Source organism: Schistocerca piceifrons, chromosome 4 (assembly GCF_021461385.2).
Source record: "Schistocerca piceifrons isolate TAMUIC-IGC-003096 chromosome 4, iqSchPice1.1, whole genome shotgun sequence".
Taxonomy (NCBI): domain Eukaryota; kingdom Metazoa; phylum Arthropoda; class Insecta; order Orthoptera; family Acrididae; genus Schistocerca; species Schistocerca piceifrons.
In genome coordinates, this window is record NC_060141.1 from 791,700,843 (window position 1) to 791,845,021 (window position 144,179).

Below are 144,179 nucleotides of genomic sequence, written 5' to 3' on the forward strand. Positions count from 1 at the left end.
AGGAAGTGTCGTATCCATGATCTATGGGACAAGTACTAATATAATCTAATCTAAACTGAACTGAAGCCGCCATTTACAGGGACGAATACGAGTACTGTCCTAGTTATCTGAGGGGCATGAGAGACAACGGAATGAAACAGAACAACTAAATAAAAGTATCACATTAAACTATATATGCAATATAGCAGCATATTGTATCTACCACGCAATATGTTAATAGTAAGTATAAAAAAAAACACATGAATTTCAGGCGACTGATGATGCTTCCCAAATAAAAGAAGCGAAACGCATATGGCAATAAACAAACTACCTTTATTTAGTTGCACAGACGGTACATACCTCCACGAATTTAGAGAAACTAAGGGAAAGGAGGAAAACAGAAGAAATGACGAGTTCGAGAGACCTCTCCAGGTCTCAAATATCTCGGTATTCGAACCCGGTTCTCCTGCTCACCAGGGAGATCGTTAACCACTAAACCACCCTGGTACAGTGGCTTTGGACAACTGCTCGGTCTACCGTAGCACTCCTCCCACCTCAGTCCGAACACCCATTCTCTACTCAGTCCACTTGGTGTTCCCCTTAATCTCGAACAGCACTGCAGAGGCTCTCCAGCTGTATGGGAACAGTACCTCAGCATCAAACGAAACGGGGGATCCTGCCTGAAATTCAGGCGCAGGTGATTTAATCAAATCAACTCTCAAACATTTATCATGTATGTATGCAGACTGTATTGACGAATGAAAACGTACGAAGCCATTGTGCCAGGTTGGCGTAGTGGCTATCTCATCTACTTAGCGAGCAGGAGACCTGGTTTCGAATCCTGGTCTTGGTACAAATTTCCATTTGATGCTTCAGTCTGCATATGTACACCTATAAAAAGAATGTCACTTCACAACTCCCACTGAGTAATCCAGTCTGTTTTAATTGAATGTAGTTACCTAGTTTTACGTATCAGGTCTACATCAAAAGACGGGCAGTTACAGATATCCATTCAAGACTGGAGTCTTCGCTTCTTACAGCTAGGAGCGAAAATGCGGCAAGTAATCGAAAGAATATAGTCTCACGGCACTTTCAGAGTAGCAGACAGTGAGTTTATCATTTCATTCACCTACGTTTTCACTTTCGATTCGCGTTTAATATTTACTGCCACATCCTGTGTCTTTGTCTTTTGTGCATAAATTTCAGTCTTTATTTTTGTATGATACAATTTCATCTGCCATCCCTTACTTTCAATTAGCTTAGACTTGAATAATTGTAATTTTCAGAATAATTTGAACGAAAGCATTACATTTTTTACTCTTGTTCCTAACTGGGACGTAGAGTCCTTACGAACCTAATTTATTTATGTTAAGTCACCGTGTATCCAGTTTTTGTCAGATATTTGAGATCATTTACGACGTGAAAACATAGCATTGCCCAGAAAATTGTGGACTCAGTATGGGAACGCTACAGTAGCGCTAGTGAACGGTATAGTTTCTTTTAGTATGGCTGTGGCTAGGACATTGTGTTCCAGACAATGGCGCCGTCTACATTACTTATCACACAGAGTAGCGGGACCCATTGCGCTGACAAGTAACATGCTTAAAGCTAACGTACTTTCTTTCCGTTGTTTCATGTGGTTTCTCTCAACTCCCAAAATGTACTGCACAGACCACCATAAATTGTTTTTCAGTCCAACGATCACTGATTTGACGCTAGTTAAGTTGGCTATACTTCAACTTCTTCCTTCTTACTTGGACGAATCTACAAGGAAACTGTTTCTGCAGCAGTCGGAAGAAACTACCAGAAGGTATATATATATATATATATATATATATATATATATATATATATATATATATATATATATATATATATATATTGCTCTGTTCTTACCGTCTCTTGCAAACACTGCAAAACCGCTTACTGCAAATACTTGTGAAAGTGAAGGGGCCCCTTTAGTGTTTTACGAAGATACTAAAATATACAAAGACCTCTTCAATTTTATGCGAGATAGTAACGTCAACTGAGGAAATCTGGTTCGGTATCAGTGGTTACATCCACATTGTAGTGTCCATGAGTGTGCTCTCCACACTCCGATGAGATTTTTCTCGTTGTATTCTGTGTACAGCTGTTATCACTGTAAGATTCGTTAGCTTAAAGCGTTGCACGATTATTTAAAATGTTTATATTGTATATTAATATTTGAACTGAGGTGTCGGCAATAAGGTTCAAAAGTCCAAGCCAAATGAAATTTAAAATAGAAACCTCCTTGGGAATGATCAGACCTTCTGTGTAAGGGAGAGAGATTCCACGTGCATCAGCGTTTTGTGGAGACGAAGTTTGCATCTTGCACAGTAGCCATCAGTAACTCTAGTGGTTCATGCTACTTTTGAATAGTTTATAAATTTTGGATGTACTTTATGTCCTTCTGTTAACCGACGGCATGTCCTCTACTCCAAATCTATTGAGTGGGTTCAACAGAGCGTCACTTTTTGTTGTAAATTTAGCACTCATAACTATCGAACTAAAACGTTCCAATACGATGGACTCCTATATATCAGTTTTCTCACACTTTGATTTTATGTTTTTATTGTTCCTAAATGACTTCATGATGTGTCATGATGTGTTAGCTGGAACATCTGGATAATAAATGTATCTTACGTTTTTCCTAGTATACTTTTCAGCCGTGAACTATGCGTCTGACGTACTCAAGCTATTCCCCTTTTGTAAGCTATCATTGCTTTCTGCATATGGGGTAACGCAACTTCGGCACAGACTGGAATATAGGTCACGGCAGAATAGCATTTGGAGCCATAATATTGAAATAAAAGTCACCATTACGGTTTCAACACATCTAGCGATCATCAGTTGTAAGGCAGAAACAATTAAAGCTGTGCCGAGCACTCATTGTAGTTCGCCTAGAGTTGATGTCTTAAGCATTTCTTCAGTTGGACCTATGAAATGATGTAGTTAACACCACGTTGTTTAAATAATGTTAATAGTATTTGTCAAGAAAATGATAATGGCCTCAATTTCAAGGCTACATCCTGCTGGTTCCATACAGATGAATAATTATTTGCGTTACCTTATGAAACGTCCCCTTTAAACAATTATACATCACTGTGCTTAAACTGACACACAATATTTTGTTAGCGCAACGCAATCTGACTTTCAAAATTCCCTACAAAAGAATGGCCCGGACTAACATTAAACTATACCTTTCACAAATCACTTACCTCACAAAAATCTTCGCTGCTCAAGCTACTGCAATACAGCGAGCGCCACTACTGCCAGCTAAATAAAAGATTCAAACTATGGAAGGCACTAACTACTGATAGGGATAGTTAGCAAATGAATGATATTAATAGAGAACAAACAATGTATTTACCTTGATATCATCATATATAAATATAGCAGCTCATGACAAATTTCAAAACTCCGCCATCTCTCTCCCCACATCCACCACTGCTGGCGGCTCACCTCCAACTGCGCAACGCTACGCGCTGTTCACATCCAGCTGCCGCTGCCCAACACTACAATGGCGAGTATTACAACAATGCAAAGCAGCCGCAGACTGCACACAGCACAGCCAGTGATTTTCATACAGAGGTGGCGTTACCAATAAAAAAACCTAAACAGCCTACTTAGAACCTGAATTACTTAATTTCTCACATTTAGTATGAAGGCTTCTTAAATATTTACGAATGGATATAAACCTACTAGTACGATTTAGAGTTTACTGTTGATTATTCCTATCTATCACAGCACCAGCATGATGAAACAACCTCATTTTATCATGATGTATGTTAGGTTCGCAGGAGAGCTTCTGTGAAGTTTAGAAGGTAGGAGACGAGGTACTGGCAGAAGTGAAGCTGTGGGGACGGGTCGCGAGTCGTGCCTGGATATCTCAGTTGGTAAAGCAGTTGCTCGCGAAACGCAGAGGTCCCGATTTCGAGTCTCGGTTCGGCACACAGTTTTAATCTGTCAGGAAGTTTAAAAAAGATTGGCCAGGGGGGACATATAGAAAATCCTTTTTCTATAATAAACAAACTTAAATAGTAAACTACTTAGATACTAAAGCTCAAAATTTGTATACTGATTATTTCACTTCAATGAAACCTCTTCTTACTGGAATTTATTTTCAGAAGCTATTATTCTTTGAACTAACTCTGTGTAGTCATTTACCAGATGCTAGTAACTTGGTTACACTGTGCATGAATTTTTACTATAACACTTCGTAACTGTTAAGAAAACACAAGACAGTGTAAATGGTGTCTCTTTATATTAACTAGGCACTTCATAAATTTATAAAATAGGATACTCGGATTCATCAAACACCAGGAAGGAACCCTATAGAGGTGTATGATTAGGATGTAATAACAGGGTGAACCACTTCATTTAAAGTTCAAGAATGATTATTAAAACACAGTTTAAATCAATGGTTCACGCTGTGCAAAAGTAAATTTACTATAAAAAGTCTTATCTGGTGACCTTAGGCTTGGGTATAGCGAAAAAATATGGCGCCTACACTACCCACATTACGGCGAGCAAGTTTCTTGCTGTATGGGTTCAATTTCTCTTCTTGGCGTCGGTCAGTTCTACTTACAGTAGCCCAACAACTCGCACCTATGCCGTAAGTCGTTTGCAGTCTCCATCCGAGGCATTTGTGCTAATTTGCAGGCAATGGGGTCACATAAAGCCAGGAGACACCAAATTAAGTATAAATCACAATTGTGATCATATAAATAGTCTAGATATTGAGATCAGCTGGATGTGGCGTGAGAAAGTGGTACATATCGCACAACAACAGATTTACACCTAAATAAACACTTACTTTATTGTAGCTGCCTGATATTACTGCGTGAAACATTTTTGGTAAGAGGAAATGTAAACATTAAGTTTGGAAAGATGAGCAATATTAATTCTTATGTACAAGACAGACATCACTAGCAGTGGTACTTGTTCCTATAAAAGTTCTAAATACGTAATCATTTTTGCTTTTATATATGTCTCCATTTAATTTCGAAAGACAGAGGTATTTCTTTTTGATAGTGTCTGCCTGTGAAAACTGTTCCTCTGTCGTCAAGGAATAGTTTTTAATGCAGGAAAGGAATCAGAAGGAACCAATTCAGGGTTAAAAAGAGGCTGAGAAAATCGGACTTAGTCAAAATAATTTAATTGTCACATTGTCGTACGAAACAATGACGCCTAAATGCATTGTCCCCACATAGAATTTAAGACAAAGATCTGTAGCTATAATGATTCTTGAATCTAAAACATAGTGAACCATTGTCTAAATATCACATCTGGTGTCTCTGCTGATTCTGTTTTTCCTTATTAATGTATGCAGAAGGTTAATCAATAACCTTAGCGTTACATTGAGCAAAATGGTAGCTTCATCACAACGAAGCTACGTTATTAATTATGGTCCGTGTTCTTTCAAACTGTACGTTAGATGTATACCTATACATTCCGCAGAGCTACCCCTGGCAGCTGTGTGCACTCCGTCACAAAAGCCTCCAGATTTTCTGAATTGCGGACTATGGCATAATAACGAGTCGTTATCTGTACATGCAAGCGGGACACGGCCGTAAAGCGATAATAATGTCGGAAAACTGTACGGGGGTTTATCATGCAAACGGCGCTCAAAGGCACGCAGGCATCGTGGCGCAGCGGAACCTTATTTCAGAAGGCTAGGCATAGCACGCTACCTGCGCCACAGACCCGGAAGCAATAGGCCCAGCTTCAATTGCCCTGCTAGCGTGACTTGCTCGGACGCGGCGAAAACGATGTTTTCACACTGAATAGCTTCAGTAATGACAAAATATTGTTAGCACCGACGTCTGAGACGACATTCATGATGCACAAAGTTATTTTGATTTCTTTTAACAGTATCTCAACACTCTCTGATACTTTGCTAATACGACACTGTGGTTTACACAGTGTTGATCATTAAAACTGACCATTAAAACTGACCATTAAAACTGCAAAGTCCGGAAGTGTAGAAAATAATAAAATTTTATTGTACATACACAATACAAGGTGTGTCAATACTTTTGGGACAGATTGAAAAAGATGATAATGGGTCCACAACCGACTAAAAAAAAAAGAGATGGGGCCTCTCCACGCCCGCACCAACGTGGTGACCAAACCAAAAGTTCTACTGTCACCTCCGTAAACATGTTAGTTATCTAGTAAGTGGATCACAGGATGATGGGCTGTGATGTTGCACGTGCGTCTGGGTAAGGCTACGCATTAACACGCTCCACCAGGTGATAGACAGTGGACGAAAGGCGAGTGAGGGTAGCGATTTGAAGATCAGAGGGAAAAAAGTGCCATGGCTCGTGCCGTGGGAAAAAAACCTCTGCGACAGTGGGATTGGTAGATAGAGGTAGAGAACCAGTTGTCGGAATTATATATTTTTGGTGTTATCGAGGTAAACAGCGTACACCGTATGATAACAATGTCGCTCATAGTAGCTGTTCAAGGCGACGACCGCCAGTCCCAACGCATGTCTTGCAATGGCGCATAGAGTTCTGCTGCAGTCTCTCAAGGATCCAGGTGGCTGTTGTACACCGGAACAGGCAGCAGGTGAGAAACAGCGCACACTCCTAACCACCAAAAACGGCACTTGTGTCATGTGCCGACGGCATGCATGCACCGGTACATTAACCTATGCCACACGCACACCACCACCCCTGGTGTCAATTCTCCATTGCATCAGACAGCTTGTGATGGATGTGTCAGTGGTGAGGTGTGTTACTTGGACAGTACATCAAGCTTAGTGGAAGATGGAACGTTACTTGTCGCGAGAGTTGGCAGACATGGATTTAATGTACAGTGTTGCAGATGTAGCACTCGTAAAGCAGCATGGATGTAAAGCGAACGCTTTCCCAACAGGATTCATCCTAATTGGAAGAAATTTATCCCCATCTCCGTGGATACCAACTTACAAGAGATGGGATCGTTCACGTCACAGAGAGCCGGTCAAGATTCTTGGCAAAGACGTGTCCGAACAACAGGCTTTGAGAACATGGTGATGTAACGTGTGGCCGACCACCCAGTAATAAGCACCCATCAGTTTTCCAATTAAACGCACACTTTGAAGGATACGGTGAGCAGGGCGCTAATGAAACAGGCCTTAGAAAGTATGCAAGCACTGAGACCGCCGGATTTTTAGCCCTGAGTTAACTTCTGTCAATGGATTATCTGCGGCAGTGCTGCAGTGTCGAACTTTGTACAGTTTGTTGTTCGAGGTTTACGCCTCATTCAGCAGTGAGCGTGTGTTCAACAGCCGCAACAACATATGTCCGGAGTGAGGGCACTCCCTACGCCACCTAGTCGGTGGCCACAGGCAACTATTCTCTGTCAAAGAACAGGCGCACATTGTTCAAGAGTACCTAACGGAACCTAATTTGCTGCCTTCCCACTTGTCTACGATACCTGGTGTTCCTGCGAGATCTCCTGCGACAGTTCTAGGATACAATATCCCTTGTGGTCCGTGAAAGGATGGGGTTTCAACACGATAGTGCACCAACCCACTTTCATGTTAATGTCAACAAGCAGCTGAGCGACACCTACCCTTATCAGTAGACTGGAAGGGGAGATCCTGTCCGACGGGTAGCGCTATCATACCTCTGAACTTCTTCCTCTGGAATTACGTCAAGACGACGGTGTATGAAACCCCAGTACCAACGAATGAAGAGCACCTTTCTAGGGTCTCCTAGTGCAACAGACACGAGATATTTTTAAGGGAGTGTGGCAGAACTTCATGCACAGTTGCCACCCATGCGCTGAGACTGGCGATCGTCACTTTCAACAATGACTCTGAGCTACGTTGATGTTTAGCGGTCCTCGCTCTATATCTCCATAACACAAAAAAAAAAAAATTCGATCATTTGTTACCCATACCAATATAATCGGTTTCAATTTGATCCAAAGGGCTTCCAAAACCTTGTATAATAGGAAGACTGCCTGTTGTTGTTATGGTCTTCAGTCCTGAGACTGGTTTGATGCAGCTCTATTATGTGCAAGCTTCTTCATCTCCCAATACCTAGGGCAACCTGCATCCTTTTGAATCTGCTTAGAGTGTTCATCTCTTGGTCTCCCTCTATGTTTTATACCCTCCATGCTGCCCTCCAATACTAAACTGGCGATCCGTTGATGCCTCAGAACCAACCGATCCCTTCTTCTAGTCAAGTGCTACAAACTCCTCCTCCCCAATTCTTTTCAACACGTGCTCATTAGTTATCTGATTTACCCATCTAATCTTCAGCATTCTTCTGTAGCACCACATTTCCAAGCTTCTGTTCTCTTCTTATCAAAACTATTTATCGTCCATGTTTCACTTCCATACATGGCTAAACTCCATACAAATTCTTTCAGAAACGAGTTCCTGACACTTAAATCTATACTCGATGTTAACAAATTTCTCTTCTTCAGAAACGCTTTACTTGCCATTGCCAGTCTGCATTTTATGTCCTCTCTACTTCGACCATCATCAATTGTTTTGTTCTACAAATAGCAAAACTCCTTTACTACTTTAAGTGTCCCATTTCTTGATCTACTACCCTCAGCATCACCCGACTTAATTCGACTACATTCCGTTATCCTCGTTTTGCTTTTGTTATATCCTCCTTTCAAGACACTGTCCATTCCGTTCAACTGCTCTTCGAAGTCCTTTGCTGTCTCTGACGGAATTACAGTATCATCGGCGAACGTCAAAGTCTTTATTTCTTCTCCATGGAATTTAAAACCTAATCCGAATTTTTTTTTTGTTTCCTTTACTGCTTGTTCAATATACAGATTGAATAACATCGGGGAAAGGCTACAACCCTGTCTCACTCCCTTCCCAACCACTGCTTCCCTTTCATGCCCCTCGACTCTGCATTACTGCCATCTGGTTTCTGCACGATACGTAAATAGCCTTTCTGTTTTGGTTGGCAGGAGAGCCAACACCGTGTTACTAGAAGAGGCCGAAAAGCACGCGTTTTAGCTCACGCAGGCTGGCGTGAGGTCTGGAACAGGACAAGGAAATTAGAATTTAGAAAAACGGACGTAGCTGGTGAAATACTTAACTTTAATCCGTTAATGAAGAACGTCGGTCTTGACAGTACATGAATCAATATCAATAGTAACTGATAATGGCGCCTTACTAGGTCGTAGCAAATGATGTAGCTGAAGGCTATGCTAAACTATCGTCTCGGCAAATGAGAGCGTATTTTGTCAGTGAACCATCGCTAGCAATGTCGGTTGTACAACTGGGCGAGTGCTAGGAAGTCTCTCTAGACCTGCCGTGTGGCGACGCTCGCTCTGCAATCACTGATAGTGGCGACACGCTGGTCCGACGTATACTACCGGACCACGGCCAATTTAAAGGCTACCACCTAGCAAGTGTGGTGTCTGGCGGTGACACCACACTTTCGCTCCTTGTATTTTACCCCTACCACCTTTAGAATTTGAAAGAGAGTATTCTAGTCAACACTGTCAAAAGTTTTCTCTAAGTCTACAATTGCTAGAAATGTACGTTTGCCTTTCCTTAATCTAGCTTCTAAGATAAGTTGTAGAGTCAGTGTTGCCTCACGTGTTCCAATATTTCTATGGAATCCCAACTGATCTTCCCCGAGGTTGGCTTCTACCAGTTTTCCCATTCGTTTGTAAAGAATTCCCGTTAGTATTTTGCAGCCGTGACTTATTAAACTAATTAAACTAATAGTTCGGTAATTTTCACAACTGTCAACACCTGCTTTCTTTGGTATTGGAATTATTGTATTCTTTTTGAAGTCTGAGGGCATTTCGCCTGTCTCATACATCTTGCTCACCAGATGGAAGAGTTTTGTGGGGATTGGCTCTCCAAAGGCGGTCAGTAATTCTAATGGAATGTTGTCTACTCCAGGGTCCTTGTTTCGACTCAGGTCTTTCAGTGCTCTATCAAACTCTTCACGCAGTATCGTGTCTCCCATTTCATCTTCATCTACATCTTCTTCCATTTCCATAATATTGTCCTCAAGTACATCGCCCTTGTATAGATCCTCTGTATACTCCTTCTACCTTTCTGCTTTCCCTTCTTTGCTTAGAACTGGGTTTGCATCTGCTTAGAACTGGATTTCCCTCAAAGCTACCCATTCTTCTTCTACTTCATTTCTTTCCCCCATTCCTGTCAATCGTTCCCTTGTGCTCTCCCTGAAACTCTCTACAACCTATAGTTCTGTCAGTTTATCCAGGTCCCATCTCCTTAATTTCCCACCTTTCTGCAGTTTCTTCAGTTTTAATCTACAGTTCATAACCAATAAATTGTGGTCAGAGTCCACATCTGCCACTGGAAATGTCTTGCAATTTAAAACCTGGTTCCAAAATCTCTGTCTTACCATTATATAATCTATCTGATACCTTCTAGTACGTCCATGCTTCCATGTATACAGCCTTCTTTCATGGTTCTTGAACTAAGAATTAGCTATGATTAAGTTATGCTCTGTGCAAAATTCTATTATACGTCTTCCGCTTTCATTTATTACCTCCAATCCATATTCACCTACCACGCTTCCTTCTCTTCCCTTTCCTACTATCGAATTCCAGTCAGCCATGACTATTAAATGTTCGTCTCCCTTCACTATCTGAATAATTTCTTTTATCTCATCATAAATTTCATCAATTTCTTCGTCATCTGCAGAGCTAGTTGGCATATAAACTTGTACTACTGTAGTAGGCGTGGGCTACGTGCCTATATTGGCCACAATAATGCGTTCACTACGCTGTTTGTAGTAGCTTACCCGCACACCTGTTCTTGCGTTCATTATTAAACCGACTCCTGCATTACCCCTAACTGATTTTGTATTTGTAGCCCTACCACCAAACTTCACTAATTCCCAATACATCTAACTTTAACCATCCATTTCCCTTTTTAAATTTTCTAACCTACCTGCCCGATTACGGGATCTGACATTCCACGCTCTGATCCGTAGAACGCCAGTTTTCTTTCTCCTGGTAATGATGTCCTCTTGAGTAGTCCCCGTCCGGAGATCCGAATGGGGGACTGTTTTACCTCCGAAATATTTCACCCAAGGGGACGCCATCATCATTTAACCATACAGTAAAGCTGGATGCCCTAGGGAGAAATTACGGCTGTAGTTTCCCCTTGCTTTCAGCCGTTCGTAGCACCAGCACAGCAAGGCCGTTTTGGTTAGTGTTACAAGGCCAGATCAATCATCCAGACAGTTGCCCTTGCAACTACTGAAAAGGTTGCTGCCCCTCTTCAGGAACACGTTTGTCTGGCCTCTCAACATATACACCTCCGTTGTGGTTGCACCTACGGTACGGGTATCTGTATCGCTGAGGTACGCAAGCCTCCCCACCAATGGCAAAGTCCTTGGTTCTGGGGGTGGGGGGTGGGGGTGGGGGAATGCCTACCTAAAAAAAAAAATATTGGCGGTTTAGGTGTATGCAGGGCGCCGCAGTAATGTACACAGAACTGCAACCTGTGAGAACAGCAATCATGCTAATCCAGATGAGCATCGACTAAAACAGAGCTTGGATGATACATACCGTTACTTCTTCCCATGCTACTTTAGGTTTGTGCCAGTTTTTATTAGTTGTCGTGACTGTCGAGGGGACGTGTGACAGTGAATTAGGAATGAATGAGTAAATATTTTCCATGGGTGAGGGATAGTGAAAACAGGCTACGCCATGCATCCATCCATATCGAGTTAAATGGGGAAAACAACGGACAACATGTGGTTTTGCGGCATGTTGTTGAAAACAATGTCCTGGAGACCTCGAAGGCACTGCAAAATCACTAGCTTTAAAACGTCGGAAATGTTATTGCTTCTGCCCAAATTACCAGTTATGCGAATGAGAGGTGATCATTTGGTGTACCAAATGGCGCCCCATACGTCACGGTATATGCTGAGGCCAATCAAAATGATGAATCTAATTCTCTTTCGAGTCGCCGCACACGAATACGTCCGTCACGATGCTGTACTCAGAATTGAAACTCGTCTGAAGACGCAACGTGATACTAGTACTGGGTCCACCGTTGTTGTTATGCTCACCTCTGTCGAATGTCACATGAAGGGAGCTGCAACAATGGTCGCTGAACTAACAGCCCCTAGATTTCCAGACGTCCTCAAATTGTCCATGTGGATTCTTTTCCTCACAATCCTTCATCACTTGTGAACAAAACATCTATCCTCTCAGGTACTACTCGCATGTAGCGGCTGAGATCTTGTACGGTGTTGAATGTGGCCCTCCAAAATCCAACGATTCATCCCATGAGACACGTAGGATGTTGGCCAGCGTGAGCAGCAATATCGCACATCAATGAACTGTAGTCTCGATAGCATGCGACCCTGCATTTTCCGAATTGAGGAACGTTCTTCCTCTTACACGAGGGATTACATGATGTCACAGACATACAAGATTAAAACGTGACATCTGAATGAAGTCTGCAGCTCGTGTTCTAGTGGCTAGCGTTCCTACCTCTGGATCACGGGGTCTCAAGTTCGATTCCCGGCCAGGTGTTTGTGTTGTCCTCACCATTTAATCACAATTCGGGAAAATTTATGTGACTGGACTGTGAAAAGATCAAACCAAATATCGTCATCAAAATCGCCTGAATGAAAATCCAACTGCATAGTCTTTCTTGAAATACAGAATGTAAATGATATTACTTTTATCTTCGTTGTCTGATAGTGCCAATACGAGTATGTTAATCATTCGAATATATAACAAATAGTTCACTCCATTTTGAAGTTTGTTGCCTGGTGGATTCATGATGTTGCAATTTTAATGGCCAATGGTTTATATATCAGGATATCTCTTATTATTCGGTAAGTAATATATCTTAATCGTTATATCCTGTGATTTACAGTGAAATTGAAACATTATTACTCGAGCTTAGTAATTCAGAGCAACCTTGTCTTCACAGTGCACAGAGATTGCATGCGGCGTCGGACGACGACATGGAAGCCGATTGGTTATGTAGTGTTGGCTTACATCCCTAGCCACAGGTGAAGTCCATCTCTCCCTTCTTCAACATTCTCGAAACTGCGTATCCAGTTTTTGTTTTTCAGGCTCCCAACAATAAATTATTGCATAAACGAAGGTCGTAACTGCGTGCAGGACACTTTTCGTATCTGTAATTTGTCTTACCGGACGTACAAAAGTTTTTTCCTTGTATTCACTCTCAGTAATTGTTTTCAGATTTCCGTTACTAGTAAGTAGCAAAAGATACTTTTAACCAGCTTATCGTCACAAATATTAGCCATAAAACTTGTTTCGTATGAAAAGAGAGATGTTACTTATTTTTCAGTAAGTTTTAATGCTGTAATCAGCCTTTTTTTCCACAACTGACTGTTTAAAGGTTCTTAAATAATTTATTGTTACGTTAGTTTTTCTGAATTGTGGAAGCTATTATGTCCCTAAGTTGAGTTGATTGTACACCAAAATCAGTGGCTTAAGTAAAATATTTGTGATTACACACACATACACACACACACACACACACACACACACACACACACACACACACACACTTACCAAAAACTGTTACGAAACGTATTTGCAGACTGGGCGATTTAGTAGATTCTCCACTATAGGAGTAGCCTCTTAAACATAAATTATTTACGATCCTATCAACTAATATCGTTATAGTGCAGTACCCTTCGGCAAATAGTGCTCACGATGGCACTTGTTTTCCCACCTGCACTAGATAAAATGTTCGTGAACGTGAAAGGGAGCTGCGCCTTTCGAAATAAGGAATACTCATGTTGTAGACTGCTTTAATTAGACATCATTGTCAACAATGTTATGCTACAGCAAAGTCATCTGTGAATTGACGGATTAAGTGATCACAGTTGAGTGTATTGAATTGTCCAGCAGTAGTCCCAAATTAGAATGATTCATATTGCTATATAATTTTCGTCCATGTTTTCTTCTTATGTTACAACTATCGAAATGAGATTGTAGCTGGAGCAAACACCAATTGTTCATTTTTAACACCCAAACATATTTCGGTTCAAAACTGTCAGTAGATTAATACATTTTCTGCAAATAACACGAAATAAATATAGCATTACAATACATAACAGCTTAGGGATTAAGACATTTAGGTTTACGAAATTAACAAAAATATGTAACTTAGTATCACATACTGATTTTTGATTGGCTCAGTGACAATTACAGTAGAGCTAATTAGTTCCAGTTTGCCAGCTGCATTAATCAGGAGTTTTCCACTACTATGTTACCAAAATCTTTGGTCAAAAGGGGAAGTATTGCTTTTTTCTCTCTTTGATAATGGTAGATTACAGTACAATGACTAGTATTTTAGATTTTGCTATAAATACTTCTTTTACAGATTTTTTTCTTTTATTTTTTAATTACAGTTTGTTAGGTTAAAGTAAAACTTCTCAAGATTATTGTAAGAATATGTCAATTATGAATGAGATTTGTAAATTGGTGAGTATGAGAGATGGGGCAGGGGTGTTGTGTATGTAATTAGACTGTAGTTGTTTTTTTTTCCCCTCTATATATTGTGTGGGAATTTTTTTCTTGTTCCTCTGACAATTTTTTATAGCTGGAAACAGGGCTTCATTGCACAGAACAGTTTCTTCATTCATTATTGCTTTTCCTTCATGCTGCATATGTATAAGGTAGTTTTCTTCCATTATAGGTTTCTGACGAGCTGTTGATCCATTTAAGAAGTTTTAGGTCTCTGTCTATGTTTACTGATCTGTGGTTCTCATCGATAAGTTAAATGTAGAAGACTGGTATTGCTGTTAAGTACTCGTCTGTGTTCAGTGTATCTAACATTGAAATTTTTAACCATGTATGTGACATGTAATAAACTTTTGTATATAGTTGTCTGTTCTGTAGGCTATTTTCAGTCCATGTATTTTAAAAACAGTATGTTGCTGTCCCTGTAAATTTCTTTTTTGTCGGTGAGTGCGTGTCATTTGTTTCTTTGTTGTAGATATATCTCTTCCAGATGTGGTGTGTGTGTGTGTTTGTGTATGTGTGTGTGTGTGTGTGTGTGTGTGTGTGGGTGTGTGTGTGTGTGTGTGTGTGTGTGTGTGTGTGTGTACTATGTGTTTGTTTTCTATGTGTCTGTGTTTGTGCTGTTAGCGCTGATCTGCTTGTTGCTGTGTGTTGTATGTCTTTTCGTTTTTGTGCTGTTTTGTATCCGTTTACAACTGTTATTTGTTTCATTATTTGTAACTCATTTTTATAGCAGTCCTCGTAGCATGTATCTGAAAACCAGCTTGGTTGTGTGTTGTGTGCTTGGCTGTGTTGATGTTGTGGGTTTCCCACACATGGAAAATTCATGTTGCTTAATATTGTGTCTTTGTTGTCTGATGTCTGACAAATATAGCTTTTTTTCGTTTTCTAATCCTGTGGTGAATTTTATGTAGAAGACATATGATGCTATTTACATAACGATGCCAGAATAGTATACTGTATTGTTTGAATTTCACTATGATTTCAAGTGATTTATTCTCAGTTTAATATGTTGCGAGAAGTCAACTGACTGATTGTACCAAAATGGCGAGTTCACCCTCTTGTGAATATAATTAATTGTAAAATGAGGAATAATTATTTCTGTGATTATTTTTAGAATATTTTTTATCTCATCTATATAAGAATTAGAAGGTCGTTAGATTGTTTCAAATGTTTCTGGATGATGTCAGTGGTTTCTGTAGTGTGGATGTTAGTACGCATGGCTGTAATATCAAAAGCTAAGTGTTTAGCTGTAGTGGGTACATTGATGTGAATGATTTATTGTATTATGTTCTCCATGATATATAAGCTCTCTCTTCTCTTTGAATACATAATACTGCTGTAAGAACTTGTGAACATCTCTGTCTACATGATACGTAGCAGAGCACACAAAATTTACAACTGACCTGAGTGGAATACCCTGATTATGATTTATTGGTAATCTACCTAAAGTTATACCTTCAGGTTTTTTTATTATAGCCATTTCGTTTCTTTTGTTTTGTGAATATTTCACACATGTCTTTTTTAAAGTAACTGTGTATGTCTTTGGTATGTACTTGTTGGGCACTAATTAAGTTTGCTATTTGTTCTCCTCTGGAATTTTAGAGGCTTATTATTCTCTTCTTTGTAATATCTTAATCTTATCTAGTTTTGTGAGGAGGGAGCTCTTGTTTCTGCGTTAATGGGAAAAATCATCAAAAGCAGAAATTGAAAGTACCTGTTACTATATAAATCTAACGACAGGTTACATTTTTATTTTTAGCTTATTGTCAGTTTGTAAATCGATATGTTCTTTAAAGTTTGCCTCCAGTGGCAACACATTGGTTTAGCCCTAAAGTATATATATTTCACTGCTGTCACTGTCACGTTACACATATGTAGGCGAACGATTTGGTCACATGTGAAACTGTTGTATGGCTTAATGTTAGTGGCCTCAGGGATCAGCATACTCTGTAGCAGGTCTAGCTAGGTGACAGGTATGGATGATTCCAGCATCGCCGGAAATGGGTAAATCCCAAAGCTGGAAAGTTTGACAGCTGTTGCTTGCATGACCTTTGTGCAGGAGAGGCACCAAAAACGGTGGAGTTTCAGATCTTAAACATAGCTTCTTCCTGTCTTTTGCGAATCTATAATAATTTCCAGACAAGTATTATTGTAAATCTAAATGAATTTGCGATCACAAAAATATGACGTGGATCCAGTAACACAACAATATTAACAATATTTCAAACCAAAGTAGTTAATATTTCATAGCAAATAAACATTTTCACAGTAAACCTCTGGATTAAAAACTTTATTTTTTTGTTTTTATTTTATTTATTTATTTATTTACTTTTTTTTGTAATTTCAGTACACAATATCTTCGGTTTTGTCATTGCACTATAGCTATCATCTCTGAAAGATCCCCATGTGCATCTGTTTTATTTCTTGATTTATTATGTTTTTCATACATTTTCATTATTCAGATCGTTATTAGATCATCGTATCTTTCACAGTTATGCAGTAAATGAATGCAGCATGAGACTTCATATTTTCTAATACTTGTGTATTTATTTAATGATGAGATAATTATTTTGCCAGTAACTTTGATAATACAAGAGATATTGACGTTAGTTGATGAAATGAGAAAATATAAAAATACATTCAACGAAGCACGCGAAAAGGAATGCAACAGTCTCAAAAGTCAGATCGACAGGAAGTGCAAAACGAGTAAACGGGAATGGCTAGAGGAGATAAGATACTGCATGAAGAACTGAAAGACCTGAGTAGAAACAAGGCTCCAGGAGTAAACAAAATTCCATTACTGCTACTGATATCCTTGGGACAACCAACCATTATCAGACTCTTCCATCTGGTGAGCAAGATGTATGAGACAGGCGAAATACCCTCAGACTTCAAGAATAATATAGTAATTCCAATTCTAAAGAAAACAGGTGCTGACAGGTGTGAAAGTTACCAAACTGTCAGTTTAATAGCTAATGGTCACAAAATACTAACACGAATTCCTTACAGACGAATGGAAAACTAGTAGAAACTGACCTCGGTGAAGATCAGTTTGGATTCCATTGAAGTGTAAGGACACACGAGGCAATACTGACCCTACGACTTATCTTAGAAGCTAGGTTAAGGAAAGGCAAATCTACGTTTGTAGTATTTTAGACTTAGAGAAAGTTTTTGACAATGTCGACTGGAATACTATCTTTCAGATTCTGAAGGTGGCAAGAGTAAAACACAGATAGCGAAAGACTATTTATAATTTTTACAGAAATCAGAAGGCAGTAATTATGACTCGACGGGCACGAATGGGAAGCAATGGTTGGGAAAGGAGTGAGACAGTGTTGTAGCCTGTCCCTGATGTTATTCAGTCTGTGCATTGAACAAGTAGTAAAGGAAACCAAAGAAAAATTTGGAGTCGGCATTAGAATCCAGGGAGAATAAATAAAAACCTTATGGCTTGCCGGTGACATTGTAGTTCCGTCAGAGACAGCAAAGGACATGAAAGAGCAGTTGAATGGAATGGACAGTGTTTTGAAAGGAGGAGATGAGATAAACATTAACAAAAGCAATACGAAAATAGTGGAATATAGTCGAATTAAATCGAGTGGTGCTGGGGAATTGAAGTAGGAAATGAGACACTTAAAGTAGTATAGGAGTTTTTCTATTTGCGGAGCAAAATAACTGATGATGGACAAAGTAGAGAGGATATAAAATATCGACTGGCAATGACCAGAAAAGTGTTTCTGAAGCAGAGAAGTTTGTTAACATCGAATATAGATTTAACTGTCAGGAAGTCTTTTCTGAAAGTATTTTTATGGAGTGTAGCCATGTATGGATGTGAAACGTGGACGATAAACAGTTTAGATAAGAAGAGAATAGAAAGTTTTTAAATGTGGTGCTACAGAAGAATGCTGAATATTAGATGGGTAATCAAGTACCTAATGAGGGCTGACTAGATTTGGGGAGATGAGGATTTCGTGGCTCAGTTGGACTAGAAGAAGGGATCGGTTGCTAGGACACAGTCTGAGACATCATGAGATCACCAATTTAGTACTAGAGGAAAGCGTGGAAAGGAAAACTGGTATAGGGAGCCCAAGAAATGAATGCACTAAACAGATTGAGAAGGATGTAGGTTGCAGTAATTACTCGGAGATGAATACGCTTGCCCCAGATACAGCAGCAGTCTTTGGACTGAAGAACAAAATGGCTCTGAGCACTATGGGACTTGCCTTCTGAGGTAATCAGTCCCCTAGAACTTAGAACTACTTAAACCTAACTAACCTAAGGACGTCACACAGACCCATACCCGAGGGAGGATTCGAACCTGCGATCGTAGCGGTCGCGCGGTTCCAGACTGTAGCGCCTAGAACCGCTTGGCCACTCCGGCCGGCGGACTGAAGAACACAACAAGAACAACTTTATTTAAGTACTAACTACAACTGATACACAAAATCATAGTAATTTAAGAAGTGTTCAGTTGCATGTGTTAACTGACACCATTTTTGTAAAAGAGTATCGTTAGGTGCTTCTGACGAGCAGACCTAAATAATTGTTTAAACAATATTTAACGACAGTTTGCTGTCGCTTACTGTGAGCACAATTGTGCAAGAATACTGGCTTATTTATTTATGGACAGACCTTCATTTGCCTTTATTGTGAAGGGTCTCAACGTGATCAAATGTTTATGACCTTTCTGTATTTAAATATTGTTCTAATATATTAGTTAAGTCTGGAAAGTGGTCACGGTGAATCGATTCATGTATGTGAAACTTAAAAACGGTGTGATTTTGGTGGGATGGTCTTCAGGCAATGGAAAAGCAGACGATAGCAGAAAACTACAGGAGTCAAGTGGAAACAGGGGCTTTTTCGAGTGAAGAGCTCAAGGCAGCTATTCTGAACACTTTTACCCAAGTTCTGCAAGGAGACAGAATCTCTTGTGTTAACTAATGTTATTCGATCATGTGGGTAATGGATTCTGTGCGGTGAAACGCCGCAACAATAATCCGACTTCTGAAGGGACTTTATATTTCGAGAGATCTGAATGTGCTCTAGTGTGGAACTCGTATATCTGAACTGTTTTGAATTGGTAAATATCTCGTGTAGTGTGATAACCAAATGAATTCAATTTTCAACTATCTTTGACTACAATTTAGTTTTGGGACTTTATTGCCATTGTTATGACGTTCTCAAGACAGCTACTCCATAAGGGTATTTCTGTCTGTATATTATTTAACTGAATATCACCAGAGCTCTTGTTATTTGTTTGACATATTGTTACTTGAATAAACAGTATTCAACTTAATTCTCTGTCGTCTATAACAGTTACACATGTTGGAATAGGATCCACATTATTAAGTTATTCATTTCTGTATATTTTATTAATTCGCATTTCTAGACGATGCATAGATTATTACAGTGTAGGATCACAGCTACGTGTTATTATGTGCAGTGAATCAGCTGCGGAGCATGAAAGCAGAAGTGTGCGGCTTTACCCGATGACTATACCGAGCTTTTCTTTTTAAACAGAGCCGTGCATAGCTCAAGTACGTAAGATACAAACACTATCAGGCAGAGCCGAAACAGGTTTGCTCGTATGGACTGTTCTTTAGGAAGAGCAACTACACTAGCAGTAACCATCAGGGACTGTCACATCATTTCCACAGTATTTTCATAGACAAATTTGGTCTTTTGAGGAAGCATTTCTTCAAAACATTTTTCAAAAATTGAGCACGGTTGTAAAGAGCATCAGAAAAATCAGAGCAGTTCTAACATATTGTAACAGTATTAGCTTATTTTTTAAACCAATCCCCTTTCACGTAGTACTTTTATGTAAGAGATAAATTACATTGAGAAACACTGTGTGGTATAAGATATTGGTAAAAGCCTAGGGAAGAAGAGTTATGTAGCTGAAAGTGGTAGACGCTATTATAATGTAATGGCCCTTTTACTCATAGTTTCTTTGTGATTTCGGATGTAAATGTATCCTTGCTACTAGGGTTAGATGGAACAGTTGATCAACCTACTGCAATACATTTGAAATTAAAAACTTACAGTTTGCTAATTTCAGCTGATAGTCAGAGGCACATTTTAATAAGCAGAGCTATATAGGTAATGCAGCGGACAAGAGAATAAAACTATTTGATAATGCTAATATACTCAAGGAATCAGAGATCTCTCCAGAGGTGAATAGTCCACAATCAAATACCACTGATGCTGAATTATGGTTGAGAAGGCTAAATAAAATGATATTGAAACCATAATGATAAGAAGAATTGCAGCAATTGTTAGTCCTTTATGAGCAAATTTTCTCAGAAATATCGGACATTACCGAGGTGAGAAGGGGAGCAACAGAAAGGAAAGTCAACATAGTAATGACAGATTCCCCTTTGGTAAAGTTTTCGTTATGCCACTAACTTTGGAAGCAGCAGCATGCTAGGAAGTTCTTAAAATAATTGAACAGGGTATTACTGAAAGAACCTTAAGAGTCTATAACAAATCATTACGTACGGTGAAAAATCTTGTGTAAATTTACCTGTAGTACTGAATCTTAAATGAGATACACTTCCTTATTCCTATGCAGGAGATGGTAAATTTGGATATATATATATATATATATATATATATATATATATATATATATATATATTTATAAGCAGGAAGGTACTTGGCAAGTACCTTCACATCCAAGTTCCAAACCGTTCACAGTGCTTCTATTCGAGGTGAAGTTCTATCACCTTAATGTCCAGACTAAATACGATTGTAAATGTGTTCATCGAGGCATTGGACCAAGTTTAGGGCCACAGGCGCTTCAAAATGTTAGCTTGTACGTGGACGACGTAGTAAATATTTCCAAAATGTGAGCAGAATTTGTAAAGTTATTCAGAGCATTTCTTAAGAGATTTTTGGAAACAGGAATTACAGTAAAATTAAGTAAGTCGACTTTTGGCATGGGAATGTAGTGATTGGGACATATAGTAGATGCTGAAGAAATAAAACCTGATTCCACCACAAACAAAGAGATTGTGCAGTGTCATTAGCCCAGAAATAGAAAACAATTGAATTCGTTTTGTGGCATGGTAGCAGTTTATGGGTTAAATATAGTGGATCCTGACGTTATAGATTTACTATAACAAAACTCAAAACGAGAATAAGTTGAAAATGAGACTGCAGAAGTTGATGAGATAAAGACAGAGCTGTTTAATGTAAGCCTATTAAATCACCCACAGCCGAATGAGTGGTCAAAATGTCAAGCAACTGGATATGAAATTTTTCTGCGCGAGTTTGAAAATCATAAAGAGAAATGTAAAGGTATTGCTTTCACCAGTTGTGTCTTAAGTTACAAGAAATTATGGCCACAGATATCACATAAAAATAAGTCCTTAGCTCCTTTGAAAGTACCAAGAAGGAAATTCATTGGTGAAGCACTGTTGTCAGAGCTGTAGTTGGAGCTGTAATGAGCATCTTAGTATTGACGTAGAGTAGTTCAACACCTAGTTGGAGTCACTGTTGAAAATCAGTTATGAAAATATAATGAGGAAACCCAAGGAACTGATACGCATGAAGGGAATCCTGTAATAGTGAGAGATCACTGACGTAGTTCTAAATTTATTAACAGATTAGGCAGGCATTGCTTTAAGAATGAAGGCCCTGCAAGAAATTTAGAGGCACCATAGGCTGTGATTTTAAGAAAATGTAATACTGGTACAATTAATTGATTAAAAGCCATTGAACATGGGAGAAAGTATCACGAATTCCAGGAAAGAAAGGGAAGATATCCACTAATATTTGGAGCTAGCAGTGGTAGTGGAACCTTGACTGAATACAGTAACTGAAAATATTTATAGTGTTCTTTTAACCTGTGTAATTAAACTAATATTTAGGGGAACGGTTTTTATCACTTAATAAATAGCCTACTGGTTATCTGTATATTTGTTAGTTCATAATTGAACACAGAGATTGGCGACTACATAGTGTCCTGTGCACTACGACCAGATAATGGGTATACTTGAATGGAGAGACAGCATTGGTCGTATATTTTTGTTTATTATCGCAAAATCGATTTTCGGTCACTTTGTGGCCATCTTCAGTGCTGTAATATATAACTTAAATTAGTAAGCACTGGTGTCAATAAGCTTACGGCGATCACATAGACTTTTAGATTAATATACCTCTCTATTAAATTGAAACTTAACACTGTTTTGAACACTGAATATTATGTATTTGTCCTACTAATAATTCATCATCACTTTATTTCATTCTATGACACATAGCTATAATTCCATATGACAAAAGAATTTTATGTGTTTGCATTGCCCATAATCATAGTTACTAAGGAAAGACAAAGGCACTAGATGCCGATAGGAATTTTTCTAAAACATATAAAGGTTATGCTGTGTGGTCAAGAAGCAAGGATTGTAACAAAACCTATATTTGCAAATAAGCATAAACAATATGAGACTAAATGGATTGTATTAAATACTAGGGTGGTACTTAATTTGTGTATTTCATAGAACGAAGCTATGTAGGATATATAGCTGAAAATTTATCTATTTACTGTAATGATAGATCTGAGATTTTGTTAACTATGGTTGAAAGACCTACTGGTCTAAGCCTATCGAAGGTATGTGCTTAGGAAGCGGCTGATAGTAGGTAATGCTGGAATGCATGGAACAAAGGAGCTATGACTGATAGTCCTGTGTGGTGAGCGGATTCATCGATGTCAACTGCAAGGGCAATATGTCAGAGCATGAAGGTGTCCTCAGTTACTGTAGTTGTTGTAAGAGGAATTAGTAGAGAATTTAACATAGTCCTTGTTAGCACATGGGAGTCCTGGTAAGAACCATAAAATTTATAAAATGTTCAAAAGCAAGTATTCTCAGGCTATGTTTTGTACTGGAGAAGTATGTAGATTGTAAAGTAATGATGTTTTACTAAAAGGACAGCTAACAGGATTTACTGAAGCTATAAAATCCCACAGTCATATGTAAAAGGAAGTAATCTTAAGTAAAAGTGTGTAGTTCATTTTGTGTGAACTGATTCTGGAAATTTATATGATATTTATACACCGATAGCGAGTGACTACCAATAAGATGGAGTACCAACTTTATGTTAGAAGCCCTACCACTACTAAAATAAGGTTGGATATATGAGATAGGAAGTTTATTAAGGTATTTCTTGGAATTATAGTCTGTTACAGCAGTAAGGCATGCTCATTTCTATGCAGATTTTCACACATGGTATTTCATCGAAATTTCATTTGCGATTTGTTGAAAGACATTACGGAAACAGATTTTGTGGTGCGTAGTAGAAATAAGGTAACATTACTGGAGATGGTAAATAGCAACTAAAAATTCAGCACTTAGATGGAAATAGTAGCAGTTAAATACAATGTTACAAATTCCTCTCTCACTTTCGGGAGAAAGTATATATACGTAAAGTTCACGTTAGATAACGTTAATGGTCTCTCTTTACGGTGCAGACTATCAATTTCGTAGTGGGATACAAGTTCCGACCTGTACTGAGTACAGTAATTAATAATTACCAAGAACAGTGTTACTAAGAAAGACATTTGTACACTGAAATGAGATTTTTAGTCTTACAGACGTTCTAACACAAAGTTGGGAATAGGTATTTTATGCTTTTGGCAGTCTGACTAACAGATTTATAGTATGCTCGTGGGGACATTCATCACTGGCCTATGTGCTATGTGGTGGCATGTAATTGGAACAGTATCACTGATAATATTATAGAATTCATGGGTAGTGTAGCTTAATTTGCTATATTTAAAAGTTAACAGGTGTGCTTGTTTTGTTGCATATATGCCACAGGTGTCTGAAGAATGCCGACTGCTTCTTTGCATGGTGTTGGATCCAGCACACGCTTTAGCTTATGGACGTTCAACACAGAAGGATATCCGAAGCGCTGCTGTATCTACTATAATGGTTGTCAAGATAAAAAAGTATTGTAAAATTGTCCAAACAGAAGTTCAGGTGTCTATATCTATGCGTCAAAGTAGCAAGATCTGTCACACAAACCCGCATATGTGACTATGATTGTGAATATAGTGCAAATACGACGCAGACGACAGCACAATTTCTGAACGATTAGTTTAATGAGAATCAAATAACACATTTTTTGAGGGTTATGGAATAAAAGAAATAAACCTGCGTGAGCGTTTCCATTTACAAAGTAAAATCGTGTCCTTTTTATGTGAAGAATATTTCTTATGCATGAAGGAAAAGTAAATATTTTCTTTTGTCATATGGAATTACAACTATGTGTCATAGAATGAAATAAAGTGATGATGAATTATTGGTAGACAAATACATAATATTCAGTATTCAAAACATTGTTAAGTTTCAATTTAATAGAGAGGTATATTAATCTAAAAGTCTAGCTGCTTGGACAGAATATAATAAGCTTAAACTACTAATTAGCCAAAGCTGAGTCATTATCTTTGGCTGTTCTATTAATGAGCTTGAACAGTGATTATTGTCCGTTTACATGAAGCTGTAATTTCTTATGACTACAACTTTTTCGACATCTACTTTGTGCTCAAATGAGAGAGAACCAGCAACATAACGAAATTAACAGTATCCAGTTACTAATAATAATGACAACTTTGAAATAAAACAATTGGGTATATGGACAGTTACGAAATGCATAAGACCACAGAATCCAAATAACAGATTAAGACTAAATATTTTAGCATAAAGTGTAAGGAAAGCAATATTAAATAATTGAAAATAATGTACTCAGGTGTACCAGATTTTGTTGGGGTGAATGGGGTTCAGAATGGTAGAATAAATTGAATCATGACCACCACGTCTGCATTAGTGTGAATCATCTCACAAGACGGGAGACTGAAAGAAATGTCAAATAGTTGTTTAGAATACTGTGGATAGACACAATAAGTACGTGAAAGGTTTTAAAATTGGGAAAATGGATATGCTGACACTCGAAGGTTCTACAAGTTGATATTAGAGTTTAAAATTTACTTTGGATTCAAGTTAAGTATCCATCTAAACATATTATAAGTTGAGTACTATTTTGAATCTGATATTTTGGTTTTTATTGTATGGGTATCACATTATTTTACTTTCAAATGTGCAGGCCGTAACCAAAGGAAATTGTCAGTTATTCTCATTTCAAGGGCGTATCTGTGCACATTGTCATCTCTATTGTCATGTACTCGCAACTTTCTATATAGCACACCACTATTTTCGAGCTCTGGCAACCTCTTACTTGCTCTCTACTACCCCATCACTTCTTTACATTTATGTCTACATATTCGCCACTGTAACTAAACTCGCGTTTTAGGTGGGTGCAACTGATACTACGTTTCTTCCTATCGTCTAAAGGAAGCGATTTAATTGAATCGCTCGTTGCTGCTTCTGTATTCCCTTTAGCACTGGACTTACTCTGCCTTACAAATGAGCCTAGCTGAATGTTGTAAGACATATTCTATTTTCGTGTTTTTAAAGTCAGAGTGTGATTCTAGTGACAGAATATTTATATAGGCTTGCGAGCCGAACATTTTGTAACTAGTGGCGAGATTATGCTACAACCGCGAAAAAGAGTCTGATATAATTCCTGTTACAATTGCGTTTGGTGACAGTGCCGTCCGTAAAAAGCTTCCCGCGGCTCATGTAATGCAAACGGACAGCTGACAGATCTGTTGCTGACACTGAGAGCCCTATCGTTCCACAGCTATTTGTGTGTACCAGCAGTTGTAAACATATAATTTATGGATGCAGTGCGCTGCACGAAGAGCGTATATCGAGGGTTTTAATACAAGTGAGCAAGTTTAATTCTGGAAAACATTAAGCCCCAGGCTCAGCTGAGCGTTAAAACGGCCGTCAAACCTCTGCAAAATGTTTCAGCGGTGCCTCTGAAAGTGCAGTAATCCGCACGCAGCTCTGCATTCTCGTTATAGGACATTAAATCTCATCACCACGCCACGGTGTCGTAATCCAGTGTCTCCTCTAGACTTACTGTAAACGCCGCAGTCAGTTTTCCCTAGTCCCAAGTAAAATAAACAAATGTAATTTTAATCGATTTTCATTTAGAGTAAGACGACTGCAGACAATTTCAGATTAACCCTCTGCGATTTATTGGATGTCGGTGTCAAAATAGATATCGAATACGGCTTCTAGGTGAAGTAACGGAAGCAACTCGATAGAACAAGCAATTTATTATGGTGGAAAACTTAGTGGACGCATTTTAAAATTGCAAACGTGTGGTTTCACACCCGCCATCATAGCCGAGAGCGCTAATGCGCTGCTGCCTGAATTCGGGTAGGCGCGCCGGCCTCGGATTGAATCCGCCCGGTGGATTAACGACGACGGCCGCTTTTCCACATCCCCCTAGGTCAATACCTGCCTCAGTTACACGACGCGCAAACATCCAAAACTCATTCGCACTATTCCATACTTTACACTAGACGCAGGCGGCTGGGGTACATTATTCCGTCCCTGGGGTGAGGGGGGGGGGGGGGTTATATGTGGCGGGAGAAAGGGCATACTGCCACCCCTTAAAAGTTAACCATGCCAAAACCGTACGTAACTCTGCCGACCCTGCGTACGGTGCGGGATAAAGGCAGTAGCGAAAGAAGAAGAAGAAGTGGTTCCACACTATTTTAAAATTTTAAAGTTGGCGAGATAGCGACATATTGTGGGAACTACATCACAGCAGAGTTTTTAAAAACAGTCCTAAAACCAAATATTGTTTTCTAAAGGCTGAGTTTTCCTGGCGATATATGAGACGCTTGAGCGATAACGATTTGCTTTTGTGTCGCATGCATCGTGCAGTTCATTCCCTCAAGAATGCATGTAGGTTCTCAATAGAAGTCTTTAGTGTATCGTTCGATACCTTGTAGAAACGGGTCTACAGCCCCTGTACTCTTTTAGATCGTCAGTATTACCGTTAAAGGTACAGTGGCAAACGTTGAAGTGACATAAAGCAGAGTTTTTTGCTGGAAGGTGGCTCCTACATGCAACACAGTCGGCCGGGAGGAGGACAGTATCTTGAACATAGCCTTGCGCTGTCTGTTTTTGATCATATCGATATTAGAACTCACGCCCTCACCGCCTTTCCAGAGCACACCAACACGACATTCATTAGCGTCACTCAGAAACTAAAGTCCTCGCTGAATATTAATTCTGATGAAGTATAGTGACCAGTTTCATGAATGACGTTGGTTACCTGGGTACATAGTAACAGCAGAACATCCTTTCAGCAAAGTTTATGTTGTGATGCACCTACACGTCTCTGTGTATGGAGTTCAGCACAGTCAAAATCACGTAAAAAAGTTAGGGTAGTGCAGTAATTTTTTAAAGTTAAGAAATTACTTAACGTCAGAGCGAAGTTAAGACTAACAAATTGTATCATTTCTATATAAAATGGCAAAAATAACCAACGCATGAAACTTTATACACCCTCCTCTGTCAGCAGCAGTAATCGATTGGTTGAAATTTTTATAATTAGAATTATTTTAGCAGAAATTAATTGCTCATCGTTGAGAGTTAGGCCCGATCGGTTAGTCATCTGCGTAAGTTTTATCCAGAGGAATCGCGGCTGCAGGCTTTCTCTGACGGAACAACTGATAAAATTCTGAATGTAGCCCTGCTGTCTCTGTCGTGGGCAAAACAGACGTATTTGTAGGTACGGGACATGTGATACAGCCGAAACTAATAAAAACTCGTAGGTTCAAAACAACCTCTCGGCTATATTACGCCCTATTAATCCACATCGTTTTTATGTTTACAATTTAGAGGCTTTGTCCGCCTAATATCGGCGACCTAACTTCTCTTTAGAAGTCAGTCATGTTCCAATGAAGATACGTTATAAAACTAGCAAGATATTTTGAACAACACAAAATTAAAGCCTTTTCCATTGCTAACGAATGAACAAGATTAAATGTCATATAGTACAGCAGGATTCTAAGGTATGTATTACCTCAGTGTTACCTCCTGTCTCGATTGCTCTGAGAAGTATAGCAAGCAGTCCGAGAGGAATTCATCAAATAGTCTCAAAGAACATATGGAAGTCACAAAAGCAGTAAAAGCATGACCTTGTTGTCACCTACATAGTTGACAGTGTAAAATGAAATTTATGAATCCTTCAGTGAGACCTAAAAGTGAAAATTATTAATTTTCTAGTACAAATATAATCTTGTAAGATGACTAGTAAATAATCTAATAACATACACATTGATTAAAAATGGGCTCTCACGGAATACAGATTTTCTTGTACGGGAAGAAGGCATTGTGTTGATATAAATAACAGTGGTGTTTGTTTATATTTTTATGAACAATTATTAAAACGTTAAAAGAGACACGCATCAGCTGACGGTAGTGGTGGCTTTCGATCTGTTGTATTTTAGATCTGAAAATGGCGTATTAGACAGAAACCTATAGTTGAAATTAAAGAAATATGATCTAGATTGTGTTCTGTTTAGCCTTAAAATCGTGTAATATTATACAGTGTATTAGTAGCTTCAAGAAATATCGTTGGTGCCGCTGATGATGACGTCATCCACAACAGCAGGCACAGATTTATGAGCTGGGTACCATGTATAGATACGAGGTTCATTGGTCATTTACTGTTATGTGTCAATGGTCATCAGCCACAGTAACACCGAAAAACACTACGAAATTATGTCATGTCGTCGATTATCATTCACTGCGACTATCTGACATGATCAACAGAATATGTTTTAAAATACTTTATATCTTCTAAAATTAGGCTAGCTACTACTTTGTTCAGGACTGTAAATCTAGTGCAGCTATTACAGTTAGAAAAGGGAATATACAGAAGACTGGTCTCTAAAGACAGAGCAAGGCAACACATTAGGATATTAAGGGAAATGCACTTTTAACTATGTATAAAAAAAAGTCACATCACATGTCTATTCATACACGGGAAGACTCCTAAAGCCAAAAGGAATCAGATTAAATTTGCTTTTATTAGTGAAAGAGATGACAACGTGCGAAGATTTACGTTGCTACAAACATCGTATGGGGCATCACGGGATATACTGGACGTATTCACTTTCTCAATCGAAGTATACTAACTGGATGATCGCAGCCACAATACTTTTACAACACTACTTTTAGAACAGGGTAATTGACAGAGAACATAAAGTCATTAGTAGATTACTGATCAAGCTCATAATACGACACATTATGCAATGGCTTTAATTTTCATCATCAGTTTACCTAACGAAATGGCAGATGACCTCCTTAGTTCCTCGTATTAAAAAAAATTGTCAAGTAACGTATTAAATAATTCTTGTAATTATTCGATACTGTTAGTCACCACTACTAAGTGGTTCTCTGCAAATGGGCTCTCATTAAACTTTGACAAAACACAGTATATACAGTTCCACACAGTAAATGGAATGACACCATTAATAAATATAGACTCGATGAGAAATCGATAGCTAAGGTACAATATTCAAAATTTCCAGGTGTATGCATTGATAAGGGGTTGAACTGGAAAAAATACACTGAAGATCTGCTGAAACGTTTGAGTTCAGCTATTTATGCTATTAGGGTTATTGCAAATTTTGGCGATATACATCTCAGTAAATTAGCTTACCACGCCTATTTACATTCTTTGCTTTCGTATGGCATCATATTCTGGGGTAACTCATAATTGAGTAAAGGGGTATTATTGCACAAAAGCGTGTAATCAGAATAATTGCTGGAGCTCATCCAAGATCATCCTGTGGGCACTTATTTAAACAGCTAGGGATCTTGAATGTAGCCTCACAATATATATATATATATATATATATATATATATATATATATATATATATATATATATATATTCACTTATGAAATTTGTTATTAACAGTCCGATCGAATTCAAAAGTAATAGCGGTGTACATGGCTACAACACTAGGAGAAAGGATGATCTCCACTGCTCAGGGTTAAATTTAACTTTGGCTCAGAAAGGAGTAAATTATGCTGCCACAAAAGTCTTTGGTCACTTACCTAATAGTATCAACAGTCTGTTAGATGTCCATATAGCATTTAAAAGGAAATTAAAAGAATTTCTGATTGGCAACTCTACTCATTAGATGAATTTTTGGATATAGTGAGTGGGTAATTACATCACCTCCCCCCCCCCCAAAAAAAAATTAAAAATATTAAATGTTATGTAATATTTTGCGTAATGTAATATCTTGTATAGACACCTTTTATTAACCTGACACGTTCCACATCATTACGATGTGTCGTATTCATGATCTATGGAACAAGTACTAATCTAGTCTAATCTAAACTACGTTATAAATCGATTTCATGTAGTGGGCAGTTTACTGATATCTAAAATAGAATTATTACTGATTTCAAGTTTATTCTGTTACAAAACTACACTCCTGGAAATAGAAAAAAGAACACATTGACACCGGTGTTCCAGACCCACCATACTTGCTCCGGACACTGCGAGAGGGCTGTACAAGCAATGATCACACGCACGGCACAGCGGACACACCAGGAACCGCGGTGTTGGCCGTCGAATGGCGCTAGCTGCACAGCATTTGTGCACCGCCGCCGTCAGTGTCAGCCAGTTTGCCGTGGCATACGGAGCTCCATCGCAGTCTTTAACACTGGTAGCATGCCGCGACAGCGTGGACGTGAACCGTATGTGCAGTTGACGGACTTTGAGCGAGGGCGTATAGTGGGCATCCGGGAGGCCGGGTGGACGTACCGCCGAATTGCTCAACACGTGGGGCGTGAGGTCTCCACAGTACATCGATGTTGTCGCCAGTGGTCGGCGGAAGGTGCACGTGCCCGTCGACCTGGGACCGGACCGCAGCGACGCACGGATGCACGCCAAGACCGTAGGATCCTACGCAGTGCCGTAGGGGACCGCACCGCCACTTCCCAGCAAATTAGGGACACTGTTGCTCCTGGGGTATCGGCGAGGACCATTCGCAACCGTCTCCATGAAGCTGGGCTACGGTCCCGCACACCGTTAGGCCGTCTTCCGCTCACGCCCCAACATCGTGCAGCCCGCCTCCAGTGGTGTCGGGACAGGCGTGAATGGAGGGACGAATGGAGACGTGTCGTCTTCAGCGATGAGAGTCGCTTCTGCCTTGGTGCCAATGATGGTCGTATGCGTGTTTGGCGCCGTGCAGGTGAGCGCCACAATCAGGACTGCATACGACCGAGGCACACAGGGCCAACACCCGGCATCATGGTGTGGGGAGCGATCTCCTACACTGGCCGTACACCACTGGTGATCGTCGAGGGGACACTGAATAGTGCACGGTACATCCAAACCGTCATCGAACCCATCGTTCTACCATTCCTAGACCGGCAAGGGAACTTGCTGTTCCAACAGGACAATGCATGTCCGCATGTATCCCGTGCCACCCAACGTGCTCTAGAAGGTGTAAGTCAACTACCCTGGCCAGCAAGATCTCCGGATCTGTCCCCCATTGAGCATGTTTGGGACTGGATGAAGCGTCGTCTCACGCGGTCTGCACGTCCAGCACGAACGCTGGTCCAACTGAGGCGCCAGGTGGAAATGGCATGGCAAGCCGTTCCACAGGACTACATCCAGCATCTCTACGATCGTCTCCATGGGAGAATAGCAGCCTGCATTGCTGCGAAAGGTGGATATACACTGTACTAGTGCCGACATTGTGCATGCTCTGTTGCCTGTGTCTATGTGCGTGTGGTTCTGTCAGTGTGATCATGTGATGTATCTGACCCCAGGAATGTGTCAATAAAGTTTCCCCTTCCTGGGACAATGAATTCACGATGTTCTTATTTCAATTTCCAGGAGTGTACTTACGAAATTTGCGGGTATTAATAAAAATTCATATTATAAAATAGTCTCTAATTGTTTAGTACCACAATTTATCCCACATAACGAAAAAAATTAATCGAACAATTATGAGAGAGCTGAGACGGAGATACTGTCGACATCAACGAAATTCCTTTTGTTGTGTTAATGTAATTTTTGTAATAAATTAATTATGATGGACACACTTCTAAAATGTTTGCTTGCGTTGCCATCATCCACAACAAGCACTGTAACATTCATTTCGTAAATAAAAACCGCCTTTTTCTTTTTGAAAGTTGTTTCGTCCATTCCAGAAACGTTTCGCCTATTTACTTTGAGGTATCTTCTGTGGAATCTAGGATGTTACAGTTTTGACTGATATGCGATATTTATAGATTATAAGACGGTTCTTGTCTTGTTTTGAAGTAAATATGCGATTACTTACAGTTATTCGCGTTTTTGGCATCTGCGTTTCTTCTCATCTGGTCACTTTCTGGAGGTCACACAATAATATCAGTTCCGAAACATAAGCACATTTTCATGTTAAGAACGTTTTTCCTCACAGTTATGTTCTTTACGCCAACCGCTTTGGAGCACTATTAGTCTTATGTCGCTAGTTGTAGACATTTTACAGAAAACTGCGAGTTAAAGTTGTAGCTACTGTGTGTTAACTTGCGTCTTCCTGTTTGCTTTGCTTACGTGCATTTTGCTAACAATCGAAGTAGGTGCTGAAAATAACATATGCTCATTTTTTTTCTCTTTATACAGGGTGCTCCATTGATCGTGGCCGGGCTAAATATCTCACGAAATAAGCATCAAACGAAAAAACTACAAAGAAGGAAACTGGTCTAGCTCGAAGGGGGGGGGGGAACCAGATGGCGTTATGGTTGGCCCGGTAGATGGCGCTGCCATTCAAAAGTGTCTGTGGTGCGCTGTCGTATTTTCAATGAGAATTTGGAATACGTTATTCTTGCTCTTTCTTTTATGTCAGAAAGGAACAGGTAGCTTCTTCTCTCTGTTTCTCTTCCCTCCCATATTTCTTGCCTTTATTTATCAATGAATGCTTTTATTTCCTTATTCGTTACGGCTCTTGCGTCCCGTCCCTCCTTTACCTTACCATGTTCGCGTTTTTTGAGGCAATATTGTGCACCTCTGTTTCTTGCTGTTAGGTTTAGATGTAGCAAGGCTAATGCCACCGACAGCGCCTTAGTCGCTGCTGTTCTACACGCGTCTGTCAGGTGCAGGAGTTAACTCCTCTGTGTTCGCCGTAGAGCTTGAGCCATGCTTGCCTCTCTGTCTCTGTGAGCCCAAACACTCGACCTGTAGCCGACAAGAGCGAGTAAGTCTGCGTTGTGGTGCGTTCTTCCTGTATTTAGTGACAGCTGAAAACTTCTTTGGCCTATTTTTGCTACTTTATTATGCGTTCTAACGCCTCTCTAGCATACTACACTCCTGGAAATTGAAATAAGAACACCGTGAATTCATTGTCCCAGGAAGGGGAAACTTTATTGACACATTCCTGGGGTCAGATACATCACATGATCACACTGACAGAACCACACGCACATAGACACAGGCAACAGAGCATGCACAATGTCGGCACTAGTACAGTGTATATCCACCTTTCGCAGCAATGCAGGCTGCTATTCTCCCATGGAGACGATCGTAGAGATGCTGGATGTAGTCCTGTGGAACGGCTTGCCATGCCATTTCCACCTGGCGCCTCAGCTGGACCAGCGTTCGTGCTGGACGTGCAGACCGCGTGAGACGACGCTTCATCCAGTCCCAAACATGTTCAATGGGGGATGGATCCGGAGATCTTGCTGGCCAGGGTAGTTGACTTACACCTTCTAGAGCACGTTGGGTGGCACGGGATACATGCGGACGTGCATTGTCCTGTTGGAACAGCAAGTTCCCTTGCCGGTCTAGGAATGGTAGAACGATGGGTTCGATGACGGTTTGGATGTACCGTGCACTATTCAGTGTCCCCTCGACGATCACCAGTGGTGTACGGCCAGTGTAGGAGATCGCTCCCCACACCATGATGCCGGGTGTTGGCCCTGTGTGCCTCGGTCGTATGCAGTCCTGATTGTGGCGCTCACCTGCACGGCGCCAAACACGCATACGACCATCATTGGCACCAAGGCAGAAGCAACTCTCATCGCTGAAGACGACACGTCTCCATTCGTCCCTCCATTCACGCCTGTCGCGACACCACTGGAGGCGGGCTGCACGATGTTGGGGCGTGAGCGGAAGATGGCCTAACGGTGTGCGGGACCGTAGCCCAGCTTCATGGAGACGGTTGCGAATGGTCCTCGCCGATACCCCAGGAGCAACAGTGTCCCTAATTTGCTGGGAAGTGGCGGTGCGGTCCCCTACGGCACTGCGTAGGATCCTACGGTCTTGGCGTGCATCCGTGCGTCGCTGCGGTCCGGTCCCAGGTCGACGGGCACGTGCACCTTCCGCCGACCACTGGCGACAACATCGATGTACTGTGGAGACCTCACGCCCCACGTGTTGAGCAATTCGGCGGTACGTCCACCCGGCCTCCCGCATGCCCACTATACGCCCTCGCTCAAAGTCCGTCAACTGCACATACGGTTCACGTCCACGCTGTCGCGGCATGCTACCAGTGTTAAAGACTGCGATGGAGCTCCGTATGCCACGGCAAACTGGCTGACACTGACGGCGGCGGTGCACAAATGCTGCGCAGCTAGCGCCATTCGACGGCCAACACCGCGGTTCCTGGTGTGTCCGCTGTGCCGTGCGTGTGATCATTGCTTGTACAGCCCTCTCGCAGTGTCCGGAGCAAGTATGGTGGGTCTGACACACCGGTGTCAATGTGTTCTTTTTTCCATTTCCAGGAGTGTATTTCTGCATGGGCGTGGAAGTTTTGCTTTTTTCGTCGATGCTCCTTCCAGGGATTTAGATACTTTTTTTTCTGACTGTAGGATTTCTCGTTCTTGATAATGTTCCTTTTAGTATGCTATAGACTGTTTTTGTGCGCTGATGTCGCTACTTTGTTTTCTGCGCACCAGTTGATCAGTCTTTAAAAAACTAGCCTATTGCCTTCCTCTAAATTAGCCCTTGTGTTAGCAGATACTGTAGTCAGCAGACCGTCTGGGTAGGAGATGCAGCCTCTAGTGTTATACTCTGAAAATGTTTCAGTAATGACTCTATGCCACCATACCAGAACTCTGGGCCACTAACAGAAGCCTGTGGGCAGCCTTTGGTGATGTCTTCCACAATTTTTTTTCCAAGATATTCTAACTGCAGCTGTCCTTCTGTGCAATAATCTTTTAAGAAGTTATAGAGACATCTTGGATAGTCTATCTGTTCAATCTTTTGAACGGGGCAGACCACCACAAACTAAGGCGGTTGTTCGTAATGAAAGGTTCGATCTGTTGCGAAATGAAAACCACAATGAAAATCAAAATTGTTTTATTCACAACTGTTATCCACACCTTCCAGGTACCTCTCTGAATAGGCGCCGCTCCCAATTCTCGTAGCGTTGTACAAACTTAAAGTATCCTCGTCACAGAAAGCAACCGCCTGTGCTTTCCGCCAATTCTCTGCGCTGGTCTGTCTCTCGTTGTTTGTGCCAAAATGATGTCTGAAGACAAGCTGTTGACGTGAGCAGAGAGTAACATCGGAGGGAGCCAATTAAGGGCTGCATTGTGGATAATCAAACACTTCCCATCGAAAAAGCTGCAGGAGCGTCTGCTCCTGCAGAATTCGGCTAAGAATTGTCTTGAAGAATCTAATGAATGATATTTACGTTATGTGAGCTGCATAGCTTCAGGAGAAGTTTCTCACCAGATCCACATACTTGGTGGGAGACGCTGTTGTTTAGGAATTTCTACGTGATCACTTTGCGCGCTGAACTGAAAAGAGCGGAAGCCATAGACTGGAACGCTAAAGCCACTGCCCAACACATCTACGCAAAGTTCCATCGGATTTTCACTGTGATTTCCATTTCGTACCTCGTATCAAACGCCCAGCAATATCAATCATTTTGCCTATAACGTACTTGTCGTCTGAGATGTTCACAATACTCATTGTGTGACTTATCGCATCCTCTATGGATTTCTCTTTCCTGAAATAGTAACGCGGGGGCACATGCCTGCTAGCTGTCTGTGGTGCCTGAGGCGGAACACAAAAGCTTTTCCTCTACTTGGGCTAGAGAATTTACCGAGCAAATTGGTCTGTAAGATTTCGGTCCTCTTTGGTCGTCGTCTGTCGCCTTTTTTAGTGTGATGACATTCGAGATTTTCTAAATTCTGGATACCGGACCCTACAAAAGATATTCGTTTAATTCCACTGGCATAGTTTAGCCATCTAGCTGATTCAACACTTCTACCAGTATTATGTCAGGTCCTGGTTCTTTCTTCTTCTTAAATTCATTATTACCAGTCTCAGTTCCTCCTGGGTAAATGGAATTGGGACACCGTTATTCTCATGCTGCGCTAGTAATTCACAGCGAAGATGCTGATGAAGCTCTATGCTTCCCATCATTGTATTGTCTGGCAACAAGATTCTCAATTTGTACAGTTTGTTGTAGACGAGCCCCTCATTTTCTCTGGTTTGATAATACAGTGGATGATCGAGCCTTATTTGTTTTAAGTTGGTATGGGAAACACCAAACAGCTGTTACCATTTGGTCCTTAATGTGAGCCTCCAATATTTCTCCTCTTGTCTGGTGCAGCCGTTGTTTATTTTGTTGTTTGACTGTTCGATAGGAAATCGGCGTTCTTTGTCGTCTGTTTCCCTGAAATATTTTTGCAGTATCTCCTCGTCTGCCTTGCTTTACGTGTTAGGAACTGTAGAGCGGGACTCCAGGGAATTTCAAACCCTTTTCATTTTATAAAAAATGTTCCGATCGCCTTGTCTTGCGTCATCTGTAGTTCTGTGATAGGATTGTCCTCATCAGAATCGTCAGCAAAGCAAAACCGACAAAGCTAGTTCAGGTATACATGACGACAGCGCAAGCCGACGATGAAGAGGAGAGAAATTATATGAGGATACTGAACAAATAATTCAGTATATAAAGGGAGATGAAAATGTAATGGTCACAGGGGTTGGAATAATGTTGTAGGGGAAGGATTAGAAGAAAGGGTTGCGGGAGAATATGGGCTTGGTACTAGAGATGCGAGAGGAGAAAGACTAATTGAGTTCTGCAATAAATTTCAACTGGTAATAGCGAATGCTCTGTCCAAGAATCAGTAGAAGGGGAAAGATTGCAGGTACAAGGGCTGTCCAGAAAGTAAGTTACGATCGGTCGCGAAATGGAAACGACTATGAAAATCCGATAAAGCTTTGCAAAGATGTGTCGGGCAGTGTCTCTAGTATGACTCTAGGTAGAATTACGTCGCTCTTTTCATTCCTGAGCTCTTAGTGAGCGCGTAAAGATGTTATAGAAAATAGTGTCTCCCCCCAAGTACGAGGGCCTGGTGAGAATTTTCCCCTGAAGCTATGCAACCAACATTACATAACTGTCGTGCGGTTTCTTCTTCAAGACAATTCTCAGCCTCATTCTGCAGGGTCAATGAAGATGTTCCTGCATCGTTTCAATTGGAAATGTTTGGTTACCCACAACACAGCCCGTAATTGTCTCCCACTGAGTTTCATCTCTGCTCAAACGAACCGCTGGCTATGAAGACAACTTTTGGCACAGACAACGAACTTTAGGCCAGCGTAGAGAATTGGCGGGAAGCACTGGCGGCTGCCTTCTATGATGAGGGTATTGGAAAGTTGGTACAACGCTACGACGAATGTCTGAGTCAGAACGGCGACTACGTAGAGAAGTAGCTGAGAGGTGTAGCTAACTATTACAAATGAAACATTTCTGATTTTCACTGTGATTTTCATTTCGCGACCAATCGTAACTTACTTTCTGGACAGCCCTCGTAGATTACATCGTGGTCAGGCAGACTTATAGACACAGATCACAGTTTAATAGTGATGAAGAGTTGGCAGATGTATAACAGAAGAATCAGACAGGATCAAGACGCACAGAAGTGGTATACGTAAGTACTAAGGAATGGTGAGGTACACTTGAAGTTCCCTGAGGCTATAGATTCTGTAATAGGTAATAGCTCACTAGGCACTTCATTTGAAAAGGAACAGACAGCTCTAAAAGGATCTTCACAGAAGTTGGAAAGAAAAATCTGAGTACAAAGTAGGTAATTGCGAAGAAACCATGGGTAACAGAAGAAATACCTCAGATGTTCGATGAGAGAAGGAACTACGAAAATGTTCACAGAAATTGAGTCACGTAGGAATTGAAAGAAACAGGTAGTGCACCGAAGATAAGGCGAAATGACTGCAGAAAAAATGTGAAAAAATCTAATAGAAGTGACTCCGAAATACAGACTCAGCTCAGAGAAAACTCAAAACAAGCTTCGATGAAACTGAGAGCCAACATGATAACAGTGAGCGTGCAATGGTAATTCCATTGTTAAGAGGAGTTAGAAGGTAATTTTCTTTCACATTTTTTGATTTTTATCTCATTATAAAATTTGCAATTTTTGAAATAAAATGATATATACATATATCACTTATAAACGTACGTGGGAAGTATTTTATTTAATTTTTTTTAATATAATCTATACCGGTTGAAAATGTTAAAAATTTTACGTGCATTAATTCAAGAGCTAACAAAGTCGGTAATTTTTTTATGTAGAAGGCTGTGTATTGCTGTGTTATAAAGGTTAACAGTGTTGGTCACGTCCAGAAGAGGATGTGCACCAGGTTTAGGAAGTTGGAACGAAGTTTGAGAGGCAAGAAACTTTCTGATGATAAAACTATAAGAGGGAGGCTGATAGACAAAATGATTGATGAACTACTGCAGTATTATGGGATGCCATTAGAAATAACACTGAGGATTTGTTGAAAATGAAGCAGGCAGTATGGGCTACCTTCTTCCACAGACTGTCAACTGATGAAAAACCAGTACACCACCTTTGCCCTCCTGGACCTGATTCATGGTGCAATTACCGTAATGCCCAGTAGTCGAACAGTTCATACAGCCATAAACATTCCATCCCAGCAGAAGTCATGGATATCATAAAACCGATTTACAGAGACCTGGCAAATAACGATTTACTGATTAAGTGTCTGCATGGTCAGACTCAAAATCGCAATGAATCATTCAATAATCTTATATGGACTCGCTTACCAAAAAATGTTTCTGTTTGAACGAAGACACTAAAGTGGGGGGTCAGTGAAGCTGTTATTTCTTTTAATGACAGCAACGCTGGTGGTGTGAAAGTGCTACTGCATATGGGAATTAATCCTGGAGCAAACTGACGGAGCGGATGCACAAGGTTCGCACTGATAAAGCTGAGCATGCAGCACAGTTGGCCACTGAGGACTCCAGAAAGAAGACAAAGCTTGGAAAAAGATCAAGAGGATGATATATAGTATGGTGCAGGGTGCTTCTGAGTGACTATAAAAAACTAAGCATGTATTAAAAGAGTTACAGTCTTTTGAAACTTTAGAAGCCGTTCCTGAAAATTTACATCTTTTGTTGCATTTTTCACTAAATCTCAGAAGCCACTTCGAGTAGAGTACTCAAATTTTCAGGGAGCAATAACATACACATCTTGAGTCTACTGAACTAAAAGAAGAACATAATATTATGTATAGTTACAATTATTTATGATAACGTACAAAAAAGTACACAAAATTTTAACTACATAATTAAAAAATTGTATTTCCGAAAGCAGTGGCTGAAATGCAATTACTGTAGTTCAGTAGATTCAGAACATACAGTTCAATGCCCTGTAACAGTTTCATGTTAATGGTTACAGTGGTTCCCGAAATACAGGAAAGCCAATTCAATAAATTTAACATGGTCGGGATGGGGCGTTCCAACTCACCTTAACTACAGTGGAGAGAGCGGAGAGGTGGTAAGAGTACACTGAAGGTCTCTATGAGAGGGGAGACTTGTCTGGTGACGTGGACTTGAATTCGAATAAGGCGAAAGAGATAGATAACATTTAACATTCCATAGAAATTTCCAAAATTAAAGGTGTAAGTGGCAAAAAAAAAAGTAACTATTCACGTTGGTGTGTAGAATGTTCGAGTCTGGCGCTGTCTGTCTTTCGGAAAATCATAATTCACACAATTTCAATAACTGCTAGAGCCGACAAGTTAGAGAATTATTGCACAATCAGTTTAATAGCTCATGAATCCAATTTGCTAACAAGAGTAATGTACAGAAGAATGGAAAAGAAAGTTGAGAGTGTATTGGATGACGATCAGTCTGGACTTAGGAAGGGCAAAGCTACAAGACTGGCCTTTCTGACATTACGATTAATCTACATCTACATCTACATCTACATCCATACTCCGCAAGCCACCTGACGGTGTGTGGCGGAGGGCACCTTGAGTACCTCTATCGGTTCTCCCTTCTATTCCAGTCTCGTATTGTTCGTGGAAAGAAGAACTGTCGGTATGCCTCTGTGTGGGCTCTAATCCCTCTGATTTTATCCTCATGGTCTCTTAGCGAGATATACGTAGGAAGGAGCAATATACTGCTTGACTCTTCGGTGAAGGTATGTTCTCGAAACTTTGACAAAAGCCCGTACCGAGCGTCTCTCCTGCAGAGTCTTCCACTGGAGTGTATCTATCATCTCCGTAACGCTTTCGCGATTACTAAATGATCGTGTAACGAAGCGCGCTGCTCTCCGTTGGATCTTCTCTATATCTTCTATCAATCCTATCTGGTACGGATCCCACACTGCTGAGCAGTATTCAAGCAGTGGGCGAACAAGCGTATCAATGGAATCAAGACTAAAGAAAAATCAAGACACGTTCATAGGATTTTGCGACCTGAAAAAAGCGTTCGATACTGTCAAACGATGCAAGACGACTGAGATTCTGAGAAAACTAGGGGTATGCTACAAGGAAAGACGGGTAATATACAACGTGTACAGGAACCAAGAGGGAGTGGAACACCCAGAACGAAGTGCTCGGATTAAAAAGAATGTGTGACTGGGATGTAGGCTTTCGCCCCTACTGTGCTGTCTATATATAAAAGAAGCAATGAAGGAAATAAAAGTAAGTCTAGAGAGTGGAATTAAAATTCAAGGTGAAGGGGTATCAATATTAAGATCCGCTGACGACATTACTACCCTCAGTGATAGTGGGGAAGAATTACTAGATCTTATGAATGGAGTGGATAGTCTATCGAGTTAAGAATATGGGACGAGAGTAAGTTGAAGAAAGACGAAAGTAATGAGAAGTAGCAGAAACGAGAATAGCGAGAAACTTAACATCAGAACTGTTGATCACGAAGTAGATGAAGTTAAGGAATTCTGCTACCTAGGAGCAAAATGATCCAAGCAAGGGCCACATCAAAAGCAGACTAACAATGGCCAAAAGGGCATTCCTGAGCAAGAGAAGGCTACTAGTAGCAGCCATAATTTGAGGAAGAAATTTCTGAGAGTGTACGTTTGGAGCACAGCGTTGTATGGTAGTCAACCATGTACTGTGGAAAACGGGAAAAGAAGTGAAATGAAGTTCTCCGGAGAATCGGCAAGTAAAAGAATGTATAGAAAACACTAACAAGAAGTAGGGACAGAATAGGATATCTGTTAAGACATCACAGAATAATATCCATGGTACTAGAGGGAGCTGCTGAGGGTAAAAAGTATGGAACAAGATAGAGATTGGAATTCACCCAACAAAGAAATGAGGTTCTAGGTTGCAAGTATTACTCGAAGAACTTGACACAGGATAGGACATTGTGGAAAGTCGCATCAAACCAGTCAAAAGACTGACGATAAAAAAAAAAAAAATTATAAATATCTTAGCAGCATAGCCTTTCCGCCAATATTAGCTAAAGAAATTACTTACAGGTGTAAGATGTAAACAATATTTTTGGTTACTCTGACATTGCCAAGTAAAGGATTATGATGATGTAACTGCATCAGCGCAAATAATGGTACAATGATGCTCGCTGTTTTACATGTGATGCAGTATAAAAGAAAAATGAGAGGTTGCAATTTATTTCAACTGCAAAAGATATTGTCAACTTCACAAATACCAGATGAATCATTATGGGGAAACATAGTGCCAAGTATCAATCACCACAGCAGTGTTAACGGAACTACTTTGGTGGAGACTGAGTTATTGCTAGTAGCTTGACCTTAGCATGCTACATCACTCCTAAACTGTATGGCCTTCCTCTGCAGGTGCCGCTCACTTGATTCATTCGCTAGCCCACATTCCGCTGCCATTCGTGGCTCTTGGCTTCTAGTTTTCCCGCCATTACCCCATCCATCAAGTTCTGGATATCGATCACAACAATACCCACTGAAATTAAAATCACAGGAAACCTTGTTAACCTTGGCTTGTAGTATCGTCCCATATCACATAAAGCAAGGCCATGGCCTGGGTATAGTAAGATAGTCTTCTGAACGACTGAGCTTAAAAAGTTCATAGCAATAAACCTAGACTGCATAAGAATATATATGTTCTTCATTTGCGACAACACACCCATCAACAACGCTGATTTGAAAAAGTGGGAAAGCAGGAGCTAAGTATCAAATGGTATAGGATCCAGTATGTTAATTTTTGTCATCGTCTAACACTGATATATTCCCTCCTCCAAGACAACTGTAGCCTGGCAATAATACTAATTAAAGTGCAGAAGTTACAGCAGTTTTAAATTGTGTAACACTTCGCCTGTGACAGCTGCTAATAGGTTAATTTTACTCCCGAATGAGATTTTCACTCTGCAGCGGAGTGTGCGCTGATATGAAACTTCCTGGCAGATTGAAACTGTGTGCCCGACCGAGACTCGAACTCGGGACCTTTGCCTTTCGCGGGCAAGTGCTCTACCATCTGAGCTACCGAAGCACGACTCGCGCCCGGTCCTCACAGCATTACTTCTGCCAGTATCTCGTCTCCTACCATACAAGCTTTATAGAAGCTCTCCTGCGAACCTTGCAGAACTAGCACTCCTGAAAGAAAGGATACTGCGGAGACATGGCTTAGCCACAGCCTGGGGGATGTTTCCAGAATGAGATTTTCACTCTGCATCGGAGTGTGCGGAGTGTGCTTTACTCCCTTTATAAATATAATGATACGAGGACGTGGCTGCGCGAAATTACAGGTACAGGGATTTCTAATGTGCTAATTTTTATGAAACTCTGGTGGAAAGAATGTATGAGGCGCCATGCAGTATCCAAAAGCTCTGGGCGAGTGTAGCTTGTGGCATGCGTGTGTGGTGATGACAGCATGAAAATATTCCCACAGCCATAGAGTGTTGGGACGCCACTGTTTCTAAGAGACAATATAAAATTAATATAGTCAATCAAGCATTCGTATAACTATTTGACTGCGGTAAAATTTATGTTTTGTGGCACGTCATAGCTCCTTGCAATTAGTGTTGAATTTGAAGTGAGTTCAAATATTTAATCGATATATAGGGAATATAAGGTGCAGTGCATATAATATTCACTTGAAAAATAGTATTGAAAAGCATTACAGCAAGCAGTTGTAGGTTGGAAACTGTGTGATAGACAACAAGTTCGATTATTGAACTGAAATTTAATATGTTGACCAGTTTCATGTTTAATGTGGAAAAAAAGGTTCGAAAGAGAAAGGAATTGTGCTGGCGTACGCTAGCACCAGCACACCAGATGGCAAAGAAATTGCAAGAAGTTCGATAGAAGACAAAGACGAACTCGCAAGAAACGGACCGCCAACGCCCTCTCGGCCTGCAGCATTTACATGGTCGCCGTGGACCAGAGGAGCCAGCCAGTTCCAGTCTGTCATCCAGTGAGTCACTGAGTCCAGCCCAGTCACTTGGACTGGGATGCGGCAGCACACGGCGACCACAGTAGTGCACATAGCAGACTTGAATTTCACCAGCAGTGAGGCTGAAGTGGACTCTTACGGAAGAGCTTGTACGACAACAACTAGCTTAAGTAGCCTTCTTATTCTCATGGGTAAAGAACCCTGTTAACACGTATGTGCTGTTGTGTGGCCACCAAACAACATCACTTGCCATGGTACGGGCCTACAATGACGAGTCGACAGGAAAGAAATATTGATTCTTTGCAAAAGACAGAAATATAGGGAAGAACTATAATTGGAACACAGGCACATTAACACTTAGGGCCAAGTATTATCATTCCAGTATAATAAATCGTTGCAATGTGCTAGGGATTTAATATTACACCTCTACTATGGGTGATTTCATATGTACGGGAAATAATATTCCTTGAACGTCCATGAACTGGAGTGAGAGCAAACAGAGAAGCAGTTATAAACAGTTTCTACTTCACTTCCCAACATAAAAGTAACGCTCTAATGGACATGTTGAAGGATTTCTGTGATAGCTGTGTTGGTTGAAGAGAGGTTTTGATCCATAAGTAAAATTCAGACTCTGTTATTGACAGGTGAGGAACCTGTCGCTTCCCTCCAGACAGTTATTATATTACGAAAAGCATTCAATAAGTAATACAATACATTTCTTTTAAGGTCAATTTTCCATTGAAAAATGGGGGATTTGTTGTGGGACATGGTGGAATATGAAACTTCCTGGCGGATTAAAACTGTGTGCCGGAACGACACTCGAACTCTGGACCTTTGCCTTTCAAGGAAAAGTGCTCTACCACTGAGCTACCCAAGCACGACTCATGCCCACTACTCACTACCACACCTCGTCTCCTACCTTCCAGTGGTAGAGCACTTGCCCGCGAAAGGCAAAGGTCGCGAGTTCGAGTCTCGGTCCGGCACACAGTCTGCCAGGAAATTTCATATCAGCGCACACTCCGCTGCAGAGTGAGAATCTCATTCTGGAAACATCCTCCAGGCTGTGGCAGAGACATGTCTCCGCAATATCCTTTCTTTCAGGAGTGCTAGTTCTGCAAGGTTCGCAGGAGAGCTTCTGTAAAGTTTAGAAGGTAGGAGACGAGGTACTGGCAGAAGTAAGGCTGTGAGGACGAGTCATGAGTCGTGCTTGGGTAGCTCAGTGGTGGAGCACTTGCCCGAGAAAGGCAGAGGTCCCGAGATCGACTCTCGGTCAGGCACACAGTTTTAATCTGCCAGAAAGTTTCATATCAGCGCACACTTCGCTGTAGAATGAAAATCTCATTCTGGACTGAGGGAATATTCTAGTGTCAATCTCTACATTTTCATGAAGTTCCATTGGTGGCGGTGCTACACATAGCCTTAAAAGTGGACTGTGTTCCGGAGGTGCGTTCCAAGCAGAGAGCTGTCACCGAGTTTGTTTTGGCGGAAAACCAGAGCATCGCAGATATTGACACGCTCTCACTGACTGTCTATGGAAACCTGTCAGTGAATCTTGAGGTGAGCCGTCTGTCTTCAACGCAAGAAGATACTGAAAACCTATCCGCTCACCCACGTGTGGACCGGAGTACACAACCGAGACTCCGGCAATCTCGGGGCGTGCGGACGTTCTCATTCCAGATGATCGCACTCGTCGCACTCGTCCACCAGTTGAAATACTGAAAAGTATGGCCGCTGAGTTTCTTGCCGCCTAACAAAAGACCGTAAATTGCAACGAAGTACCATCCGTGAGGAATTACTTGCGCAAAACAATTTTTTGTCGAACATCTTCACGGGTGATGAAACATCATCACTTCGAACCGTAAACAAAACGGCAATCAATTGCATGGCGCCTCTTAGCCTTTCCTCAGAAGAAAAAGTTAGAAGTCTCAGTCTCAGCTGTGAAGTCAAGACGACAATCTTCTTGGACTCTGAAGGATTTTTTCTGTCTGATGTCCTCGATAATGGTGCAGCGATCAAGTTTGAAGTGTGCAGTACTACCCTCAGGAAATTGAGAAACGACTTCAACGTGTTCGTCACCACAAAACTGCAAACGGACTTCTCGTTCTCCATGACAAGGCCTCACAACATTGGGTTAGTCTTCTTCAATAACACTACGACGCGGGTATCGAGCAAACCACCTATTTCGCCCTATGAGGGACGCACTCTACAGCAATCAGTACGTGGCTAATGGGCAGGCTATTGATGCAGAAAGACGTCGGCTACGACGTCAACCAGTAGAGCGGTACCAAGCGAGCTTACAGCCCGTCACATTGAACAGAGATTATGTTGAAATTTACCGATTTCGTAATCGAAAGAGTGGGAAATAATATGGTGAACTGGAATTCTGAATAAAACCAGCCAGCCTTCAGAATCAAATATGTTCTACTACTAACGAACGACCCTGGTACACGAACATCACGACTTAAGTGCTTATACACTACTTGCCATTAAAAGTGCTACACCACGAAGATGACGTATTACAGACGCGAAATTTAACCGATAGGAAGAAGATGCTGTGATATGCAGCTAATTAGCTTTTGGCAGCATTCACACAAGGTTGGCGCCGGTGGCGACACCTGCAACGTGCTGACATGAGGAAAGCTTACAACCCATTCCTCATACAAAAACACCAGTTGACCGGCGTTGCCTGGTGAAACGTTGTCGTCATGCCTCGTCTAAGGAGGAGAAATGCGTACCATCACGTTTCCGACTTTGATAAAGGTCGAAATATAGCCTATCGCGATTGCGGTTTATCGTATCGCGACATTGCTGCCCGCTTTGGTCGAGAGCGAATGACTGTTAGCAGAATATGGAATCGGTGGGTTCAGGACGGTAATACGGATCGCCGTGCTGGATCCCAACGGCCTCGATTCACTAGCAGTCGAGATGGTAAGCATCTCATCCGCATGTCTGTAACGGATCGTGCAGCCACGTCTCGATTGCTGAGTCAACAGATGGGGACGTTTGCAAGACAAAAACCATCTGCACGAACAGTTCGACAACGTTTGCAGCAGCATGGATTATCAGCTCGGAAACCATGGCTGCGGTTACCCTTGACGCTGCATCACAGATCACAGACAAGAGCGCCTGCTGTGGTGTACTCAACGACGAACCTGGGTGCACGAAAGGCAAAACGTCATTTTTTGGATGAATCCAGGTTCTGTTTAGAGCATCATGATGGTCGCATCCGTGTTTGGCACATTGGAAGCGTGTATTCGTGATCGCCATATTGGCGTATGATCCGGCGTGATGGCATGGGGTGTAATTGGTTACACGTCTCGGTCAGCTCCTGTTCGCATTGATGGCACTTTGAACAGTGTACGTTACGTTTCAAATTTGTTACGACCCGTGACTCTACCCTTCATTCGATCCCTGCGAAACCCTACATTTCATCAGGATTATGCACGACCGCATGTTCAAGGTCCTGTACGGGCCTTTCCGGATACAGAAAATGCTCGACTACTGCCCTGGCGAGCACATTCTCCAGATCTCTCACCAACTGAAAACGTCTGGTCAATGGTGGCCGAGCGACTGGCTCGTCGCAATACGCCAGTCACTACTCTTGATGAACTGTAGTATCGTGTTGAAGCTGCATGGGCAGCTGTACCTGTACACGCCATCCAAGCTCTGTTTGATTCAATACCCTGGCGTATCAAGGCCGTTATTGCGGCCAGAGGTGGGCACTGATTTCTCAGGATCTATGCCCCCAAACTGCGTGAAAATGTAATCATATGTTAGTTCCAGTATAAAATATTTGTCCAATGAATACCCGTTTATCACCTGCAATTTTTCATGGTGTAGCAATTTTAATGGCCATTACTGTATGTTATGGTTGCTGGCTCCACAAATTCGACGACCTTGTATCTATTTATAGGCTACGAGCGGCTGCGAGCCGCGTCAGGAGGACGGGCCGGTGGTGGCGGCGGCGGCGGCTGTGGCGGCGTCCTTCCGGTGCCAGGAACCGGCTGGCGGGTCCTGATCAATGAAGCCCGCGCTGTTGCGTCGGGCTGCCTGCCAACCCAGCCAGCTTTTATATTTCGCGTGCTGAACGCGGCCGTATTGAGCTCGCCGGCCGAAATATTAGTCACCGCTTTGAAGGAGCGCGCTGGTCGCTTTGGGTCGCTGTAGGCGGCGAGGAACTGGCGCCAGGTGGTCAGGTGAGCTTCGATCTCTGACACGTCATGTCAGTGGTCTATATGTGTCAGTCGGTTGTATGATATCAGTGACTTCAGTCGGTGTGGAGACGACTGGCCCATGACCACACCACGCATGAAGTTGCTCAGTTTGTTGATGTATCAGTGCGGACTTTCCAGCTTGTCTAAAAGGACAGGTGTATCACTTGCAACTCTGTACCACAGCGTAAGAACAATGGTCACAAAAAGATCCTAACCGACAAGCTTCGGAGACTGTCATTCGTTGTCGGTTCCAATCGGTTTGCAACTGTCAGTGAATTGAGACTTCTCTATCAGTCTGCGAGCAAAGATTCTGAAGGGAACTACGTGCAATGATACTGCACACCATTACTCACATCTGTACATAAAGCTGCAGGTCGTAGAAGTGAAACAATACAGAAAGTTTTTATACGTCCACTCTTATACTAGATCGTTCCAAGAAGTTCGGACGTGCAGTATGAAATGAAAACTGGAATACCTGCAGCCACCTATTTTAGATTTACTTTATTTTTGCTTCCGGTTTCTGTGATCCATTAAACCATCTTCAGGCCCCTTGAGCATTGTAAATTGGGAGGAATCCAATCCTGTATTCACTTAGGAGTCAATATTAAATAACCAGTGTCTGTAGATCCTTGGTTTACATGACAGTACCAATGCTTTCATTAGGCTACGACTCTCAGTACATCATGTCCAGAATGACCTGAATGTTATCCTGACAGTTTTCGGTTAATGGACAAAGAGATAGGGTGTCGTGTAAACCACAGATCTGTGGACACGAGTTATTTAATGCTGGGTCCTGTTTAAGTGTACACGAGACTACATTCCTTCCAACGTTGGTCGAGGGCCATGAAGAGGGTGTCATGGAGTAGCGAAACTGGTTACAAAAATAAATTAAATAAAAAAGAGTCGCCTGCAGGTGTTTTAATTTTCATGAAGTACAAAATGTGGACATTATCTGACTGTAGACGTGCACTGTGGTCCACTCAGTCATGGCATTCCTCTTATCAGATGACAAGTACCCAGAGGCACCAAAGATGCAATTAGCCCACAATGTGTGGTGGTTGCATTTCAGGCTGACTTGTTTTGGTGACGTTTCTTCTACTGTGACTTGTTATAAACTCATTCAAGTAATCAGATTCCTTACTTTAACATTCTCTGTGTCCAAGTGATACCCTTCATATTATGATGAGTATGCGATGGACACACCCAGCTTCCAACATATCAACAGTCATTTCAGATGTCTGTATGCATAAATTCTTTGTTGGCAAACGCTCATGTGGACCATCACATGTATATGGTTCAGTGAATTACCTGATCTTAATCAAATAGAAAATGTTCGAAACTACCCTGCAAAACATAATTGAAGGATCACTTTTCCTAAGCCCTGTAATTGTCTCCAATTTCGATGCATAAGTTTGAAATTCGGCTCAAAGATGCCTACAACCCTCCTCTGTAATGGAGCGATGTCATTCTTGGTGACCCTTCAAATAGCAAGGTGTTGACAAATGCATAAAAAGGCCACAGCTCACTAATTCATGTTGGCTGGGTGGCTGGTGGGGTGTTAGCTAGATGGCTGTTGGGATGTTGGCTAGGTGCATATAGTGGTATTGACTGTGTTGCTGTTGGAGAGTTTGGTGCATGCCTGGTGCTGTGTTGGCTGAGTGGTTCTCGGTTTGTAGGCTGTGTGGCTGGTGGGTTTTCAGCTGCATACCTGGTGTATAGTTGGCTGGTTGGTTGGTGGAGTGTTGGCTGGGTGCCTAGTTATCTTTAGGCTGGGTTGCTGATGGGGTGTATAATGGGTAGTTAGTAGGATGTGGCCGTGCGGTTCTAGGCGCTGCAGTCTGGAGCCGAGCGACCACTACAGTCGCAGGTTCGAATCCTGCCTCCGGCATGGGTGTGTGTGTGATGTCCTTAGGTTAGTTAGGTTCAATTAGTTCTAAGTTCTTGGCGACTGATGGCCTCAGAAGTTAAGTCGCATAGTGCTCAGAGCCATTAGTAGGGTGTTGGCTGCATGCTTGGTGTGGTGTTGCCTGTTTGCATGATGAGGTATTGGCTGGATGTTGTTTTGGTTTATGGTTGAGGATCCATTGCAGTATTGGCTATGTGGCTGGTGGGGTCTTGCCTTTGTTTCTGGTGCAGTTTCGTGCTGTTTAGCTGGTGTGTTCCTGGCTGGCTGGCCTGCCGGTGGTCTAGCGGTTCTAGGCGCGCAGTCCGGAACCGCGCGACTGCTACGGTCGCAGGTTCGAATCCTGCCTCGGGCATGGATGTGTGTGATGTCCTTAGGTTAGTTAGGTTTAAGTAGTTCTAAGTTATAGGGACTGATGACCACAGATGTTAAGTCCCATAGTGCTCAGAGCCATTTGAGCCATTTTTTGTAACCACAACATCATTTGCGAATCTAGTAAACGGTGTGCAGTGTTCTCTCTTTCAGACGGGAAAGAGGTTACAGGATACTTCAACCAGAACTAACCAACGTAGTTACTATTCTTCTTCTTCTCCTCCTCGTTCTTCTACAGTTCTAGGTTTGTACACTAGTGCTTGTTTCACCTTCACCTTCCACTGCCACTTCTTTTTGTTTTTCCAACATCCCTTTTTCGTCTTAGCTGGTAAAGTACAGCGCGAGGTGGGATTCTCTCGACACTCACGTTTTGTGGATGAGTTTTCTGTGATATTTTATTTTCTTGAATCTTTTCATTAATATTAGAAATGTCTCCTTGACTTCTAATAGCCTCATTTCTTATATGGTCTTCATTACTTCCCTGATAAATGTCTTTTCTGCTGCTTCTATATTATTTATATCAAGTTTTTTAGGGATCTATGATTCACTTCCGTGGAGCAATGAAGTTGCAGCTATGGTTTTATAAAATTTTAATTTTGTTTCCTTTCGTGTTTTGTTTCAGAATGTTTGTTTATCATTCTGCATTCTGACTGATATTTGATAATCTTACTTTCCATATCCTTGTCCATATAATAACTTATTTCACATCCTAAAAAGCAAAGCTCGAGGCCTGTTCAAGTGGGGTGTTATTATTTTTGAGTGGATGAGGTATTTCTCCTATATGAGCTATTATTTTACTTATCTTTAATGATATGCACAGACCATATTTACTTTTCTGTAGTTCGTGTATTTTATAGACTGCTTGTAGTAGCTCATGTTCTCTTGCTTCGAAAACTGTTACATCGGCAACACACACATGGGTATTAACAGATTAATTTATATTAATTTGCAGACCCAGATTTAGCATGAAAAACCCTTCGTGTCAATTTATGAAGACTGCTGACTGGAGGGAGGTATGAAGGTACACGTCTTAATATGAGTGCTGCAAAATTGTCGAATTGTTTACTAAATGAAATGCCGCTAATTAAAAAACTAGTGACTTTATTTGATGTGCTTTGGGAGATACCCATCCTCAGACAGTCTGGAGTCCAAAACACAAATGAAGAAAAATATACACAGGTATACACAGCAACATGAAGAGAGTACAAGCATTACAAAGTTTCGTCACATTGAGAGCTGACATACCCACCATGATCATCTAGGTATTCAGATGTATGTATCAGATAATGGATAAGTACCATTGAAAGATACTAAAATAAATCAAGACATAGGTGAAATACATAAAATAATGTAACAAAGCCCCAGGGATACAAAGCAGTATGGGGGGTATATTAATGCTCTGTAAATGCTTAAGAGTTAACAAAAAATATTATAATAAATAAGCAAATGAATTTTACATATGAAGGCCATCAGGGATTCAAACCCTGCAGAAAAAACGGAAAGCCTACTTCAGCATAGCGTAACATACATAGAATTAGAGCAATAAAAAAATGGTTAAAATGGCTCTGAGTACTACGCGACTAAACTTCTGAGGTCATCAGTCGCCTAGAACTTAGAACAAATTAAACCTAACTAACCTACACACACATCCATGACCGAGGCAGGATTCGAACCTGCGACCGGAGCGGTCGCTCGGCTCCAGACTGTAGCGCCTAGGACCGCACGGCCACTCCGGCCGGCCTACCTTAGAGCAATACTCCCATACTCGCAAGATATGGCGAGGGAGATCGTACAAGTATGAACTTTAAAATATATGAGCGAAAATGCATAGTGTAGGAAAAATAATTACAAATCATTAACGATTAAATGATACACGAAATAAATTTGAACATCTTCTCATCGGATCTTAGATTTTGTCAAGAGGTCAGAAATCAGGGAAGCGAGCACGATAGCTAGGCATTCCAACATTCCTTAAGTTTTTGTAGTATGAACTACAGCATTTCGTGCTGAAATCTGCCATTTGATGCAGTAATTATGAAGAGTATAGTAAAAAGCATTACAATTCTGGTCACAGATTGGCGAATATTCAGCCTCCTTGTAATAGTTACAAAATAAGAGCTTTTGTTATATCCAGTATCTCTCTGTGCAGTTACTGAAAGTCTTGTAGAGGCATACGTCTCTACGTCTCGAGAATCACAGTTCCCGTTGACTTTTTACCAGCCCAGCGTCGATAGACTACCAAAAACAGAACCGTCATTCATTGCTGCAGGCCATAGAATTGCACTCATTGTCCCAGGTGATCATGATTTTGCACCGTGCAAATCTTTGGCAAGTCTTTGTTGTCTGTGGCATGTTGCCAGCGGTAAACGACGCCTTGTAATTACAGATCTCATCCCATGTAACAGCATTATGTTTCCAACGGCTCATGGTGACACACTGTCTGTAATCTCTTCCCAGATTTCTGTTTTTGTTATCGACCTGTACTTCAGAGCCAGTCGGATCGAATAATTCTCCTATATACTCTTGGTAACGTCCTTTGGCAAGATCCGTGCCTGTTATTCTTCCCACCCTCTTGTCCTGAACCCATCTCATCCATACCTGAGGCGCTGCAAAGTGTCGGCACGATCTGTCCCTCATGACAATGCTTCTTCATTTAATTTCAAAACCTGGCGTTAAGTTCCAAGTACACTTTATCAGGGTACGTTGAGTTCTGATGTCCATCTGAAAAGTTCTAGTAATGTTAGCCGCACATAATAGCTATAACGTACGCAAACCATTCTTCGTCAGCAGGTATCTACATCATACTCCGGACGCCACCTAATGGTGTATAGGAACGGTACTTTCTTTAGTGAAAATACTGAAAAATACCTCGGATAAGTCAACAAATACTACAATCATAAAAATCCTAGAGTAAGAGCTATTCAGCGCTCTGTCAAGGTATTCTCGTCCCGTAGCGTACATTGTAGACAGGGCCGTAGGCTCAACAAGAACCTAAAGAGCGCCGCGCCTCCCTCCCTACCACGATGCACCAGCAGGTAAAGCGAAACTGGGAGGATTCGCTCGTGCACCGAGGCCCCTTTCCTCTCCCGCCGCTTTCCTTGCCTCTACATCGAGAGTGGGCAAGAGCTGAGGGCAGCTACAGCCTCTTCCAGCACCTGAACTCACTGCTAATATGTGATAAATACGTCGATGACGTCGTAAGTGCTCTTTCAGAACGCGGTAGCTTGAGCACGCTGTTCAGGAAGTTAGGTACACACATCCATCATGAATTTTCGCTCTGCAATTAATTGTACACGGATTTGGAATGTACTGGAAAATTAAAAATGTGTGCCCAACTGGGACCCGAACTCGCAACCTCTACTTTCCGAGCTGTACATGCACGACTCAGCAGCAGCATGAGAAGTACAGTTAACTACCGTAGTCTCCTATTGGTTACCATTTTTAAAGAGCGAAACCGTTACGCTGTTTGGCCAAAATATTATGACCACTGCCCACTAAGGGCTGAATGCCTCGTGGTAGTGATGTGGACACATGAGACGGTCAGGAAAGTAAATACGGGGAATCCAATGACATAAGCGACTTTTACAAAGGATTGATTAATAAGACTTGTGTGATATCTACAGCTACGATGCCACGGCGTAGGTGCAAGTTCTTAGGTTGGCAATACCACACCGACACCGACGACAGCGCCCTCTAGCCGCAGCTCTGCAGCTACACGAGCGCCGCTGCAGGTTCTGCCCATTTGATTCCGAGTAGACGACTAAGCAACATTGTTCCCATTTCATAGTGGGCAAGCCACTACAGATTTTGCAGTGTAACTTGTACAGCTTCGCACTTACGTGCTCATCTCAGCGGAAGTATTATCAGTTGTATATGTTCATACACCAGTAAAAGAGGTATAACCTAAATGCAGTACCGCAGCATTTCACGTTTTCCTGCCCCTACTCGCTTCCTACATTCGGCCTATCCCTCAGTTTACAGAAGCAGACCAACGCGCCGCCTTCCAGGCGGGATACAAAAATATGCACTATGGGAAGGCAAATGCCTGAAAGGGCGAGGACGAGCGGTCGCTCGCGTGCTACCGTCACCATATTGGGTCGGATTCACGAAAGAATAAATCCAAAAAATAAGTTCGTAGTTAAGAAGTGAAGATATGTGCTTCATTACGAACACTTATTTTGTTATTTAATCAGTAATTAACCACTAGCTTGTGTTAACGCTGTCAGGTCCTCTGGCTACAATTGTGTATATTAACTTTTATTGTCTTAGCTGCCTCAGAAGTATTTTCTACCAACGCAAACCTGAGGTACTCATTTGTGAATGTTCAAGTTTTCATCTCGTGCAAGTGCTACCAACTGATGGGCATAAGTACGAAAATATCAGGAAGTCAATGTGACAGTGTGCAGCAGCTCGTGATCACCGGAATACATGGACATGGTTGTTTGCTATATTCCACTGTGTAACTGAATACTGTTATTGTTATTTTGCATAGTAACTATTAATGATCATTTAACTATTTATTACAATAGAGAATATTTCGTAATTAGTTATTTTAGTTCATAAAATGAAACCAAGTGTACAAAGTAGATTTTGAAAACCGGTACATATTTTTGTATAAATCTTGCATCTAAAATCATTTAAAAATCATCTAAGAGCATTATCACATAAAGAAAAGATGTTATTCCTCCAGAAAAAATTCAGGTCTGAAAGGGTTGACTAGCTTCTTACCGGAGTACAAGCAAAAAAGTTGTAAAATTGAAGCGAAAAAAGAGATGTTAGGTTCCACCACATTCCACCTTCTTCCTCATTCCGTCCTGCAGTTCCCCGCCAATCAGTCTTTAACTCCAACTACCAGCCGTAACCCTGTCTTCGAGCCATTTTAGAAAATGCAGCTGCCAAATGCCGTTATTTACTTCGTCGTCGGAAGCTATTTCCCTCTTGGCGTCTTCTGCAGAGAATTACGAGGAATCAGAGTCTGAGAATGACGAACGCTATTCAGATGTCGGTGAGGAAGGAGATGAAGAAGAAAATGAAGACGAACAACAAGAGGCACAAGAAAAAGAAGATTAAGAAGAATTATGAAATTTTCCATTTTTGTGAGTAAAACATATTTTCTGTTATAAACACAGTAACAAAGGCAGTTTTGTAAAACAGTTTATCATTAAAATTCTAAATATTCACCAGAAATATTTTTTGTCCTCTTCTTTAATCTTTCCAGATTCTTTTCGCCATACTAGATCCAACATTGTGAATTTTTCAGGTTTATTATAAAAACAGCTATCAGAAGCGTCATTGTGCCCATTTTTGATCATACTGGAGCAGATTTTGAAGTTTTGGCCGGGTTTACAGGATTCTGGCCCACTGTACGTCCTGAAAGACGGTGGAAAGTGTTTCATGAACGGTCAAACGACAGGTAGGTGACAAGGTACTGGACGCCTGTGCCTGATCACTGAACGTTCACCTCGGGTGCCTGCCCTCTCTGTCATGCAGGATAAGCAGAACTGTCGACGGAGTGCAGTGCTGGTGCACGCACAAGTGTTTCGCAGCACATCAAGGGGCGCCGCAGTAGTTTCTCCTGAGTTAGCATGTTAACCTAACGGCGTCATTAATTACGATTGCAATGGGCATGGAACCATAGAGATTGAACTGCGGATCAACTATAATCTGTCCGATGAATCACTTTTCTTTTTACACCAGATCGACAGTCTTATCTGGATACAGTCATCGAAGCTGACAAAACATGCATTGCGCTACGTGTGCAGGCCAGTGAGGCGAGTATTGTGCCACGGGGAGACATTCGCCTGTGATTCCTGGAGACTTGTGGTAACAATCAGAGTTGCCACGACAACTGTGAACTGAAGGAATTACTGAAGACGACGAGCATACTTCCGCTCTTGATTTCTTCCCAGATGACGAAGGTGCCTTCCTTTAGGATAACTACTCGTGTCGCATGGCTAGAATTTTGCTATATCTGTTTGAAGACCGTGAGAGTAAGCTCACGTTGATGTCTTGGCTAACAAATTATCCTGATCTGAAATTATGGAATGCATCTGGGGCTCTATTGGGAGCAAGCTTCGCAACCACAAATTAGCGGTTCGTCGTTTACAAGAATTACGTTACCTGTGCTTTAATATCCGGTTTCCCCGTACGTCTAAGACCTTGTCCAGATAACGCTGAATCGCTGCTTTTGCTTGCTACGTATGGACCAATGTGCTGTTAAGTTGGTGGTTTCATTGTTATGGCTCATCAGTGTACATTCGCATACTTTTATTTTATCCGTTGGAAATGGTTAGTGAAAGTTTGCGACTGTAAAAGCAGTGGGTTTATTTCTAAAATAACTTTCTTCCGCTATCAGGCGGGATTTGCCGTTTGTTTATATGTTCCACAACGCGGTTCGGGAAATGACTCCCAAATTCAAATTCGTTTTCCACGTATTACGCCAGTTTTTTCTGAGGTTGTCGATGTATGTGCTGCTGCACTGTGCTGTTGCCCTTTAGGCTTTCTTGTAGTCTATTTGTGCAGATGATGTTTGATACGAGTGAGTTTCTGCAGTGCACAAGGGGACTGTGAGGAAACGTGAAGGGAATAGTACAATGCACCTCATCAGACATCGAAAAAACCAGGGATTACTGGCATAACACACGAAACACGCACTTCAAAATGGGAATCATTGCCTGAAACCCGTCGTGTAAAAGATAAATGAAAATAGAAGGTCAGCTAAAAGAGGGTTCGCCTAAAATAACATCGACTTCTCGTCGTTTTGTATAGTCTCATAACTACTACGGAAAGTGAGCTCTGTTATGACGTTACGCCGGATGCTGACAAATGAGGGCGTTAAACTGAGAGCTATGTCGACACACAAAATGGTAAAAATCAACCTCTTTAACTTGTAGAACGGGGCAGATTCAGACTAACAGGTACCAGAGTTTACCAAGAACAGTAAGAGAGCATGTACGTTGCCGAAACTGTATTCTCAAAGAACGACACATTCGTGTGATTGAAAAATTTTTTTCGTCACATCCTGATTCAGGTGATGTAGCAAGCCTCTCTCCTACCAGTAAAATACTGCCCGTGCGTAACAACAACTCTTGCTAACGGCGATGGTTTAGGTTCAGAACCCAGGCTAAGACAAAATTTCAATTTGTAGAGAAATTTGTACTTCAAGCTTTCCGAAAATTGTAATGGTCTTTTATCATTGAAGCGCATTTTGTTGGACGTGTCATGAAAGGAGCGAAGATAATGAAATTCAGTGAAATAACATTGATTAATCATCGCGGATTACTGGAAGAGCACAACAGAGATTAACCTCCATATTGGAGGGTTGGGTGACGTCAAATATTACCTCACATGTACGCTACGTAACAAAGTCCAGTGAATTTAGTTATTGTTTCTGAGGCAGAATATTGCGCAAATTTTAGCAACAACGCATGTAAAGATTATCAGCCTGTATGTAACCCTCAATTATTCTCCTTTATAACTGTTCTTCATGAGGTACCTCCTCTTACACTCTGTAAACATTCATTTCAGGTGTTGCCAACACTCTTTACCACATGTGATTGGTATGGATGGAGGAAAGTGGATCTTTTCATCCGATTAACGATAAATTTGTATTTCACATTTAGTCCTTACAGGTGGCGCATTTGCATGGTTTTTGTCACCGACCAAGCAATTTTCAGTCTCTCTCTACTCTGCGCCACGGCTGATGTGTGATATTTCTTATTCCCCGCAACAGAAACATTTGTCACACTTGTTTGGGAAACGCTGATGGCGAGGACATCGTGCGGTCACCAACAGTAAATTCATATTATCCGTTTGATGTACGGTTCTGTTGTCGTGCTAACACGCGTGAAGTTCGGCTTGCTGTGTGTAATCTGTTCCCGTGGACGTCGTAATAAGTACGAAATTTTATGGACGGAAATTAAATCAAAAACCGTTACTCTCAGAGTATGTTGACAACAAATACGTGGGTTCGCTAGTTCTGACGAGTTACGTTCTCGCAGAACTGGCAGATTTAGATTTACGTTACTACGAATTCTAGCTGCAACATATGATAACTAACCTTGGAAAACTGTAAACATTTATGCAGGAATACGTCTATGAGTAAGGTACAACATAAATATGTACAAAAAACCGATTTCGTGCAGTATTTTTAAAATGTTTTGATCAGAGTATTGTCAAGAAGAGGGGTACAAAATTGAATGTCTCAAAGAAAAGAAAATCCAATACTTGCCTTTTTACAGTAATTTGGTCTTTGACGCAGTCTCTCATTACCTGTCAAGGCATAATGTAAATGATGTATATATTACATCATTTAGACAATACGCTGCAGTTGATGATATTATCTGCAGTCATACTTTGGGCATTCATTGTACACAGATACATCACTCTTCAAGTATACAATAAAATTAACATTCTACCTCATAAAATTCATGTTTAGTCCACTCTCAAACGTTTTTGTTAAAAGAGATGTCTATGAAGAATGTCATTTAACTTCTTACTGATCCACTACAAAAGATATTTACCCTTTATGGATTTCGACATATCAAATACCACGGATTTGATATTTTATGATTCTGTTCTTCTCTTAAAGGCGCCATTACCAAGAACTGATAGATATTCACAGAAGGCGCAAATAATTCACATTCAGAGACAAATGGAGTAATGGTCTCCACCAAAAAGTTTAAAGAGGAATTCAGAAGCATCTAGAATTGCTCACAGTGCACAAAATGATACAACTTACCAAGGCACCTATAGCGCCATATCACTCACATAACACTACTTCTAGAAACTTTCGTTTGTAAACAGAAAAACTAAAGAAATCGACACATTAAAGGCAAGTTTTGGAAACGCTGTTTGTAACAGCGTATTAGCCCTGAGGTGAATTTTGTATGATAAGATTAAAGAAAAGACACATATTAAAGCCACTGGACAGATACATTTGGTAGGGGACAAAAGATTTAACAAAGATAATTAATACAGAATGGTCAAAGAAACATGGTAGTTAGGAACTACAAACAGGACATTCCACACCAAGGTCCAGTTGGTAGGTTTTCCTACTGTGCACCCTCATCGCACTTCTAGTCAATAAATTAAAATAATGGAGGAGGGAAATAACCCAGTGAAATCATGCGTAGAATTTTATTAGAGGAAATATGCAGAAAACAGCATCGTGATCTGATTGGAGAATCGCGTGTTGAATTTAATGCAGCTTAATGGTCCGAGCTCACGTGGGCCTGATGTGAGCGTGGACAACCACCATCATCGAGCGGGGTGGTGGTGGGCACGAAAATACGGGTCAACTTGCCGGGGACTTTGAGTATGGCATCGACAAGTTTATAATGTTGGCGGAGATATAGCATCCCGCATTACTAAAAATATTATGTAGTTTGCAGTGGTGGAATCCCCTTTCGCACGACCTGGTGAAAGAGTCCAAGGGAGAGCGGAAGAGAAGCGGAAAAATAGAGCATGATAAAATTTCGCACTATCTCAGCTAGGATGTGGGTGAAATTCTTTCAGGTATCGTTCTGAGAGCGTCCCAATGGCGCAATAGATTTAAGTTATTATAATATTAAAAGCAATAGTGTGTCTTAAAGACGATGATATGACATCAATGACGCCTAGGACAGGAAGCAGCGGGGGTGATGGGTCATTGTTAGGGGAGAAAGTGGCTGGTCTCAGGAGATCGATTTGGTGTGAATGTGATACCAACAGTCATGGCACATTAAGTTCTGTTTGTTTTATTTTCCTCTTTACAAAGTATTTTCATTCTTGACAACGTATGTAGACTCAACGCGAGACAAAACAGCATCACTTCAGTTCGTGGTGGTAAATGGGGCCCTCTGAATGTTCCGGTGTTCACCATCTCAGTGTTGTGATCTTATCATCGTTGACTGCTACTGGTTGCAACAATGAATGCTTTTTTTATTTATTTTAATTTTATTTTATTTATTTGTCTTGCGGAATATCGAGTTATTGATTGCCAGTTGTTTCTAAACTGTCCTAGTGTTGTGGTTTGAAGTCCCATGTGGCAGGCAGCAACAATAGTACGCTGCAAATCATAACAGAGCTGTGGCAGTTTATCAGAGTACATACATGTGCGACTAACTTTTCTTGGCGTACCGATAGTCCCGGAGCTTGACGAGGAAATTGCTGTCTCGTTACCTCAGTGAATTCGGATAAAATCATTGGTAATTTTGTGAAATTGTTCAAAGTAATGCACAACTTCAGAACCGGGGGGGACACTGGGCCTCAACAATGCATTGAGAGTGTACCAGACACGTCTGTTATTCATTTATTGTTGTACCATCCTTCCTCAGAGGGTTGTTAGCTGAGAACAAGTCTTTTATCAGAGATCATATAGTGCAGCGCAACGTACTAGAACCTGCACTACGGTTAATATCAGGTGAGATTAACAGGTCAATGATTTACGGTTGGACTTTGAGGAGGAATGGCAGGCTCATATGACAACTTTCAATAGGGCCATCCAACCCTGTTACTTTTCAGCTTCCTGTCAAGGGCAGTTATTTATGGTACGTAGCAGGTTAGGGTTTGGACATCAGTTATTTCCTTTCGTTGTAAACCAATGTGTTTTGACTGAACTGTCAGTAAACGGTGGCAAATAAAACTGAAGTAAAGTACGAGCGGAAGTAGCGAAGCACTTTTCACAGTGGCCCTCAAATCAAGACTAGGCTCTTATAAATAAGAAGTAAACAATATGGAGCATTTGAAGGATTCTTTTAACGAAATTATGAGGAACACGTCAGTGTACGTGATATGCATACAAGATTAGTGTTACCATTAATTCACTCATTTTATGTTATTAGACAAATTAGCAAAAACTTTTGTTGTATGCTGAGCGCCTTTATTAGCCAGTAACAGCTTTAACAATGTGTACTGAAGGTCATTTTTTCCTCTTTTGTTGGACATATGAACAACACTGTTCTTCTCAAATTGTGATGGATTACATACGACGAATTCTACTAACGAATTATATATTGTGACGGCATAGTTAAAACGCGTACTTCCTTGAAGATACATCTACGTGACTCCGTGAATGGACACCGCAATGGTTCTTACTGTTCGCTTTCGTGCTGTCGATACTTGCTCTCTAAGTGATGAGCTACCCCAGAGTATTGTTCTGTAAGATGTTATTGTGTAGAAATATGCAAAATATGTCAAGAGTCTGTTTTTTCCCCAGATTACCAGTTACACCAAAACTAGCTGAACATAACTGTTTGCCGGCCATGGTGGCCGAGCGGTTCTAGGCGCTTCAGTCCGGAACCGCGCGACTGCTACGGTCGCAGGTTCGAATCCTGCATCGGGCATGGATGTGGGTGATCTCCTTAGTTTACTTAGATTTAAGTAGTTCCACGTTCTAGGAGCCTAATGACCTCAGATGTTAAGTCCCATAGTGCTCAGAGCCATTTGAATTTTATTTAACCATTTTGAACCACAATTGTTTAATAAACTGAATTATATGCTTCTTCCAGCTCAAGTTTTCATCAATAGAACGTATGCCACTAATCTAGCTATTATGACGAGGAAATCAGAATTAAATGAACTGCTGTTCACTTACTCTAACATACACCTATAACTGAAAAAATGGCGTAACATCTAAAAAAAGAGTTTGTGAAGGGTAAATACTTGCTGTTGCAACACATTAGTATGTGTAACTAATGAAATAGTAGATGCAAGCGCTAGTTTATATTGAACACCTAACAGCTAGTATTACTACTAAGTTGTAATTCCTTCTGAGACAGGTTTCTCTTTGCATACTGATGGTTTCGTCGTAGTAAATTTCGGAAATGCAGCAGTCCCTCATTTTCTACACCTTTAAAAATATCCACTTGATAGCAAGATAGTATTCGAGTTACACACATTCTACAGGTAGTGGACAAATTTCCGGTTTTTGTCAAATGTTTAACGGTTTACGTTTTCCTTCAATGCTATGAGTATTACAGTACACAGAGAATAAAAGACTACGAGGGCGTCGAGTAACTGAAACTAGAAATAATTACTGTAAAATCCGAATGCAGATGTAGGGGTGCAGTTCATAAATTTACAAAAAAGAATAAGAGTGCGCGTCAGATATTGTTCCAATCCAGTTTCGAAATACATACACTAACTTACGGATTACTGTTGTTTGGCAACTAGAACTTTAATTGGCTTCCTGCGTTGCCTACGGTAGTAGTGCAGGCACAAATGGTCCATCAATTACAATATAAATCGCTAAACGGTTTTTTTGGTTAGTCAAGAATATTAGTGTACCCAGGCACAAGGCATGCATTTACTAACACCGTAAGACATGTTACTGTACAGGTTCTGAATCATCTTCAAAACAATACGGGAAATATTGACCGTGTCGTCTGCTGAAGCTGTAGACAGGAACCTCTCGATACAGGTTGATACGTAAATTCGTTAATGGTTAACATTACAATGCTATCTGAGATTAGGAATTTTTCAATCAGCTAAAGATAGTCTATATCAGTACGAGAATTGTGTTCTTATTTTCCTTTCGTACAGAGCGAGATTAGCTCAGATTCACGAAAGTGAGTATCATATTCCCGTAAAAACGTCCTACTTTGGTTATTGCTGATTTAGGGTGAACAGAACATTAATGGAGGTTATTTTCGTGTTAGAACCAAAAGATACCTCAAAACCTGTTATAAAGAACACATACAGTTGACAAGGACACATTTTGAGGTAACGTTACCAAACAGAAGATAATTACCAGATGCTTCTTAACAGAAGTAAACAACACCACTCCCAACACTTTAACGAAACTTCAACAGTGTACATTCGTGAAGAAATGAAAACTGTTTTGTGGTTGTATGGCTGCTTGAATGTCGATGTTAATTCATCACATTCATGGCCATAAGACAGACTAGTGAATTAGTTACCAAGTCCAACTTTTCTTTCAGTCATATTAGTCTATTGGAAGCTAATATATGGAAACGATTCCTACACTACGTTTAATTGAGAATGATGCATACTGATACCAATTAGAGCTGCAACACCAGGAAATGAAACAAAAGGGCAGGTGGCTGGGCAAGGTTCTGGGAGACAAGGTCTTAAATCTCACTGCGGTTCCAAAAGGATGAATTAAACAATGCGTTGAAAGTTTCGGATAAATGAAGAAGTGATAATAAGTTGCAAATGTAAAAGGTTCATGAATTACATTGTCTTACTGGACATTATGTACGGTATTGTGAAGCAGGTGACAAATGAAGCAGTGGAGTTGTTTCCTTTTGATGCGTCTTTCAAAATAGCAAAGCTTGGTAATGACAGTTTTGCCTCTGAATTCCTTCCATTCGCTTACACAACACTGGAAGTGTACCTGCGGCAGCTTGTAAGCCCCCACAGAAGAGAAAAACTTTACAACAAATAATTAAAAATAAACGTCAGCATGTGATGCACTGACAATTTCTATACAGCATCCTCAAACACCTGTAGGAGTAGCTCGATCGCACCAAGATCTCCGCAGCAAAATGATATCCATTACATGTGGAGAAGAACCTCTAACATTGTCGCGCGTATAGTGGATATGCGGATCTACTGTTGACAGTTCCATCGGGCAGATCAACTGTAAGAATTTTACACGGAAGTTATACGAAAGTTTTCAAACAGATCGAAAATCTGCTAAAAGATAACGCAATAGCCGCGGAAATACGTAGCGCCTATAATCACAGACTGCAGCAGTTTAGAGCGATCACTCCCACCGTTTAAGCATGAGAGGAAGTTACTGTACCGAAGGGAGACGTCGATCTTTTTTTATGGGATACCATTCGTTATAACACAGCCCTACGGCTATAAGTCGCAATTTTAGAACACGATTTAATGTTCTAAAAGCACTCGTTGCGAATATTATACGCAAGCTCTCCGCCAAATTCCAACGATCAGGCAGTGTGGCTAATGATGTACAATGGATTGTTGGCCCCAGGCAAACTGTAGTTACCTCTGCTAGTATCACCGCGGTTTCCGAAACTATTCAGCAAAACCGGTAGAACTCTGTTCGATGAAACGCAGCAGTGACTGGTTTCAAGCGTTCCGGAACGCAGAAAATACTGCGACAGAGTCTACACATTCAACATCCAAAGCCACCAGGCCATACTTGTGCGAGCTGTGCCACAGAGGGCTGACTGGGATTCGGTTCTCACAATGATTGACAATGAAGGATTTGATGTTGTCTACGTCTTGGCCACAGAGGGAGCACGCTTCCACCTAATGAAGTCATGAATAAATCATACAGGTGATTCTGAAGTTCCGGAAACCCCATCTGTGTGAAGTGAAGCTACAGTTTTCTTCCAAAGAAACTGTTGGGACTACTGTACGCAGCGGAGGCATTATTGGCCCTATTTTCATCTGAGGGACGATGACTAGTGAACCATACGTTGCTACTTTGGAACAATTTGTCCCCACTCGGCTGTCGTTGGAGAATCGATCATGCAGTGAATGGACCATGCAAGATGGGGCGAGACCAAATTGCACGTAATATTTGTTTCATTACCTTGATGGATAGTTCGGAGAGTCATGGCATTGGACCATTGCAAGTTTACTGGCGCACGGATGGACTGACCTCAACATTCGCCCGAACCGACTACTTGTGGCTACTTTTTACGGGGCACATAGCAAGAACCTTCCTGCCGGAGCAATTCCGCCACGCTCGACGAGCCAGAATCCTGTGTGGCGTCCGAATCCACTTCCGCTGGTATATGACACAACGCGACGGCAAATTTCATTGCTCGTTTGCGCCATCACAGTACTGCGAATTGTGGACATTTCGAAGGACTGCAATGTGATTGGAAAGACTGCTTGCAGGGAACGAGTTTAACTATGATTCACGTTGATATTGTGCGAGTTGCACAGCGTGGGGCGCCGTCTGTTGAAACTTTTCGAACTTATTCGGACCTTATGCATAAAATCATTATAGCTTCCACAATAAACATCTCTTCCGTAGCTCTCGTCTGTACTTCTTAGTTTTAGATGTATCTGATTTTGAAATCTGGGACGCCTTCGATGGACAGGCTATATCCACCCGAACGACGAATCCGCTAAATACAGCAACACGGAAAAGCTGGACTGACTCAGTCGCACATCATGTGAGAGATCTATGACGCAGAGAACTTTTAACATTGCAGCGCGTCAGCAATCGTGAATAATTTAATGATTATAAGGAATCCGCCTCGATTGCAAATAGAAACCGGATGTTGACGTAGGTTTCGGCGCGGATAACCACGCCTTCTTCGGAACACACTAAAACTAAAAAGTGCCTAAAGAGGCAAAAGGGCATAAGACTCGCATAAAATGTAAAATAAACGGTACGTGTGTATCCTGTCAATAGATGTACTTAGCTCAAACGTCAGAAGCGTGCTTCCTCAGCCCAGCCGACGTTCGGTGGGCCGCGGGCTCTCAGGCAAACTCTTTGCCCTTTTGGGTGTTCTGTAATAATGTTGGACCATGCCTCTTTAGGCAGTTTGTAGTTTTAGTGTGTTCCGAAGAAGGCGTGGTTATCCGCACCGAAACCTACGTCAACATCCGGTTTCTATTTGCAATCGAGGCGGATATCTATGACGCACATGTTGAAATAAGCGAAGATGAAAATATTGACAAAAAGAAGTTCCGAGGCTAAAACTGATTGGAACTTACCTAAAGTCAACAACGGGCCACTTACGACTTTGTCAGCAGGAGACGATGCGACTTTTAACAAATTAAAAAATAAAATAATAATATATAATAATACTAATAATTTGTAATAATAATAATGATTGTTTGTTTGGATAAGTTATTGAGAGATCAAAATTTACGCCGTGAATTTATCGAGCTTCGAACGTCCGAAGATGTACGGAACGTAGCCAGGGCTCATTATATATATATATATATTTTGTAGACAAAGTCTGATCTGAACTCAGCTTCAATCATGAAAATGGAGTGACTAAAACTACTAAAACAAAGAAAAGCATACGATTAAATAAAACATATATTCATTTTGACATATACATTATGATATAAGTGACACGTAAAATTCTGAGTAAATAATTGCAGATAATTCACAAATGACAGCGACTTATTTATTCTGCGCCTCTTTTCTGCAAATAAACATCAATATGGCTAACCGTGGAGCCGCACAAAATATTATGTCCTTCTAGGACAACGAATTACATAAGAGTGTGAAGATGCCTACTGGCTGCGACAAGAGAGCGGTGTTAATTCATTTATTTTGCATTCTCTTGTCTTAAAAAATCGATATATATAATCTAAGTTAACTAAATTAAATATTGTCTGTGCTCCAGTGCAAATGGTTCCTTAAAGACTGTATCTGAACTACTTCAGTGCCCTATTACAAAGGAGTCTTAAGGGAGTCCGTTGATGCCAAAGCAAGAAAGGTATATGTAATATTACAGATGTTTATCGTTAATCTTAGTTTTGATTTATTTATGTATCTCGTGCTTTTTTATTCATGGAAGTGCAAGTAGGGGAGGTGAGGGAGAGGACGGCGGTTGGAACCTCTGCACACGGCGGCATATTCCATGGAGCCGGCCAGGAGGCAGCTGCATCGGCTGTGCAGGTTGTCGGAGCTTGCCCCACCACCGACCCCACCGGCTATTCCTCTTACGGTGACCACGGAAAAGATGGGAGGAACCTCGACTGTGACAACCGCTGCGACGGTAGCAGCGGCCTTCGAGAGGTCAACGATACATCTGACTACGTACGAAAGCGGCGACAATGACGACACTTGTCACAAACAACACAATGACGACACAAACGAAGGAACCTGCGTCCGATAAGGTTCAAATGGCTCTGAGCACTATGGGACTTAACTTCAGAGGTCATCAGTCCCCCAGAACTTGAACTAGTTAAACCTAACTAACCTAAGGACTTCACACACATCCATGACCGAGGCAGGATTCGAACCTGCGATCGTAGCGGTCGCGCAGTTCCAGACTGTAGCGCCTAGAACCACTCGGCCACCACGGCCCGCTCGACCGATAAGGACGAGTAGACAACGCACCCACTAGCCGCCGCTTCGTCGATGCAAACCTCCGCGTGGTGGCGGACAAGACGATGCATCTCGACAACGACAGCAGAATGGACTTCACAACGGAGGATAGGATCTGCGTCGGCGCCATCCACCAGAGAAACTGCACAGATCCACCTCAACACAATATTCTGTGCCACCCACAAGTTCATTATAAGAGCGGCTGTTAGAGGAACCGTTCCCTCTTGTCGATCACCGGTCACTCACATCAGAAGAAGTAGAGATGTACCGACAGTCGTCTGACGACAATGTTCCACACTTCTGAGAAGAAGAGGACGACTTCAGTACTGTTGAGTACACGAGTCACCACAAGAAGAGTGCAGATTAACTGCACAACCCACCCAAACGACGCGTTGTCAAGATAGAGACGATGAACAGATACCAAGTGATTGCGCCACCGGAGGCGCCGCCCAGAAACGCCCAGAAACAGCAGCGGAGACTGAAAGACAAGAAATTAATCTGTGGCACCTCCGGTGACCATTATCCCTACACAGAGAAACCTTGCTCTCGACAAGGCTCTCTGGTCGCTTCTCGACGGTGGTCTGAAGGCAAGTTCTCAACGGGACACTATAAAGTACCACTTCTACATAGTTTCAGACCAGCAACAAGCCACGTCCTCCTTCCCGAACCACGACGTCCATTTTTCCACTCACAAGTCTCCGACTGCCAGAACAGTTTCCTGAAAAAGAAGTGCTTAAAACTCTCGAGAAAAGGGCTACAACGTCATCGGTGTGTACCAGTACGACAAGGGAGACGAGAAAACTAAGAAACTCGTCCCGCAATCTGCGATTGACTACGGCTACCGCAGCCGGCCGAAGTGGCCGTGCGGTTAAAGGCGCTGCAGCCTGGAACCGCAAGACCGCTACGGTCACAGGTTCGAATCCTGCCTCGGGCATGGATGTTTGTGATGTCCTTAGGTTAGTTAGGTTTAACTAGTTCTAAGTTCTAGGGGACTAATGACCTCAGAAATTGAGTCCCATAGTGCTCAGAGCCATTTGAACCATTTGAACGGCTACCGAAGAGAAGGAACAACCATCAGATCTACGATCAGAAGTATCTTCTCTACACTATAACGCGCGTAGAAACCTGCAAGGATGGCCTAGTCCGCCGGCCGGGGTGGCCGAGCGGTTCTAGGCGCTACAGTCTGGAACCGCGCCACCACTGTGGACGCAGGTTCGAATCCTGTCTCAGGCATGGATGTGTGATGCCCTTAGGTTAGTTAGGTTTAAGTAGTTCTAGAGAACTGATGACCTCATAAACTATGTCCCATAGTGCTCAGAGCCATTTGAACCATTTGGCCTATTCCAGTGGAAAATATGCCAGCAGTGGGAATACACGGCTTATTACTGTTACCTCCAACCGAGGTGTGTCCGACGTGGCGGCCATCATAAATTAGCAGACCCCAAGTACCAAAAACAGCTAAGCCTACATGCACTTACTGCGGAAAGGACCTTTCCACGACCTTCCGAAGCCGCGTGGAGTGGATGGTCGGTCTGAGGCGTCAAAGCACGGATTTCGCGGCCCCTCCGGCGGAGGTTCGAGTCCTCACTCGGGCATAGGTGTGGGTGCTGTTTTTAGCGTAAATTAGTTTAAGTAGTGTGTAATTCTAGGGACGAATGACCTCAGCAGTCAGTCCCTTAGGAATTCACACACATTTGAGCTTTTGAACGACCTTCCGCGGTGCGAAACGTTACAAGCGCTTCTGAGGAAGTGTAAAGTGAAGTTTTCCCATCAGCCATCACGAAAGAAGACCTTTGTTATAAAAAACACCTGGCAGGAAGAGCAACACTACAATGTGCAGCTACAGGCCTCTACAGTGACCGAAACGGTAACACAGCACATGGGTACACAAGTGACCATAACAGCTGGCACGACGTTCACGGACTTGCGGCTACGTGGCATCCCCACGACTTCTACGACCCTCCAGAGGACCAGCGACGGTCTGTAAGGACCCATCACACCAGCCATCACGAATATCGCCTCCCTACTGACCTCGATGCGTCAAAAACTGAGCACCATACTCTCACAGGAAGACAATCATATCAAAGCTTTCGTTTCACCATACAATGGACAGCGGATGCCCCAGAATGCACCTTAAGATCTGCATATGAAACACGGAATGAGTCAAAACGACGAAGACAGGATTGACAGACTTCCCTGCATTCCACACGATTGACGTTGCACTCATTTCCGAGAGACATTTAAAGAAGTAGACATTGTTCTGCATACGAAACATTTACGTGTTCCGTACAGGTGGGGTCTGTCAAAGACGAGGTTGGACTGCCGTCCTAGTGAAAAGAAAATTCATCATCACGAGGAACAACTTCCAATGCCACGACAATTGGAGGCTATGGCTGTCACCACCGCCACCTCCATAGGAAACACCACGTGTGTTGCTACATATCTCAGTCCAAACAGTCACTTATTATCCGAAGACCTACCTGACCTCTTCAACCGTTTCGACAGGGCACTTCTGGGTGGCGACCTCAGAAGCAAGAATGCCATTTGATATAGCGGTTCTGAAGAATGTCAACGTCAGCCTCCATCTCCAGGTGGTCCGACTGTCTCAGCATTTTCTGGACACCCAATTTCGGCCAACACAACATGTCTTATCGAGTGCTGCTACCGACGCAGCGGCACAGACGTTAACGGCTAAAATGTAAATCTTGATAACATCCTTCAAGATAGGAATTTGTATGTGCACATTGACGAAACGGACTCTGACAAAAAACCAGTCCATGCGGGTATCTCAAAGGGATCTATAATCTCGCTAGCACTTTGCAGCGTCTATATCAACGACGTATCTACAGTTCCACATGTGGCAACGGATTGCGACACTGTAGTGACAATTGGATCTCACGGAACGCTGTCAACAATTACACAAGACTACAAATAAACAGGATGAAACGGCAGCCATTATCTTCACAAGACGCCGACTGGTCATCAGGACGAGGCTGCACATCGGAAACCAACGTATTCCTGGTCTCTGGTGGTAAAATATCTGGGCGTTTACCGAGACACGAAACTACACTTCACCCATCACGTCACGGAAAAAAAGAAACCCGGATTAAGAATGTTGAGATCTCTTATCCCCTTCTTCAGGAGTGAGAACCTGAACGTTGTCACGAAGAAGAAAATGTACCAGGCCGCTTTGCAGCCCACACTGCTCTAAAGAGCGACTTCCTGGGGCACAACGTACGACATTAATTCCAGAAAGCTCGAAGTCATACAAGACAAATGGACCCTCAAAGTACACTGGAGGTTAAACATAGTTGCGGCAAAAATTGTGGGAAAAGGCCCAAAAGCTGTTTTACAAGAGCAACCCTCTACTTCACACAACTGATCAGTAAGCGACAGTAGGCACGATTCTCCCCAACGATGGTACAAGTCTAAAGTACCATGATCCATCCTGGCAGACCACAGAGTTCCGCCTACAGGACACTAAATACCCTCAATTCAACTTGCAGTGAAAGAAACGTACGTTCATCATCCCTACAGGCGAAAGGACACCTTTGTTTGTCTAGTACCCGTAAATAAAGAAGAATAAATGAAACTTCCTGGCAGATGAAAACTGTGTGCCGGACCGAGACTCGAACTCGGGATCTTTGCCTTTCGCGGGCAAGTGCTCTACTGACTGAGCTATCCAAGCACGACTCACGCCCCGTCCTCACAGCTTCAATTCCGCCAGTACCAGGTCCCGAGTTCGAGTCTCGGTCCGGCACACAGTTTTAATTTTGCCAGGAAGTTTCATATCAGCACACACTCCGCTGTAGAGTGAAAATTTCATTCAAGAATAAATGAAGTCTGAAACTGCTCCCTTTCCTAACACACAGGCAGTAAAATGGCCAAAGGCAATGATATTCCACTGCCACCACGCACACACACACACACACACACACACACACACAGACACACACACACACACACACACACACACACACACACACACACACACATGCAAACATAAAGAATCATGGATCTTAGTGGTATTCCGACTACACTCTATCATATTTTTCGTTATACTCACCGTTGTTCCCGTTCTTGATATTGCTTCGTCTAGACTCTGGGTTTGATTCACTCTCCGGACTCGTCATTTTGCCGTGTTTTCCTTCTTGTCCGTCCATTGCAGTTGTTGTCTTTCTGTGTTTATCGGAGACTCATCGTCGACGCCCTCGGCCAGTGTCTCTTGGCCGTGTTCGATTCCGCTTACTATACAGTAATGAACTAACTTTAAAATTCGTTTTGTACCTTCCTTCAGCGCAGAAAGAAAATAACAGTCGGAGTCCTTTTAATTTGCTCTGTTTCCCGCATAGAAGACTACTTACTCATAGATAACGCATTTAGGTAAATTTGCAACGACAAACTTTATCCCTCTTGAGCGACTCATTTTTCTCTACTTCCTTTTACTAAGGATGTAATACCTCATGATATATTTTCTTTCAAGAGATAAAAATCATTATATTTTCCTAATATTTATTTTCACTGTATGAAAATACTCTCAGAGCATTGTAATTTATACACATCACTAACAAAGATATTGAGCAGTGCTCATTCCCAACTATGCGTTTTGTGCACTTCGCTGTCTATCTGTGTTTGGTTTCCCGCCCTTGTTGCGGTTATGTCCTGGTTCTTCTTCCTTCTACGTGTGGCAGCAGTGATGTGTGTCGGTATTTTCGCCGTGTACCATCTTTGGTTAGGTGCATATTGTTTCCGGCTAGGGGGTCTGGAGGCAGTCGGTCGGTTGTTGCGGACGAGGGAAGTTCTACACGCGGTGCAGTCGGCTGGGGCCGCTGGCAGACCCTGCACAGTGTCGGAGCGTATGTGGAGCTGTCCGATCGCTACGAGCTTCGTGGTTCACCGACCCAGGACGTCAAATTTGGGTAGTGGTTTCAACTACCCAAGCCACATCCATTCATGTTGTGATGGTTCGTTTCGTTGGTTGCTGTTGGGGAGGTTTCCCTGTGAGCAACACAGAGTGTTTCTACAGCTGTAATTTAGCCGCCATGCGGTGTAATTAACTATTTTGATTGACTACAATTCGAGTGCACCAGTGGAATTTTCTGCCTTGTAGCCGTCGCAGTGTTCTGGTTACCTGCCCTGGCCACTAACGTGATTTCAGGTAGCGTTCTTTCCTCACCTGTGTCGCTGTCCAACATGGCGTGTAATTTTGACAGCTAATACATACTCCATTGTGGATTATCACGTTTGTAACATTTCCGTTTTGAGTTCTCATGTACTGATTGACGGGACGTAAGTCGTTGTGTCGGTCTGTCCCCTGGCTGGATTCCGACGGATCGAGTATAGTTGGGCTCACCACCTGTCTCGCCTAAGTGAACGAGGGCAGACCGACCTCCCTGGAGGCTTCTGAGTGACACCGGTGTTTAACTATCTGTTGACAGCTACTCTAAAATCAAGGCTTATGGTTATTTTTTTATTTTTTTTTAATTTTGCAAAATTAATTTTTAAATTCATCTTTCAAGCTTAAAAATTGTGGCCTTCTGCCTTTAAAAGATTATGGTAATATACTTGAAAATTTTGAAACTTAACTCTGGCCTACAGCCATTGGTGTTGCACGTTGCATATGTATTTTCTATCTGCTTAGCCATAAGGCTTTCCACGTAGCCGTAATATGTTTCTTTATTTATTTGATTTGTCTCTTTAATGGCTTTTTAATCTTCTTGATTTTTAAGATTTCTTGTTGTTAAATATTCTGCCCTTCTGCCTTTAAAAGTCTATGGTAATATATTATAAAATTTTGAAATTTAATTCTGGCCTTCAGCCATTTGTATTGGTCTTCTTTCTAAATTACTTTATTGCTATCTTAATTGGATTTTTATCTTGTTGATTTGTTAAGATTTCTTGTTTGGAGGCCTTCAGCCGTGAAAGAGTTGCAGTCGATAAAGGTCCGGCTATGTGCCGCTTTGGTTGTAAAGGTTATTAAATTACAATAAATGACAATTAAAGGAGAAAATGACCTCAACCTTTGGCCCTTTCCACAACCCTATTACCTGTTGTGCCCAGTGGGTTTAGCGGGCGTGTCAGATATCTTATACAGGTGCACGTGGTTTCAGTGCGTGTGTACTTGACCAAGACTACACAAGAAGTGAAACATCTGAACATAACATAATATATCATTTATATTAGTTCTACAAAATTTCTTACACTTCTAGAATGTAATTTTTGTGAAGTGTACGGTTGAGTCAGAGGCGCACATTGCCTGCCTTGGGACGTACTTGTGATCGCTGGCTGTTCCGCGAGAGGCGGCAGTGGACTGATCAGCGTCTATGGCTGCAGCAGCCAAGATTCTCGACACGAAACGGGAAAAAAGGCACAGGTGTTTAAGAAATATATGCTTCAAACAACATGGTAATACAGAAGTAAAATCAGTCTAAGATATGTTACATTATTATTAAATCTTCTTACGTGTAACCGTTTGGGAAGGAAAAACAGCATTGTGCTAACTCCAATATCATGTCAGTCACGGGTTAAAACTGAAACCTTCTAAAACTTAGCTCGTCGTTTAGAAATATCGACTATAAAGACTAAAAGAAAATTCATCGGATATGGGACATGTGTTGCAGTTAAAATTCCTCTAAAACACCACGTACGTCGTTAGAGAGTAAAGTGAAACGTGATATGGTTGAGACGAAAGATCTCAGATTAAATTCGGATTAAAAATTGTAAATTTTACGGCAGCGTGCTCTTGACGGCGCACATTCCGTGCTGCGCAGTCGTTCTTATAGTAACTGTCGTGCATACGCCGAACAAAAGGCTTTCTGCAGACGGAAGCCCGTTTAATCAGCGGAGGGCCAATTACGAAATTCCGTTTTCCGTTACGAGCGACAACGCCGTGCGCCGTTTGGCCTCCTCGCCGTAGCCCGTATTTTCCTTTGTTTCAACGCTGCGTACCAAAACAAAACGGCACGAAGGAGATACGGCAGGGCGGTGGGATTGGGAATGGTTCGGCGGTGGGAGGGAGACAGGTGGGTAGGGTGGGTGGGGGGGGGGGGGGAGAGAACCTCGGCTGAGGGACGGCGAGCAGTCACGCTCGCTCGCGTGACGTCATAAATACATATTTGCACACCCAGCTGGACAGCGCCCGCTGCCACGGACTTCCGGTCAGATCTCGTGGGAGGCCGCTCCGACGCAGGCACCACACACGACCACCGCATCGCAGTTATCCTTTCTTCCACAAAACGAAGTAATTATTTTGTTCCACTCAGAATAATTGGTATTGACGACATCTACCCACCTGGCACGTCTGGTCATAATGTAATTTTCGTAACATACTTGTTAAGACCAGGTGAAACTTCTTTCGTCCTGCCACAATTGAAGGGCTTATTTCATAGTGGTACAAGTTCATTTTTGTTTATTATGAGATACAGAGTCCTAAAGTTAAATGAGCGCTGAAAAATATGCAGTTGGGATACCAGAAATATTCAAGCATATGGCTTTTTGCCATAGATGAAACTATCTTTCTGTTTGTTTCGACCATTAATTTAAGAAGCATTATAGACAGGAAAGTTGAGGTAATGGACTTGTACCACTACTGAAATAAGCCCTTCAATTGTGGATTCTATAGTTGCTCAGGGAGAAGGCTCATCATACTAGCACATATGAAATGTTAGCTTACTTTTATTACATACACGAATAAAATATTTACTTAACTTTGACACACTTCGCTACGGGACTCTTGGGTAATTTACAACTGTCATACACTAGCAAAGTGTCACTTGATGCACAGATTAACAAACTGTTCTCCTGCAGTTCAGACTGCAACAGTAACAACACTACAAATATATGTGAAACTTTTAACTTCTCGTAGGTCCTGTTCGGTGATGTATACTGCTGCAGCTGAGGTCTCGAATGAGGCGACCTCTGGCATGTTCGACACTATATTGACCTCAACGTGATGATGCTGCTCTCTTGAGAGGGGCATGGTCTTCGTGAGTGCCTACGTCGTTGCCTATTAAAGTAAGCCCTCGTTAATGTCCGTGGTATCAATTAGCGTTGCCAACTTTGCTTCGGCAGTGCACTCTCTGTACAATACCGCAATAACCGTTGCAGTGTGCAAAGGACAAACAGCAAGTGGTAGCTCTCACAGACCTTAGAGTACGAACATTTCTGATCACGCAGGTGGACACTTCTAAGCAGGCATCTGCCGAATAAGTCACCGATTTAAGTTGGCCATTAGAGACCATGTCAAATAACTGCAAGACATTTCTGGAAGCTATTTTCGCAGCCGAAAGCATTTCACTCTTTCTCTGGCAGCCTGTTTTCTCTCTTCTGTCCAGCCATTGTTCTGCTTTTGGTCATCGTCGATGCCCTCAAAGTTCTATGATCAGTTATAGAGGTTCTCTTGATTTACTTCAGTTCTCCCGAAGACCCCCTTACATCCTTGAACCATTTACAATAGACATCAGGTTTGTTATCAAATACGTTACAAATTTGCTTCGGTAGTCGCGTTGCAACCATTCTGACCAGATGTCCAGAGACCTTCTGTTGTCATTTCCTTATTGATTTCATCAGGCGTTCATTATCACTGTACAACTCCTGTCTTCCTCGAACATTAAGCTGTCACTTTGTGTGCCCAGGACCCATTCTTTTAGGATGTAATATCTCTTTATATTCGGTGAATTATTCAGATACAATTCTACACTTGAATGACGTTTACTAATTTTCTATGTTCATACTCGCAGAATCCATGCGAAAAGTAGTTCATACTATAGCTATGCCATGAGCGCATGAGTATTCTTTGTGGTACTCTCTTTGGTGATTGTTAAAAAAAAAAAAAAAAAGAAAGAAGGAGAAAAGCTTCCGAGATTGTCTTCGTGCCGATTAGCCTGAGCTTGGTTTGAAGAATTGTAATCTGATTATTGAGATTTATGACAGAAGATAACTGAGACGAAATTGTACGATTAAAAGGGATATATATATATATATATATATATTGCTCTTTTATACAAAAGGTGTGTATTTGACAATTGAGAATTAATGATATTCATCGATATATTGAGTAGTTGTTAATCAGAAGGGAACTTCCGAAAGACTGGATACGAACCTGCATTTAATAATCCAAGAGCTCCATTACTTCTTCGGAAGGTTAAACCTCATCAAAGCCAAATATCCGCTTGATCTGAGGTTTCCCGACTGATTATACAACGCTCCCAAAAATTACGAGATATTTTATTTGTACAGATTAGCAGACTGCCGCAAAGCACGAGCCTGCAGAGAAGAAGAATCATCGCCTGATTTCATTCTAACAAGTAAAATTTCTGAATCAGTTTGAGTGACTTAGCTATGACTGTGTTTCCTATCATGAACGATTGATTGCTCGAACGAATTGAGAGCTACAGAATTACGTAGATAGGAGGAAAAATTACAAGGAAGGCCCTTGGGCTCAAAGTTCTCGGCTTTTCTCAGTCCTGGGTTTCATATCATTCTGAGGTAGTCACTTTCGTACAGACATTCGGTTTTCATCACTGTGCTGTAGTGCTTGAATTAAATTTTCTTAAAATAATCTCCATATAGGACATACGCCCTACACAAAGAGTCGGTCATGTTTTCTCACCCACTGCACTCTCTCAGTACGGTATCTGGAACTATCAACTTTTCTGTTTGACTACACTCTAATGATAGGCGTTGTGGTACTCTTCAGATCTAGAATACATTCTTTGTTTTATCGAAAGAAATTTGGAAGCCAGCTTTGTCTCTTCTGACTTCTTTACCTTCCACTTCTGTCTCCATATATCCTGGCAGGGTCGCCAGGTCATCCACGAAGGCAAGGCAGTTGACTCTAACACCGTTGTTTCATCCTCCAATACAATATTTCTCTGCAGCCGTTCACCATTTAATTGTGTTGCCCATTCTCGGATGATGTTTGGGGCAGTCCGTCTCTCTGTCTGGCTCCGGTTTAAATTAAAACTGTTTGGAGAGTTCTTGCTTCGACATTACATTTAAAACTGTTTGATAGAATTTACTTGATAGTTTTCGCTGCTGTCAGATCTACTCCATATTCTGTCAAACAATACTTTCTTGTTGACCAAATCACAGTCCACAACGGCTACTACCATGTCCTTAGAGATTTAATTTTGCAGTACTCATTTTAAGCTCCCAGTCTGTTCAACAAATGTTCTTCCTTTACCGTATCCACCTTCATATTTATCAAATTGACGATATACGTGATCAACAACCCTAGCCTGTAGTGTTTTCTAGAGTATCTTGTAAGTCTGAGGTACGACAGAAATGCTAATGTTGACTTCAGTTCTGTCACAATTTTGTATAAAGGGTGAATTGGTGCTACTTTCCATTCACCGGGTAATATTCCAGTCCACAGATCTTTCCAGTCTATTGACTTCTCCTCCACATATCAATGTTTCCTTGTTGATCGAGGCTTTCCCGGCGATTCTGACGTTCTTCAGTTCCACAACAGTCTTCTATATTTGATGGGGTGTAGGCGGAGTTGAAGTTTTCTGTATTGTTCGTTGCAAGATTCCCGTCGTCTCTCTTGAAGTTCAAACCAATTGATTGATTACTATTTAAATGCTGCTTCAAGGACTTGTAAAACTTCATGCCGGAAGTTTCTTTTGTATTCTGACTCAATACTTTTGATTTTGTGTAGTAGCGGCTAGAGGGATTATTTTAGCAATTGTCGTCTGACTCGTCTGCACGTATGTGAAATGTCACACTACCCCCTAAGGTAGAAGTCTGATAAATCCGTGCAAGAATCTGAAAACCGAATCTAAAGGAATAAATTTGAACTTGTGACATTCCGTTTAAGATCCAGCGTTTAGCAACAATTTGTGAGAACGCATCTGTCTCACATGAACTGAATTTGAAAGTTGTTAATAATGCGTCTGACTTGCATGAATTTAAATCTAGTACTTCTTCGTAAAGCATCGGACTTACGCGAATTGAAACTGCATTTCTTTTAACCTACATTGATAACATAAAAGTTTCAAGTATGAGTGGTAGAACTACTTGAAAAAGACATTTCGTTCAGTGAATGCCATTTATTTTTACCGCTTAAAATGGACACTGAACATGATTTCAACACTGCTGATCACAGTAAACATGAACAATAATGTCCATTAGAAAAACACAAGTGATTTTAAATGAATTGGTTGTAGCGTATTTGTATGTGGAAAAGGGGGAAACAGAAAAAAATTTTGTCCAATCCCACATGTTGTTACATTTTATACTTGCCCCTACTGTCTCTCTGACATCATGGCATCTAATCCAACCAGCATTTTTCTTTCTACGCGACTCAAAAGTCACAGCGTCGTTACATTCGGTTCGGAATTTCTCTGAAAAGAGCAAAACTAAATAGCAGTGGTTACGGGAGAAAGTCGACTGTCCGCCTGCCAAAATCCTGAAGATTTCGACGTCGAAGAGAGTCGCCTCCCCAGTGATGGGTGCGAAATGCTCTTTCCCCCTGCAGTGCAATGAAATGGCGACAAGAAAGCCTGTTCTATGTTTTCGTTGAAGCTGAAGCATATTGTAGACTTCAGTCGGCCAAAACTGCCTTATACTTAGCAAAACCGCAGTGTCTGTCTTAGTGGGTGGTGCTAACCTCGCAGATCTCTCGCCTCCCCGGCGTTGTAAAGACGTACGAGTACATATGGAAGCCGTGTGCTTGCCACTGGTGGCTGTCCCGTGTGAAACCCGCCCCCCTCAGCCCTGGCAAAGTCTGCTCTGCTGCGAAACAATTCATTGCAACTAAAAGCTGAACTACATCTGTTATAGAGGAAAGAACGTTATTGAATTACAGGATAAAGAGAGTAAGAAAGAGAAAGTGTGTGCATACTCATCGACTACTCGTAGTAGCAATGTAACAAATTTGCATAACTTCTCGATTTAATGCTCTGCAAAGCTCTCAGAAAAGGTAGTTTCAAATGAATAAGAATACGAAAAATGGAGTGTACATCTGCGACGTTTATCAGTTTCTTCTATGACTTCAGCACTTTTGGTTCTTACCTAAATGCACTTCTTTGTACTATTAGAGTTTGTCTTCCGTTTTGTCACTGTACCATGTCTCATTGTCCATACCTCTTTAGTCCAGTGCCTCATCACAGTCTTTAGTCCAATGTAGCCCATTATGCCTACTTTATAAGTGTGCTACTGCTTTTACAGTATCTGCTATATTTTTCGGATTCTTTTATCTCTTTTTGTTCCCTGTAAGAGCTCTTGAAAATAACCTTTCTTTTGCTTTAGCTTCTCTTGGGCAATCAACAGGGATTAGGTATAGGCAAACCTAGTTGTACAGCTAAACACGTAGTGTATAAAGAGATCAAAATGAATACTTTGCAGCGCCAACATCTTTACGTCACTGATATATGAAGGAGCAGACCATCTATTATCCGAAATACATAGTATTTGCTACAAATGAAGAAATATTTCCGAAGAGTGTGGCCCTTAATACTATCCGGAAGTGGAGCGCACTAATTCCTTTGGAAGATGAAAGACATGACAACTGTTCAGTAATAATGATCAAATCTTCAAATTTGTTGTCTATTCACAGCTGCCCAATGTAATTGACATCTTTAATTAATCTCTGATGTTCAGGAAATTCCTAACCGCCTTGCCTGCACGTTAGCATTCTATCACCAAGATCTAAGACTTTAGGGGCGAACTGAATCTATTTACGGACAAACAAGAGTCGTCAGAGCAAAGAGGTCACAATGATGAGCTGTATGAGAGATCCCACGAGGGTCAGTATTTGGTCGTATATGTTTTTCATTATGTGACAATGATGTATAATTTCTCCTCTTCCACTGCAAATGGCTTTTAGCTATATTTATGTGCAAATCTAGTAAAACTATTCAAAGCCATTCAGAATCTAAATTCTGACTCATGAGCCTTATAGTAGTGGGCACGAAACTCAGGTTTGAAATTTAATTCCCAAAAAATTCAGACAGATTTAGTTTCTCAAGAAAGATTTTTTTCCCCTCAGTTCAGAGATCCACTAACACCTCTAATCCTAAGCGGCACAGACAATTTTTCTTTTGTAAAATTGTTCACCAGTTAATCTAGACTGAAAACCCCTTTTCAGTCTGCTACAAGGAATCAGCTTCTCCCACTTCCTACAGAAATTTTAAGAAGAATTTCTCTTTAGCTTAAAAAGAACTCTTCATATCACTAATACCCCACTTGTTCATTTTAAAAGAATGTAAAAGATGAAGCATCTACGAAATAGGTATCTCACTCTACTGATCTGACTCTACTGAATCCTCCCCCCTCCCCACCCTCCTACCCCCCCCCCCCCTTCTGTCTCGCAGTACTTTCCTCATACGGGCATTTCGGTCTTTTCTTTGTAATCATTCTTTCTTTTCCTACTGATATTTAATACAGCCTAAAACTGCTACAATAATTAATATAACTGTTAATCTTCACGCCTGCCATTAGTGTTCTTATTCTTACTGTTGTTCACTGTTATTATTGATGTGGTCAATTACTATTACATTAAAAAGCTAATCAAAGATAAGTCGTAAGGCATGAATGACTATGATGAACTATGGAATCGAACTATAAAACGAGAAAACTACTTCCTTAAAACAGTGGCTCTGAGTGACACATGCACAATATAGCTTTCCAGAGATGTATAACGCCCACTGTCCACATCCAAACACGGTTCAGAAATTATACTATACCCACATCAGTCCTACATAAAATGATCGTTAGTAACGGAGGATAACTCTTACAAGGAAACAGATAAATGCATAGCAGCGGCGTCCGATATGTTAAATTACAATTCATGCCGCCACTAACTCTGTAAACAGCACATCTGTCAAGCAGATGTATACACAGGGGATTGCAGTGTCTCACAAAAACCTATCGCTAACTTAGTTGTGAAACTGACATACCGATTTTCCACTTAAGATGCGACAGGGGAATGGAGTACATCGTATGAATCTTCGTTCGTTTAGAGGAATGTGTCACGTTTCATCAAACATGAGATGGATGTCCCCCCATGGCCGAGAGGCTTACTGTTAACGATCGCAAGTAGACACTGCTCTAAGACCCACACACAACAAGCGGTTGGATACGAGTCGAATGCAGGCTATGTCACACATCTGATGCATCCTGACGGAGCATCAGGAAAAAAATAGTCAAATGACCCGCAGCAATTTCGCCCACTCCCTCTCTTTCTCTAGAATGCGTCCTCAGTCTACCATTAAATTGCACCTCATTACAACTCCACCTTAACCGACCAATTCATCAACTATATATCGTCCTTAACGCAGACGCAAGTGAGTTTAGAGGCAGATGGTTCACTGTCTTCCTGAAAAGCGTCAAATACAGTAGTCAACTCGCGTGTATCACTGTTACCTCAGTTGACGTGTAGTAGAATGCTGCCTCAATGGGAAAAAATGACTGTTTCCCTGGTTCTGTTGGCTTCAGTGCTGATGTTTTCTCGGATACCTCTTGCTGTCGCTTGCTTGTTCCCATGTACAAATTGTTCTGCGCCAAGCAGAAGACTCGCAAGTATTTCCTCAATTTCCCCACGTTTCGGTGTATATTTGGTCAATTTATACCTTTCGCCCCATCATTTTTCGCAATTCTATCGATTTTATGTCATCCATGCGATCAAGACATAACTTCTTGTTTTGTATTCTAAAATTGCCTGTAAATGCAGTACATCTGAAAAACACCTAGCCCAAACGCACTGATCAGTAGGCGTAATATAGCATTGTACTCGATTGTATCCAGTCACCTCCAAGTTTGGTGAGTGTTTGCTCTGTTTTCTGTACGTCTGTATATATGCATCTTTCGCAGATGGAAATTCTGGTTTCATACCATGCTCCTTAGGCAAATCACTTTCAAAATTTTGTAATTTTATTACGTAGGTGCACCGTCGGCGACGTGTAACCGCACTGCTGGTGTGATAATACATACTCCCGCGATCACCATCTATATTCAGTGTCACGGTATTTGTCTAGAAAAACCACATCATACGTAGCTAATGGTATAGCTTTTAACATGGATATTTGTGTGCACCTGTAGAATCAACACCACTTGTGATGATAATATGGTTGTGTTCTTTTTTAACATATAGCGGTTTGTGAGATGAATGCGCCTCTCTTTCTAAGAGAGGCACTTGTAAAACAGCCATTGTTGATTTTAGGTCAGTATTATTTCGTATCACCAGTATTCGGTTATTGAGGAAGTATTATACTTAGTAGTAGGGGGTACGTGATAGGTTCACCTTCAGCATCAGGCTTATAAAGTATGTGTTTGTGTTCCGACATGCACGAAGGAAATCACTACGTCCATTCATAAGGAAGCTATGGATTTGATGTGGAGTACTATGATAGCCAAGGGAAGAGTATGTCAAGTCATAAGAATGGTACCGATATTTCTGTTCCAGAGCTACAGCCATCAACATGGTGTACTTCCAATACTTCGCTCATTTTCGAATGTCGTTCAAGTGAGACTGCAGTCATAACATTTAGTTGTAAGTACAGGGATAAGGCATGATTCACGTATTCCATTAACTGAAGGAGCCGTCCAAATGCAGAGGCCTGTTGAAATGTAGGAATGTAGCCGATTTAACTGTGTTGTCCTCTAGAGGGCTCAGCAGCGAACTAATACTTAGTACGTGTTGGATAGCTTTCATGATCGCGTGGAAATTTGAGAAGTTTCAATATGGGCGTGTGTTGCCACTGTACCATTATTCCCTCCCATGTAAATTGGCCGGTTGACTGCTTCTGCACATTTCGCGCCTTTATTTAGTTGAGGGACAATCGATTGTGGTGGGTGCATCTAACAGGTGAAAGATATGTTTGCTGGTTCTGTAGATTTGAGAAAGGTCTTATTTGACTTTGTTAATTATAGGGGGTGACTTGGAATCTGTTACATCACCGATATCTGTATTCGCTAGTGGAAATATCAGTTTTCTCTGTTTTTCTTTTTTCTTTTTTTTGAGTTCTCGCGAAATGGTCTTTGTAGACAGGATAAGTTTCTAGTTACTCAGTGGTTTACAGCAGGTTCCAGATTGGTAATCGCAAAGGCATGAGATAGATTTTTATATGGCAAATTGTGTTCATTATAGATAGATTTGTTCCAAAATCACTGCCATCAAGAGGAGACATTACCCATTCATCGATCGGTGTCAGACTGCAGCAGCAATCGTAATATTTATTCTGGTAAGTATGTTCCTGGTTCCAAATATTCTTGTGAGTCTTGTATGTATTTGATAATCTGTAGCCAGCCGCGGTAGCCGTGCGGTTCTAGGCGCTTCAGTCCGGAACCGCGTGACTGCTACGACCGCAGGCTCGAATCCTGCCTCGGGCATGTATGTGTGTGATGTCCTTAGGTTAGTTAGGTTTAAGTAGTTGTAAGTTCTAGGGGACTGATGACCTCAGATGTTGAGTCCCATAGTGCTCAGAGCCATTTGAACCATTTTTGATAATCTGTAGACAACTTTTGCGGGGTTTAACTATTAGTGCAAAATGGCAATGTGTACAAAATAGTTTTGCTGCTGAAAGTCTCATCTGCAGAAAATAATGGCGGATGGTGTTCCGACACCAGCAGCAGCAGCAGTTTGACGGGTAAATTACTAACGGACAGGCTGACCCATTAGGATTGCTAGGAAGAATGCACCGTGTGCTATTTTGGGATGAATTGTAATATCTCTCTCAGTGCTGGACCCGCACCACTGCTACGCGTCATCGCCTCAGCAATGGTGCCTAGGTGAACACATATTTCAACAGAAATTTTTCAGGTGCCATGTATGAAAGAGATGCCACCACCTCATGCTTGCAGACCCCTGCGTGTCGCTTGGAAGCTGATGGTGGCGTCGACACTTTGCGGTGACTGTCTGTGGACCTGGACTCCGTCGTCGGCATTGGGCATCGTGTGGCGGGATGTGTTCTATATTAGCGATCTTTTGCTGAAACAATATTCCATCAATTTGACCGACCAATAGGATGCCATGAATTAAATAAAAGCTATCCCATACATGTGAAGAATACCGATTTAATTAATTTGCATAAATATTTTTATATCAACATCGTTTGTTAGCAGTACAATAGTTAAGGGGACGGTGTGCATGAGTGGGTGACATGGAGCGGAACAGCAGATTAAGTACCGAACACTACGTTAATTTGCATAATTTTTATGTAAAACACAGTACAATAGTTTAAGACAGTGGATGACAAAGAAGAATGTGCCAGAAATGGCGTTCAAAAGCATGTGAAATTCGAAAAGTGTACCAGAAAATGGTGGGAGGACATAACTAATCACTTAATTTGGTATCAAAGGTGGTACAATAGTTTAAGGAAATGGGGCTGACGTGGAAAACCACATGGGTTAAGTGCTGACAAAGAGCCAAACATTAATTTACGACACCCAGAATACAGTGCCAAACATTAGGTTATGCAGCATGTTTGCTCCTATTAATTACTTCTTGTAAGATCTACATGTTTCCAAACAGCAGAGAATGATGAGTCGTTTTCAATTGGGGGACTCGCACTGCTTTACAGCATCTGCACATATGGAACTATGAAGAGATGATCTCTTGGTTCATTGCAGTTCTTGGTAGGCATCACTTCATGACTAGCAGTAGTGTGGCAGATGCCATCTCCTTCATGATACTTGTGTTGGTTTCCACCACCTTGAAAACAACCATGCACTGTTACATTCAGCTTTTCACAAGGCATTTGCGGTAGAGCGCTCATATCAGATCTGTCCATTAGTGCACAGACAGTTTGAGTTCAGGCATGCTTAGGTCACCAATGACCTCACTGAAGTCGTCATGGTACTTCTACTCTCCCCCTATAAAAGAGATCAATTGCCCTATATATAAAATGGTGGAATAGTGAAATTTTTGAGGGAAATTAAAATTTTGGTGGTGTTTTCCCTCACTCATATATTTGCCCTATGCATATATTGGAGGAAAATTTATAAAAAAATCCAAGGTGGCACATTATCATGCAGCGTGGTATACTGGCACAGGCCCTATGTAATCAGAATCTAAGACAGTTGACTGGGAATACTCTCTCAGGCTGTATGACATTAGAATCCAAGACCTAGAAGAGCTCTGGCTCTATGACATTCAGAATCCAAGTTCTGGAATATTGCCATTATGAAGTCAGATTATCCTTCTCCCTCAGAAAACGGATGTTTCCACCTGTTGTTTGTGGGTCTGTCTGTTAGGCAAAGTACGCCCTTCTTAACATGTTTCCCCTTTAGTACTATTCACTCAGAGGTGTATGGCCACTGCATACTGCTTCTCCTACCTCTAAGTTGGGATCTCTCTTCTTATGTCTTTATTTAAACAAACACCAACAGTGGTAGGGTCTCTCCACGCCACATCACCACAATCATTCCCACTGCCTTCACTGTGCCACAGCCCAACACCACTACGTATTGTTGCCGCTCCCCCTGCCATCGCGGGTAGCTGACAATGTCTACACCAACACTGGCTGGACGCTGCCTGGGCTATAGCAGACAGTCTCACTGTGCTAGCCTGCCAACGCCATCTCACCTCAACCAGCCAACTCAACTGTAACTTGCTCTGCAGAGCTAGTGTTTTGTCTAATGAGGTATGTGATTTTTTATGGAGTGTGAGTCCAGTACTCCTTGTGCAATTCAAAAGCCTCTGCCTAAATATATCTATAATATTTACAAAACGTAATTTGGAAATATATATTATGGACTGATGACCTTAGCAGTTAAGTCCCATAAGATTTCACACACATTTGAACATTTTTGAAACATGTATACAATAAACATGTCTTTCTGTAACTATAATGTACGAGACTTCTATAAGGCCTTTGCTGGGAGAATCAATGGATACGGCTCACGAAATCTATGTTTCAGAAAACCAGATGGAAAACTAGCGCTCACAAATCGGGAAAATTGTGAAGAGCTGGCAAGATACTTTTCCGGACTCCTCAATTGCCCTGAACCTTCTTCAAGATTCCCTCAAGAAACTGCTATCTACACAAATCCAGAATCCCCACCACCTACACTAGAGGAGATCCAAAGACATATTCATAGACTGAAAAACAACAAGGCATCCGGAGAAGATAATATCACTGCAGAACTACTTAAAAATCTTGGACCAAATTCCCTCAAAGAACTCACTCAAATCATCACAGACATTTGGGAGACAGAGAAACTACCAGAAGATTGGAAATGCGCCCTAATTCATCCACTGCATAAAAAGGGAGACATGGCAGATATAAAAAACTATAGAGGAATCTCCCTTCTGCAAGTCACTTATAATATCCTCTCAGCTTGTCTTCTTCAACGAACACAAGAACAACTCGAACACAGTATTGGTGAATACCAAGCTGGCTTTCGCCCTCACCGATCCTGTGCAGAACAAATTTTCGATTTGAAGACAACACTAAAATACAAAGCAGTCAGAAACAGTCCGATCATTTGTTCCTTTGTTGATTTCGCAAATGCTTATGATTCAATCGATAGGCAATCTCTCTTTATTATCCTTGAGGAGCTAGGACTCGATCCGAAAACCCTAAACCTTATCAAAGAAACGCTCACAAACACAACTTCTAAGATAAAATTCCTGGGTGAAATATCAGAGCCCTTCCTGATCAAAACCGGCGTCAGACAAGGTGACGGCTTGTCTCCACTCCTCTTCAACCTTGTCTTAGACAAAGTCATCCGAGAATGGGAAAAAGAACTGAAGAATCAAAATTACTGGAAGCCTATACAACTAGGAAGATCTAAAGATGGTATTAAAATTTCTTGCTTGGCATTTGCAGATGACGTTGCCATTCTAGCAGAAAACGAGACCACAGCAATTAAACAGATAGACATTCTCAAAGACTGCGCCGAAAAAGTTGGGCTACAAATTTCCTTCCAAAAAGCAAATTCATCTGCTCAAAATTTGAAACCCAAAAACTGACTACAAAATATGGACAAATTGAGAGAGTTCCATTCTTTAAATACTTAGGCGAGGTCCTAGAACCCACAGGGGGAGAGAAAACTGCACAAAAAGTTCGACTGCAAAAACTGAAAAGAGCATACTGGAAAACCCACAACATCTACAATAAAAAGTGTCTCTCCATTCAGTCAAAAATACGACACTACAATACAGTAATCAAGCCCGAAGCACTATATGCCAGCGAAACACTCATACTCCATAGAAAAGGCGACCTGGAAGGCATCCTGAAAGAGGAACGCAAAATTATCAGAAAGATTGATTCAAATGGCTCTGAGCACTATGGGACTCAACTGCTGAAGTCATAAGTCCCCTAGAACTTAGAACTAGTTAAACCTAACTCACCTAAGGACATCACAAACATCCATGCCCGAGGCAGGATTCGAACCTGCGACCATGGCGGTCTTGCGGTTCCAGACTGCAGCGCCTTTAACCGCACGGCCACTTCGGCCGGCATCAGAAAGATTCTTGGCCCAAAAAGAACGGAAGATGGGTACAGGTTACAGTCTCGGAAAACTACAGAAAAATTATCTAACCTCGCCGCAGACATCCGGAAAAGAAGACTAAAATTTTACGGTCATATCCACAGACTCCCAACACCCAGACTCTCCCACAAAATTTTAATATACATTGAAAAATTGAAAACCATACGCTGGATACAAGAAACCAAAACAGATCTAGCAAATGCACAAATAAATTCTTCGGAAGCTGTAAACAGAAATGTATACAGGCAAAAAATCAATAGTTGGAAAGTACAACCCGAGAATGAAGTTTGCAAGAGACAGGGGACAAAATGGACAGAGGAAAGAAAGAGAATTCATGGGGAAAGAATGAGAGAAGTTTGGAGAATTAAAAAATTGAATCGGAAAAGCTTTGCGTGATCCGTATGGGTCCAATCGCACATAATAATAATAATAAACATGTCTCAAAGGTTATGTTCCTTTTTACAGCTGATGCACTTCTCAATAGCTTGGAATATACATTTTACTGCTTACAAACAGTTGTTGCATTTTTATTCTTCTAACAATTTCGAATTATCATAGCAGAGTTGACAGACTTACATTTTACTCACACTTAACATAAAATATTTATCTGTAATTTGGAGTTGTTGTACCATAGTTAAAAGACTTACACATTTCAACTGCACTTGATATGAAATATTTATTTACAACTTCCCTGTGGGACATAAGTCGAAACAGTATGCAGTATTTCTGTATGGCTAGTGGTATACCCACTGCACAGATAATATGCACACAGCATCCAAAAAACAGTTTAACTCTCACTCTCTCTCTCTCTCTCTCTCTCTCTCTCTCTCTCTCTCTCTCTCACACACACACACACACACACACACACACACACACACACACACATGGTGTCCAGGAAACAATATAACTTGCACAAATGTTGTGTATAAAAAACAAAGTACTCACTCACATACACACTATGCACTCACTCTCAGATTCATATGCACCTGCATATGCTATGATAAGCGTGTAATGCTGTCTTACATTCACACACATATTTTTCACCATATGAATGAACCACACACTTGCAAACACTCTATCGCCAAATTGCATTGTGTGTTTTTGAAAGATTTTAGATATGTCAGCACAAATGATTTCCTTATCGTCATGTCGAGACGGGCTGCTTCACAGATGTTACATAGTGTGCACCTCATGTCTTTGTGCCTGAATATTGAATTACTGAACCACAACCAGAGCAGGACGCAGAGCACCACCAACACTGCTGCAAAGACACTCGAAGTAGTATTCAACTGTGTGACCCACTGATACCATATGCTGTATACACTTTGCTTATCTAAGTGTGCCACCTATGTTTGTTTGGTATGTGCATACATGTTTGAGTGGAGACCCACAGACTCCACAATTGGCGACTCATTCACCTCATCTTTCCTTAGACCAATAATCTTATTGCTGGAAGCTGTGATGCCACAAGGATTACTGGCTGAATATCCAGACTGATGAATGTGTAGGAGTCTCACCTTGTTACTTCATATGGATTGAAGCCCTTCACCCAACAGATGCAGCTGTCTGTATACATATAAAGTAATCTAGGATATGTGAAATGAGTTTCTATGCAGCCCTAATGAAATTGCTACATGTGGAGTTTGGATATGTTTAATATATATACAACCAGTGAACACATTTTGTGAACTGTACCAAACACTTAGCCATCTCCAGAGCAACGAAATCTATGTTGAAATTCGTGGCACATTTAAAATTTGGCTGGCAATATAATTTGCAGCACCATAACGCTCCTTCCACTAGGTGACTAAGTGAATTTTGCGACGTTCTCTAACATTTCTCACTGTTTTTTCCAAAAACTAGATTACTGGAATTTTTGTAAACTCTTTTTGAAATTACCATGTCATGAGAATCCTCTTTTTGCTGTTTAAATCAATACAATCCTTCAACCAGGGATGCTGCATCAAGGAAATAATGTGATTGATTGTACCCAGTTTCACTCCTACTTGAAATATTGCTGACGATTACGATAATGTAGTATGCACCTTGTTTTTCTCTCCAGTATCTTAATCAGCTTGGGTGGAAACTGTTTTCTGGGACCTGGTGCTCTGGATACAGCAGCAAATCAGTGTGCTCATGGTGGAATATAAGAGGGTAGATTAAATCTACCTCCAAAATGTGCCTATTTTCAGAATATTCCCACAAATGTTTGATTTATTACCCAATCTGGAACTTTGCTTATCAGACAGCCACCAAAGCTCTTGAACAGGTAGAGCTTGTTGCATGGCTTGCCTGTATAAGTCGTTTACATACAAGTACATGATTAAATTAAATCGCCATATGCACTGAACTGTTCAAGCATTTGTAGGGTGTTTGTCTTGGCATGCCTGTGGGTATGCTGACAAAGCCCACCGCCAATCCCACATTTGGAAAACAACATGTTAACACTAGTCAAAAGTTCAGTGTTGACACACATCTGTGTCGACATAGTTTCCCATTATGGCCCTGTGCAGTGTAGCTCGAATGTGTCCCTGCAAACTCTCCAAAATCATTCGAAAGTCTCTACTAGCGTACATCTGTGTCTATATAAACTTTCACATACTTTAAATTAGGGATCTCAAACTCCTGCCATACACTCATCTCAAACCCATACTCTGCAACACAGTAGTGCCTGAAAGTTTCATGGGAATGTATTTATGTCAGGCAGTGTGGTTTCAATGAGTTTCTCCGTCGAATCCAGATATTCGTACGGGAGAAACAGATTTTTCGTTATGAGCTGAAGCTTTGAATCATCACGAAATGCAGCCTGAGCGAGAAGAACATCAGTGTAACTCTCTTCATAAATCTGTCCATAAACAAAATGTATCTCTCACTGGTGGTGAGGTACGACACTAAATTCATTCTTACTCTTTCCATAATCGGCCAAGGGCTCGACTCGGAAATGAGGATCATACCCACTTAAATTGTAAATGCAAATAGGTATGTGTCCTGGGAGTTAATAATTCAAGCTGTACGCATTGTGTGCAGCTTTGCAAATTTATCTCAAATGAACGAATCGAAATAATTAAGACTTGAATCATATGAGCATGCAGCTTGATATTCAGCTGCAGAAGATATGTGCTACTCTGTGAGAATGTTGTGTGGAGCAATAAGATCACACTCAAAGGTTGCCACAGGAACGAGAACACATTCGTAGTCAGCATGCATAGCAAAAAGCACTAGGTCCTTGCAGATAAAATTCTTAAATTTCAATATTTTGTTCTCTTCTCAGACATTACAGCATGTAGCTGGTCGTTGGTACAGCAAACCACCAGATGCTTTGTCGAAAGCTCACTCTCAGCAAACGAGTTCAGGAACCTAGGACGAAAAGGCTCTTTACTGTGATATTTCAGCATTTAGGAAGAGAGAAGTGGGCACATGCTTTTCTTTCAGCAGCAGTGTTGCTTGTAACCCTAGGAGATTAACAACAAATCCGAATGTCTCGTACACTGACCAGCGACTTTGGAAAGGTGAGAGAGTACAATGACCATGTGTGTAATAACACCATCATCTGGCTTGCATTACCTCATGTATATATGGAAATAGATTTATGTGAACTTTGTGTCTCAAATTTACTGATATCCTAGGGGCTCACATAGATTTTATTACCATTATGTTTATGACATCCACTATTATTAACATGATTTTTCCATAGAAGGTCTGTATTTTTCTAATAACATCTTTTGCAAGCCTGAAATGATCACCAAAAACAGTACTAGTCTTTTGGACGTTAATAATTGCCTGATTTATCTCTGGCAGGTGGACATGCGAGCACCCTCAAGTATTTGATGATATACATGGATTTCAAGGTCCTGATACAGAACCATATGGAGTGCCTCGCCTCAATCACTTTGCACTTCATGGTGGGATACCGCACATCCTTTAAGACATTTGAAAGTTCCCTTTCCACAATAGACAGACAGCCACTCATGTTAAGAGCCGAATCTTGAAATCTGACCATGTCACTGATCAAGTAAGCAAAATGTTGTTTTCAGGTGTACCTTACATCACTGAGAATGGGCATTCTGCGTCGGTATACGTGAACATCCTTATCTTCACTGCCAGAGCGCGCAGAGGGTCTGCTGCTGGTCGACACCTGATCACTACAAAGACTTCATCCTGATGGCCCATGGTTCAGTGACGGAGTTACTGCTCCTAACAGTGTGGCTGTCTGCAAGGGTGTGGCCACTGCAGGGTGGGAACTGGCAGTTTGTGATGGTTTCCCTACCAGCTCAGGCACAGCTACTATGGGTTAGGACCTGACTACTCACGATGGTGCAGCTCCTGTCACTTCTGCTCAAGGTTGTGGTGATGCTGACACAGTGTTGGTGACAAGAGCAGAAGCTGAAAGTTATTGAATTCAGAACAACCATCTATAAGTATCAAAAAAATTACACACAAAGACACAGAGAAGCAATTCTAAAACATTCTATAAGTATCCAAAAAAGTCTACACTCATAGAGACATTAAAGTAGACATGCTACCTGACAGAATCAAGGCCTCTCCTCCAGATCCTTCAAGAGCTCTTATTATTTCGAACTGGAGGCTGCTTCATTGGTGGTGTTACAGATGGGGGTGATACTGGTGGCTTCACTAACGCACTGAGCGTCTCTGAAATAAAAGCAGCAACCCATGAGTATCGGAAAATTCTCTCTCTCTCTTACACACACACACACACACACACACACACACACACACACACACAAGCACACAAGTGATACTTATGCAGAAAATCAGCATCATCGTCACCACCAGAACCTAGCTCCTACTTTGAAGGGATAATCCCGTCTCACACATAGTATATGCCTTGCTGCTGCTTCATGTAGCTCATTGTGAGGCGTAGCGCCGTATACCGATCCTCCCTTGGAGGAGGCTAAGTGGGAGATGTGTCTGAGAGCTGGATAGTGACAGATGGTGACGCGAGACTGGACGCGCACGTAGTTTATGTATCAGCCGATAGAGGACAATATTGGATAGGGGGACTGCGATTTTAGTTTCGATTGTGCCCACTAGAGTGCACTAAAGTAATAGAATGTTTTCCATGAACTGTTCTAGTATTTTCATAAAGTGTCATTATGTCTTTTTGTGAATGTAAAATGTTAGAAATGTGTTTTAGCAGTATGAATGATCCGTGCGTGTGGTTTAAGGTTAATATGAAGATAATTGTTTAACGAGTTATGTAGTGGGATTTAGTGTGGGAACATTTCGAAGGAGTATGGATGTGGACAAAGGGGATTTTTGTAGAATAGATTTGTAAAGTTAGTTTATGGCAAAAGAAAAGTGAATTCTGGTACAAATAACAATAGTAAATAATTTTATGCAAAGGCAAACATTCAGCATATTACATAATTACGTCGGTAAAAAGTGCAATCGTTAGGTTTACTATTTTGCGATTGGTTATTGATGAAAAGTGCGGATTGACGCTGGAGAATGTTGTTTTGCTATTGGCTTTTGAGTAAACTGACCAATGGTGAAGCAATATTCTTCGCGCGCCTTTCTCTGCTGGTAGAGAAAAGACTTAGAGTATTCTAGAGAAGAGTCGGAGCCTAGCCATGAAACAGTTCGGACGTGTGTAGTAGTAGTTGCCAGATCCAGCAGTGTTTCGTATATCAAAAGTGTTGTGAAGTGACGCCATAATTATTCCGATGGGTGTGTAGAAATTTCGGAAATTTTAAGTGAATTTTGTGACGAGAAAAGACATAGATTCCGCGTGGCGTATTGAGCAGGTCAGTGGCTAAACAACTGTGACTGCATTAGGTACCGACAGACTTAATTCTTGGCGAGCATTCTCAACCAAAAACAATACATATTTTTGTGGCTATTACGTTTTCGGGAAATGCAACACCATAAACTTGCTAACGTGAGTGAAAGGGATTGAGAGTGACTGTGTTAAGACTAACACGGGCGTGGCAGTGATACATGTTCACCTAAGTTTCACAACGTATTAATTAAGAAAAAAATTTCCATCCTTTCATTTCGTGTGAAAACTTTCTCCCGAAACGTAGATTTAGTGACTTTAATTGCAGCCTGTTACACGTCGAACTACAGTAGGTTTCGCTCGGCTTCCCTACTGATGATATGCTGAGACAATGTTCACAAGTAGGTACAGGTTAGTTGTAAAGGGACGGAAAGAACCGCGCCACCACAATTGGTATAGACAATAACTTTTTTTTCTTTTTTTGAAACGTCATATGTGAAGAAAGTAACAAGTACGACACACTCCTTAAGGAAAAACACATGTAAGAGGTACTTAAGTGGAGAATCAGTACCATCATCATCTTCAGTGTCACTGTATGATTTTCCTTACAGGAAACTTGCAGGAGCCAATAGAGGCCTGGAATCTCATGGCGAGCATCTGAATATAACGGGTAATGTTTATCCTCCAACCCTCAGATGCTGGTCATGCCAGAAACAGCGTAGGTGTCAGAACATTAATATCAGTGAAGTAAAATGTAGACCCCAATAAACAAACACACATTCAAATAAAATACACTTACGTAAAAGTTCTACATCATCATCATCATCATAGTAGATAGTGTCTGAAGTTCCACGCTGCTTTTCGCGGATGATGCTTTAGTATACAGATAAGTTGCAGCATTAGAAAATTGCAGCGAAATGCAGGAAGATCTGCAGCGGATAGGCACTTGGTGCAGGGAGTGGCAGCTGACCCTTAACATAGACAAATGTGATGTATTGCGAATACATAGAAAGAAGGATACTTTATTGTATGATTATATGATAGCGAAACAAACACTGGTAGCAATTATTTCTGTAAAATATTTGGGAGTATGCGTACGGAATGATTTGGTGGAATGATCATATAAAATTAATTGTCGGTAAGGCGGGTGCCAGGTTGAGATTCATTGGGAGAGACCTTAGAAAATGTAGTCCATCAACATAGGAGGTGGCTTACAAAACACTCGTTCGACCTATACTTGAGTATTGCTCGTCAGTGTGGGATCCGTACCAGGTCGGGTTGACAGAGGAGATAGAGAAAATCCAAAGAAGAGCGGCGCATTTCATCACAGGGTTATTTGGTAAGCGTGATAGCGTTACGGGTATGTTTAGCAACTCAGGTGCCAGACTCTGCAAGAGAGGCGTTCTGCATCGCGGTGTAGCTTGCTGTCCAGGTTTCGAGAGGGTGCGTTTCTGGATGAGGTGTCGAATATATTGCTTCCCCATACTTATACCTCACGAGGAGATCATGGACGTAAAATTAGAGAGATTCGAGCGCGCACGGAGGCTTTCCGGCAGTCGTTCTTCCCGCGAACCATACGTGACTGGAACAAGAAAGTGAGGTAATGACAGTGGCACGTAAAGTGCCCTCCGCCACACACCGTTGGGTGGCTTGCGGAGTATAAATGTAGATGTAGATGTAGATGTGTATCATTATCAAGCCCTTGTAATGGGGTAATATTTACCCACACAACTTCAGACGTTTGTTACGCAGAAAATGAGGTGGGAGCTGGTTAGAAAACAGCAAGAACGGTACTGCTTAGGTAAAACACGTGGAAGACTACAGACACTCACACATAAATAGAGGAAGAAAGACATACTGTCATCAGATACAACAACGTCAGGCTCCTGTGGTGAGGCACCCATAGGTGTGACTCTTTAAGTACTGTCATTCATCAGCTCTAAAACACTAATATAAGAGTCTGTAATTATAGAAATTACTTATATTTTGGAGTTATGTCATTAAATATTGATCATTCTGCCTTCATCCCAGTTGATGTCACAACAATATCAGCTCAGCTATGACACACTTTCACGCGTTTTGAGGCAGATGATAGCTCTGATAGGTTTACTTGGAGCTACGAATGTTGAATGAGTGGTTGTCGTAATTTGCTAGTCATACGTGATGGCGAAAAATGCAACATCCTTAAATCGTCCAGATGTTTAATTGTTAAGCTACGCCTATTAACTTATACATGTCTTTGAACAAGTCCGCTAAATGGGCTGCAGTTGATGATCCGTTCTGCAGTATTACCGTGAATTCTGCAGTGTTTCCAAGGACTCTCTAAAGGCTTCAAATTATATACATTCAATAGGACCAACATCCGCTGTATCATTGTGTCTGGAGAAGTCTGTAATGATAATTGAAGCTAACTTCTTAAATTCCCTCATTCTCTTCACTCTCATAGTAAGCAGGATGAAACCTAATGTGCATATAAAAAATCAGGCTGTATACGTTATCACACCAATGTTGTTGTAAGTTGCTACATGTAAAACTCGGCATTTAAGTATACTTGAGCGTCTGTTAAACTATTGTTGTCGGGTTCACTCGAATAACTTCGGAGGTTCACTTTCCTATTTGTTGATTGTTGAAATGCGAGGATGATAAATCGCCGGCCAGGGTGGCCGAGCAGTTCTAGTCGCTTCAGCCTGGAACCGCGAGACAGCTACGGTCGCAGGTTCGAATCCTGCCTCGTGCATGGATGTGTGTGATATCCTTAGGTTAGTTAGGTTTAAGTAGTTATAAGTTCTGGGGGACAGATGACATCAGATGTTAAGTGCCATAGCGCTCAGAGCTCAGAGCCATTTGATCCAGCAATTTGATGATAAATCGAAGTGTTTCTCATTGAAGTGATGTCATGACGCTCAACGATTGTCACGATGAGTTTCAAAGCAGAGGACATCTAAACAGCTCTGATGATCCGAAATTTAAAAATTGTTGAAACCCGAATCCATGTACTTTTAAAAGTTTCAGTCTTCCTCAGTCGGTCATGAAGACATGAGACATCTTCCAAATTAATTTCTAGAGCAGATTCTTGCTCTTCTCTCTATTGGTACCTTGAATATATGCATTACTGTCTGTTTCACGTTTATTATATGCTCACACTTAACATGTACTACAATCCTCTTCATATCCTCCAAGTACCTCACGAGCATTTTGAGAGGTATGCATGAACTAAATCACATTTACTAGCTTGTGGATGTATTCTCTAAACTGTTAACATCGGATTTTGACGCTAATGTGTACTTTTTTAGGTTAGTATGATACATACACTCCTGGAAATGGAAAAAAGAACACATTGACACCGGTGTGTCAGACCCACCATACTTGCTCCGGACACTGCGAGAGGGCTGTACAAGCAATGATCACACGCACGGCACAGCGGACACACCAGGAACCGCGGTGTTGGCCGTCGAATGGCGCTAGCTGCGCAGCATTTGTGCACCGCCGCCGTCAGTGTCAGCCAGTTTGCCGTGGCATACGGAGCTCCATCGCAGTCTTTAACACTGGTAGCATGCCGCGACAGCGTGGACGTGAACCGTATGTGCAGTTGACGGACTTTGAGCGAGGGCGTATAGTGGGCATGCGGGAGGCCGGGTGGACGTACCGCCGAATTGCTCAACACGTGGGGCGTGAGGTCTCCACAGTACATCGATGTTGTCGCCAGTGGTCGGCGGAAGGTGCACGTGCCCGTCGACCTGGGACCGGACCGCAGCGACGCACGGATGCACGCCAAGACCGTAGGATCCTACGCAGTGCCGTAGGGGACCGCACCGCCACTTCCCAGCAAATTAGGGACACTGTTGCTCCTGGGGTATCGGCGAGGACCATTCGCAACCGTCTCCATGAAGCTGGGCTACGGTCCCGCACACCGTTAGGCCGTCTTTCGCTCACGCCCCAACATCGTGCAGCCCGCCTCCAGTGGTGTCGCGACAGGCGTGAATGGTGGGACGAATGGAGACGTGTCGTCTTCAGCGATGAGAGTCGCTTCTGCCTTGGTGCCAATGATGGTCGTATGCGTGTTTGGCGCCGTGCAGGTGAGCGCCACAATCAGGACTGCATACGACCGAGGCACACAGGGCCAACACCCGGCATCATGGTGTGGGGGAGCGATCTCCTACACTGGCCGTACACCACTGGTGATCGTCGAGGGGACACTGAATAGTGCACGGTACATCCAAACCGTCATCGAACCCATCGTTCTACCATTCCTAGACCGGCAAGGGAACTTGCTGTTCCAACAGGACAATGCACGTCCGCATGTATCCCGTGCCACCCAACGTGCTCTAGAAGGTGTAAGTCAACTACCCTGGCCAGCAAGATCTCCGGATCTGCCCCCCATTGAGCATGTTTGGGACTGGATGAAGCGTCGTCTCACGCGGTCTGCACGTCCAGCACGAACGCTGGTCCAACTGAGGCGCCAGGTGGAAATGGCATGGCAAGCCGTTCCACAGGACTACATCCAGCATCTCTACGATCGTCTCCATGGGAGAATAGCAGCCTGCATTGCTGCGAAAGGTGGATATACACTATACTAGTGCCGACATTGTGCATGCTCTGTTGCCTGTGTCTATGTGCCTGTGGTTCTGTCAGTGTGATCATGTGATGTATCTGACCCCAGGAATGTGTCAATAAAGTTTCCCTTTCCTGGGACAATGAATTCGCGGTGTTCTTATTTCAATTTCCAGGAGTGTATATTCCCACTGTGGTCAGTTTCTACACCGTTAAGCTGATATCTTATTTCCCGAAACAGGAACGTGAATGGACTACGAATAAGATGATGTGCTGCCTTTGGAGTCGCATCCATTCTAGTGAGTCTGAAGTATATGAAACTCCTGCTTGGCATGGTCAAAGCATATTGGTGTTGGATCAGAATGGGGATGTCATCACTTCGGTCGAATGTTGCTGACGCCAATGATTTGTGTGAGAAGTACTCTCCAAGAACGATTCGTTCATCGTGTTCGATGGGAACACTAATACTGTATGATCACATTATACTTGTGTGGTTTCAAGCCCAGTGATTTAAGAAATTGATGGTTCTTTGGTGTTAACATAATGACTGATTGCTAAATGAAGTGCTGCTGGGTGTGTATCATGGTTTTATAACGCATGCCCATCTCACTATAGACGAAGGCGTATCGCAATCCCTTCACTGAGAAAATTGACAAGTCGGTCGCTCTGATCTACTATACTCAATTCATAATGTCTGACTAGTAGTACAGCTGCCAACACCTAGTCCAAATACACTGATTGGGAGACGTAGTATATCACTGTAATCGATTACATCCAGTCACCTCCACATTTGGAGAGCCTTTGCTCTAGTTTTCTGTATGTCTGTGAATATTCATGTACAGGTACTGATCCTAGTGTCTGGAATAATACTTTAAAATTGATAGCTTGGTTGTTTTACGTAAAAATGCATCGAACTACATCCGCCTGGAGATCCATCGCGCATAAAAATCACCAATTTCTTGTTCTTCTTCACTATCTGCTACTACATCACAACACTTTCTAATCTGCTACTATACATCGATAAGGAGTGCTAATCTCCTCGACATGGACGCATCTCGAGAAATCTTGTGCACTTGGATGGGTGAGGACTTGGCAAGCTCCATTCATTCACGAGATGTGGAATGTAGCAGTCTACTTCTGGTTGATAGCAGATTAAATCTGTAACGGTGCGGTAGGGTGGGATGGTCAGTGACAGTTTGAGGGGGTCTTTCAGTCTGTAATTTTTCCCTAAAACTAAGAGAAAGCTCTGCGACTCCCACCAGGATTGAGATTGATCGTAAATTAAGCACTATGCTCGAAGTTTAGGAAATATGCAGAGCGCTGTCTCATTTACTTCGATGATGTTTGTGTTCAAGAGTTAACAAAGCATGGACATACTGTATAGTCATCTATCGACATTCGCAATGATTCTTGCAAGGTGGGGAGGTGGTGGTTTACCTATGATACTGAAATTGGGAAACATGCTGCCACATCATTGTTCGGTGTTGAAATTACTGTGAAATTGGTAAAATTATTCACACAATCAACTGTAATGCTTATTATTTAATTACATCGGGGGTGTCTTTCCATCCCATCTGTCCACTGGTACGCTGTTGGTTACCACATAATGATTGATTGACATCACTTGTTTGAGTTGGAGAAAGAATTTTGGTGGAGGGACAACACCTTCTGGGAATGGATAGCACAAAAACAGTGATCGCGTACATGACTGTAATGTGAGTAATCAGTCGAAATGGAACGCAGAGCCATCAGCTATTCCGTCACTGTAGCAGATGAGTTTAAATGTAGAAGTCGTCAATCACTTTTGGACAGCAGTTCCGAAACTCTCCGCAATGCCGCCAAACTATTCCGGTTTCCTGATGCAACGTTGTTTTATTTAAAGTCATCCAGTGTGTGCGGCGTGTTATGGTAGGCGCAGTAACAACATGATTTACACCATGTGACGTCTAGTTTTCTGTGAGAGGCAATGGATCAGAACGTGTTAATGTCAGTATAGAACCTGACACATACCTCAAAGTCGTGGTGCAAAAACAAAATGTATGGCAGTGTACAAAGCGTGTTAAAAAACAATGTTCCAAACAACAACACAGGGTCACAGGGAGCGTCTCTTGAGATGTACAGTATAGTATCTGGGATATAGTGTAGTACCAGTGGTCTAGGGGTAGCGTCTTTGACTCATATTCAGAACGTTTTCGGTCCCGGGTTCGATCCCCGCCACTGCCTAAACTTTGATGAATAATCGGCATTGGCGGCCGAAGACTTCCGGCATAAGAAGTCAGCCTCATTCTGCCAACGGCTCTTGACAAAGAGGGCGGAGAAGCGGATACAGGTTCAGGGCACACTCTTGTCCTAGGGCTGGGATATTGCCCCTAAAGGCGGAAGAATCAGCAATGATCAACGACATGAGGATGCAGAAACCACTGCATTAAAGACACGTAACGTGTATCCACAGGACATGTGGCCTGTATTTGAAGAAGTGTCATGATGATCTCTCCATTGGCAAAAGATTCCGGAATAGTCCCCCATTCAAATCTCCGGGAGGGGACTGCCAATGGGGAGGTTACCATGAGAAAAAGATTGAATAATCTACGAAAGGATATATTCTACGATTCGTGGCGTGGAATGTCAGAAGCTTGAACGTGGTAGGGAAACTAGAAAAACTGAAAAGGGAAATGCAAAGGTTCAATCTAGATATAGTAGGGGTCAGTGAAGTGAAGTGGAAGGAAGACAAGGATTTCTGGTCAGATGAGTATCGGGTAATATCAACAGCAGCAGAAAATGGTATAACAGGTGTAGGATTCGTTATGAATAGGACGGTAGGGCAGAGGGTGTGTTACTGTGAACAGTTCAGTGACCGGGTTGTTCTAATCAGAATCGACAGCAGACCAACACCGACAACGAATAGATCAGGTATACACGCCAACGTCGCAAGCTGAAGATGAACAGATAGAGAAAGTGTATGAGGACATTGGAAGGGTAATGCAGTATGTAAAGGGGGACGAAAATCTAATAGTCATGGGCGACTGGAAAGCAGTTGTAGGGGAAGGAGTAGAAGAAAAGGTTGCAGGAGAACATGGGCTTGGGACAAGGAATGAAAGAGGCGGAAGACTAATTGAGTTCTGTAACAAGATTCAGCTAGTAATAGCGAATACCCTGTTCAAGAATCACAAGAGGAGGAGGTATACTTGGAAAAGGCCGGGAGATGCGGGAAGATTTCAATTAGATTACATCATGGCCAGACAGAGATTCCGTAATCAGATACTGGATTGTAAGGCGTACCCAGGAGCAGATATAGACTCAGATCACAATATAGTAGTGATGAAGAGTAGGCTGAAGTCCAAGACATTAGTCAGGAAGAATCAATACGCAAAGAAGTGGGATACGGAAGAACTAAGGAATGACGAGATACGTTTGAAGTTCTCTAACGCTGTAGATACAGCAATAAGGAATAGCGCAGTAGGCAGTACAGTTGAAGAGGAATGGACATCTCTAAAAATGGCCATCACAGAAGTTGGGAAGGAAAACATAGGTACAAAGAAGGTAGCTGCGAAGAAACCATGGGTAACAGAAGAAATACTTCAGTTGATTGATGAAAGGAGGAAGTACAAATACGTTCCGGGAAAATCAGAAATACAAAAATACAAGTCGCCGAGGAATGAAATAAATAGGAAGTGCAGGGAAGCTAAGACGAAATGGCTTCAGGAAAAATGTGAAGACATCGAAAAAGACATGATTGTCGGAAGGACAGACTCAGCATACAGGAAAGTCAAAACAACCTTTGGTGACATTAAAAGCAACGGTGTTAACATTAAGAGTGCAACGGGAATTCCACTGTTAAATGCAGAGGAGAGAGCAGATAGGTAGAAAGAATACATTGAAAGCCTCTATGAGGGTGAAGATTTGTCGGATGTGATAGAAGAAGAAACAGGAGTCGATTTAGAAGAGATAAGGGATCCAGTATTAGAATCGGAATTTAAAAGAGCTTTGGAGGACTTACGGTCAAATAAGGCAGAAGGGATAGATAACATTCCATCAGAATTTCTAAAATCATTGGGGGAAGTGGCAACAAAACGACTATTCACGTTGGTGTGTAGAATATATGAGTCCGGCGATATACCATCTGACTTTCGGAAAAGCATCATCCACACAATTCCGAAGACGGCAAGAGCTGACAAGTGCGAGAATTAGCCCACAATCAGCTTAACAGCTCATGCATCGAAGCTGCTTACAAGAATACTATACAGAAGAATGGAAAAGAAAATTGAGAATGCGCTAGGTGACGATCAGTTTGGCTTTAGGAAAAGTAAAGGGACGAGAGAGGCAATTCTGACGTTACGGCTAATAATGGAAGCAAGGCCAAAGAAAAATCAAGACACCTTCATAGGGTTTGTCGACCTGGAAAAAGCGTTCGACAATATAAAATGGTGCAAGCTGTTCGAGATTCTGAAAAAAGTAGGGGTAAGCTATAGGGAGAGACGGGTCATATACACTATGTACAACAGCCAAGAGGGAATAATAAGAGTGGACGATCAAGAACGAAGTGCTCGTATTAAGAAGGGTGTAAGACAAGGCTGCAGCCCTTCGCCCCTACTTTTCAATCTATACATCGAGGAAGAATGATGGAAATAAATGGAAGGTTCAGGAGTGGAATAAAAATACAAGGTGAAAGGATATCAATGATACGATTCGCTGATGACATTGCTATCCTGAGTGAAAGTGAAGAAGAATTAAATGATCTGCTGAACGGAATGAACAGTCTAATGAGTACACAGTATGGTTTGAGAGTAAATCGGAGAAAGACGAAGGTAATGAGAAGTAGTAGAAATGAGAACAGAGAGAAACTTAACATAAGGATTGATGGTCATGAAGTCAATGAAGTTAAGGAATTCTGCTACCTAGGCAGTAAAATAACCAATGACGGACGGAGCAAGGAGGACATCAAAAGCAGACTCGCTATGGCAAAAAAGGCATTTCTGGCCAAGAGAAGTCTACTAATATCAAATACCGGCCTTAATGTGAGGAAGAAATTTCAGAGGATGTACGTCTGGAGTACAGCATTGTATGGTAGTGAAACATGGACTGTGGGAAAACCGGAACAGAAGAGAATCGAAGCATTTGAGATGTGGTGCTATAGACGACTGTTGAAAATTAGGTGGACTGATAAGGTAAGGAACGAGGAGGTTCTACGCAGAATCGGAGAGGAAAGGAATATGTGGAAAACACTGATAAGGAGAAGGGACAGGATGATAGGACATCTGCTAAGACATGAGGGAATGACTTCCATGGTACTAGAGGTAGCTGTAGAGGGCAAAAACTGTAGAGGAAGACCGAGATTGGAAAACGTCAAGCAAATAATTGAGGACGTAGGTTGCAAGTGCTACTCTGAGATGAAGAGGTTAGCACAGGAAGGGAATTCGTGGCGGGCCGCATCAAACCAGTCAGTAGAATGATGACCAACAAAAAAAAAGTCTTCATCCTACAGCAAAGGTGATGAATCTTTAAACTTTCTGTGCAGTTGATCAGTACCTGTATATTCAACAGGATTGTCACATGTGTTCAATGCCAGCATGCAGATGTTATTTGTTTTGTATATATGGGAGGAGAGAGATGCGATAAAAATCTTATCGAGTTTTATATCGGATGAAGTTAGTGGAGCTTCTATATGTCATTATTTTTCTCTGTTGGATAGTACATAATAACGATGATAGCATGTTAGGCTGATAGACGTGGATCTGCCTTGGACTGTAGTATCTATATGTAGTTTGGGGATGCACCACATTGCGCCCATTTCCACCGAATGGTCAAAACACGGTCCTGTCGCACTAACACAGGTCGCTGTGTTTCTACACAGGTTGCTGAAGGTGGTGTACTTGGCTTTCTCCGACTTCTATCATGTTCCGACTTAAATTTCAACGCTCACATGCGCAAAGCTTCTAAAATGGCAGCAGTCGCAAGATGCAGAGGGACTGACTAAAACCACGTTGGAATATTACTGTAGCACACAGGTTCGAGAAAGGTGACTTGTTGCGAGATATAAGAGTGCCAGAAATATGATTCACTTGTGGCTGTAATCGTTAGAAGACGTCTCCATAGGATCCAACCCAGGTATGTGATTGAATGGAAAGACTTGATTACAAATCGCAGACAACATTCCTTGCAGTTAGCGTAACACTACAGATGTGAAAAGCTAGTGTACATTTCTTACATCAGTCAACACACCATCAACTACTGTTTGTGATCCTTCTCAATCAGTCATCGCCTGTAACTCAGTGGATGTATCACAGAGCCTCTGACATGGTAACAAGACAGAATACGTTACAAATACTGGAGAAGTATCTAGGGGCGGTGGAGTGAGGGGGTTGCAAATAGCGGTTTCATACCACGTTCGTTAGCCGAATCACTTTCAAATTTCGGCGATTTTATGATGAGGTTGCTTCGTGGGCTACGTGTAACCATAGTGCTGGTCAGATAATATAAACTCCTATGATAACCGTCTCGGTATTTGTCTGGAAAAACCATGTGATTCGTAGATAATGCCCTATGTGGAGTTATAAAGCCGGTATAGCTTTTAACATGGATACTCGTGTGCACTTGTAGAAACAAGACCGCATGTGACAGTAACATACAGTAGTTGTTGAGACCTGATTTTTTAACATCTGTAGATTTGCAAGATGTTTAAATCTCTCTTTCAAAGACGCACTGGCAGAACTCACAAGTTGAACTTATGAGACATGGCCACCCATCGTTGATTTTTGGTCAGTATTACTTCGTATCGCCAGCAGTCTGCTATTGACGAAGTATTACACTTAGTAGTAGGGGGTGCGTGATAGGTTCGCCTTGAGCATCAGGCTTATAAAGTATGTGTTTACACGAATTAGGCAGCCACTCCCTTCGTCTGACAAAGTAATATCGCTTAACTCATCGCATGTCACTTATTAATGTCATCACACGACAATACTCTTCTTGTGGCATTGAATACACAATACTCACTACAAACCAAATTGTGGGTGTCCAGCGCGGTTGTCACGTAATCGCAGTGCACAAATGGACACTTAACACATCAACAAATCACTCAGTCAACGCCATTAACGTCTTTGCTGGAGGTCAGGCCCATGTCGTTGGGTGACACACACAGCCGTTAGACAATTGTAAACGTGGTCGGCCATCCTGCCGAAATCCGCCCTGCTCGCTTAGCAGCCAACAACTTACACTTGCACACAATCTCAACACTGACTACTTTCTGGGGCACTCAGCGCCCGACTAGCGATAGTACCTACTGAGACCTGCGTGAGGCAAAGATATATTGTTCTCAATACGTAACGGGAGGCTGACCCCTTACATAACGCTCCTTTACATAATGCATTTTTAATATGCTTTTATATTTAGAGCTGTTTGTGCATTTCGCTCCTACTTTATTGGCTATATGTCTGTCATACATAATATGTATGAAGATGTTCTCTATTCTTTCGAACATGTCCGAAATAACGGTTACCGTTGGTGATCTTGCAGCTCTCGAAGAATTACAATGAAATCCAGACCATTAGCTGTTTACAGGCGATGATTAATACCAATGGGCACACATTTTGAACTGTGCCCGTTGGTATTTTATCAACGCCTGTCAGCAGCTAATGGTCTGGATTCCATTGTAATTTCGTACATAATATCTGACCATAAGTTTCAGTATCTTCCTGTGAACAGCTGTCTCCGAACTACTAGATTAAGTAAACCGGGTTTTCTTTCGAATTCTCTGTCTCCGAACTGCATTGGATTCTTGGTTAAGCTTATGGGATGATTACCCAGTATATATCGTTTTTATTGCTCACTCTGTAACTTCTGTCTATGCGATTATCAGTGCCATCACCAACAACATGATCTTCATCCTCATCTTTAACCTCTGAGAGACATTCTAGAGATTTATGACAGGCCTCAACATGTCTTTGAGTGATTGGTCTCCTTCCAAAGGCCTAACAGTTTCTCTCTTCAACGACTTTATGTCTAGTTGACATGTCGTCACATAATAACCAGATTTTGGACTGGCATGCAACTTAGATACAGTTCCATTTCAGTTACATCAAGCTGTGCAGTTAACTGGTTTGCCTTCCTTTCAGTTACGTCATCCCTTGCAGCTAATTTGTAGATTAACCTCAGAATGGCTTGAGAATGACTGTACAATTTCTTCATACTTTTATTGAGTGCTTCAAGTCTAGTAGTAAGACGTTTAATTGCTTCAGGTCTAGTAGTAAGATTTTAATAGCATCGTTAGGTATCTGAATTTTCTCGTCAACGTAAAGATGAATGTCCTGCCCCCTGCTCTCTGAATGATTTTGAGTGGATGATATCACCGTCTTGTCCATATCGTAATGTATAATGACGCAATTACCGTATTGTTTAACTACATGTAACACTCATTTCATCACCTTTGAAAAATCCTAAAAGTTCCAAAAGTATCACCCTTGATTCAAATTTTTAGTTTTGTCGATAAATACAAAGGTACGCTGTGAATAATTCCAATGTTCTCTGCATACATGAAGTTGTAAAGTCTTTAAATGTCATATCAGTTTCTACGTTAATCTGGTAAATGTGTTTTAACTTCACATTTTCCTGTTTCAAGGCAGTGATGATGTTTGCATTAACACTCATCGATTGCTTTTGGATTCTTGAATATCTCTGGCTTAGGTGAGAGATATTGAGAGTGCTATGCTGACCAAAACAAAAATATTGTCGTACTTGAGCCCGATTTTCCGTTATGACATCTTCAAATATCAACTCTTTTTTAGGTTTTACTCCTTCAGGTGCTGAGTCCTCTTCACTTTCGATGAAACTCTTGTATGTAATACCGTCAAAACCTGACAGTATATCCTAAAGTAGTTGGCACTTGGGTTAAAACAGCGCTTTTGAAAATATATATACATTCTCGAAGCGAACACCATATGGACGTATTAACAGGGACATGAGGACATTCGTTTTTTCACAAAACAATGGACCATTGTAACCGATCTGGTGCGACAGGGCAGTAGTGACACACCATTGTTATTCAGTTGTTCCGAAGTGTTCTCAACGAAGCCCTTGTGAAGAGGATGCTTTGCTCATCCGCTCATGTTGAATACTGTATGAGTACAGTAGCATACATGGTGTTTTACAGGATAAAAGAAGAACAGAGATATACACAAGTTTCATTTATTTGTACACATAGCTGCGTATATATACATAATCAGATAAGATCGCAATTGCATGATTACATCGAGTGTTGTAAACTCATACATAGTTCTGATTACTGATGTCCAACACTCATCGAAGAAGCTGCATCTTCTTTTGAGAGATTCGAAGTTCGCCGTGAAAGTTCCTGTAAATTGCGCCACAATATTTTTTAGAAGCTGCAAACATAAGGTTGTCAGTTCCGTCTCTGGTCTGGAGCGTGCTGTGGCAGAACTCCCGTACATAAAATTCTGGAAGGTGTGCTCCTGCTTGTGAGTCGATTTCGATTCGTCAAAAATTGTTATTTTTTGTTGGAAGGCAGCAGCACTGCTGTTGTAGTAACTTAGCACCACTTAAAGTGTCGTTCGAGTATTTCCGGTAAGCATACCTGCAATCGCTGTTGAGTTGTCACACAGCATATACCGCTCTGTAGCGATTAATATTATTTTCCTGCTGCAGTATCGCGGGTTTTCAAAAATCAACACGATCATTAAATACTCCAACGCTAACACGTTTACATCCACTTGAATTTACTATGGAAGGCGTGATGGAATGGGTACGTACTCCTGTTGAAACTTCTTCGTTAGACAGTACGCCACAGAATCATCTGGAAATAAGAAAGTAAAATTAGTTAAACGACAGACAGCCAGTACATGACACATACACATATACCCAAGAACAATGATGATGGATGGTTATATGGCTTTTATTGTTTACGTGGAGTTTGATGTTTCATGATGATGATGTTATCTCACCGATTCCACACAGCTAACTGAAACCATTTGAGCTACATAAATTTCGCAATTTAGTGTTGCCAACTTCATGAGAAAAAAGTGTGTGATCGATGCACTGCAACTGTGTGTAAGGGGAGGAACCTAACGTCAGAATGTTACTTATAATCCGTATTGACTGCAAAAATGTTTATTCACATGACCGCTTTCGGTTCCTCTAGAACCATCATCAGATCTGAAACGATAATGATACTAATTTACTATTTCACAAGTGCAAAACTTTTTTCATCCCATCTGATCAACATTAAATGTACCAGAACGTAAATGCAATTTCGGTTACAGGAGTAACCCGTCCACACACAGCAACCTTCACATGCTGCGTCACATAAAATTGGTTGGCAGAATGCACGTCATTTATATTAATTATAAAACTATTACCGACAGGTGGCGTCTGGTACACTTGTTATATTACATATTCACATTATGTATTAAGTAGATTTTTGTAATTTATTTTTATCTCTAAAAATACTTAGTTAAAATCTGTAGATGTCAAGGTTAAATTCTGTACTTGTCAAAATTAAAATACACAATATAATTATCATTTTTGTACGATCTAAAACAAAGGGCGACTTCTATATACATGGCGCTGATGTAGACTTGTTTTCCTCCATGGTCTGCTTCCGTGGTTCTCGATGTTATGCCGCGAGCCGTTCAATCGTCTGATGTCCACCGCCGTGGGTAAGAATGCCTTGCGGGAGGCTCAAAATGGTTCAAATGGCTCTGAGCACTATGGGACTTAACATCTATGGTCATCAGTCCCCTAGAACTTAGAACTACTTAAACCTAACTAACCTAAGGACAGCACACAACACCCAGCCATCACGAGGCAGAGAAAATCCCTGACCCCGCCGGGAATCGAACCCGGGAACCCGTGCGTGGGAAGCGAGAACGCTACCGCACGACCACGAGATGCGGGCCCTTGCGGAAGGAAAATTGTATATTACAGGAGATATGTTGACGACTCTATTTTATTATATAGAGGAGATAAAAATGATATCGAAAACGTAGCACCGCCCTCTTATCCACGGCGGTGGACATCAGACGACTGAACGGCTCGCGGCATAACACCGAAGTAGCGGGAACCACGGAAGCAGACCATGGAGGAAAACAAGTCTACACCAGCGCCATGGATATAGAAGTCGCCCTTTGTTTTAGATCGTACAAAAATGACAATTATATTGTGTATTTTAATTTTGACAAGTACAGAATTTAACCTTGTCATCTACAGATTTTAATTAAGTATTTTTAGAGATAAAAGTAAATTACAAAAATCTGCTTAATACATTATGTGAATCTGAATGTAACAAAGGCACCAGACGCCACCTGTCAGTAATAGTTTTATAATTAATGTAAATGACTTGCATTCTACCAACCAATTTTATGTGACGCAGCATGTGAAGGTTGCTGTGTGTGGACGGGTTACTCCTGTAACCGAAATTTCAGGTACATTCTGGTACATTTAATGCTGATCAGATGGGATGAAAAAAGTTTTGCATTTGTGAAATAGTAAATTAGTATCATTATCGTTTCAGATCTGAAGATGCTTGTAGAGGAACCGAAAGCGGTCATGTGAATAAACATTTTTGCAATCAAGACGGATTATAAGTATCATTGTATAACCAGTGATTGCGGTATCCCATCAGACTTAATGTCTGTATTTGTTATATCAGAATATTTGCTAGAATAGAAGGATGTGTGTGTGTGTGTGTGTGTGTGTGTGTGTGTGTGTGTGTGTGTGCGTGTGTGGTTGTGTGGAATGGACGTGTTACCACAAATCTATGTGGAACCTATGACAAAAAGTGTTATGCTACATTGATCACATGACTTAAATCACATTTTAGGTGGATGATGATCTAATAGAAACGCCATTAATGTACGATAATCATCTTCAGATTTCTTTATTCGCTTTGGATCTACGTATTCTTTGATTAATACGTCTGGATGTTCAGTTATTATTATTTGATGAGCTGTCTTTCTCCAGTGCACCAGAATTTGTCCATTATGTGGAATATTTTTAATATTTCTTCTGATTTCTGAGATGTGAAATTTTCGTGGTTCTGCCACAAACAGAGCTGAAGCTAGATCGGAGATCAAAATTTATTTTGTGTTAATAATAGGGAAAGGGAAAGCATATGATGGTGGACATGCATCCTAGTGGGCAGCCGGTTAATAGTGACACCAATACAAAAAGATTGCAGCAGAGGTTGCTTTCACAGGTGGCCCTGCCACTGATGGGGTAGGATAAATTTGCAACAGACTGGAATAGAAAATGCTGGATGTGTGGATTGGATATATTTAGCACCTTGGTCTTCCACAGAGACATGATCCTCACAGCAAGCGATTGGGATTGGTAGTGGCCCAGGGATGGACTAGGCTGTTGGGTTGGTAATGGAACACCACTTTAAGAGCGGTGGAATGTATATTAGGTAGGATTTCCCTCATTTCAGAGGATGATGATAGGTAATCAAAGCCCCAGCGAAGGATGTGGTTCAGTTGTTCTAGTCCAGGGTTGTACTTGGTGATGGACACTCCTTTGTGGCTGGTTTCTGGTTGTGCTGGGAGAATTGGGGGTATGAATGGCAATGACAGAGGAGATATATTTGCGAACTATGTCTGGGGGGACTTTATTTCTCTGTGAAGGTCATGGTCAGAACCTCACCACACTGCGCAAGAGAGCTTTTGTCACTGCAGATACGCCATCCTTGGGTGGCCAGGTTGTATGGAGGGGATTTTTTGTTAACAGCTTACATTTTGAGAGCTGTCATCCCTTTCATACCAAAAAATCCCTCCCATACCACTTGGCCCTCCAGGGATACCTATCTGCAGTGACAAAAGCTACCTTGTACAGTATGTGTAGGGTATCACATAGGCTTTCACAGATAGTCACTATGCCTCAGACCTAGTCTACAAACAGGTCTCCCATGCCATTTCTCTTCACACCCCCAATCCTCCCACCGCTGCCAAGAATTAGCCACAAACGAGTGTCCTCTTCATCAACCAGTACCACCTCAGACGAGAACAACTGAACCACATCTTTCGCCAGGGCATTGATTACCTACCACCATTCCCTGAAACGGAGATATTATATCGTATATACTTGCCAAACCTACTAAAATGGTGTTCCATCGGCCACCCAACCTTCACAACATCCTATTCCATCCCTACGCCACTCTCAGTTCCACCCCCGTGCCATGGCGATCATATCCCTGTTGAAGACCAAGGTGCAAAACCTGCCCAATCCACCCATCCAGTACTTTCTATTTCAGTCTTGTCACATATTCTAACACATCAGGGACAGGCCACCTGTGAAAGCAGCCATGTGGTTTACCACCTCTGCGGCAATCACTGCACATTTTTTTATTGGTATGACTACCAACCAGCTGTACACCAAGATGAACAGCCACCGCCAAACTGCGGCCAAGAGCAAAGTAGATCACGTTGTGGCACATCATGCAACTAAACGTAACACACTTGATTTCAGTGGCTTCTTCACTACCTGAGCCATCTGGATACTTCCCCCCCATCACAAGCTTTTCTGAACTGCGCAGATGGGAGTTATCTTTACACAGTCTTCACTCCAACAATTATCCCAGCCTCAGTGTATAGTAACAAACTGTCCCCACACTCCCCACCCCCTCTGTCCTCGCTTTCCCCCCCCCCCCTCCCTGCTTCACAACCTCCTGATGTTGCTCCTGTTGTCCTTCTGTTCCTTCCACCAGACGGTGTTCTTCTTTCCCCCACCCATGGACTACTATCTGTTCGACTTCCCCTTGATCTTCCCCTTCCTCTTTCCCGTCCTCGACAGATCGCTGCATACATCCCACGTGATACTTGCATTCCGACCTGAAATGCTTGAGTTGGCAGTTATGTCTGTACGAGGTGTGCCTACTTGTGTGTATGGATGGTGTGTGTCTCTGTTTTACTGATGAAGGCTGTGGCCGAAAGCTTTATGCAAGTATCTTTCAATTATGTCTATCTGCAACTTAACGTGTCTTCTTTGCGGTAAGTATAAAACTGATTTAATTACAGTTTTCTGTCTACTATTCTGCAGTCTCCCAGTACTCCCTGTATTAATCAAGTTATTTATTTCTGAAATCGAATTCCTAGCTGTAAGATAAGTTGTCCGAGTTCTCCATGGTCCAAGGAGCAGAACACTGACAGGTGAGATCATTTTAATCTCACGGTGGTGGAAATGGTGATAGGCATTGCATTTCGGCCTGACTTGCTGAGCCGAGCTGAGCTTCTCTCAATCCGCCAACACACTGCGACCTGCAAGAGCACCTTCTGTTATGGCAACAGGCATGTGACTATCATATGACACAACGGACCGTTTCATAAAGACTATTTCTATCCAAAATGTTTTATAGTTTTAACTCGTACTATCTCCTGTAAGAATATACGATACTTAAAATGCGTGCAGCCTGTATTTCTTTGCGAAACGACTGATAGGAATTCGAACTCATATAAATGCAATCATTCACCACACAGGCTGTACACAAGCATATAGGAGCGGTGAATGATAGTACTAGCCGATGTGGTGTACACTGTAGAGTAGAAACGCAACCAGAGAAGTGACACAGAGCATTTATGCCATTTAATCATTCTTATCACCCTTTATCAGATTCCACACTACAGCACGAAGAGGCTAGAATTTGTACGGAAAATGTAAGATTCGTTACGGATGTCACAGTGTAGCGGAGGATATTTTTGTAATCTCAGGGTAACTAAGAAAGTGTGAAAGCGAGATATCACAGACCCACATCGGTCACGCGGCGTTGCGCTTCACGGCCGTTAGCTACAGCGGCGGCCTACCGCAGTTTATTGCCTTCTGGCTTTTTGGGATTCTCATTTAATGATCTGGAATAGAGAGCAGTTCAAGAACGCTGGCCCGCAAACGTCACTACAGAGTAAATATGGATAGATCATAGTTCTTTTCTCGCATCAAACGATTTAAAAATTTTAACTCACTGATTATGAATCCACCCAGAGGCCTCTAGTCTCTATTTTGTTCACGACCTTCTGCTGTTTACTGTTAGTTAAACACTATCAGAGATCGGTGCCGTGTTCACTTTCGCTCTTATTCTGAAGGAGGGTATTATTAGGTGAAATTTAAGGAAGTCACTGAAGGCCAACGGCTAGGCTGGTTTTGCCCTTACATAAGATTTTCAAACGTTTATTAATTATGCAATTAGGTCGAGGAACTGCGTTCAGCCTCTGTTGCGATTCCGTTCGTTTCTACACTTACTGACAGCATAAGCAGAGTTATTCACACAAAGTGATATGGAAACCACATTTCTCAATCAGGACAAATTACGAGTAAAATACGTGTTTACCACCGCACTGTCTATGAAGTGACATGTGGTTGTGGCAAAGTGCGAGTATATATCGGGGATACCGAAAGGGCAGCAACAGAAATTGATTAAATCAGACTGTGAAATCTGGGGTAGCTGAATATCACGAGAAGTTTGATGAAGAAACTACTAGCCAATCAAAGCAACAGTTTTAAAAAGAAATTCCGAATATCAGCTGGGATTTACAAGAACGAATATAGCTTCGAGGTACAAGAAGCTCATAATCTTCTGGCTTCGTGACTTTCCGCTATCAAGGAAGAATATACGTAGCCATGATCGCGTGAAATGCACATAAAGATCAAGAAGACTCAACACACAACAATTATATTTTTATTGAAATTCGCTCTCTTCTACTCTATGTGTTTTACTACATATCCGCCGACGATGGCCCACCAACAGTATCCGAAGAAATTTCGACCAATAACCTCACTTCCTGAAAGTACCCTTTTACAAATGAACGCGACGCTGGTCTTTGATAGTGTTCAGCTAACCGGGAACACCAGAAGATCTTGAAGAAAACTGCGTCGAATCGTCTGTTGTATGAGAAGAAAATTAAAAAGGACATGACATGGCCTAGCAACATAGAAAATTTTACCTTGAAAGTAACAATTTCGTTTCCCCAAGTTAGCTCTGAAGTGTAAACATATATACCTCAATAAATTGTTCTCTTTGAAGCCTTCTCTTCTTACGTCCGCCTACTATGGTTTCAACAGTTCATGTGGACTTGTTAATAGTTCAACACTGCGGGGAACACTTTAACTTATACTAGTATGTGAAACTTGTGAGACAGAATATCGGACTTTTTAGGGAAACCATTTCCATTGAAAACCAATCTTCTCTATTTGTGGCGTAGGCGTTTTCCGCTTTAAAAGTTCGTTATTATTTGAATAGGAAACGTTAAAAGTAGTTGACTGATATATTAACCCCAGCCTTTCCCAGGTTTCGTGACTCAATCGGTGAAAACAGATTCCTCATGGGATCACTTTGTTGTCTGTCCAACGATTAAGACCCCTTTTCCTCGGAAATGTGTCGACGTATCAAGTTCAAACTTTAGTCACATAGTGAGGTCTATCAATCGTTGGTGGTATACGAATTTTAAGCTTATAAGTTGAATCAATCAGAAGATTGGTCATTTATGTCACAAATTTTGACACTCGCAAAGTCACTCACGAAAACTAAAGGGTACTTTTCGTTGACCTAGAATCGTTAAATTCTGAAATAAGCAAGGTTTCACAGTAAAAGCAAAGTGAAAAATCGGAAAATGTTAATTTACAATTGTATCACACGAAAAACATATTTTTTGGTTAATTTTCCTATTATCTGTCTGTCCCTCTGTTAAGACATCTTTCTCTCAACAACGAACAAACGTATCAAGTTCGAATTTATGTCACGTACTATGGTCTACAGTTTCCTGCCGGTGTGAAAAATTTAAGCTTGTAAGTCAGTGCAATCAAAACATACGGTCATTTATGTCACATTTAGATACTCGCAGATTCACTCATTAAAACCTACAGTGTACTTCCCATTGACGTAGAATCATTAAGAATAGCAAGAAGTAAGGTTTCATGCTAAAAGTAAAGGAAAAACTCCAATTTTTTTAAATTTGTAGTTATGTCACACGAAGCAGAAGTTTCCTTTCATATTTGTTATCCGATTGTCTGTGTGTCCGTCTCGTACGACGGCATTTTCTCAGCAACGAGTAGTCGTATGAAGCTCAAATCTATATCAAATACTAACATCTGCGCTCTCTTGGTGGCGTTAAAAATGTAAGTTTCTATGTCAAAGAAATCAAAAGGTACGGCTATTTATGTCACATATTCTGATACTCGCAAACTCATTATCAAAATCTAAAGGGTACGTCCCCTCGATCTAGGAGCATGAAATTTGACAAGAAGCAAGGTTTCACACAACAAGTAAGTGAAAAAATAATCCGAAAATTGTCACCCTGCAATAATATGATACAAACGTTGGTCTGATTTTCAGTAATAGGCAAAGTGATTGACGGTAGAGGTTTATGTACACAATTAGATATATTTTGTGTAAACCGGACGAAATACGATGAAATGAGGTCACCTGGCACTGTGAAAACAATGCGTTTGCCATCTAGTTCTCGTTGGGATATGGGCTCCCGCTACAACGCTGACAGTATATGGCTGCAACGTGTACGGTAGCTCAGAGCAATGTAGTGCTGTAATTTATGCAGGATCACATTGTTTGGCGTGAGGTTCCAATACCCTATCTAATGTCAATGAAACTTTCCGGAGGACAATTCGACATTTGTGTAACAGCAGTAGCCCTAAGACCAGCTGTGCTGTTTCTTTCTCTGAAGACTCCCATCAAATCTTACCAGTAATCAAAACAAGAACAAGAGCAGACTAAACCAGCTCATCTGCAATTGCCAGTTATCATAGCATGTTAATATAACTCCAAAATTTGTAAATAAATGAAAAATTCCAATAGAGAATGCGAAACTGCATAAAAATTTGAACTTGGACCTACAACATTCTCGAGATTCTTGGAATTCCCAGGACCGTTTTCATGTCAGCATGGATATCGATACCAGGCAAATATCGTCCATATTCTCGATTCCCGAGACGGACGAACTTAACTATTTACATAATTAAGTTTGCGCGGAACCATCGCTTCGAGAGTCCTACTCGTTCTTATCCTCTTATTTTAATGTCTTCCAAACTCCGGTGAAATAATGTACTCTTATAATCAACGCATTAGCTATCGAGTAATCCTTCTTGTGGCAGTGCGATCATCGAGTAACATGCGGTTTTCCTTTGGGGCTCTGTTCACCACATCAATCCATATATTAGAAATAACGCGAAAATTTCGACCTATGTTTCACTCGTCCAATTCCATTTGCGAAACCTCTGGGGGATCAGTCTTCATTTGCACAACCGAGTAAAAGCAATTACGAAATTGCTACGGCCGTGCTCTCAGCTGCGGTACAAATGACCGCCTGCTTTATGAACGCCACCGCCGAGTTGAACACCTGTGGCTCTGTCCGAGGGTACAACACAACAGTCTGGCCATTGCAGCTAACACGGCTGCCGTAGGATGTTACAGAAGCAGCTAGTCCACAAAAGAGAAATAATTCAATTGCGACAGTAGTAAAAACAGATGCACCAGAAAAAGGAATAAAAAATGTGGTGAGACACAAAAAACGAAGTGATTTGAAACCTTCGTGGTCGCTGGATGGCGCAGGTCGTCCCTGCAATGTAACTGGAGGCACAATGATACACTGAATCATAGCAGCAATTATTCATCACTTCCTGTTTGCATTCTTCTTCCACATCAGCAATTTTTGTAGCAGTGCAGTACAAAAAGCTAACACAGAAGCCGGTACCTACCACTACTCTGTCTACTCGAAAGTTTTGTGGCGACGACCTCTTCACTCCCAACGAGAAGTCAGTTTGGTGATACCATCGCTGTGGAATGTCTGACTTTGTTGATGAAGACAGAACCTCACCTTTGCTTGCACCATTTCATCACTATCAAAATGAAGTCCTCGAAAGTGCTTCTTAAATACGGAAATAGATGGAAATCGGGCGGAGCCAAGTCGGGACTGTACGGGGCATGATCGATGTCAGTGAACCCGAGGCGTCAGATTGATGCAAATGTCACAGCGCTCTTGTGTCATGGTAAAGTGGAGGGTGTTCCATGTGTGGACGAACTCTTCTGTGGTTAGAGACTCGGTTACAGCACGCTGTTTCTTACATCACCTACTTAGTTAAGTTAGACACCGCCATGTTTCACGCTACAATTCGGAGCCGTCCAACGGCATAGATTTGCAAGTAGCGTTAGCGAAGCGGGAAAGGCGACCGAGTAATACGCATGACACATAGTAGCTGAGCCAATACTGAGAACAGAATAAAAAATTCGGAGGCATTAATTTTGAGCACGACCTTGTATTTATTACAGCCTAAACAGTAAGTTACAAAATTATGTCAGCAATGCCATCTTCAACTGTGGGATGTAGCTCTTGCTGTCTGATTTAAATAATGGGAAATCTGAGAGAAATAAACACAACACACTACACTTACTTTTTTAAACATCTGTAAGTGGTAGAAATTAAGAATCTGGTTTCCCAACTTGTACCAGTGGGTGCATGTGTTGTAGCAACTTTATAAATTACATCCCTGACCATGAGGTTATGTATTACACTACATTTAAGAAAATATTCCATATGTTATTTCATACATCGTTACTTTCAGGCATTAAAATATAAAATTTTCCCCCTTTTTCCCCACCCCTACACACTTTCAGTGAATCCACATTTTGCATTTCATGCATCTAATCATTTTTTTCCATTCGATCTTTCTCGCACAACTCGCCGAACAGGCTACTCGTCAGCCCACAGGCTCCTTGGATAGACCCTAAAGTTTTGGTTGGAACCTTCATCTCCCCCGTATTCGGTGATATTTCTTGGATGAACACCTTTAGCCCACTTTTTGCGTGCCCGACTTCTTCCGCATTGAAACTATTGGGCAATCCGTTTGTTTCTGAAATGTCGAAAGCAAATTTTCTTATGTCCGGTATGAATAAACGTAACATCATCTTTCCAAATGTAAGAATACGCTCTTCTAAAGTCGTTGGAAAACGTCTTTTTTGCTGCCAAAAATTTTTCTAGCCCCATTTGAATTTTTGTTTTTATTTTTGGATTGTCTCTTAACTGTTGATTTACAATGATTTACATGCGTGCACATTCATTTAATCCATGATCCCCATATAGATATACCGTTACTCTGAATTTTATTCGTCTGTGCTCCACTTTCTATAACGCTTTGCCGCTGCCGTATTGTAACGCATATTAATTATTTAATTCATAACTTATTGCAAAGAATGACTTAAAAGATTGACCACATCCTTTTTAAACATTATGTTGAAGTACTTATTTAAGGCTCACTATACGAGAAAGTTTCTTAAATTGTACCAACACAGTATTGGAAACTTATGATGGTACATTATAGGCAAAGCCTCCATATTCTCTTCGTCCATTTCCTACAAACTTATCAGAACTAATATCCGATTCATGGCTGTCTGAAATGTAAGCTTATATCACGTGTATTCTTACACGAACAAAACATTTTGTTGCCACTTATCTTATTACGGCAATTCTCTTCGCAACATACCAGGAAAGTAAGATGAACATTACAACAAAATCAACGCTGTCTTGGGACGATCTGTTATTGAACAGGCAAGACTCGTAGCGGCAATATGGCTCCAAGAAACACGTGGTTCACGCTACTCTCTTCAAATATTGCAAAGCACAAGGAGTACGAATTTTATAATAGCGGTACTGCGTTCGAACACAATGAATAACCTAGAAGAAAACTATTTATTGACAAACAGTCAGTTCGGACTTAGAAAATACATGTGTCCTTTAATTTACGTCTATGGTCACAATCTTTTTGTTCAACAGATTACCGGTTTCAGTCTTCAATGACCATCATCACATCTGTTTCAGAAAAACAAAGTCCTAATGTACTGCAACCATAGTGGCATCGACAAATGTTAAATGCAGAATTAGCACCAGCGTCGTCAAATACATACAAATCACATCACAAGCACGAGTCATGTAGTCAGTAGTACTACTGTTTTAAACAGTACATTAGGACTTCGTTTTTATGAAACAGATCTGATGATGGTCATTAAAGACCGAAACCGGTAATCTGTTAAACAAAAAGATTGTGACTATAGACGTAAATTAAAGGAAACTTATTACATATACGGGTCACTGTGTTTTTTCGCGACGATGTCGCAGCTTGTGAAATTAGAAAATATCGTTCTTGTGAAACACAACTGTCTCTTTATTCACATGAAGTAATTAGTTCTATTGACAAGGAATCTCAAATTGAATCCATATTTCCGGTTTTCCAGAAGGCTTTTGATGCTGTTCCTCACAAGCAGTTTCCAATCAAGCTGTCTGCTTATGGAGAATCATCTCAGTTTTGTGAATGGATTCGAGATTTTCTGTTAGAATGACATATGACGTAGTGACTGACAGAAAGACATAGTCTTAAACAAAAGTTTTATCTGGCGTTTCCCAAGGAAACGTTATAGGCTTACTGGTGTTCGTAAGTTATATATTCGACTTATCCTATTAGATTGTAGATTTGCCATGTCAAAAAGCAATCAATCAAAACTAGTTGCAAAGTAATTCAGACAAGATACCTCCATGATGTGAAAAATGTCACTTCTTCTTTTTTTGCTTACGCTGTAAGTAGGCTGTTTAGGTTTTTATATTGGTAACGCCATGTAGCGGTCTGTATGAAAATCACTGGCTGTGCTGTGTGCGGTCTGTGGCTGGGTGGCATTGTTGTAGTTTTCGCTGTTGTAGTGTTGGGCTGTTGGCTGTTAACAGCGCGTAGCGTTGCGCAGTTGGAGTGAGCCGCCAGCAGTGGTGGATGTGGGGAAGTGAGATGGCGGATTTTTGAGAGCGGATGATCTGGACGTGTGTCCATCAGAAACAGTACATTTGTAAGAATGGATGCCATGAACTGCTATATATATTATGACTTTTGAACACAAGTAAGGTAAATACGTTGTTTGTTCTCTATCAAAATCTTTCATTTGCTAACTATGCCTATCAGTAGTTAGAGCCTTGAGTAGTTTGAATCTTTTATTTAGCTGGCAATAGTGGCGCTCGCTGTATTTCAGTAGTTCGAGTAACGAAGATTTTTGTGAGGTAAGTGATTTGTGAAAGGTATAGGTAATGTTAGTCAGGGCCATTCTTTTGTAGGGATTTTTGAAAGTCAGATTGCGTTGCACTAAAAATATTGTGTGTCAGTTTAGTGCTGATCAGAATAGGTAAAGAGCGAAATGTCTCAGAACGTTCAGTTCTGCTCAGCTGTTAGAAAATCAAATAACGTAAGAGATTTATCAGCACAGTAATTCAATAATTTTTCTAAGGGGACGTTACAACGCCTTAGTCCCGCAGTACGCAGGGTCGGCGTGGTTACAATCGTATTTGGCAAGGTTAATTTGAAAGGGTGGCCGGATGCCCTTCCTGCCGCCACACTAAACCCCCTGGGCCATAATCAGTGTACCCCAGGTGTCTGCATCTAGCGTAAATCATGAAATAGTGCAAACGCGTTTCAAATCTCTGCGAGTCGTGTAACTGAGGCGGGACGTGGGGACCAATCTAGTATTCACCTAGCGGGATGCAAAAAACCACCTAAAAACCACATCCAGGCTGGCCGGCACACCGGCCCTCGTCGTCAATCCGCTGGGCGGATTCGATCCGGGGCCGGCGTGCCTACCCGATCCAGGAAGCAGCGCGTTAGCGCTCTCGGCTAACTGGAAAAATGTCACTCGACCCTGAATAATATAAAGGGCGAAGTCATTAGTACTAAAATGAATCCGTTACAATTGCCGGCCGATGTGGCCGAGCGGTTCTGGGCGATACAGTCTGGAACCGCGCGACCGCTACGGTCGCAGGTTCGAATCCTGCCTCGGGCATGGATGTCCTTAGGTTGGTTAGGTGTAAGTAGTTCTAAGTTCTAGGGGACTGACGACCTCAGGTGTTTAGTCCCATAGTGCTCAGAGCCATTTGAACCAATCCGCTACAAATCGGTTGTACGATTAATCACAGAAATCTAAAGGCTGTGAACTCAACTAAATGTTTAGGGAACACTATCACGAATAACTGAAACTGGAATGATCACCTGGTCAATGTTCTGGGGAAAGGTAATCAAAAACTGCAATTTATTGGCGGAACACTTAGCAATTGCAACGGGTATGCTAAAGAGACAGCCTATGTTATACTTGGCCGTCCTGTTCTGGAGTGTGGGGGATCCGCATCAGACGGGATTCACGGTGGACGTCGAAAAAGTTCAGAGAATGGCAGGTGGCTTTGTACTAACGCGACGTGGAGAAATACCGTCATTGATATGAGGCGCGATTTGGAGCGGCAATCATTAAAGCCAAGGCGTTTTCCGTTGCAGTAGGATCTTTTCACAAAATTTCAATCTCGAACTTTCTTCTCCGAATGTGGAAATGTTTTGTCGATGCCCACCCGCATAGGGAGAAATGATCATTATCACAAAATAAAAAAGTTAGAGCTTGGACCGAAAAATTTAAGGCCCGTTTTTCCTTCGCGCTGTTAGAGAATAGAACATTAGAGAAATAGTTTGAAGTTGGTTCGGCAAACCTTCTGCCAGGCAATTAAGTGCGATTTGCAGAGTAGTCATATAGATGTTTTTCTGCTCTGATTCCTCACTCTTGTGACCACTTGACGCGGCCCGCCACGAATTCCTGTCCAGCGCCAACCTCTTCGATTAAGGGTAGTTCTTGCACCCTACTTCCTTAATTATTTTTTGGATACGTTGCGATATCTTTCTCTGCAGTTTTCACCATCTATACCTCCCTCTAGTAGCACGGATGTTATTCCCTGAAGTCGTAAAACTTTTCCTGTCATGATGTTCCTTCTTCTTGTCAGTGTTTTTCATGTTTTTCTTTCTTCGCCGATTCTGTGGAGATCATCCTCTTTCTTAATTTATTAGCTGAGTGGATGTTCGACCTTGTTTTGTCGCACCATATCTCAAACGCTTCGATTCTCTTCTGTTCCGGATTTCCCACTGACAGTGATTCATCAAGATACTATACTGTGTTCCCAATGTACATCCCCAGAAATTTCTTACTTCTCCAGGAATGCCCTCTTTAACTATGATAGTCTGCTTTTTGTGTCCCACTTGCTTCGTACGTCGAGGATAATTTTGCTTCCCTGGTAACAGAATTTCTTAACTTCATGTACTTCGTGATCACCAATTTTGATGTTAAGTTTTTCGCTATTCCCATCTATGCTACACCTCATTATTATTGTCTTTTTCTGGTTCATTCTATATTAATTAGGCTGTTCATTTCTTTCAACAAATCTTGTAACTCTTCTTCTCTTTCACTAAAGATATCAATGTCATCAGCGAATCTTATCATTGATGTCCTTTCACCGGGAATTTCAACCCGACCGTTAAACCTCTATTTTATTTCCATCATTCTTTCTTCGCTATAGAGACTGAATAGTAATAGAGAAATATTGCATCCCTGCCTTACATCCTTTTAACTCCGAGCACTTCGTTCTAGCTTATCCAATCTTATTGTTCTTCCTTTGTCATTGTTTGTACTGTATCACCGTCTTTCTGAATAGCTTACTTTTGCTTTTTCCCTGAATTTCGATAATCATGCCTCATTTTACATCGCCGAACGCTCTTTCTAACTCGACAAATAATATCAGTGTGTACTGGTTTTCCTTCATGTTTGCTTATATTGTCAAATTCAACGTCAGAACTGCTTCTCATGTGCCTTTACCTTTCCTAAAGCCAAACTGAGCGTTACCAATTCCCTTTTCATTCTTTTGTATATTGCTCTTGTCAGGACCTTGGATGCATGGTCTGTTAAGACAGCTGTGCGATAGATCTCGAACTTATCTGCTCTTGATATTCTTAAATTGTGTGGGTGGTATATTTCCTAAATGTCATCGAACGTAGGTTTGAGTGTTCTGTATTGTGAACCGGTCTTTTCTGCATGATCACTCCTTTGTCGATTTCATCACATTCTTCCTGCAACCATATAGCCTTAGCTTCCACGCGTTATCTATTTCATTTATTTATGTATCTGCATTGTTGTTTTTCTCATAGGATCTTTGTGTGTCCTTCTTCCGTCTATCAACTGCAGTATTTCTTCTTTTACCCAAGGGTTCCTTACATTTATCTTTCTTGTTTCTATGTCTGTCGAACATCTGTCCCTTTTATAGATCTTATAGGCAAAGACGGGTAATACACAATCTGTACAAGAACCAAGAATGGAAGACTAAGAACGAAATCCTCAGATTAAAAGCGTGAAAGAGATTGTTCTCTCTCTACATAGAAGAAGCAAGACGGAAGGAAATAAAGGTTCAAGAATGGGATTAAAATTCAAGGCGAAAGGATGTCAATGATAAGATTCGCTGCTGAGGAAGTGAAGAAAAACTACAGGACCTGTTGAATTTAACGAACAGTTTAAGGAATACAGAGTACCGAGTGAGAGTAAATCACAGTAAGATGAAAATACCGAGAAATAGCAGAATTGAGAACAGCAAGAGCTTAACATCAGCAATGGTGATCGCTAAGTAGATGAAGTTAAGTTATTCTGATTATTGTTGAGCAAAACAACATATGATGGACATAGCAAGCAGGTCATAAAAAGCAGACCAGCACTGTCAGAAAGGGTATTCGTCGCTTCTCAAACATAGGCCATAACTTGAGAAGGAAATTTCCGAGAATGCTCGTTTCAGCACGGCACTATATGATAATGAAACAAGGACTGTGAGAAAACCGGAACTGAAGAGAATCGGAGCATTTGAGATATAGTGCTACCGAAGAACTTAGAAAATAAAGTGGACTGATAAGGTAAGGAATGACGAAGTGCTCCACAGAATCGGCAAGGATAGGAATATATAGGAAACACAGACAAGAAGAAGGGATAGGGAACAACTTCCATGGTACTAGAGGGAGCTGTAGACGGTAAAAACTGTATAGGAAGGCAGAGACTGGAATCATCCAGCAAGTAATTGAGGTAGGATTCACGTGGTAGAGATAAAGAAAGTATCACTTTTCTTCTACTGTAATGCCTAATCTGTCATTTCTTCTTCTGGAATTATTCTCTTAAACTTCAGCCTCAGTCTACTAGGTGTCATTACAAAATTGTCCTCTGAGTATATCTTCTCCTGGGTACGCCACAGAATCCGCTATCCCATATCGAAATATGTCTCTGATCACGATTTAATCCAGCTGAAATCTTCCAGTCGGTAGACACTCCAGGTCTTTTCCAAGTGTATCTTATCTTCTTGTTATTCTTGACAGATTATTCGCTATTGCTACCTGATACTTACTGCAGAACTGAATGACTCCTTCTCCTCTATTATTCCCACTGTGAAGACCACATTCGTTCTTTGTATTCCTTCCCCTGCAACTGCGTTCGAAGCCTACATGATAATTACACTTGTTTCCGCCTTTAAACACTGAATTACCAGTTCAATGTTTTCGTATATTTTCTCTATCAATTCATTTTCGGCTTCCGACAAGCTGAACTGACGTTGTCGGCGTTGTTTTACTGTTGAATCTGATGAGACAACCCTATCAATGAACTATCCACAGTAGCTCACTCTCGATCCTAAAGTCCTATTCATAAGGAATGTTACTCTCGTTGCACCATTTCCTGTTGCTATCGGTATTACCATATATTTGTCTGACCGGAAATCCATTTCAGTACACAGATCCCCGCTGTGTCTAGATTGAGCCTTTGTATTTCTCTTTTAGATTTTGGTCAAAATCGTAGACTGTTATCTAATTCTTGGTTAGTTGACGCTTTTCTCATGCAGTCTCCTTCAGATCTCAATTGCGTCTAATCCGGAATTACTGCCATGAACAGATCATTATGAAACTTTTTCAGTTACATGTCAAATATTAAGTGTCTTTAATGTAGTCGATTCCTTCCATGTAGGCTTTCACGGCCGGCGTCTTTATCAGTAAACTCTTCCGGGCTAAGTTGCCGTGGTCGATCTGTAAAACTTCTTCTCCCTGACGTTTCGTTCTCAACTACGGAGAACATCTTCCGAGGTGAGTCGACGACTGGCTGCTAGGAGCTGGGGCCGCCGCTTATATAGAGATCGTAGGGGGCGCCACCACACGTCACATGGCGTCGATGTGCAGCTATCTCTGGCTATCGTCTGTTCTCTCGATTGCAGGCAATCGATTGTCACGTGATTGATGCAACGTCGACCGCCATATCTTATCCAATTTTAATCCTTCTTCTTTACGATTAAAATTGTATTGATGTTTGTGGATTTCAATTGCCTCTCTATACATACGTGTATAATAGTGCGACGTCCTCGCTAGCACGCTTGTTTCACCAAATTTTATGTCGTGATCTCCATCCTTAAAAACATGTTCCACTACTGCCGATTTGTCGATATGTCCCAAGCAACAGTTTCTTTTGTGCTCCGTCAACCGTGTATTGATGCTTCTTTTTGTAGTTCCTATGTAAACCCTGCCGCAACTACACGGAATTTTATATACCCCTGGGGTGGCTAGGGGGTGACGAGCATCTTTTGTTGATCTTAGGCATTCACTAATTTTCTTAGTAGGTCTAAAAATGGTCTGTACCTGAAACTTGGCTAGTACTTTTCCAATGCGATCCGTGATATTATGGATGAACGGAAGAAATACTTTTCCAGCTGATGGTTGTTGCTGTCTCCTATTTTTAGGCATTTTTCTATTTGGGTGAAGTGCTCGATTAATCTCGTTTTTCGTATAACCATTTTTCGCAAAGGCCATTCGTAAATGATTTAGTTCTTCTTGTAAGTAGCCTGGTTCACAAATATCATTGGCCCTATCCACTAGTGTTTTTATGGCCTCCCTCTTTTGCCTAGGGTGGTGGTTTGAGTTCTTATGGAGGTAGCGATCGGTATGTGTACCTTTCCTGTAGACCTTATGGCCTAAGGTCCCATCCGCCCGTTTGATAACTGATACATCCAAGAAGTTAAGTTGTCCATTCTTCTCCTTCTCCATAGTAAATTTAATCTTTGGGTTGATGCTATTTAAGTGTACCAGAAAATCATTCAAGTCTTCTTCCTCATGATTCCATATTACAAAGGTATCATCCACATACCGATACCACTTCTAGGGGCTTTTTTTGGCCGACTGCAATGCTTGATGTTCAAAATATTCCATGAATAAATTCGCAATTGCGGGACTTAGGGGGCTTCCCATGGCTACCCCATCGATCTGTTCATAAAATTCACCATTGTACTGAAAATAGGTTGAGGATAGACAGTGTTGGAACAAGGCTACTATATCAGAAGGGAACATATTGGCTATATGGGAGAGAACTTCATCAACTGGAACCATCGTGAACAAAGACACTATATCAAAACTGACAAGTATGTCATTAGGACCGACAGTAATTTCCCTCAATTTCTCAGTGAAGTGTAGAGAGTTTTTAATATGACTCTCAGTTTTGCCTATGTGAGGTTGTAACAAAGAGGCAAGGTGTCTGGCTAGTTCTTGGGTAGGAGCTCCAATTGCGCTGACTATTGGTCTCAAAGGAACATCAGGTTTATGTATCTTTGGTAATCCATATAATCTCGGGGGATAAGCCTCCGTTTCACAAAGATACTTTTTTACTTCTGTAGGAATTGAAGACTGTTTTATCAGACGATTGGTGGCATTCAGCACATTCGTTGTGGGATCCTTTTTCAACTTCTTGTATGTGCTGGGTTCCAGGAGACCACTGATCTTCTTGTGATAATCCTCAGTATTCATTAAAACAGTAACATTTCCCTTGTCAGCGGCAACTATAATAACACTCTTGTCGATTCCATTTCCTTCTGCAACCTCATCCCATTGACCATTAGTGATCCTTCCGCTCTGAAACTCTGTCCGATCATCCGCCCTCTTTGATAAGGTTGTTGGCAGAACGAGGATGACGTCTTATGCCGGAGTCTTCGGTTGCCATGCTGACGATTTTTATTCAAAATTTGAGGAGTGCTTACCAATCAAAGACACTACGCCTGTCTTCAAATTTTTTTATCGTCGTTGTTTTCGTGCTTTGGTCTGGACGGACGTCACATGACACTTCTTCAAGTTCCTCCGTGAATATTTGGTTTTTTATTACTGATTGCAGTCAGACGTCTGACCGAACGCGATGAGCTACAGCACCGGCAACCCTTAGACCGCGAGTGCAGCTTCATGTGCTACTAACCTGTTAAGAATCATTTACACCGGTCAATTTGATGGAGATTTTGGGCTATTCTCTATGTTCATCTAGAAATATATACTGATCTATAATGGACTTTATCCAACCAATTAAAAGAAAAAGTACTTTTAAGAGCACATTTTGTTCTATTTGTCAGTCAACATTTAAAAAAAAAAATAGAAAGCGCTGAAGATGCGCAATAAATGTATTAACATGATAAGAGGTGCTAAGAAGGCATTAAGGTGAGATAATATGTGTTTAATGTATATTCCGTGTTACTCCGATTAGAGGAATATTAATGTGACATTTTCAGGTAGTTGCTTTTGATGTTACTGAAAAGATGAAACACGGATTTATTGGGAACTGGAGTGGACTGGTTGCACACTGAAAGTAAAATTTCTTAATACAAAAGTTTATAACAACCTTTTTGGACATTGGCTGTGCAGTCAACTCCGTTCCCTATCATTTCATTTATTTTGTTAAACGTGACTGTTAGTCTTTTCCTTTATTTAAGATCCAACAATCATTAGTTAATCAGTTCATCTTACACTGAAATCCTTTTGTTTTCTTTTCTAATACTCACTCACAACAGTTTGTGCGAAGACAACACCAAAAAATTGATACAAACATGTCAAAACAATTTTCTAAAAGAACCTCCAATTAAAAATGTTGCGTTTCAAACCCATAAGTTGAAATTAAAAAAAAAATCCTAGGACAATACTAGAAGCAAATACAATACAGTGTGCAGAGCACACTTAACCACTCTTCACTAATAACAATCACTTCACCTAAATATCAGCTATTCCCAGAGTAATAATGCCTCAATTACTTTAATGAAGACAGTTGTTTTACAATGCTCTACAAACCAACAATTCCAGAGGACGCTTGCCATTAAATTTCCACACGTTAAAACAGTCTACTAAAATCATTTCCGATTTCGCATGATAACAAGCAATTTAACCAAAGCTCACACAGGAAATGATCAGCTTAAGTTTTCACGCGATCATTTACAGCTAGTTCACCAAAGAAAAAGCAATTTATAAAATTCAGTTTACCATGAACAGTTACCGACATACTAATCTGAGAGCTCTCTTCTATTTCCAGTAATTACTACACTGTGCTAATACACACAGTCTTCAAACAAGAAAAATTGCAGTGCACTATATAACTGTACACAGTGAGATATTACAGTAAGAGAAAAGACAACTTTTCATCAATTTGCCGTGTACAGACTAAACTTACTTAATATTACTTAACATACAACCACCTCCTGGACCGGTCGTGCCTTCGTACTACTCGTACCAAACCTTTAAAATCTACATCTACATCCATACTCTGCAAGCCATCTGACGGTGTGTGGTACCTTGAGTACCTCTATCGGTTCTCCTATTCCAGTCTCGTATTGTTCGTGGAGAGAAAGATTGTCGGTATGCCTCTGTGTGGGCTCTAAGCTCTCTGATTTTATCCTCATGGTCTATTCGCGAGATCTACGTAGGAGGGAGCAATATATTACTTGACTCCTCGGTGAAGGTATGTTCTCGAAACTTCAACAAAAGCCCGTACCGAGCTACTGAGCGTCTCTCCTGCAGAACCTTCCACTGGAGTTTATCTGTCACCTCCGTAATGCTTTCGCAATAACTAAATCATCCTGGAACGAAGCGCAATGCTCTCCGTTGGATCCTCTCTATCTCTTCTATCAACCCTATCTGGTACGGATCCCACACTGCCGAGCAGTATTCAAGCAGTGGGCAAACAAGTGTACTGTAACTTACTTCCTTTGTTTTCGGACTGCATTTCCTTAGGATTCTCAGTCTGGCATCTGCTTTACCGACTATTAATTTTATTTTGTCATTCCATTTTAAATCACTCCTAATGCCTACTCCCAGAGAATTTATGGAATTAACTGCTTCCAGTTACTGATCTGCTATATTGTAGCTAAATGATAAAGGATCTTTCTTTCTATGTATTCGGAGCATACTACACTTGTCTACATTGAGATTCAATTGCCATTCCCTACACCATGCGTCAATTCGTTGCAGATCCTCTTGCATTTCAGGACAATTTTCCATTGTTACAACCTCTCGATATACTACAGCACCATTCGCAAAAAGCCTCAGTGAACTTCCGATGTTATCCACAAGGTCATTTATATAAATTGTGAATAGCAACGGTCCTACGACACTCCCCTGCGGCACACCTAAAATCACTCTTACTTCGGAAGACTTCTCTCCATTGAGAATGACAAGCAGCATTATGTTCTCTAGAAACTCTTCAATCCAATCACACAATTGGTATGGTTGTCCATATTCTCTTACTTTGATCATTAAACGACTGTGGGGTAGTGTATTAAACGCCTTGCGGAAGTCAAGAAACACGGCATCTACCTGGGAATCCGTATCTATGGCTCTCTGAGTCTCGTGGACCAATAACGCGAGCTGGGTTTCACACGATCGTCTTTTTCGAAACCCATGCTGATTCCTACAGAGTAGATTTCTAGTCTCCAGAAAAGTCATTATACACGAATACAATACGTGTTCCAAAATTCTACAGCTGATCGACGTTAGAGATATAGGTCTATAGTTCTGCACATCTGTTCGACTCCCTTCTTGAAAACGGGGATGACCTGTGCCCTTTTCCAATCCTTTGGAACGCTACGCTCCTCTAGAGACCTACGGTACACCGCTGCAAGAAGGGGGGCAAGTTCCTTCCCGTACTCTGTGTAAAATCGAACTGGTATCCCATCAGGTCCAGGGGCCTTTCCTCTTTCGAGTGATTTCTATTGTTTTTCTGTCCATCTGTCATCTGTTTCGATATCTACCATTTTGTCATCTGTGCGACAATCTAGAGAAGGAACTACAGTGCAATCTTCCTCTGTGATACAGGTTCGGAAAAAGACATTTAGTATTTCGACCTTCAGTCTGTCATCCTCTGTTTCAGTACCATTTTGGTCACGGAGTGTCTGGACATTTTGCTTTGATCCATCTACCACTTTTAGAACTTTACTTTCCAATTCGTTGAACGCCTCTCGCATAGCCCTCCTCACACTACGTTTCGCTTCTTGTTATTTTTGTTTGTCTGCAAGGCTTTGGCTATGTTTATGTTTGCCGTGAAGTTCCCTTTGCTTCCGTAGCAGTTTTCTAACTCGTTTGTTGTATCAGGGTGGCTCTTTTCCATCTCTTACGATCTTGCTTGGCATATACTCATCTAATGCATATTGTACGATGGTTTTGAACTTTGTTCACTGATCCTCAACACTATCTCTACTTGAGATAGAACTGTGTTCAGCCGTCAAGTACTCTGAAATCTGCTTTTTGTCACTTTTGCTAAACAGAAAAATCTTGTTACCTTTTTTTTAATATATCTGTTTCACTTCTCAGGTCTGGCTATCAGAAAAACAGGGTCTTCTCGACCAATAAAGCAGGTTACACTTTCTGCCGTATTTCCACTAAACCAAATCAACTTATTCGTTACCGACGCTGTCCATTTCTCCTCTTTGAAGGTCAGTTCATAACGTAGTTCCAACCAGCCTCGCCAAAGCACGTCCGCTCACTAGACGAGACGCTCACCAACTCTTCCTGCGCGCGCACGGCCACTTGTCGTCCTTCTCCGCGAGCGCGCTGCTCCCTCGCTGGGCTCGCATACGTCATACATTCCATCAAAGACATTCTATGAAGACAAACCAGTCAATCGATCCCAGCGGAAATCTCGAAACATCTGACAAGGCTCAGTTACAAGATTCTCTCAGTCTTTCCGTCTTCCCTTTAATTTCAGATTATCTATTTTCAGATCCATCCAAAGATTGTCGGAATATGATTCGCTTTTTCTAGATGTTTTGTAGCCTATTTTCCATAACTTTCTGGATACCCAGAAATTTATCATACATGGATGTAATTTCAAATCGTTAAAACAGAAAAAAATGAACATTTCATTAATTACTGAAGTATGCTTAACTCCGAGGTATCAAAGCACTCCGCCTTAAAACAGAGTGGATAGCTTCCACCTGACTGAAATGAAATTTGCGCACTTTTCGGCAGGTTTACTCCTTGGAGCAAGACACATTCCTACAGTCGCCGAACGAGTTACATTAAATACTCGCGTTTTTGGAAAACTGTCTCTTTTGGGAAAAAAATCTTTAGCCGGCCATGGGTCTATGTAAAACCAGTCTATGGAACGAGTGCTCGGTGACTGAAGTAATCAATTCTGCCCTTCAGCAATAAATAACCAAGACGTTACAATGCAGTTCGTACGCTCGAGTGACTCAGTAGTGATGCTGAAATGAGAGTTGTAGAAGTAAGTGACGGCGAAATAGAGAAACGGGTCAGATCACAGGATCAGATCCTGTATCGACAATGCAGAGGACCCGGGGACTCTTCTAGCATCAGTTAGCTGTAGGTCCGTTGAAGAGGGAAGCATACCACCTGAATGGAATAAGGCGTCAGTCCTTCAGGCTGATCAGAGCGGCCGTGAAACGGAAACACAGAACTACAGGTCTGTTCCGCTGACATCAGTTCCTTGTAAAATTTTGAAACTTATACTGTGTTCACTTTTGGTACTGGAGAGCGAATAACTTTGTAGAAAAAAGTAAAGTTTCAGAAAACATTGATCGTGTGAAACCCAACTATCTCTGTTTATATATGAATCAAGAAGTCAGCTAAGGTTAGACATGATGTTCTTGGCTCCCAGAAAGCCTTTGAGATATCTGAAAAGAATAGTGGTCAGATTGAAAATTTCTTAGCAAAGAGAACTCATGTGTCGTTTTCATTGGGGAGGTATATGGAGAAGCAAGGTACTTTTCCTTTTTTCACAATGTTGTATGGTAGGTCCATGCTACGCTATCTTCGATGTAAGTCGGGTGTACCTATGAGGCTGTTTGCAGACAGGTGTAGACGGACTGGCCGTCGTTAGAATTTTGAAATGAAGTGCAGAACGTCTTGCAGCTAATCAGTTCGTGATGTCACGATTTTCAGTTGTTTTTAAATGTAATGTGACGTGTGTAAATGGAGGAAAAGATTGCTACCGACTGAATATATTATCATGAGTCACGCTTCAAGTATCTAAAAATATATCTTAGGAGAAATTTAACGTGGAACATCAATCTGGCCGTGGGAAAGGCAGATGGCACTTTCAGATTTATTGGAAATGTCATGTTGCGTCATTCATCCACGAAATTTGGCGGTTACAAAGCCCTCGTTAGAAATCGTACAATATTTCGTAAACCCACATGTAAAAACAATCACGAATTAACCAGTTTCCTTTAGTTTCATGTGACGACTGCTAAGGCGAAATTAGATAAAGTTTGGGTCAACGAAGGTATCTGAGCTGTCTTAACGATTGCAGTTCGAGAACGGAATGGGGAGCTGAAGGCTGTCGGTAGATATTGTTGAACTCTGTTCCTTTCTCTCACAAACACACACACACACACACACTCACCCTCCATACGGTGGATTACGAAGTGTGGATATGTATGCTCCAGATAGTCACAATCGTACTTGGTACCTCGTCAGATATCTTGGGCAGTAAATGGTTGCAACGATATCGAAGAACAATCCATTTTTTTTTTTTAAGAACTACATTATGAATCACGAAAATGAATTGGACTCACGGAGTTCTATTATAGCAGTAATTCGTATGTCAGATTCAGGAAGAATGGTGTCTGAAATAAAATCGATTTGAAAAACCCTGCATTCTCATCATCAGGGGTACAGATACTGTGGGATCGATATACTTCGCAAATAAATGTAAATATGCCGTCACTTAATGCTGCAGTTCAAATGGAGTATTTGCACGATTCTTGCAATTTCTATCACAGCTATCAGCGAAGTCTGAACGTATTGTAGTCCATGTACATACTACTTGACAACTACTAAGGATCAGGGAGTTGTCGCACAAGGATAATCACGGGCAGTGATGGACGACATGAAACACAGTACACACGCAATACAGGTGGAGTGGTATATTTATAACGAAAAACGGTAGGTATAACACCACATGGGAAAGCAGCTTAACAGACATAAATAACCTTCGTTTGACATTGGTCAGACCCCCAACATAAAGGTCGATAATGTACCCTCCGTAAGTAATATGCCCTCCTCAGGCACTAATGCACATTTTGGACGTGCTATTCATGCTGACTATCAAACGGTTAAGGAGTTCTTGGGGGATATTGTCCCACACATCTGTGAAGCGGTTTTCTGTTCTTGCGCAGTTCGGAAGGGGGTGATCGTAAAGAAACAATTATGCTAATCGTATCCCAGGCGTTTAGATCCGAGGAGTACGCGGTCCATTCCATACGTTGAACTCATTCACTTTCTAGTGTGCTCGGTACCTCAGTGGTCCTGTGTGGACAGTCATTGCCATTCATAAACAGAAAGTCGGGACCTACCACATCTCAAATATGTCGATGACGTTCATGAGCGTTCTGTCGTCTGTACCGTGTTACCCTCACTTTCCACGTTAACCGGTGGCCAGAATCACTTGGCCTAGAGAAGTGGGGTTCGTCGGAGACATCACTCTGGACCACACACACACACACACACACACACACACACACACACATACCAGTGAAGTCTTCCTCGACGATGGCATGGTTGAAATGTGATGCTTTCAACTGGCTTCCGTCCATACAAGCAAGCCTTATTTAATAGCCGCTAAATGGTTCTGCTGGAGAGACGAGTAACGGTAGAGGTTCGAAGGTCTACAGAGATCTGCCTAGGAGTGAGGTGTCTGTTCCTTTTCATCACTGGGGCGACGTATCGATCCTCTTGCGGTGTGTTGGTCCATCTGTGACCACCGGCATACATTCGCATGGCATTTCCACCTTCAGCGGCCTTTGTTAGTCGCGAGATGACCCTTTTGGAAACACCCGTTATGTGACCACAGTAGTAACACTTCGACCGGCTTCGAGCCGTCCAACTGCTCGTCCGTGATCGTAAACACTCAAATGATGTGTAGGAGATATGTTTTTGTGTCAGAGGACCGTCGTATAAATCCATTCCACAACAACCTTCTTCGAACACAATACTGCATAAACTGTAGAATGTGTACAGGGCGCTCCTGGACAGGCTTCCCTGCAGAAAACGTCTCACCCACTGTGTTTTCTCTTACTTTCATTGGTTGGCTGTTCCGTAGGAATTTTCGGTTGCTCCGCAGCAGCTGGCAGTTGTTCCTTAGTAAGTGCCAATTACTCATTAGCAATTTTCAAGTAGCGTATTATAAAAATATTTGTATTTACATATGTTGCACGTCTCCTAAACCGCTGTGAAAGGGTTCCATTAGATCCCTTCGGTGGTAGTTAACATGTCTGTAGCAGACCTCGAGGAAGGAGAAATGTACCAATGTGTTTCAGCATTACTTCTTTTCCTCCCCATCCAGTGTGTAAGTCAAATTGAATGAATGGTGTAGCGAACAAGTGTTCATTTCTACATTCAACCTCCTGTTTACCTGGTGATCTGAACTGTGCTGAAGTGAGTTTGAGTCTGTTCTTTGGATGAAGAATAGCGTGTCTGCTAACGCCTGTTTGCCAATATTAAAATTTTAGTGCGTGGACGGAGAGGCTACCTGGAGTCAAAGGGTGTTTTCGCAAAGTTGGCAAGGGCACGATTAGCTTCTTTGAGGAGCTTTCCCCCTCTACCGTCACGAGCGCCAACTATACAAAGTCGCAGGTTCGAATCCCGCCTCGCGCATGGATGTGTCGGACATATTGTCAAGTGACTCACATGTGCACAATGACAGCTCCGCCAATGCACTATCCTTCTATACTTTGTATACATTGTAACCTCCCCACAATAAAATATAATTATATAATTCACATTTTAGTGTAACCCCCCAACAGTAAAAGTATGTATATTGCATTTACATTCAGTGTAACCTCCTCACAGTAAAAAATACCTCCCAACAGATAATTTCCGTAACTACCAATAATACAATGTGACTAATCTCTCAATGAAATTGTGGGTCAGTTATAACCTTCCAATAATTGACTGTGAATTTAAACTGGTAAATTTTGGACGTCAGCATTGCTGCGTCATGGCCGTGAAATATCATACTGAATAAACTGAAAATTCTTACCTCAATAAGGTCGCCGGATAACGCGTATATATCTGCTCCTTATACTACATCGCTCAGGCACCGCCATCGCGGCATGGATGTGTGTGATGTCCTTAGGTTAGTTAGGTTTAAGTCGTTCTAAGTTCTAGGGGACTGATGACCTCAGATGTTAAGTCCCATCGTGCTCAGAGCCATTTGATTTTTGACTATACAAAAGCAGTGAACATTTAAACAACGCTTAGTGTTAAAAACCGTTTGTCAGATTCGAGGAATAATTATCGTGAATCAATGCGCTTCACGTGAGTTCGCTGTTTACAGCCATCTTTGTGTTACTGGATTTGAGAATTCTGAACCCACACGCCTTTCTGCGGTTGCTGGGTAATGTTATGTCACGGTCCGAGCTACTATGTATGAAATATTAAACAGGAGAGAAGACTTTGCTTATTCAAATAATAGGTTCCACGTGAGCTACTGTATCTCCGCTATCAGAGTTTTAACTGTTTTCTCGGTGTAAGTACACTGATGTTCAGCCACGTGACCCTCTGACAATCCGTCGGTATCCATAGTACCAATAGTAGAATAACGCCATCTTTCGAAGTAGTTATTTAACTGTATACAACAGTGACAGATGATCAAATTCCCAGTTTTATGTGAGACAACAATTTTTGTAAGGCTAGAAATTTTCTCCGAAGCGTTATATCAGGGTGTTTGTGCTGAATGATTCTATGAATAAGTATCCGAACACACGATTTTTTATATACTTTCGTCGTGCCAGAAATCCAGTAATGCTCGTAGTATTGCTGGTGTCTGTGCACGGAAACTATTATTTTATTGATAGTATGTTCCTCTCTCACATACAAGTTGTTCTGAAATAGACTATTAGAGGAAACCAGTCTTGTTTTAATTCCTATGTGTAATATGGTATTTAATATCGTGACAATTTAAATGTGAATAAACGAGATGAGTGGATTTATGATCATCGTTGAGATTCAGGTCACGATTCCCCATTCCCATCAAGATTCCAGTATGGTAATTTGTACATTGCATCACATGATAAATATATTTTTTCAGTACAGTGAATTCTTCTATGTTAAATAACGATCATTAAGATAAATTAATCTACACTGAGGTGACAAATTCTTGGGATAACTCCTAATATCGCGTCGGTCCTCCTTTTGCCCTTTGTAGGGCAGTAGCTTGACATGGCACGGAGTCAACGAGCCGTTAGGAGTCCCCTGCAGAAACACTGACTCATGCTGTCTCTATGGCCTTCTGTAGCTGCGAAAGGGCTGACGTGCAAAATTTTGTGCACTAACTGACCTGTCGATTATGTCCCATAAATATTCTATGAGATTCATGTCGGCCGAACTGGACGGCCAAATCATTCGCTCTAATCGTCCATAAAGCTCTCAAACCAATCATGAACAATACAGACCCAGTAACAGGGCATATTGTCATCCATAAAAATTCCATCGTTGTTGCGAACATAAAGTCCATGAATGGCTGCAAGTGGTTTCCAAGTAGCAGAACATAACCATCGGTTCATTTGGACCAGAGAACACAGTCCATTACATGTAAACACAGCAAACGCTGTCATGGAACCACCACCAGCTTTCATAGTGTATTGTTAATAATATGGGTCCATGGCTATGTGGGGCCTGCGCCACACTCGAACCGTACCATTAACACTTATGTAATGAAATCGGAATCACCTGACCGGACCGCAGACTTCCAGTCGTCTATGGTCCAACCGATATGGTCAAAAGTCCAGGAGAGGAGCGGCAGGCGATGTCGTGCTGTTAGCAAAGGTATTCGCGTCGATCGCCCACTGCTATAGACCATTAACGCCATATTCCACCGCAGTGTCCTAACAGACACGTCCGCCATATGTCCAAGTTGATTTCTGCCTTTATTTCACTCAGTGTTGCTTCTCTGTTAGCATTGATAACTCGACGCAAACGCTGCTGCTCTTAGTCGTTAAGAGAGGGTCGTCAGACACTGAGATATTCGTGGTGAGTCGTAATGATTGAAACTTGCTGTTCTCGGCACGCTCTTAACTCAGTGGACCTTGGAATATTGAATTCCATAACGATTTTCGAAATGGAGTGTCCCATGCATCTAGCTCAACCCACCATTCGGCGTTCAAAGCCTGTTAATTCTCTTCGTGCATTCAGAATCTCGTCGGACATATTTTCAAGTGACTCACATGCGCACAATGACAGCTCCGCCAATGCACTATCCTTCTACACTTTGTATACATTGTAACCTCCCCACAATAAAATATAATTATATAATTCACATTGTAGTGTAACCCCCCAACAGTAAAAGTATGTATATTGCATTTACATTCAGTGTAACCTCCTCACAGTAAAAATACCTCCCAACAGATAATTTCCGTAACTACCAATAATACAATGTGACTAATCTCTCAATAAAATTGTGGGTCAGTTATAACCTTCCAATAATTGACTGTGAATTTAAACTGGTAAATTTTGGACGTCAGCATTGCTGCGTCATGGCCGTGAAATATCATACTGAATAAACTGAAAATTCTTACCTCAATAAGGTCGCCGGACAACGCGTATATATCTGCTCCTATAAGAAATTTTTCTGTCACAGCCCAGTGCAATGCTGGCCAATAGATTTGTCATGTATTAAAAGAAACAACTAATTTTTCTTTACAATAATCGGGATGACCATGGATTGGTGAAATTAGTAAATTCTTTAGATTGAGATGAATGATTGTCAAAAGTTAAATTTTATAAGAAAGATTATTATTAAGAGATTTAAAAAAAACGTTTACATGGGACTTGATATAATAATAGTACATATTCGCGTGGCTGCTTTTACCTTATACTACATCGCTCAGGCACCGCCATCGCTCCCCACGACCGGCCCAACCAACTCGATGCACAAGACTCCTAGCTGCTATTTACTTCGACTGCTACACAGTTCTTACTACATACAACACTGCTCTTTGGTCTGAGATTCTCTTATAGCTTACATATCGCAGGCAGCGCGTGACCAGTCCATCGAAATTACATCTGATCGAGTGCGCTAGCAACAAATTCCTTACTCATGCACTTCTTACAACGTGATACGACCGCCGACTGTACATGTGCACATGGCTACGACATGCGTTCCGTACCTCAGTGCGTGCATTCCGTTAGTATATCAGATAGTTATATGTATATTGAGGATTATACAGAAAAATTAATTTATATTCATTCTCGGAATCTATGTGGATCTAGAAGCAATGCCCTTACCGTTGCAGGTCGGTGAACAAACCCACATCCACAATAGGTTTTGTAAGCACTCCTCACTTCCATATTTTGTTGATTGATATTCAAATGCAGTTGCAGCATGTCCCCCAGTTACTTATTCATGGCAGTGTATACTGCCTGGCCATCCACTTACTCAGGATTATATTTGCCTTTACAGTGTAGTTTGAAAGTAATTTTCCCTCCGACTACGTTACAGATAGCTTACACATTGTGGTATCACGTATCGACACCACCCCACGGGCGTCAGAAACTTGTCAACGGAACTGCAAGTTTCTGTCAGAAGCCAGCAGTGCTTGCACGGGGTACGGCTGACCCGACGGTGGGCGCCTGCCGAGCGAAGCATTCAGCGGCAGCGGCTCTGCGCTACAGGCGCCTTCTGCCGCCGCAGCAAAGGATGGCAGGCGGTAACCACTCACCCGCTCCCTCTTAGAGCTTCTGGCTACACCATCGCTTATGCTTGTTGACACAGTGATACCTGGTCTCTGTTTCTTGCTGCATTATTTGTATTGAGGCTTCATACGCTCAACTTCCTCCAAACTTAATCAGTAATTTGAACCAAATTTTGGATACATATATCTCATTATTTGTATTATCTGTATAAAAATAAAATTATCTGTATACAAATCTCTACCTACCACACCTGGGGTTGGATTGGGAATAAGAAGCTGTAACATATATAAAATATTCGATAACAATGGATATTAGAATCTAATCCACAGTTTTTGGGCTTCACTAGGTTCATTGGTGACACCCTGATGACGTTTTGTCTCTAGGTCTGTGTCTATGGGGTGGGGGGAAAGGGGGTTATGCGGTGTTGTGGAAGGCTGGTAACACATCAGTAAAAAGGGGGTCAAAAAACATAACTCAGAGACGCATGGAGCTACCTGAAGCAGATTTCATACGTACGGGACTTATTTTTTTCATGCAGAACTACTGTGGGAGTGCAAAACCCTAACCGCCACTAGGGATGGGTGATATATATTTATCTACTTAGTTGACTTAGTGTACTTCATATGCATGAAATGCGACTTTCTCTCATACTTGTGCTGCCGAGTGTGCCAACCAGGTTGCGAGATTTAGCACTGCAGAAAATCAATTTGTGAACCTTTTTCGGAAACTAAGACCATGACAAACAACTGAATACCACAAATAAAGTTCGCTCTCGAGTCGTATGCTGTAAAACAGCGAAGAATCAGAAATACACTCCTGCAAATTGAAATAAGAACACCGTGAATTCATTGTCCCAGGAAGGGGAAACTTTATTGACACATTCCTGGGGTCAGATATATCACATGATCACACTGACAGCACCACAGGCACATAGACACAGGCAACAGAACATGCACAATGTCGGCACTAGTACAGTGTATATCCACCTTTCGCAGCAATGCAGGCTGCTATTCTCCCATGGAGACGATCGTAGAGATGCTGGATGTAGTCCTGTGGAACGGCTTGCCATGCCATTTCCACCTGGCGCCTCAGTTGGACCAGCGTTCGTGCTGGACGTGCAGACCGCGTGAGACGACGCTTCATCCAGTCCCAAACATGCTCAATGGGGGACAGATCCGGAGATCTTGCTGGCCAGGGTAGTTGACTTACACCTTTTAGAGCACGTTGGGTGGCACGGGATACATGCGGACGTGCATTGTCCTGTTGGAACAGCAAGTTCCCTTGCCGGTCTAGGAATGGTAGAACGATGAGTTCGATGACGGTTTGGATGTACCGTGCACTATTCAGTGTCCCCTCGACGATCACCAGTGGTGTACGGCCAGTGTAGGAGATCGCTCCCCACACCACGATGCCGGGTGTTGGCCCTGTGTGCCTCGGTCGTGTGCAGTCCTGATTGTGGCGCTCACCTGCACGGCGCCAAACACGCATACGACCATCATTGGCACCAAGGCAGAAGCGACTCTCATCGCTGAAGACGACACGTCTCCATTCGTCCCTCCATTCACGCCTGTCGCGACACCACTGGAGGCGGGCTGCACGATGTTGGGGCGTGAGCGGAAGACGGCCTAACGGTGTGCGGGACCGTAGCCCAGCTTCATGGAGACGGTTGCGAATGGTCCTCGCCGATACCCCAGGAGCAACAGTGTCCCTAATTTGCTGGGAAGTGGCGGTGCGGTCCCCTACGGCACTGCGTAGGATCCTACGGTCTTGGCGTGCATCCGTGCGTCGCTGCGGTCCGGTCCCAGGTCGACGGGCACGTGCACCTTCCGCCGACCACTGGCGACAACATCGATGTACTGTGGAGACCTCACGCCCCACGGGTTGAGCAATTCGGCGGTACGTCCACCCGGCCTCCCGCATGCCCACTATACGCCCTCGCTCAAAGTCCGTCAACTGCACATACGGTTCACGTCCACGCTGTCGCGGCATGCTACCAGTGTTAAAGACTGCGATGGAGCTCCGTATGCCACGGCAAACTGGCTGACACTGACGGCGGCGGTGCACAAATTCTGCGCAGCTAGCGCCATTCGACGGCCAACACCGCGGTTCCTGGTGTGTCCGCTGTGCCGTGCGTGTGATCATTGCTTGTACAGCCCTCTCGCAGTGTCCGGAGCAAGTATGGTGGGTCTGACACACCGGTGTCAATGTGTTCTTTTTTCCATTTCCAGGAGTGTGTATGTGTGTGTAACACACTGAAGAGCCGAAGAAAGTGGTACACAGCCTAATATCATGTAAGGCCCCCGCGAGCACGTACAAGTCCAGCAACACGACGTGGCATGAACTTGACTGATGTCTGAAGTAGTCCTGCGGGGAAATGACACAATGAATCCTGCAGGGCTGTCCATAAAGGCGAAAGTGTGTGAGAGGGGTGAGGGATCTCTTCTGAACGGCACGTTGCAGCTTATCCCAGATACGCTCAATAATGTTCATGTCTGGGGAGTCTGGTGGCCAGCGGAAATGTCTGAACTCAGAAGAGCGCTCCTGGAGCCACTCTATAGCAGTTCTGGACGTGCGGGGTGTCGCATTGTCCTGCTGGAATTGCGCAAGTCCGTCGGAATGCACAATGGACGTGAATGGATGCAGGTTATCACAGAGGATGCTTACGTGCGTGCTACCTGTCAGAGTCGTACCTAGACGCATCAGGGGTCTCATACCACTCAAACTGCACACGCCACACATCATTACAGAGCCTCCACCAGCTCGAACAGTCCCCTGCTAACATGCAGTCTCCATGAATTCATGAGGTTGTCCCGTACCCATAGAGTCCATCCGCTCGACACAATTTAAAACGAGATTCGTCCGACCAGGCAACATGTTTCCAGTCATCAATTGTCCAATGTCACTGTTGTGTTGTAACGGCGACAGGAAAGGTCACGGGGTTGAAGTGACGGAAACGCGGCGGGACCGGCAGGAGCGCTCCGCGAACAACAACGCAACTGAAAAGGACGGACATGACCAACGGAGGACCTTACGACACAACAAGAACAGGCAACAGAGTCACGAACCAAACAAGACAACCACATCTACTCGTGTAGAAACACGAAAGTCAATACGCTGTCTGATGCGATATGTCCGGAGACGCACGCGAGGTTAGACTGGCTGCTGAGCAACAGGCAGGCGCTTAAGTACTCGATCGGGGGCGCCGCTATTGGCCGCTGCAGCCACGTGTTCCACTGTGCCGCTCTCACTCTAAATGTGGGCGAGGAGGCGCGCGCCGCCACAGCTTACGAAGCGATGGTACAGAGACCTCTATCTGTCTTCGACGTCCATGACGTCTGGCGGGGATTCAAATTCCGCGGCGCGCGGCAGCATATGTTGACCGGCCCAGGCGAGGCGTAAAACTTTGTGTCGTGCAGTCATCAAGGGTACACGAGTGCTCCTTCGGCTTCGAAAGCCCATATCGATGATGTTTCGTTGAATGGTTCGTACGCTGATACTTGTTGATGTCCCAGCATTAAAATCTGCAGCATTTTACGGAAGGGCTGCACTTGTCACGTTGAACGATTCTCTTCAGTCGTCGTTGGTCCCGTTCTTGCAGGATCTTTAACCGGTCGCCACGATGTCGGAGATTTGTTGTTATACCGGATTCCTGATATTCACGGTACACTCGTGGAATGGTCATACGGTAAAATCCGCACTTCATCGCTACCTCGGAGATCCTGTGTGCTACCGCTCGTGCGTCGGCTAAAACACCGCGTTCAAACTCACTTAAATCTTGATAAGCTACCCTGTAGCAGCAGTAAGCGATGTAACTACTGCGCCAGACATTTTGTGTCTTATATAGGCAGTCTCGACCACAGCGCCGTATTTCACCTGTTTACATATCTCTGAATCTGAATACCCATGCCTATCTCATGCCTATACGACATTCTTTGGTGCTTCAGTGTACAAGCGACATAGGCGTCCGCGGTAGAAGAAATCAGTGAAAAGCCATTGGGAATCTGGTACACTGCATACATACACATACACTGCATATATAGAGATATACATAAATCGGGCTCCACTGTAAAATAAGAACTCCCGGTAATATCATTATGAGCGCAGAATATCCTTGCGATAATCTGATTTGTCGGTTCGGTGGCGACGCTACCGAGAAGCGCGCTGTGTGTGCCACCGCGTGGGCAGGCGACCCCGCCGCAGCCGCCTGGGCGCCGCCGCACTGCCCATGCTGCGCCCGCACTGCCCACCCCAGGCGGCGCGCGGTGCATGCCGGGAGCCCAGCAGAGCGCGAAACTCGGCGCCATTGCTGTGAGGCGGCGCGTGAAGTGGCAGTCGCAACATTGGGATTCCTGAGGCGCGCCCAACTGGCGTATGAACGGCGGACGTCTGCTCCTGCAGAAGCTGCGCTCTGCCCACGTCCCGCTCAGTCACCTTAGATTGCTCGTTTAACCTCTCCACTGTGCATTTACAGTGAGCGAAATGTTTGCTTGCGTCCGTATACAAGAAAATGGGGGCTCCCTTTGACATAATGTTTCTCACATATGATGATGTATTTATCAATGTTTTCCTTTATACCTTCTTTGTAGTCCCTACTTTATTAAAAATATGTAGGATAATTGATTTTCATTGGGTATGGAACAGGGTCTTTTAATGAACGTAACTTTTTTAATTCAAGACTGCCAAAACAAAGAAAATATTTCATGCACATTAAGACAGGAAAATCCGCTTACATGACCCATATCCGTAGTGCATGATGTAAGCTGACTTGACAATTTTAATGTGCTTTAAATATTCTCTAAAACAGTTTTATGAAGGGAGTTCAGTAAGTAATGCAACATATTTTTTATGCAGGCAGATTTGTTTTGCTCAGGATTCTAATAAACCATGTTATTCCCCAATCTTTTTGCTGCATAACACTATTTTTCAACGTATCTCGCTCAAAGCGACTGCCTTACGCCACCGTGCTGGAAGAGGCTGTATTCAAGCATGGTACCACTCTACTTGCCGAAGTCCAAGCCAACGTGACCTCCCCGTAATCCATTACTGTCGTCTTCATGACTTAACCGGCTGAGGGTTGCGACCCTCAACTTTGTCATCGGAGGACAGGTGGTGTGGAGCCCCTCCATGGATTGC